The 144179-nt window shown below is 39.4% G+C and overlaps 2 protein-coding genes and 2 long non-coding RNA genes across 12 annotated transcripts; 2 read left to right on the top strand and 2 right to left on the bottom strand.

Annotated features, from left to right (window-relative positions):
* Positions 1–46654: 46654 nt before the first annotated feature.
* LOC119145590 lies at positions 46655–49449 on the bottom strand. The gene is made up of 2 exons (XR_005103452.1): positions 49305–49449; positions 46655–47312 (listed from the first exon to the last, which is right to left on the bottom strand). It is a non-coding gene; the product is annotated as an uncharacterized LOC119145590 (long non-coding RNA).
* A 68-nt stretch (positions 49450–49517) lies between these two features.
* LOC119145214 lies at positions 49518–97132 on the bottom strand. 9 transcript variants are annotated; one of them, XR_005103344.1, is made up of 4 exons: positions 96872–97132; positions 73116–73201; positions 69470–72387; positions 49518–50493 (listed from the first exon to the last, which is right to left on the bottom strand). It is a non-coding gene; the product is annotated as an uncharacterized LOC119145214 (long non-coding RNA). The 9 variants fall into 9 exon arrangements; XR_005103345.1 differs by lacking the exon at positions 49518–50493 and adding an exon at positions 61128–61792; XR_005103343.1 differs by lacking the exon at positions 49518–50493 and adding an exon at positions 61957–63717.
* Positions 97133–97319: 187 nt separating this feature from the next.
* On the top strand, positions 97320–119045 carry RIPK2 (receptor interacting serine/threonine kinase 2). The gene is made up of 11 exons (XM_037381256.1): positions 97320–97649; positions 100961–101114; positions 102294–102449; positions 104755–104912; positions 108951–109000; positions 109339–109500; positions 112619–112704; positions 112887–112976; positions 113580–113685; positions 117526–117705; positions 118453–119045. The coding sequence occupies exons 1-11, from the start codon at positions 97462–97464 to the stop codon at positions 118773–118775; spliced, it is 1653 nt and encodes a 550-aa protein (XP_037237153.1). The 5' UTR covers positions 97320–97461; the 3' UTR covers positions 118776–119045.
* A 5922-nt stretch (positions 119046–124967) lies between these two features.
* Positions 124968–140343, top strand: LOC119144144 (Y+L amino acid transporter 2-like). Its single transcript, XM_037379085.1, is given in 9 exon segments — positions 124968–125028; positions 128791–128916; positions 131556–131700; positions 132669–132736; positions 132739–132779; positions 134090–134193; positions 134493–134589; positions 135974–136123; positions 137979–140343. Coding segments are annotated over 9 exon segments (1017 nt in total). The 3' UTR covers positions 138204–140343.
* Positions 140344–144179: the final 3836 nt, after the last annotated feature.

Genomic DNA, 144179 nt, shown 5'->3' with positions numbered 1-144179 from the left:
ACTAACAGTGCTACACTAAAAAAAATAAATCAGATTAACTGCAAAACCAGATAAAAAGTACTTCACTGGCCCGTATTGTGGTGCTTGAGTTGGATGGCATTCGGAAATCATGCTTGCTAAATGATTGAATAATACAAAAAAAATCTTTGTTGGTAAAGAACTAAATTTACATTAATCTTCTAGAAAACCAGAGGCCATACCAAAATGGTGATGAATGAATATTAAAGAAAAAGTTCAAATTAAATACTTTAAGTAACTGATACTTCTGTGTGTTAGTGGGATACAGCTCATCTGTCTTCAGCTCACTCAAAGTTACTCTCAATCTGTAGCAACTCAGGTACCACCAGATTGCCATTTACCTCCCTTGTACCTTAGGACGGGCTGAACTGCCTCTGAGACCCATAAAGAGGGAACCCAGCAAACTAGTTCAGAGTAGTTTAGACCCGTGCTTAAAGTGGGTAGAAAAAAAGATTAATTGTATCTAAAGTCCTCTACATGGTAACACTGATGGGAGCTTTGTCAGCGGCTTCCAGGGGGACCTGACCGTCATAGTGTGGTATGACCAAATCAGTGAACTTATGGGAAAGGAGACTGGTCTAGACTTCAGATATGTTTTTCATTACATGGCAAAATTCCTCTGGTTCTCAAAGTGACAACTGCTGCCAGGAGTGATTTTTAGTTTTCAAATTATATCTGGCAACATCTTTGCCCAGATTTCAACTAATCATACAGTGGATGTTTAAAGGTAGTTTTTAATTCTGTAATGGATCTACCACAAGACTTTTTTTGCTATGAAAAGTGCTGAATATAGACCACATGCCACTTTCCCAGACAGATGAGTGTACAAAAGACTATAGGTATCACAAAGCATCTTAACTTTACCCAAAGTAGTAACTGACTATATTGAGTCTGGCTGAACCCCATAGAAGCCCTCATAGCGCTGCGCTTGTATTGGTGTCTAGAAAGGTGATGATAGCAAGCCAGTGTTTTGGCTGCTGCTAAGCAGTGCTCACACAGCATCAAGGTTGCCTCTCCATCTTCCTAGCCCCCCCCCCCCCTCCCACCTCAGTAGGCTGGTGGTGGGCAAAATCATGGGAGGGGACATAGTCAGGACAGCTGACCCAAACTGTCCAAAGGGATATTCCATATCATATGGTGTCTGCCCAGATATAAAAGCTAGGAGAAAGGAGGAGGAAGAGGAAAGGGGGGGGGGGGGCGAGGGCGGGGGGTGGTGGCATTCATAATTTATGACGCTTGTCTTCTGGAGCAACCACTACACATCCTGAAGGCCTGCTTCCTGGGAAGTAGCCAAACATCGCTTGCTGATAGGAAGTAGAGAATAACATCTTTTTCTTTCCTTTGCTTCCACATATGTGACTTTTGCTGTTGCTTCATTAAACTGCCGTTATCTTGACCCACAAGTCTTTTTTCATCTTATTTTCTCGCCTCCCCATTCTGCTGAGAAGGGGAGTGGTAGAGTGGCTTGGTGAGCACCTGGTGTTCAGCCAAGGTCAACTCACCACAGTAGTCAAATTCAATTTACCTGCAATAAGAATTTTTCCAGAAGTGCTAGTAAATTTTGAGGGAAGAACTTTGTAAGGAAAGCACACACCCAGGTACACCCGTATGCATAACACACAGCTATAGGTGCTTCTTGGAAACTATGCACTAAGCTATACAAACACACTCAAAACAGAATATACTCTTCTGGATGAGCTGCTGGCCAAGCTGGACAAAATATCCTCAAGTAGTTGAGTTTCATGAAGCAGATTATATGCTTCCACCGTTAATTCAGCATGTGTAGCAAAACCATCCAGAGACAGCACAATCTTACCTTTTGTTCAACAGTGGTATCTGGAGGCCAGTTCTTAGCCTTCACCCTCTGCCCCCACCAGGTACCTTATCCATAGTGCAAACTTGCTTCTTCCGTGTTCTCATTGTTATGCCTATAGCAGCTTTACCCAGCTCTCCAAGCTGAATTTCTTCAAGGACTGTGAACCTGTTTGCAGACTGTGTTTATATTTCCATTTTCCTGTGCTGTTTTTTGGAGGTTCTGCTTCACAGGAGAGCAGAGAACGTCCACCTCCAGGTTCCAGTTCTCACAAATAGCTCTTGCAAGCTCAGCCTGATAGCATGTCTGACCAGTCATGGTCCCAACATCCTACTAAGGTGGGGGCTGTGAGCAGCAATGACCACTATTACTGGACCATGGGGTAGCAAGAGCATTTCTCTTATTCCTACAATGCCCTTCTCTCTGCAACTAAACCTGAATCAAGAGAAGGGAATGAGAAAGCACACAGCTAAGGACAACAATTTGGCCACGACTCTACTGCTGGGTTTTAGTCCTTTTTTCCTCCCAGAAAGCTATATCATGTTTGTGCGCAAAGGAGAGGAGGTCTGTCTTTACATTACTGCCACATCAGATTGATGGATATCTATTTGCCCCTTTTCATGTCATCTGAACATGGGGGTCCGTGAGCATCATGGCCTTTGCAGAGCCTGTACTGGGTCCTGATGCTCTTTATGAACCATCCATTCTGCTATCCCAGTAAGACATTCCCTCAAACAGGCCTGTAGAGAACCAGTGCTGTTTTGGAAACCTGGAAGTTTCTGTAAAAGAACTCGGTACTTTAATTACTTGTATCTGAGGCAGTTCCTGAGCCAGGGCTTCATTTTCTTACACAATAAGGGGTGGAGAAAGTTTTCAGAGTGGAAGTCATGAGCCTCTCCCTTTCCCTGTCAGGGTCTGAAAGATGCCCAATAGCCTCTGTGACTCACTGTAATATTATAAATCAGTGGGCTGTCATGATATTTTCAGATGCCTGCTGTCAGTAACAGAAGAAATCTGTATCCTGCCTGCAAGCCAGGAAAATAATTCAGGAAATGCATGGTGCATTTATGGAGAGTAGAAAATGTTGTAGAGTCAAAATTTTCATTTCAAGCACATCCTTAATTAACATTCATACATCAGGTATTAACACGCACATCCAAGCTATTCACATATTTTTTAATCTTTCCAGTGCAGGTGCACCAAAATCAGTCTGGTTCCTCTTCCCAGCTCTGATACTATTACAGAGAATATGCAATTCCCTTAGGCAGCTAACAGGAGCCAATGACACTTGCCTCATGTTAAGGTGCTCTTTTAAAAAGAATACCCTAGGAATAAATGGATGCCATCAGAGCTGGGAGCTTCCTTTAGGGAAAAATTATTATAATGACACTGTATGTACCTAAACATACCAAAAAATACATGTGTAGACAGGCATAGACCAGAGAATTCTTTGAGCAGATCTTCAGGTAGTCTGTGGACTACCTTCCAAATTACACATTTAGGATTCCTGGGCAATCCAGAATGCAGAAAATGTACTGGTTTTTCTTTCTTACTTGATAGAAATACATATCAGAACACAAACATATTTCAGTTCCTTCATTTACATAATGCGGTCATTTGGAAATGGTTTCTTTCATTCATCTGTAATCTTTATAGAGGTTATGAAGTATAATTTGGAATGCTAAATCAATCTAGAATTTATAACTATCAAAATTAAAATCTCCCACTGTGTACTGAGAAGCAGGACCTTAAACTCAGAGATATTTTAAACCATAAAGCCCTTACAAGTGTGCACAGGATCTCGTCCAAGTCAAGTCCTCCTACAATTCCTCAGAAAAGTTCATAGAAAAGAAGACCTGAGACATTCCATATATTCTTTCTGACAAGAAGCCTGCTGCAGTTCTAAATTCAGTAGCAAGACATATAATATGGATTTTCTACTCCCGTCAGAATTAGTGGGATAAGATGTCCCTTGACACACAAGTTCTGTGCAGTGGTCTCCCTTGTCTGGAGCTTGGGGAAAGCAACCCTATGGCATCTAGTGAAGTTGATGGGAGTTTTGACCCCAACATCACTGTTAAATATCTTGAGTTTACTGCCACTGATACATTCCATGGCCTAAGCGAAGCTCATGAAGTCTGAAAACTTTTTAAGCGAAGTGTGTGCAAACATGTTTATATCCTCAGCATATATATGTTTGCAAAACATATATATATGTTTGCTTACAACATACGTCCCAGCAAAACAAGTGTTTATGTAGAGAGATGACTCATCAAATACCTGAAGGGTTAATATGTAGGTTTGAATTTTGTATTTAATCTTAAGAAGTCTTCTGTGCAACTATTACTGTTAATAGTTGTTATTAACATCAGTAGATGTTATTAACATCCAGCTACAGGGGACTAAATTTGCTGCTTCTGGCAGCAGAGAGAAGCATCTACTGTTGTCAGTGTTTCTGGGAACTGTATTCCTGCTTCTGAGCAGGGTTTTGTTTTGTTTTGTTATGCTTTGCTTCACATCTTTACCCCCTGCTGCATCCTGTAGTTTGTTTTACTTTATTCTTTCCTTCTTTTTTAGTTTAATTAAGTGAATTGAAGTGAACAAACAAAGCCTCAGATACTTGTAAATTCCCAGCTACCACAATACTGAGCATTCCAAGTCCTTGGAAATTGCTTTTTACATCTTTAATTTGCTGGCTGCATGTAATAGAAGTGTAAGCAGGGTCTGTCCCACAGGATTATTTGACAGATGAAAAATGTGATGCAATAATAGTGGAATAAGTAAAATAACAAAGCAATGAAAGAACGGCTAGAGAGAGCAGATTATTTGGGAATGGTTTTATGTCATGTAGCAAGGAACACTATTCTGATCCCTTCTAGTTGGCAGACGTTCTGGTAGGAGAGAAAGGTATTTATATACATTTGACACCTGAATTTTCAATGCACCAGGAAAATGATTAAGATAAATACATGGAGCCAAGCATGTCCAATTAGTGATTAGTCACATCCACTGTTTTTTTCAGCAGTCATCATTGTGCTAACAAAATCCAAACCAAAATTTACTATTGAGTAACAGAATGGACAACCCTGGATATTATATGACCATTGTAATGATGACCAAATGAAGGAAATTATTTTCATCTTCCATATATGGATTAGAAAATACAAAAAGCCCCTAATTCAGTCATTAAGTATGCAAGGGACTTTTAGTATGACAATGGTTAGAGGGAACAAGAAGCTGGAGGGCTGTTCCACAGACAAGGGTCAATAAAGTCATATATTTGTGCTGACAAGGAACATCTGAAGCAGTATCTGCACAAGCAGACAAACCACTAAGATGCAATCTTAAAAAACATGAGTGTTGCATAGGTCTGTCCTTAGGAATTGGCAGTACTGACCCGGGATTTCACATGCTACTCTGTCTGCTGCTCAAGCTGTAGCACTCACAGAGAGGGGCTTCACAGCCATGCACATTTTGAAATGCTAAGTAAACAACGTCAGAGACTTGAGAGTCTCCAAAATAGGTCAAAATGTGACTGTGTTGAAAAAAAAGGGGCTACATTAATCAAGGAATATTTATTAGCCCCAGACAGCTCCTGTCTGGTAAATTGGTTAGGAAAGATAAACTGAAAAAGAGACCTGATAAAAAAGAATAAAAAAATCTTAAACATGTCTCTATAACACTACTGATTTTAACTAAGGACAGGAATTTGTCTTGAAGAACTGAAACTCTGAACTTTGAGTTCAGAGTTTGGCAATCTGAAAGAAGAGAACAGAAGGTGAGAAGTGATGATTATTGGTAAAATGAAATAGATACAACATTTGAGATGGAACAGCAGAGGCTCTTTGAAGAAAAACTGAGGACGACTGAAAGCTGACAAGTTGGTAAAAACAACCTGTGAAGTAAATAATCTCCAGCATAGTAGATAAGAGATGGCCATAAGAGCATCAGCAATGTCAGTACTTTCTCAGACTGCAACATCTCAAGGTGACCTATGCAACAGCATGAACTGTTGTGATGGGGAGCTGATTTGACTTTGGACTTAATTATAGCATTTATATTAATTATTTTTCAATGATAAATAAGAGTCATTGAAAGAAAATATATAAGGTAAGAGTTTAGTCTGGGGGTTTTTTAACAGCTTTTTATTTGGTCAAAATAGAGCTTAGTGTGTATCTTAAGAAATGCCTTTAAAGCATTATATACATTCAAAAGAAAAGTAGCTAAAATTTGCTGTCTACACTATTATTATGTTTGATAGATTCAAAAGAAAATGCTAGAACAGAGAAGGTAAACCAAAAATTCTGCCTTTAGAAAGCACTCTGAGAAACACATAATAGGATGAGGACATGAACATCAATGAATCATCTTGAGCCGCCTTGGAAATGTAATGCCACGTGAGGGCTCATTTCAGCTCAAATGGCTCGAAAGGTGATTGCTGGTTCCTCAGCAGAAAGAGAATAATTTTGGAACAATAAAGCTTGCAAAAGCCTGAAGACCAAAAACTTATTTTCATGCCTGACATAATGAAACCTTTATCTAGTATCTGTTGTCTGACCTGCCCTACTCCTGCAGACAGCAACATAATAACGTTGTGGAAGACCCAACAGGAACTAAAAGCCATATGTATATGAGAGAAAATCAGAACATCTAGAGTCTTATAATTTTGATGCCATTTATTCATATTTCAGTAAACTGTTATTAGGCACTATGAACCTATTTAATATCTGAGGTCTGGCTCCAAGATCATTATTGTCCTTTCAAAATGTTATGCTGGTTTCAATACCCACTGAAACGCATAAGCAACCTTGTTCTTCACTTGGATCTTTTGACATCATTTTCTCGTGCCGGGTTATAAAACTTTGAGCTGTTACATTTTGGAAAATAAGATATTTTAATCATATCTCCTCAGAATTTCTACTGACAATCTATCTTCACTTCTATTAACACATTATTTCAAGACCAGACAGCTCTGCATCTGCTTGTTTTCTGAGACAATATACAGTGCATCCTCTCATTAAATCCCAGAAGTCCTATCCTTATTTAGAAGCTGATACTACCAATGTAGAGATCCTATTGTGAGACCTTTATTTCTTCCAAGATTGATTATGGTAACTTTTATTACATAAATTCCTAAAGCTGTCTGGCTCCATTTATAGTCCCGAATGACTCTTCTTGTCCTTAAAGCTGCAACACATTCCTACCTTGCTAGGGATTTCTGTTGTATAAAGAGAATGCTCTGGTGATATATGAGCACTTGAAAACCATACTATCTTTCCCAGGTTTTCATGTTAGTTTTCAGCCATTCACTGATTTCCAGCTCCTGGTCTGGCTTCTTGTCCCCAGATACCATTCTGCCTCAGGGTGCTACCTTCCTTTGTTTCACTCAAGCATGGAAAATACTTTCTGATAAGTCACCAGGTGTGTAACACCACACTATTAACACTTCAGCCCCAAAGACTCACCTGAATATATCAGCCTTGGTGCTAATACTTTGAAGGTCTAAAAAATACTGCTCGGACATTCTGGAGGCGGTCTGAAGTGTGACCTGGTACCTTTGACTAGGGCTGCATTATGAAGGTGTCTGGCCCAACAGGAGCGGATTGGTTTGGCAAAGCAGCTGCACTGAGAACCCTTTTCTGGGGAACTGAGAAACCTGCTTTCAAGGCAGTGGGAAGATACATTTGGAAATGGCTGGATTCCTTTCAACTGGCAACTGTTTAGGTCACTGATAATCATTCATGGCACTTTTCACTGGCAACTCTTCAAAACAGTTCTCTAGGGAAATCTTCCTGGTTGTCCCTGTTGCCAGGTGCGGTCTCTGAGAAACTTCCACCTCTGCAGATCTTCTATGTTTTTTTTGGCTTTTACTAGGTGGAAAAGTGTCAACAGAATATTTTTTTTTTCTTTGAAAGGTGCAAAATAGGTCATTAAGCTGGTGTTGAAAGAGTCCCTTGCCACCAGGTTTTGTAGCACACAGTCTCAGCTGTGTCTGTCTTTGTGGAAGAAAAGACACAAGTGTTCCAGATTCTCCCTGTGGAGAGGAGACAGGGCTTCAGACTGCTTCCTGTGAACCTGTTGTTGGTGGTTGTGTCAGAGTGGTTGCTTTGTGTGTTTGGGTTTTAGCAACAAATAGCACAAAAACTGTACTTCTGAGGCTCTGAGTTGGCTTTATCCATTGCAAAGACCGGGAGGACACTCCACCAGCATCCGGAAGCGGGAAGCCCAGCTCTCCCCATGGAGTCACTTATGTCAAAAGGAACTTGCGAGCAGGAAAAGCGCTGTGAAGGTGACGTGCCTGGGCTGGAAGATGTGCTGATTTACTCTCTCATTCACACTTAGTGTTCTAGCCCTGCCATGTTTTTCACCTGCTTTTCACCATGTCTAAACTGGTCTAAGGCTTCAGAGCAGAAACATCTACTTCACTGTTCTCTAATATGCAAATCAGATTGTGTTTACTTCAGCGTTTTCTAATACTGGATAATTTCTGCTTTAGCTCAACTGAGACTAGCACTTACCAGATTAATTTCTGAATTATAGATGTAACCAATGTAATACCCATGTAATTATACCAGAAATTAATTTGGACTATTATATTTAAATATTTATGTGAACATAGTCTCCATCCCCCTCATTTAAATATTTCCTTCTTTGACTTAGATATAAAAGATCCGAGGCTGAAAACAGCCTGATTGTCATTGTACTGGAGTACAGTATCAATTACACTTGGGCTCCCACAGAGAGGAAATCAGCCAGTGTAGGGGGTTCCTTTTCCAAATTAGATTTCTTGGAATACAGAAAATGGAAAAACACATGAAAATCCATTTATTTCAAACATCTGCCTGCATTAGAAAGCTTCCACCGAAATCACAGGATGTGTCATAATTAAATGGCTTGAAAATAATTTCTTGAGAGCAGAAATTTTATATTCAGTCATGCATAGCAGCCCATAGGAGTTTTTCCCTCAAAAAGCTTCTTTGCCTTATGTTGTTATACTCCCAAGAAAACAGGACCCACCGTGAATCCACAACAGAGTTAAAACCAAAGAGCATCCTAAGGTTTTGTATATGCTGATGGAGGTAACTAATCCCTACATTTCCAGGTTCTAACCCCTGAGGATTTTTTTGGTTGCTTGGGGTTTTTTTGTTGGTTTTTTTCTGTACTATTGGTTAAGTCACATGTCTATAAAATGCTTGCTGGTCACCTGAGTACTGGAACAAAGAAGCACTCAAGTCATGGGGTTTGCCATGGCTCAGACCCTCCTGAGCACAGGTTTCTTCTATTTGAAAAGCAAGACCATGTCTTTCCTTGTGTACCCTTACCCACCATGCCGGAGGTGGTTGCAGTTGCAGAGAAAGTAGATGACCAAGCATTCCTGATATGAATCCCGATTGAGGGATGTAAATCAGGAGCCAGGTACACGTTTTGCAGGTAGTGCATGAGACTGAATGTCTGACACTTAACTGACAGTCCCACAGTCATCATTCCACAGTGCTCCCCTAAGAGAAAAAACACTGCCTTTCCATGTGAATCCCTGTGAAAATCAATATTTTCTTTTAACAAGATCCAGGCCTAAAACCAGAGGTAAAGGAATCAGGAGGAGCCAGGTAAAATGCTGTTTAAAACAACTTCTTGAAATTGCAGTTTACAGTGTTTAAGGATGGAGATTAGCTAAAAGTTTGGGCAGAACAACATTTAGTCTATTTAAATGAAGACACAACACTTTTATGGGTAAGAGGGGATATCACACCACAACTGTGCAACAACGTACTTAGACACTGAAGTTTCCCTCTGTTGCACAGAGATATTAATCAGAGCAGGAAAAAGGAATCTATTTGTCTGTCATCCTTAGAAAGAAGTGTTAAAATGTATAAAAGTTCAATAAACAACTTTGCATGACATCAACACTGTTCAGCTGAAAACCTTCAGATCTTTCAGTCCTGTATAAAAAGACATCAGCTTTTGAAATGTACATACTAAAAGAAATGCAGAGACATGATGGTTGTGAATACAGAAAACTATTTGTACACAATCAAGTTAGGTAATGGTGCAAAAAATTGCTCTATAAATCAATCAACCCTCTATACTTGTTTCATTAAGGGATAATATAACTCTGGTATCATTTCACTAAAGTTGGCTAAGCTTCTCATATTTGATTTCTATCCAATTTTTTTAGCAGAACTCAGCATTTTAGAAACAAAGGAAAGAAAAAAATCCAGTGCAGATGTACATTTTCATGATGTTTAATGCAGAACAGCAAGGTTGCAGTACATTAGTCATCATGGCAAGCAGCCTATATGGAATATTAACTAAACCTTGAAGAAAAGCTCTATTTGCTCTGAATGCCTATACCAGTGCTTGCAGAACATTTGAATATTCCAAAGTGAGTGTCGGAGTTATCATTAAGTCAGGGCATTACTAGCTAACTTCTCCCCATGGGGAAACTGGTGCAGCTCTGACAGCAATATGTAGCCATACAATCAGACTTTAAGTCAATTTTTGCCTCATATTGCCATCTAGATGTGTACAAGCTTATTCTGAAAAGCTGTGTACAGAACAAGACAGACAGCCATTGATGTTTCCTGGTTCACGGCAACACCTCATTCCTGATTCACGTCCTGCTCATTCTTCTCTTGATCCTGTTAACGACACAAGACTCTTACAGAAGGTGCTAAGCTCCCTCTGTTACCATATAGTTCAATGGGGTGACAGGAGATTTTAACCAAACATGTGATCCTGTCACATTCAAGATCACTTAGATTTTGAGAGATGAGATCATATGGCTCCTTATAATCAGCTTGTATCAAGTTTAAAAGGGTGCATATAACATTTCACGCATACAATCATTAGTCATCTGATATATTAAAAATAAACACACCCTCAAAAATATCAGCTTACCCCCAATCCTCTGCTTTGATAAGGTAAAGTAAAATACATCATACTATTACCCTGGAGGTTCTTTTCTGAAGGATAAGCCACAGCATCTGTTCTCAAGTGTTAAAAAATTGCACAGATACATAATGGATAATTTTCATTTCAACTCTTGGATATATGAAAAATCACGCAAATAAGCAATTGACATGATTATGTTTTTAGTGCTACACAATCTAACAGTTGTAAAGTAATTTTTGGCAATGATGCCATGTTAATTTTCAAGTTAAAGTAGTAAATTAGGTAAATGCATGTTTTTAAACACTGTTTTCTTTGTGTAATTGTATTTTCACTCTATTATGGGTCTTTTATGTCTGTATCCTTAATCCATTTCTACAACACAGTTGTATATATCTTTATTTTGTTCATTCTCCTATGTTTAGTCACTTGCATTCTGACTTACCTTCTCCCTCATGCTGTGATACATTTCTCTCTCTCTACATCATGATGTACTTTTATTCATTGATCTGCTGATCTGGACATAGCCTCTTCTCTATCCTGACTTGCTCTTATTTCAGCCCACAAATAATTAGGTCCCACTTAGTTTGAAGGCAGGTAAATCTCACCACAGAAGGGAGTTCTCCAAGTAGCAAGTAGATTACACAAAAGTTAGCGGGGTCCACCCTATCTGGTATCAGAGACTCCTGAACTGCTGATGAGCAATGCACTCCATCCCATGCTCTCCACCACATGATACAGCAAAATCTGGATAACTCTATTGTCAGAGGCCCATCTCCTACAGGCAAGGACCAATGTTATTTGTGTTTCATGCATTGGTTCATGTACCAGACACTCACATCCAGATTCCTTGCTCTGTGTCCACACTGGCTGGTTCGCATGGCACTCCCAGACTTACAATCTGTCCCATAAATCCTTACAGCTCTTTGAAGAATATGGCCCCAATCCTTAGACTTCAAAGCATATTCCAATCTGAATAAACACATACTGCCTAAATCAATCTCCCTGCACTCTGCAGTTTTACTGTAGTATGTTTGATTTTTTTTTTCTTCCCCCTCCCTCCTCCCTTACTGGAAGCCTTAGAAGCAGGTGTTTTGCTAACAGGAAGAGTGAAAAGACATTCCAGTTTTTCATCTCCTCTACGCCAGGTCAATCATCATCAGAGTTCAGCTAGCAGAATCATAGCTGCTAATGCAGCTACCAGAACAGCAGTGAAATATGTCTCAGGTTAGCTAGACAGGAGAAGGTTGGTATGCAGATGTAGACATGGCTTATAGGTAAATATGTCAAAAGAAGTGTGAAGCAGTAGCTGTTGTAAAATAAGGCAACTGGAGGGAACAGCTGACAACAGAACATAGACAATGAAAGTGAAAAAGGAGAGGAAGAGGGAAGCTATAAATCTGATGAGTTACAGCAGAATCAGTTTTTCTTCAGGTCTTATTCAAGTAGCAAACTTGTATCTTGTTGAATGGGAGGTGCACTGTGCCTTTTTCATACTAGGAAAAGTGGTAAATCTATAATCTTATCATCCATTTGGATAGTTAAGGTGCTGCCCTGTGTTTACACAAAAGCAGCTGGAGAAACAGCAGAAGATTAGATTGGTTCAAACCAGAACAGGGACAGCCTGTAATTATTCCAGTCCTCTGAGCCCAGGCTTTTACTTTCCACGGGCAGCTGCAGGATAGTGACACAGCTGCTTTCAGCCATTAACAGGCAAAAAAGTGATTTATTTTTGGTTTTGGTTTTCTTCTTTTTTTCCCATTTTCAAAACCAGATTGATCTTTGATTGACAAGCATCCAAACCCTTCTGTATCATCCTAGCTCTGTCAGAAAGGGAAAGCAATGAAGTTGACTGATGGGAAGGGAAAAAAAAAGGTACCTGTGATATATGCAACCCAGACAAATAATTAAATATTCTAATTTGCAGCCAGGCAATTTTAGAGCAGGCTGAAGATATTAGCACCCAGAGAGGATTGACAGCATGGGTGACTGCTTCATAAGGAAAGAACAAATCATATGGGTCTACCATTTAAATATCTTTCCAGGGCAACCTTTGAATCAAGAAGGCAATGGATTATCTTGTAGGCTAAAAACTGATATATGGGTTTGAAATATTCCATGAAGAGAAGAAATAGTTCAAGGTCTCTTACCTAAAGACAAGGGTTAACAACCTTTAGTATCACAAGAGACTGACTGTGCAGAAATAGTTTTAGATTGGGATGAAAAGAGTAATTGAAAGAGTCTTAATTTTTTTTTTTTTTTTTTTATGGGTTAACAGCCAGAGTTCATACAGACAAAACAGGTAAGGACAGTTAGAGAAAGAGGTTCTGGGTTTGTAAGTGAAGTCAGTGTAGAAACCTTTTCTTACTATCCATTTTTTTTAAAGTGAACAGAAAGGACAAAGAACAGGATAAATGTGTTTTACAAATGCTAGAAACATATGTAACAAGACTGTTGTATTAGAAACATATGTTGAGGGAAAATTATGATTACATTGGAACGACAAAGACTTGGTTAAATCAAGCTATCAACTGGGTGATAAAATTACCAACATATAAAGTCTGCAGATGGGTGAGGTAAAACAAAAGTAACGAGGGAGGGAGCAATTTGCGTATAGGGAGAATACTGAATAAACAGAAATAAATGACACTAGGATTTTGGCTGAAGCAACAGGGAGTATTTGAAGTAAACTGAAGAATGAGATATGGAAAAAGTCCTTGGATCTTGCCAGACACTTTCAGAAGAGAATGAGAAAGCATATCAGGAAATGTTTTTACAGATGAAGGAAGTCTGTATCAGGCTTGGTGCAATGATCATGTTAGGAGTTCAGTTGCCTAGACATTTCCTAGGAAAATATTAGTGGGGGAAAGTAGGAAGGAAGCATGATTATGAAAGTAATACAAGATTGCTTCCTGCACAGGAAAAGGGTAATGTGGATATAGTGACTAGAAATAAAGCAGATATGATGAATACAGTCAAATCTGGGGAGAATAGTACAATAATTAGTGCAATACCCAATCTGAAATGCCAATAAGGCTGTAAAAAGGTAAGTAGCAAATTTATTTTAGTAAAATCAGACTCTGAATGAGCATTTATAAATAAAAAGTAGCCTGAAAGAATTCAGCTCTGCCAAAGAAAACTCAGAAATACTTCTGAGATATATTTAAGAAGGATATATTAAAAATAAAAGCTGTATATCAGGAATTAAGACAGAACAAACACGGCAGTTGTAGGGAAGTATAATGCAATATCTACTCCCATTCACAGAAGAAGTACAGAAAGATTTTGTGGCCAGGAATGCAAGTTTCTAACAACTTAAATGACCTGTGCGCTTGTGCCCATCTATTGTGTTACCCCTGCTGAAAGAAAAACAGAAGGGTCTGGAGTCAAAGAGAAGATAGTGGGCATGAGGAGGGAAATGATAAATGTATAAATGTATTCTCCCACATTTCCCTGCTTCTAGGGAATGAGGTTTACAAATGAGCTTGGGTGCCAGGCACAAAGCCTAGCAGTGATCCTCCACTGCACATCACAGCTAAGCACTCATATCAGGTGTGGGGAACCTGGGTTCAAGACCATGTTTTGTCTAATAGAGGTGGACTCGGTTCTCTGAACAACCGGGTAGCCTGGGGTAGCGTGTTCTTATCTTTTCATTCTGAAGATGATAAAATTGTATCAATGGTAGAGCATCTGCTGTTTGTTGAGTGTTGACTGGGATGTTGAGTATTGAGGATGGTAGGTGATTTGTCTGAGCAGTGACAGGACAATGTTTCAGTGCATGGAATGATTTCAACCAGAGATGTTGAGGAAGTCCTAAATTTCCTATTTCCCTGCAGCTAGTACCCTGTGTTCTTCTCTGGAGACAAGAAGATCAGTTCAAGTTGTTATTCCAACTCAAAGAAGAAATGTGAAGCTGTACCTGCTACACCTCGGTCATGCTCCTTAGCCTCCCAGCAAAGCTGTCCTTCTTCACCTTTGTCACTGGCTCCACAGGGCTATTGCTGAACCTCCCCCTTTGTTCATAGCTCTAGTTCTATTTAAACCAACAAATGCATTGCAAATTCCACTGGAACTAAGGTGTGTGTGGGGATTTACATCATCTGTGGTATAGTAATTTAATATGTACAAAACTCTTTTGTTTCACATTATCCCAGATTACTTCTTTCCCCTCAGAATTGCCACAAAATAAAATGGACAGAAATTATTTCCACCCTCCTGACTGTCATCACCTTTATGCAAGGAAACTACTTTTTTCCCATTTTTATAAAATGTTTGGAGCGAACACACTTGTGCTGATCAGCTCAGCCAAAATCACTTTGCATTCCTGTCTAGACACAGGACTAGATTCTGTCTGAGGCAACCATTCCTAGAGCCACAAGGGATCCAGAAGAGAGCTCCTGGAGTTGTCTAACAGAGGAGTGCATGGGTATTCTAATGATTTCTCCTGTGCAAGTACACTACTCCTTCAGAAATACAAACAGGAATCCTCAGCATAAAATTCTCCTAAATAAGCTGTCAACTTTGTGAAAAGTAATAACTTGGTTATCCAGAAGTTTAAGTACACGAGAATATTCACACATGCAAAGAGTAAAAGTCAGGTTGAATCTTTATTAAGTAACAGTCTTAGTCATAACTGTAGGAACCAAGATCATCTATCTCAAAATTCTTCATCATGCATTAATTTACTGCTATTAACACTCTTGTATGGCTCAGTTGTTAGCTGTTCTCCAGTTTTGAACAATTGGCCTCTTGGCAACTGATAATTTGCACTATTTGTACAATTGGCTGTTATACAGACCTCTAACCAAAAAAGCATATGTGACTTGTATTGACCTATTAAGTCAATTTCCATCCAGTTTCATCCCCACCTCTACTTTAGATCAGTGTATTTTGCATGTCCATTTAAATTCCACCTCACCACTTTTCAGTCAACATCTGTAATAATTTTTGTCTTCCTAAGCAGCTTCTGAAGGTCTCAAGCTGATATCAGGTTGAGGATTAAATACTATACAAATCCTAAACAGATGCTACCGAATACTACAGAAAAAGGAGTATGAAATAGCTTCCCTCTAAGGAAAAAATATCTTGGGGAAGAACAGAAAAGAGAAGACATACACAGATAGGCAACATGGGTCACACAGTCTGGATTCCTGTATTTGTGTGGTGTGAGGTGTGGGTGCATGTACTCTGTCTTGCATCTCCCTTTACGCAGCAAAAGCTCAGACATCCTCTCCCTGGAACAAGTTAAAAAAGAGTATCAGCAGTTTTCTTATACTGAGATGATTAGAACTAATGTTGAGTTTTGAAAGCTCACTGCTCTAAGGATTAAAGCATACTTTTAACATTTTGTATATTTCTTGACATTCATGGATCAGTGTTAGAAGGCTGGTCTCACAGCTGCTATCCTCCAGGTGTCTATTTCTCCTTTCATTTGTAGCAGCCTCACACTCATATGCAACAGACTGGTATTAGCAAGCATTGGTACCTGCTGTATAATTATCAAGACAGGAAAGATCTAAGAAACATTTTGAATGGGTGCTGAGTTTTGTAATGATTGCAAAAAAAAATCTGGAAACACTTAAGATTGTGCCTATGCAGGGAAAGGGATTAGTCCCGGTTTTAAGCACCTCGTAGCATAGAGCCAAAGCATCAAGAAAGAAAAAACCCCACAACTTTCAGGTTTATTTTTGATGATCTGGATAACTCATTATCTCTACTCATTTTATCACTTACAAGGGAGTGTTGTCATTCACTCACATTCCTCCAGCAATGAGAAAGAAAAATGGCAAAAACCATTGGAAAATAATCTCTATAAAATGCAAGTCTTGTCAGGGGTAGTTGGCTTGTCACGTGCCTGAAAACCATCAAATCTTGAAATACTGTCTTTAAAACTATTCCTTACCCCTGAAGAAGTATACAATAGTGACAAAGGCACTCCCCAGGCTCTGAACACCAGCGGGTTTAGCAGTGTCTGAAGTCAGCACTACTACTGCAGTTTGCCTGAGTAGACCTGTTCTCCCACGTGGACCCTACTAAAGTTAACAGGGCTCGAAACACCTGCAAGAAAGTACATGAGGACATCAGAATCAGTCACTGCAGTATATTTATATTCTGAATTCAAACTAAGAACTTCATTTTCTGCTTACATTTAAGTGTGGAAATTAATCATTTGGGATTGTAATTATACATATGATGCTCGGGGAAATTATAATAACATCCAAAGTACCACATCTTTAGCCACGTTTTGTTTTAGACATGTTAGATAATGCTTAATGAAGTATTTTACATCCTAATAAAGCTTTATAGCACATACCACCTCCTACTAAAAAATGCTTAGAGTCAGTACCTAAGTGCAGCTTAAAATCAGATACACTCATAAAATATAAACATATTGCATAATTTTCCTACATGTTAGAGCTAATGCAACTTATCAGAAAGGACAGAGCTCTGTGTATTCAGTGCAGTATTCATAGTAATAACTGCTAGTCGTAAAATATGCAAGCTGGAGATCAGGTAATATTTGTGTACTGTGACATTACAGTTACCATAATTTTGATATATGACTAAAATAAATATACTTTAAAAAGATATTTATTTAATATAATGCACCTGCAGGCAATTTCTATTTCTAAATGATCATGGTGGGTTGACCCTGGCTGGGCACCAGGTGCCCACCATAGCTGCCCTATCACTCCCCTCCTCAGCTGCACAGGGAAGAAAAAATATAACGAAAGGGTCATGGGCTGAGATAAAGACAGGGAGAGATCACTCACCAATTACCATCACAGGCAAAACAGACTTGACCCAGGGAAAAAAATATAATTTAATTTATTCACAATCGCATCAGAGTAGGATAATGAGAAATAAAACCAAATCCAAAAATAATAATTAAAAAAAAACATCCAACCCCACCCCTCCCTTCTTCCTAGGCTTAGCTTCACTCCTGATTTTCTCTCCCTCCTCCCTCCAGCAGCGCAGGGGACAGGGAATGGGGCTGGGGTCAGTCCCTCACACGCTGTCCCTGCTGCTCCCACCCTCAGGGGGAGGCTCCTCACTCTCTGCCCCTGCTCCAGCCTGGGGTCCCTCCCACAGGAGACAGTTCTGCATGATCTTCTCCGACGTGAGTCCTTCCCACGGGCTGCAGTTCTTCACAAACTGCTCTGTCTTGGAGCTGGCTGGCATTGAGTCTATCAGACACCAGGGAAGCTGCCCCTGTAAGCACTCCCCATTACCAAAACCTTGCCATGCAATCCAGCTACAGTCTTTCTCTGAGCATTTAATGAGAGGCAGCCAGCTGAATCACTTCCATCAGCCCGAAGCTTTGATTCCTGAACTTTGCATGTAAGTGCTTCATTGCCGTTTTGCTTCAATTTCATAGCAGTGACACTGCAGATGAAGACACCGAAGAGGAGCAGGAATGCAAAAGTACAAGGAGTAGATACAATTAAATGACTTCTGTAGTCTGGTCAAAGACTCATACAAATGTTCTGAAGTGGAAAACATTTCTAACAGAGAAATTAAACACAAAACCTCCCTCCCCTTGTCTTCATTAAGAGCACTATTACAGGTTTTTTTGGGTTTGAGAGTGTTCTATTTTGCTGGCAGCTATTATAGATGAAACCTCACTAGGATCGTCATTAAACGCTCCGCAAGTTTTTCCTTCCCCTGCTGCAGTAGGTACTGGCCTTGCTGGACAGAAGGTACGAGACTGGATGAATCACAGTTTGACTGTGGTTTTAGGGGGGTGCCTACACTGCAGTCACCTTCTTGTTAATCCATAGAGGGGCACAGGAGATGCTCACTCCCATATTTGTAAAACATACTGGGATTAAGAAGCCAATGTAGTCTATTTATTTCATTGTTTTGGTGACATTTCACTTGTAAAATAATCTTCATTCTGAGCTCTACTTTTGCATGTTTAATTCCATAATAAATTATTCTTATGTACAGAGTTCAGCTTTGACGACTTCTATGCACTACTCTGGGTCAAGTCCCTAATGAAGCTGGAATTCACTTCTATGATGAAAACCAGGAAGAAAATATCACAGTTTATCATTTCAATATAAGCCTTAGATGGTGCACAGCCTTGTGCAAGCTCTTTGTCAGCACTTTAGCCCTCAAGTCAAAAATCCAAATTGAAAGCTACCTTGAGAGACATGTTTAGGCAATGTCCTACTTGACTGGGGATAAATTAAAAGTTAAATAATATCTTTTGATTTGGTTAAAAATGATCTTGTTAAGCAGCACTGGCTGCTTTATCACAAGAAATGACAGACTATTTGCTTTAAGTGATGCCTAAAATAGGCGTGAAACTACTTGATTAATTGGAACCATTCGATAGGAAGTATATTCATTATTAACACAAGCAGAAGTTTCCAGCAGTTCTCCAGTGGAGAATTTTGTAAAGAGAGCTTTTGAAGCTTGGGTGGGGATTTCTGCCATTTATTACTACAATAGTGGCAAAGATAGCAGTAAAACTTTATATGATATTTATTCCAGCAGAATAGACACATGTCACAACATGTATGATTATCACCATACTATAAGAACTTTGTAGTTGCTTATAGTTTTAGTAATTTAAGCTGAATCTTGCTAGTTTAGTGATCTGCCTCTGGCTGTAATGTTTGGAAAGTTTCAGCTCATCAGTTTGCAAGAATGGAGGTAGAAAAAGTGAAAAAGTGTTCCCTGGCTGGAACTCTTCCCAGTTGTGTTACAATAAAATTAGTGCTTGAAGCAAGGACTTGGAATTCAGCTGTGGGTTTCCCTAGTATTGAGGATGGGGCTCTTACCTCTTCCATCAGTGTTAGTTCAAATTTGATCAAATCACAGCTGCTGAAGATACCTTTGAAATCATTCATTTGGGTCACATGACTATCAAAAATAAAACAAAACTTTATCTCTTGATAAGTTTTAAACAGAAAGGGAAAATTATCGCACAGAAAAAATACTGCTTTTTTAACATCATGGAATCTTGTGTAATCTTCTCATCTTCTCTACAACTCACCATTCTGTCTTTTTATTTTTATATTTGCCTTTACCTGGGGTGAGTTATGTTGCCCTACTAACATCAGTGAGATTTAACTATTTGCTTAAAAAGCTTGGGTCCAGATTTAACAACTGTCCCATTCTTCAGTGATCATCACACACATTTGAAATGATATTGTTATTATTCATAAAAGAGGTATACCTTGACAAGTGGTACTAGTGTGTTTAAGTCTAAACTCTTCCAGAATGCTTCTACGTGTACGTATACATTCTCTTGAATAATATTTTTATTTTAATAAATTAGAAAACTTTATAGCACATGATCATTGTATCAGGTTTGCATGGCAAGGTTTTGGTAGTGGGGGGCTACAGGGGTGACTTCAGTGAGAAGCTGCTAGAAGCTTCCCCTGTGTCCAACAGAGCCAATGCCAGCCAGCTCCAAGACAGACCCACTGCCGGCCAAGGCTGAGCCCATCAGTGATGGTGGTAGCGCCTTATGGGATAATATATTTAAGAATGAGGGGAAAACCCTGCGCAACACCAGCAGCAGCCAGAGGAGACTGTGTGAGAGCAACAGCCCTGCAGACACCCAGGTCAGTGCAGGAGGGGCAGGGGGTGCTCCAGGGCCTGGAGCAGAGGTTCCCCTGCAGCCCATGATGAAGCCCACGGTGAGGCAGGCTGTGCCCCTGCAGCCTGTGGAGGTCCATGGTGGAGCAAATATCCACCTGCAGCCCATGGAGGACCCCATGCCGGAGCAGGTGGGTGCCCAAAGGAGGCTGTGCCCCCACGGGCAGCCCACGCTGGAGCAGCTCCTGGCAGGGCCTGTGGCCCCATGGAGAGGAGCCCAGGCTGGGGCAGGGCTGCTGGCCGGGCTGTGACCCCACAGGGACCCACACTGGAGCTGGCTGTGCCTGAAGGACAGCACCCCATGGTGGGAACCCACACTGGAGCAGTTCATGAAGAACTGCAGCCCGTGGGAAGGACCCACATTGGAGAAGATCATGCAGAACTGTCTCCTGTGGGAGGGACCCCAGGCTGGAGCAGGGGCAGAGAGTGAGGAGCCTCTCCCTGAGGGTGGGAGCAGCAGGGACAGCGTGTGAGGGACTGACCCCAGCCCCATTCCCTGTCCCCTGTGCTGCTGGAGGAAGGAGGAGGAGAAAATCAGGAGCGAAGCTAAGCCTGGGAAGAAGGGAGGGGTGGGGGAAAAGTGTGTTGGATGGTTTTTGTTTTTTTAATTTGGTTTTATTTCTCATTATCCTAATCTGATTTGATTGTGAATAAATTAAATTATATTTTTTCCCCAAGCTGAGTCTGGTTTGCCCATGACAGTATTTGGTGAGTGATCTCTCCCTGTCCTTATCTCAGCCCACAAGCTTTTCTTTATACTTTCACTTCCCTGTGCAGCTAAGGAGCGGAATGATAGGGCAGCTATGGTGGGCACCAGCCCAAGGTCAGTCCACCACAGAGGGTTGTTATTCTTCTTGAAATTATGTTCTTTCAACAGTAGAACAAAAAAAGAAAAAATGCTTTAACCTATAGCATTTTCTTTCTGAAAAAGAAAACAGAACAACTTATGTCAATGCACAGTCAATCACCATAATAATAGTACCTGTCAGCTTAAGCAGATCAGAACTGAAGGGTAAAAATATATTTTTCCTTGATAAATGATTTGTTAAAGGATGGGGGGGGGGGGTGGGGTGTGTGTGTGTATAAATATATAAAGGGAACAAGAGGAAAAAGGAATGGAAAAAAAAGACCTTGTGTAAGCAGTACTGGACTCATGGTTAGAAAAGAGGAAGAGGAGGGAGGATGTATTTTGGTTCCCAGTTCTGATGAGGCACCAGTGTACACAAGAAATTTTAAAATAGATGAAAGCTTATGATCTTGATTGAAGCTGGGTATAGACAGCTACAACCCTCATAAGCTGCATACAGTATAGTCTGTAGGCTACTTTTAGATCTGTTTACAGTACCTAAAGTACCTTCCTATTTAGCCTAAAAGTTTCCCAGACTCTTATACCCAAAGTACACTGGGAAAATAGGTATCTTTCTTTTACCTACAACCATCTAAGCAAAAGCAAAGGGCCACCAGTGTTCAAGCCCATTTCCCATGGCAAGGCCTACAGCTAAATCCATATGCAGGAGAATTAAAGATACTGCCCACTTTCCTGTGAGCATCCTACCAGGAGACAGGAGCCCTGGGCTGTACTCTGCATCTCAAGCATCCCATACAAACACTGTAATCTGCACGAGGGAAGGAAGCACGCTTCAGTCCTTCAGCTGAAGCTGCTCCACCATGCCAGCAATGTCAGGGACATGAAAGCTCCACGGAGAGCTGCAAGGGACAGCTTCAGTCCAGCTTAATCATTAACTGGGATTGTCCTGGAAAATAGACATGCTGAGTGGCTTCCTAGGAGTTAGGGGAGCTTAGGTGCTTATGACTAAGCTTGGGTAGATTTAGGCAGGTTGAATCCCACCCATAAATTAGGCAGACTGAATCCCACCCTAGAGAATGTATATTGCTTAAACCTTGAAGAGCTTTCCAGCTTAAGAAACACAGCAACTCCTTGGTGACAAAGACAATTCCAGGGAATTTTGCCTAACCCTGCTGCAGAGTCTGAAAATACTTGTCACCTACACTGCGAAAGACGGTACCCATACATTTTGAACCATAAATGGATTAATCCTCTATCCTTTTGTTTCCAAACACTCATAACTCCTGCTAATCTCTCTCTCTCTTCCCACCCTGCCTGTTTTCTGCATGACTGTGTTTTTCCCTGGTGCCCCTCCTCTCTCTGTGCTCTTGGTGTAGCAATAGGATGGGGTATGGTTAAGGACTGCAGCTGCCACCTGGCCCCAGAGATTGTGCAGCAGTCACCTTCTCACTCACCTGTTGAAATACAAGCCACTTGCATCTAACACATCATCCCAGCCCTCCTGCAGTTTAAGCCTCAGTTTCCTTCCTTGTAAAAAAAAAAAAAAAAAAAAAAAAAAAAGAGGTTAAATATGGCTGTCATACTGAAAAGCTTTTAAAATGTCAAATGGAAGATGCTATAATTGCAATGCATTACATTACAGCTGTATTAATTTCTAATCTTAAACATACTGATTTAGGGGAAAGAGAAAAGAGACCAAGATTTTAAAGATCTCTGGCATTACAAGGATCTACAGTAAGTTCACAAAAATGCACTCCATGGCTCCAATCTCTCATTTAGGAATGTGCTTCACAAGACCCACTCATCAGGTTAATAATTTTGATCTCATGTAAGTGGTTCAAACATTTGACAAATTATTACCAAACTTTTTCCACTGGCTTTGAGTGAGAATGCTAGAAGTTTATCTGAATTTCTAATATGATATGATGCACTTCCAAAACGAAATTTGAGGTTGTTTCCTTCACTCTTTTGTGCTAAGTACCCTGTGGATCATTATTTTACCTGGAGTAGCCCCCATCTCCATAAATGACCCCATTTTGATAAAATAAAATGGAAACAAAAATTGTTGTTTTGCTGGGGGTTTTTAACCTATTTTCTAGGTTAAAAAACATCCTCACATGCCACAATGGTTCTAGCGGTGGCTGAAATAAATGGGGCCCACCTTCCAGCTAACCCCTAATATAACCACGCTTGACAAAGCTGCAGAATAACACATAATTCCTGGTAACTTTTTGCCTACTTACAGTATCTCTTAGGCAATCACCAGAGTAAATCAAACTAATGAACTGCTTAAAAATAAGTGAAGTATCACTGATAATTTTGGTTCAGTGCAGTAAAATTAGGGATAAGCATGAGTTTTATGATTTGGACTGTAAAGTTCCTTTTGCAAGTCAGGGGGCATTTGGTGTCAAGGTTTTGATTCAGATCCTAGTCTTAAATAAACGATTTCATTATTAAACTCGACTACTAAATGAGTCTGCTTTATCAATATGCTCATCCATATTGTAATAACTGATAGTATGAACAAATCACTGCACACTCTGAGAGACATCTGGCAGTTTTGAGCAGAAACACATTACTGCAAGGGAAAAGGTGCCTTTTCAAAATTGGCAGTAGATGAGCTTTTGCTTGCCTGAGGCACATACTTAAACCATTTATATTTCATTTATGAATTGCAAGAGGTGAGCTGCACCATCCTTTTCATGGTGGTCTATAGAGCTGGTTGGGTAAAGTCTAGTGGAAACTTTTCCATCAAAATCAAAATTTCAGGAACAGACAGTGAGTTTTTCAAATTGAACATTGGGAAGTAAGTAATGTGAGAAGTGTGCTGAATGATTCTATTTTAATATTTTCAGAAAAGCATTTTCTTTAAAAAAAAAATGACACTGACATATTGTCTGTGTCACTTTATATTGAAAGAAAACAAAACCAAAATACCTTAGAGGTTTATGCTCACTAAATCATCCAATCCTAAAAGAAACTCCCTCACAGAAAAATGAAAAGAGCTTCAGTATTTTGTAACTTTGTTCCAATATGATCTTAAAGAAGATTTTGAAATTCTGAGTACTGGGAACCTCAGATGCTCCAAGAAAGAAAATTATTTTTTCTCCTTTCCCAACCACAATTCTCAGCACAAATGTGGTACACCGAAACTGTGAAAGTACTTTTCAGGAAAGTGATGATTCCCTATGGAAATCATGCTCAAAGATAAAACAAATTCCTTTCAGAACAAAGGGTTTTGAGTCTATTCTGGAAATAAAAAACATCCTGAGGAGCAAACCATGAATTGAATCAATAAACTCATTTTTCCCAATGGTTGTGAACAAAAGAACAAAAAACAAGAATAAAAGACCAAAACAAAACAAAACAAAAAAACCAAACCAAAACAACAACAACAAAAGAAAAGGGGGGGGCACAATCATATGTTGGTGCTGTTACTTTTCAAGATTTCTTTGAAGTCAGGACCCTGCAAAGCTTCTCTTCTCTAGAAGTACAAGAACTTCATCTTGCCTCTCTCCTCTCCTCTCCTCTCCTCTCCTCTCCTCTCCTCTCCTCTCCTCTCCTCTCCTCTCCTCTCTTCCTCATCCTTGCCCTCACTCTAGCCTTTGCATATCTGATGGGCCCACCCAGAGAGGCAAAAGTATGTAATTTCAGTCTCTACTTATACACTATCACACAGGAGCTTCCAGTCAAGACAACCTTCTTTGTGACCATAAATAGTTCCATTTTTCCTTCTCATTATTCATTTTCACACCTTCCACTAGCATTTCTCATTCCTTACCTTTTCAGCACCACATATACAGTTGCCCTTTAAAAGTAAACACTGAGTTTGGCCAAAAAAAAGAACATGAGGTGTAAAGGATGGACTGTGAGATAATAGTGATTACAAAGTCTCTATCAACAAAAACTGCCTTCATGATTGCATATTTTCAGAATGTTGATTGCCATTGAAGTATTTTCTTTACACTGAAAAAATTAAACCTGTTAAACTTGAAGCTTACAGGGTTTTGCTGAAAAATGCAGTTTACAGTGATATCAAACTTGCTGTGCAATGAGCCTGATCTAAGAAAGACTTTCCTCCACCTTAGCTGGAAGTTTTAAGGAGATGGATGTGGGTGTGACCCAAGCAGTTTCAGGCTAGATTTACTGAGGAACTAATGCATCTTCATGACTAGCCAAATTTTGTGTGTCTCTGTTAAGAGCCCCATCTTACTCAGCTCCTTGCAGCAACATGTTTGTTATTTATAGTAGACATTGCTCCTATTCTCCATATCATCTGGTTCATCCAGTGAGGAGAGACACTGTACTCAAAATATTCAATCAAATTGCAGTATGTGGTGGCATCCCAGTATTTTGTGTCCTTATATTATATTGGGCTTGCTGAGCTCTAGAAGCAGGTTTTGTTCTGAGCCTAACTCAAAATCAGTTAGCACTGATTATCCTTTTAGATCATAGTTCTGTGATACTATTTTTTCAAAGCTTCTATGTCAAGTTACTTTTTCTTTTCATTGTCTTCACCAGCACTCTTCCCTTTCGTTCAATAACCCTCTCATCCTTTACCCTGTGTTTTGTATAGGGATGAATCATCAATGAATCATTTTTCACTACCATTACTATTGCTCCTTTCACATTAACAAGTTGGGTTTGTTGAATTCCTATACTTGATAAGGTCAAAATTTGCATGCACCTTTCTCCTTATCCTGGTTCAGTTGTTACAAATGCTAAAATGAGTATTATGCCCAGAATCATATTTCAGAAATGGGATTTTTTTCTTTCTTTTTTCCCTCTAATCACAAAACAAGAAAGAGAATGAGAACCTCTTTAAAACTTCCACACTTTTTTCTGGAAAACAGAGAAACTGGGGGCAAAACCTTATCCCACCCAACATTGGTGGGAATGAGATGGGCATGAACTTTAAGGATGAATTCTGACAGATGATATCTGCCAGTATCTTGGAGTATTTACAATCCAAGATTTTTGGGACATTACCTGTTTACACATCATGATAAAATCACAGGAGAATTATCAAAATGTGGCTCAGTGTTGCAGGAAGAACTTGCTGTGGCTCCTAAAGAAGGTCATTCATATTTTTGTCAGGAAAGACAATTTCCCATTTTCTCTCTCATTTTATTGCCTGAAGATTAGAAGCGGTATTAGAAAACATATAATCCTTAGAGAAACAAGATTCACTTGCTGCAAATGATCTGTCTGCTCATTTGATTCAGGCCATTTATGCACAACAACTGCTGTGTACAAAAATATAAAATCCCACATGGATAGAGGAAAGCATAGGTAAGGGAGAGACTTCTGGTCTCTCTCGCCCTGTGAAGAGAAGTAATAAGGTAGAATATATACAGGAGGCTCAAACTGTCCTGAGACACGTACTGATTAACAACATAATTCATTTGTATTAGTTTTGTTGGTCAGATTCCTCTCATGCTTTTCACAATGTAAAAAATGTCTGTAGATGCTCAGAGACAAAAAAAAAATGTCCTCAAAATAATGGGAATGAGAATCTGGTAAGCTCAGAATTTTCCTATGAACACAGCGAGAAGCTGCTCTTTCCCCCTGTCCTTTTTGTAGGTGTATACATACGCTGACTGACACAGGTATGAATTAGCTATACTCATGAAGTGGCATCTGGAGAGTGGGATTTTTCAGACGTAACAATCTCAACTGGACTGGGTTCCCCAGCTATAAATTTGTAAGTCAGAAAGTAACACTCATCGTCTTCCCAGAATGTCTAATATTGGACGTGCTGTGCTTTTAACCAGCAGCTGTACTTACATCAGCATGGCTCAATAACCATGTGCCCTCACAAGGCAACCAAGCAATCTGAACCCAGTCTTTGTCTAAGTTATATAGGTCATCTCATTTGCATCTTTCTCTTTCCATGGTTTGGGTACTGATCTGAACATAAATAATGCTTTTGATTTACATAAAGAAAGGCTGAATTGAAACCTCCACTTCTGTTAGCCCAGATATTGTGGACCACTGTTAAGTATTCAAACAGGTCCAGGAGAAAGTTAGTCATCTGGATGAGTATTCCAGAGGGGCCTGAATTAAATACAACTTCTTTCTTCAATCACAGACCCACAAAAAAGGATTAGTGAAAAGCTGATATATCAGGAAGACTGGTAAGTAATGTATTGGTGACATGGTTTCAAAGTTATATGATGCCATTTTATGAGACAAGATACAGTAGTAGCTTAATTGGAATAAATTGTTCAACATAGCTGGAAATAAAAGGTCAAGGAGAAATGTATTTTCCTGAGTGAACTGGAGTGATTAGAAGGAGAAATAGGAAGGAACAGAGCTGCCTGTAAAGAGATATATCATATATATTATGATAAATATATATATTATCAAATATATAATTTATAATAATTCTTTTGCTTTCTGTCTCTGAAACATTCTCAATTTTTTAAATTCCAGACACTTTGACCCTTTATGTCTGTGTAAGTGCTGTGTTAAACACATACTGATGTAAAATTATTTTAATCATAATTAAGCAAGTTTGACTTTTATTCTGCAGACTATCTTAAATTTAGATTTAGGTTTTTGGACAAGACAAGTATTTAAATTAATACAGTAGACATCTTTGAGAAGTCAGTGAAAATAATCAATTCATGCTGATGCTGCCTTCAATTATATTTCACGCAACTATGAGTCAGTTTCTGCTTTATAATTGCTTAAGTATTACATGACCCCAGAATTTCTTTATCATATTAGTAAAATCACATATATTAGTTTCAATCATAGAATAATTTGGGTTGGAAAGAACTTCCAGACTTCATCTAGATTAACCTATTATTCATGTTTTAACTCACTAGCTGTTCCAATAGTCTGCATTATTTCTTTCAAGGAGACTGTGTGTAGACCTTGACATTTTTCAGGTGTGAACAGGCACAAGCTGAAACACAGGATGTTCCCCCTGAACATCAGGACACAGTTTTTCACTGTGAGGATGACTGAGCACTGGCACAGGTTTTCCAGGGAGATTGTAGAGTCATCAGTCTTGGAGATCAAAAGTCACCTGTATATGGCTCTGGATAACTGGCTCTAAGTGGCCCTGCTTGAGCACAGATTTAGGACCAGGTGACCTCCAGAAGTCCCTTCCAACCTCAGCCATCTGATGACTCTGTGGTGCTGTGATCCTGGATGCCAAAGACTAGAAAACAGCTTTGCAGAAAAGGAACTGGAGGTACTGGTAACTTTGATGCTATCTCTGCTTTTAGCAGAAGATCAGCCCAGATGAGCTCCATAGAGTTGTTCCAAGGTAAATTTCTCTGTGTTTCTATCATATTTTCATAGAATCTTCAAGGAATAGGCTGAAATCTTTCTATTAGTTTTCTACGGGTTCATGGAGGAATGATAGCAGTTACCACTGGAGAATAATTATTGTACCCAAGATGAAACTTCAGGCAGAGAATTATAGATTTGTAACATGTAAACCAGACCAGAGCTACATCTGTAAAGTAAATTATACAGTGCCAGACACCAGATTGCTTTCAGAACAGACCTTCGCATGTTTTTGACCTCTTCCAACTTGCACACTCCCAAATTATTCCTGGCCGTAATGGAGAAAATAGCATTAGCAGGGGACCATTCCCAATAGGTGGCCCATATGCAGCCAACCTGCTATGGAAGGTAAAGGAGTGGAAGAATACAGATAAGGTTTATGGTTCATTTGCCTGGCAATGAGGTTTGCTTATGGAGAAACCATCCAAAAGGACAACCAGAAAACCACAGACTCACCATTCAAGGACAATGTAGATGGTGTTACTTTAGCTTTGCTCTGTCTATTCATCAGACATCAGAGTGTGTTCAGAATATAATCAAAGGGAAAAGTCATCTAGAATACAGGCACACATCCATTAATATTACCAAGTAGCTGCCCATACAGCTCAGTCTGAGCAAAATGGGAATGATCTTTTCTCTGCTTCTGGTTCTTCCTGGCAAGCATAACCAGCAGCTTTCTGCCCCGGTCAATCTTTTTGCTGAGGTTGTGCAGGCTGCTTTGGATACTAGATTTTATTTTCCAAAAAGGTAACATGGTGCAGTGACACCTCAGACCTGTACTGAGGTGGAAGATTTTCTAGGTCTTCTGCTTCACAGCTCCATTCTCCCTTGCATATTCCTTCTTCCCCAATAAAAATATATCCTATCCTCTTATCTCTTCTCCCTGGCTTTGCAGCCCTGTCCCCTCTCTTTGACCAGCTTTGGCTTCTGTCAGGTCCTTTCTAAGTTATTCAAATTCATTTGCAAGGAACAAAAACAACTAGCTTCCTAGTTTTGCTTTCTGCAGCTTCAACATGTTGGAGCTGATACAAAATGAGTAGCAGGACTACATGTCTAGGAGTGAGGCAGCAAAGAAGAGAGGAGAAACAGAAGATGCCCCTTTCAGCAGGGGTTTTGTTGCTGGCATCTGACTTTTTGTAACAGGGTCTGAGAAAATTAATTGTACTTTGCTGGTGGCTGTGCAAGTTGCTGTTAGCGTGCATTCTGTTTCTGTTTTTCAAGTGAAGACAACCATTGTATAATGCAAATAAAAGAAGTATATTCACACCAGGCTCCACAGAGAAACTCGGCAGTTGAAGTTTACCCTCAAAAGAGAATAAAAAATAAAGACTGGCTCTTCTTGCCTGTGTTGTTTTTCTTTGCCCTTTGTTTGCTTTTATGCTACCTGATATAGTTTGTTCATCCAGAGCATGCAGTCTAAAAAAGTTCCATGAAGTGGCCAAATCGACTCAATCTGTTGATTGAGAAGTCTCTGTAGTTATTCATATACATTTCCCTTCCTCATTCACCCTCTTTGCCTTCAGACATTCTCAGACACATGGTTTAATTCAGGTGCTTTCTATTTTATGCTTTGCAATGCATTATTCATAGTAGTGCCTAGGTGACAATGTTATGTGGGAATTAGTCATCTCCTATTCATTGGTTTGCCAGCAATTTGAGTTGTCTGACTCTCAGACTGATTTAGGAAAATACGTAATTATCCCAGGAAAATTTCTTTGAAAACATACAAATGGATTTTTCAGTTCATTAAAACTCTACTGTGATCTCTTTATACATAATCCTTTCAATAAGTAATTTCAATCTATATTTAAATAATGTAAGTCTTTGTAGTTTGCTAGAACTTTATCCAGCTGCTGGAGATCGCTGAATAGATCCCAGGGATTCTCACAGAAACTAACTTTAGTTTACTAAGGCTCATCTTTTGAGGCTGTCTTCAAAGTCAATGGAGCTGCAGGTTTCCAAGGACAAGTCAGAGTTGGAGGCTTCCTTGGGTAGTGTAATCAGCCACTACATTAGAAGTCTGATATGTCTGTGCTTCCTTTGGTAGCAAGCTCAGACACTCAAGGGGTTTGACTCAGACTTTTATCCTGCAGAGATGTTTAACTAGAGTCTCTTGCAATTTATGGGCTCTGGGCGAGTAGTTATCTTGCATCTGCAGTATCCTGTACCATGTGTGGATGCATGATCTTGTATCTTGTACATGAAAAATCAACAGAGCAAGTTACTAACATATAGGGAAATGTTTGAGCCAGTATTTGTTGTCTTCATCATGTCTCAATCCATTTCATTGTTTGTTGTGGTTGACAGAACTGAGGCACTGAGAGTACATATAACATCAATTAAATCATGCAAAAATTGGTGAGGGGATTCAGAAAGCTTGGAGTCTTACTGTGGAAGATGATCTAAGTCCATAGAGTCCTATCATGTTAGGAATGGATACCAGTACAAAAGCAGCAGGTATGACCATCTGAAAAGGTGATCTCTATGGAAATACACTAGAAAAGTAGTTAAGAAATTTGAGGTCATGAATCCAAAAGGTGGGAGTCCTGAAAGCATGATATTTTCAGTCCCAAAAATGGGAATTGCTGGACTATAATAGTCCAAACAAGCCACTAAGGGAACAGACTCCCCCCATAAAGGAGAAAGAGACTAAAGGGGTGGGGGGGAGTGGGGGGAGTTCCCTGGTATTGATATGCAACACTGGACACTGGACTTCAGACTGGAGAAAGCAATGGGAAAGCAAGATCTTGGTCTCAATCCTCTCTATCTTTGCATGTACACTCAGAGAAGAACAGGGGAGTCAGTAAGCGGGACAAGAAAACATGCAGAATTATGGTATGGCAATCAATGAACACAGAGAAACATTTTTTGAAAACTTTGAAATGAGAAAGCTGAATAGGTACGTATTCATGGGAGATACAGAGCCTCAGTAATGGGTTGAGGATTAGGACAGGTCTTAAAGCATTTGATAAAGGGATAAATCGCGATCTCTTTCCAGGTGGATAAAGGTGACTGCTCTGTCAGATTTACTCCTGAGGATGAAATGTGGCAAACAGAAGAATAAGCAAGAGGAAAATATTTGCTATCCAAAAGGCTTGGAAGGGCTACTTGCTGCAAACTAGGACTCTGCCACGCCTAGGACTGACTGGATGAGGGTGGGTTTATGTATTTATACCTGCTTCATCTAGATGTATGGGGGAACAAACACGTAGTAATAAACCTTGTCTGGGATCTTGCCTTTCTACTTTCTCTTCTTGTCAGTAGTTGAAGATCACCCCCCTCCCTTTCAAGTGAATGAAGCGTCCCAGCTCTGATCTGCTTCTAGTTATATCAAAATAGGTCACCTGGGACCCAGTGGAAGAAGAATGTTGATACACTTTATATATATATATATATATCAGTTAGAGGGCCTTACAAGCCATGTGCCACCAGTGGTGCTTAGGATACACATGCCTTGCCATACTCTTGTCATCTGGGTATCTGCACAAAGATGAGAGATGGCAAAATAGTAAGTGATACAACAGTAACTCCCTCTAAGGAGCTCGTGGTAGCTGACCACTCAGTGTCACTCATTCTGAGTCTGCCCAGCAGCTGAATACATGGAGGGATGTCAGATCCTAGATCTTCCAGAAAATTTTTAAAAGAGCAGGTCAGATCAATGTTTTTGTATTACATTGTACTTAAGAATAAGCAAAGTATATCACAAACCTGTCAGAATGAGAGATTTTATATATTCATTTTTGGGGCTGATTAAGATTTCTTTTAAGTTCCTGTAAAGGTCTACTTTTTTGTTGTGATTGTTAGGAACTATTATTTTTCATTCAGATCTATGGCACCTTTTTTTTTTTTTTTTTTTTGTACTGTTCAGCTGCATGGAAATAAATTGTTTTATTACTGAAATGTGAAAACAAGGATTATCTCACTGGGGTATAATAAATCTTGGTTAAAATACAGATTATTTTTGTTAATGTAATGATTCTATGTTTTAAAAATGTAAAGGTTGTGACAAAAATCAACAAAAGCCAGGAAATTCAAAGTTAATGTTGAATTGTGTCCATAAAGCACCTCATTAAGCCCAGACATTGTATCCCATATGGAATCATACAGTTTCCAGAGACAAATGTAATTTTTCATAATACAAGAGTGTGTTAAGGACAGAATCAGTGGATGTCGCTGATCTAGCAAAAAAATAATTCTAGTGTTCACATACTCTGTAATCCATGAGAGGTGGTTCCATCTGGATTTAAGCAATCAAGCACTCTTCTTAGCATAAACTGGCACAAAAAGCCTGAAAAAAACCCAGCCTTGAGTTCAGTTTCAATGCAAGGCATGTAGCAGGGGAGCTTAATGGTGTCCATCCACTGTGCCTTGCTAATAGTCACAATTTTAGAAAATGATTTCTTGGTTTAGCATCAGAACTGTTTGTATACTTTGTGTTGACTTTCTTAATGAAAAAATAAAGTATGTAAAAAATTGTCTCTTATAGCAAGATCTCAGTCATCAAGCATTTCACTGATGCATAAACAAGTAAGAGCTGGAGCCCTCCAAGTTTGCCTGCAGAATCACCATAGGGCTGACAAGAATCCCAATGCTTCCAGAGTTTGTAACTTGAAAGTAAACCCACACCATTCACTCCCAAGCCATTGCACTAGACTTTTGATGGCTTTTTGAAGACAGAATTTCCAAAATCCCCAGGGCAAGTCTTACACTTTTTTGGATTTTTCTGGAAAATTGGGGTTTGTTTTTTGGGGGTTTTAGTTGTTTTGTATTTGGGGTTTTTTTCTTCATTTTTCTGCTTTGTTTTGTTTTGTTTGGGTTTTTTTGTGGGAAAGAAAATAGGAAAATTTAAAACGTGGAAGTTCCTACCATACAACATGTCCCAAATACATATAATTTGGGGGTTTACTTTCTTTTTTTTTTTTATCTTGCAGAAGTTAAATTGTGAAAAAAAAAAATCAGTTTGTGTCCATTTGTGAAACACACGCAAATACTGCGTAGCTCCTCTGCTATCCCGGGAGTGTTGTGCAGCACGCCAGCTTAGCAGGGCAGAGGGGAGCTTTTTTAATTAGGCAGAAGTGCCGGATAAAATGGTTTTGTTTTCCAAACCTTACTTACCTTACCGTGTGGATTACCTGGGGAGTCTAAAGCTTGGAAAGTGTGCAGTGGTCTGCAGTGGAAAGTGTGCAGTGGTCTGCAGTGATCTCAGTAGCAAGCAAACATGTGATGCTCCCTGAGTGCTGCCAATGCACAGAGTATAGAGTGTTGGCTGATGTCAGGCTGGGAGGAGAGGCTGTGAAGTCGTGGGTCAGGGTCATGAGCACAACATGGAAGCCAAGAGGAGCTGTTCTTCTTTATGGAAACACAGGGACTTCCTGGTCTGAGCCTGAGCAGGTAAGGTGGAAATGAGCCTCCATATGTTGAGCTGGAGCCAGACCCCCTTCTGGCAGCTCATCCCTTGAGGGCAAGGCTGCTGGGACACTATCTTAGCTTCTGGAGGGAAGAGAAAGCCTTGGAGGCATGCACTGGCCTGACAGAAAACCCAGGAGATGAGGCAGCAGCAGGAGAAAACCGGGTATGCTATTGGCACAAAAGAACTAACTGAATGGCTTCAGGAGGACATGGACAGGAGCTCCATGGGAGGAAGAACCCTCTGTCCCATCCAATGGCAGTGGATCAAAGAGGTGAGGTGTAATTCATATGTATATACTGGAAAGCTTGAGAGCATTTCTATATAAAACAAAAAGCAACCAGGAAGAAACAGCTCAGTGTTGTCACTGGAGGAGATAACGCTCATACCATGCTTGTAGAGTGGGGGTAGCCAAACCGCACTGCTCCCAGAGACCAAGGAACTTCAAGCAGAGAGGATTAGAGGGCTTTGAACTGGATGCCTGTTGAAGAAAAGAATAAAAAGAGAAGGGAAAATATTCTTGTTGCAAGACATCTGGAAACCCCAGCTGTTACTGACCTCTTTCTAAAAACCTGGGAGCATTGCAATATTTCACCTTCCACTGAAATTCTCTGGCTTTAGTCTGGATTTAAAAGTGTTTTTAAGACTTTCCTTGGGGATTCAAACATAATGTGCTGAGCAACTGCACTCTGATTATAAAGATTCATTAAGCTGTCTAAAATCAGGAGCCCCAAAACTGAAGTATCCAAAATCATCAGTCACTTTGAAAATTTAGGTAATCTTTTCCCTGTCTTTTCTCTTTGCCAGCTTAGACCTCTCCTTGATCTATGGCCCTTTTACATTTTTCCCAAGCTAAGAAAGATTAAGCTGTAAGAGAAGAGCCAGATCTGATTTAACTGTCACTCAGAATCAGCAGCTTCAGGGCTACGAAGTCTGCAAAGCTCCTTTGAATTGACTGTCACAAAGGCATTTTTAGGTGTCAAGACCTATGTTTGTTACCTTAATGTTTTCTCGAAGAATACCATCAAAGCATAAGCTTTATCTTGGTTCTAAGGTATCTATAAACTAACCTAACCAACAGGTACTTTAATGTTGTTATTGGCTTAATCTTGATTTGAAAAAATTCATTTGACATTGTTTGGGATTCATTCCATGAAAAACAAGATCAGAACACAGCCTCTCGGTACCTGTAAATAATATATCATGGACAGATTCAAAATGATTCTGCTCGCACTTTGAGTCTGCTGGCACAGTCTTATAAATTGATTAGTGGTAGCAAGCAGATAAACACAGGGTTAGTGCTGAGGTACTGCTTCAATCCAGAGCTCATTTGCCATCACTTTTAACATATGTTTAGACATGCTATGTCCCCATATTAAAACTCTTTTGACCTACAGGCCTAAAGCAAGATTTAGGCTGAATTTAAACACCTCACACAGCAATTTTTTCCACCAACTAAGGCTCTGAAGAGCTCTGAGAGTCTCTAGGGCTTCCCTCCTTAGACTAAATGTTTCCTACTTTTTCCTCAGAACTGCCCTAGATGCAGTGACTTGGTCCTTTGCCCTTGCTTACACTTCACCAAGGTCTGGACAGTCAGCACCGGAGACGCCCAGGGCCATGTCCATACCCAGGCTACAGAGCAAGCCAGGGTCAATGTTCAGTCTTTGGACAAGGTACACCCAAAAGCCCAAATCCTCCCTTTCACTTCCCAGAATGGGAAGTCGATGTCTAAATTGTCTCTTGGACACTGTTCCTGATGAATGCTATTCCTCTGGCAAGGGAAAAAACTCTTCCAAAGAGCATGTTAATAATTAAACAGCCCACTTGACTGCAAGCAAGTGCCCCTTCTTAAGTGGTATAGATACAGCCTTAGACAGCACTGCAAGGGGGCAGAGAGGTAAGTGCTTAGTTTTTCAATGCACACTTTTTAATTCAGTTTTGTATTTCAATATTGTAATCATGTCCTGATTTTCTGACATGTTAACTCCACAGGTCCCTCTCAAGGATTTTTTTTCATAAAGGTACCCTTGTTAATTCCAGTCCATAATCGGATAGCTCAAGCTCCTTCACTTATTCCCTTTATGGTCAGCAGGTTTGAAAATCACCTGATTTTTATTTCAGTGACTAAACAGTGAACCCGAACCTAACTTCAAGCACATGGATTTGGATATTTTGACAACCACTGTCTGTCTTGACAAGTTCTTGACAATAATGTTATTACTTCATCCTGCTGAACTAGCAAACTGACAAATAGTCCTCTTTCTTTCAAGTCAGTGCCAGAATGCTGATTCTTTACTAGAAAGTACTGAGCTAATTATAGCCATGTTTAACATTTATTAGCTTAATCTGAGATTTAAATTTTATTGTACTTTTAAAAATGTTCCATTGTGCTTAAGCAGCAGTTAGATAACTAAGACCATAATCTCATTGAATAGAAAGGTACTAGACAAGGTTTTGCAAGCAGGAATGATTGGAAGAATTCAAAGTAATAAGAAAATCTTTGTCCTTTTAATTTGATCTCAAATCTTGTCATTGCTCTGACTACAAAATTTCTAGGTAAATGAAAAATGTCACTCACTTAAAATACCAGGAAAACCAAAATGTTCTGAATTTTGCAGGTATGAGAATATAATAATTCCTCTTGTAGTTTCAGTTCAGCATGATCATTCTTTCCTTATCTAAACTGTTGCATAGATCTCTGCATTCTGAGACTATATTCTACCTCAAAAGTGGCTGAATTTTAACAATGGATGAAATAAGCCATTACACAGTTCGTGTGTTAAAGTGCTCCAAGACCCTTTGGGAGAAGGTATTATATATATGTACCAGAGGTATTATTTCAAGGCAGCAACTCTGCCAAATGTTAAACTGAGACTGAAGTGTTACAGCTGAGTTGTTAACCTCTGGAAAGAGGGGTTTAAACTGCAAATGCTGACCTAACCTTACCTCTGGGGGAGCAAATAGTAATAATGAAAAATTATGCAGCTTTCACCTCCTCTTCAAAGAAAAAATAAAACCTAAACATTTTAAGCTTCATTTTATACTCTTTTCCTCCAGTTAATTTAGACAAGCTTGTTAGCAAAATAATAGTTCCTGTGCTTAGTAAGCAGTATTTCAACTTTCTGACTCCCATTCAGCTGGAAAATCACAAGGTCAGGTTGCTTTCATCTTTGATTTGTAAGTAGAAGAGAATTCTGCTCTTGGCCTTCTCAGTGCCTTCATCAGAAAATACAACAAACACAAAAGATAGACATGCCAGACACCAGTAGGTCCCAATATATAAAACCACAGAAGCAAGCAAGTAGAAGGGATGGAGGCGAAAGATGACAGAAAAAGTATTGTTTCAGATTTACAATCTTTGGTTGTTACCTTTAAAAGAGAAGGAAAAGACAGAATACTCTGCAGTTATGTAGAAGGCCATAATAGACAGAAAGAGAAAACACATCCTGCTTTCAGCAGGCAGGGAGGAAGGGAGAGGCTGTCCAGCTCCACTCAGAACAAACTTTATTTATAAACTCTTGGAGACAGGTGTCACAAAGCAGCCTCAAGTGGTGGGACTGTATTTATTCATTAAAAGGGGTTTTCACTGCATCTAATAAATGCTTTATTTCTACTTCTCTAAATATAGCAGGATCTTACTTAAAAATTAAATGTGAGACTCTTCTTGAAACTCCTGGTAAGAGGGCTTTAACTACTGATTACTGAAATACAGGAAGATATGCAAGAAAAAAGATTATTCAGATGACAGTGTTTATCATGCTCTTTATATTTTCCTCTGAGCTGTCCCTGTTATCAGAAATTGGATAGTTTGATAAGACAAAATGTGATAACTTTTATGCTTTCAGACCAGTAGAAAGCAAAAAGGAAGCAAAGTAATGCAAAATAATTACTGCACCATCTACATGGTCTGTGGCCCTATCAGGTTCACAAAGGTGCTACACAATTTTTCTCTCCCATCTTGTCTTCCTCATTAGATTCAGACCATGAATCTCTTCATTTGGCCCTTTGCAAGTAAATTAGGACACCTTCCCACTTGGTCTTCAGCAAACTACTAATGCAGTCCAGCTGTTTGGGGTTTTTTTCCCCCCAAAAGCCACAGAAAGAGCTGGACAAGGGTAAAAAATCACAGCTACAGCCACAGACAGACACAAGAGAAGAAAAAAAAGAGCAATCCCATGTACTACATTCCTGCCATGGTTGCTTCTCCACTCACACCACCTACGATGTCCCTTTCTGCAGTCAGCCCCTCAGCCTGCCCCACTGCAGGTGGGCAAAGGTGGGGCAGGACTTCACCTTCGAGCTGTGGGGAGCGATTGTGGTGAGTTGACCCTGGCCGGATGTCAGGTGCCCACCAAAGCTGCTCTATCACTCCCCCCCCACCACTCAGCTGGACAGAAAAGAGAAAATAAAAAAAAAGGCTTGTGGGTCAAGATAAGGACAAGGAGATCACTCACCAATTACCATCACAGGTAAAACGGGCTTGTCTTGGGGGAAATAGTTTAATTCATTACCATCCAGATCAGAGCAGGATGATAAGAAATAAAACCAAAACTTAAATACAACCTTACCCTACCCCTCCCTTCTTCCTGAGCTCAGCTTCATTCCTGGTTTTCTCTACCTCCTCCCTATCCAGTGGTGCAGGGGACAGGGAATGGAGGTTACAGTCAGTCAATCACACGCTGTCTCTGTTGCTCCTTCTTCCTCCTCAGGGTGAGGACTCCTCACACTCTTCCCCTGCTCCAGCATGGTGTCCCACCCATAGCAGACAGTCCTCCATTAACTTCTCCAATGTGGGTCCTTCCCACAGGCTGCAGTTCTTTACACACTACTCCACCACGGGTCCCCCCCACCAGGTGCCGTCCTTCAGGCACAGCCGGCTCCAGCGTGGGTCCCCCACGGGGTCACAGCCCGGCCAGCAGCCCTGCCCCAGCCTGGGCTCCTCTCCATGGGGCCACAGGCCCTGCCAGGAGCTGCTCCAGTGCAGGCTGCCCGTGGGGGCACAGCCTCCTCTGGGCATCCACCTGCTCTGGCGTGGGGTCCTCCACAGGCTGCAGGTGGATATCTGCTCCAGCATGGACCTCCACGGGCTGCAGGGGGACAGCCTGCCTCACCGTGGGCTTCATCATGGGCTGCAAGGAAGTCTCTGCTCCAGCACCTGGGGCACCTCCTGCCTCTGCTTCTGCACTGATCTTGGTGTATGCTCACATATTCTCACTTTTCTCTTCTGGCTGCAATTTGTTACACAATTACTTTTTTTCCCCCTTAAATTCATTTTCCTAGAGACACTACCACCATTGCTGATAGGCTTGGCCTTGGCCAGAAGTGGGTCCATCTTGGAGACAGCTGGCATTCATTACATAGGGGAAGTTTCTAGCAGCCTCTCAAAGAAGCCACCCCTGTAGTCCTTCCGCTACCAAAACCTTGCCATGCAAACCCATCACAGTGATGAAGTATAGCTCTTGGAGGGCTTCAGGGAGAAGAAAAACACAAACCAGAGATTTAAAACACACCCTCCCTAGCAGAATACTTGCTGATATATTTTTTTTGGGGGGTGCAGAGGTTTGAGCTTGCCCCTTTACCCATTTACCATGGTTTATTTATCAAACAGTGTTCCCTGGTTTAAGAAAGCATGACCCTTTTCTTCCAGTGTGTGACAATATCTGAGCAAGAGAAGTCCAGCCTCAGAGGTTGGTTGGCATTTTCTGTCACTAGTCCTTAGGTACGGATGTCTCTAATATGCTCATACCCATAGGTGGAAATCGTGGAAACAAATCATGGTCTGCAAACTTCTAGTGCCTCAAGAGACTCTAGCGCATAAGACCAGACATAGCTGGTCCCTGGAACAATGTCCCTACTGCAGTGCTTTCACCTCTGATTCAAAGGTGAAGATGCATACTGAGTGGATGGTGAGAAGTTTTGATGGCTTACAGTAATCCACTGACCACAAAAATTTGGGGTCCATGAAAATGATCTGTCAGCTTCAGACTGTTCTCTCCTGGAACTTATCAACCCAAAATTGGAATTCTGTGCTGCTGCCAACAAGTCCAAATAGGCTTCCTTTGTTTTCCTGGCCTCTATGTAACCATGCTATCAAAAAGCAAATTAAGGTCAGAAAATCAGAAGGCAGAAATGATGAGTAACAAAGGCTGAAGATGTATAGTTCCAGTGGGAAAATGAATTGTAAAGACCTTGCAGTTAAAGACTGCAATCAGCATTCAGAGGCACCCTGGAGGTGTGCTCATGAGAGCTGGAAATATTTCAAAAGCTTTACAGCATTAAAATAAAGCTATCCTAAAAATATAGCTATTTTAAACAAAACATACTGAGGAAGAGGTATGAAGAGTTTCAATAATCTTTTACATATTTATATATGGAGAACATATTTTTTCTTTCTTTGAAATTATACTTGTTTAAGAAATTGTCTATTTTACTGTTCTAAATACAATTTTCAAAATTACCATGCAACTTCTACTTGAGCTGCAAAATTTTGAGAGATATTTCATAGAAAATCCAGAAGTATTTTCTTTTTCTTCCAAGCCAGAGCAAACCAGAAATTTCAAAACCTCCAGATTGAGTGTGAAATGGATATTGCAGATCTACACAGCTGCATTCACATTTCAAAATAATTATTCTCTGTGTATGCTTATCTGTGATGGCCTAATTTTGCTATTAATTCATTTACTATTAGTTTCCTATCTGCAGAACAAATGCAATTAATGTTCTGGCATTTATTCATATTTTATGATCATCTCACAACAATTAGAAGTTTTCTCATTAAATAATGCTTACTTCATAAATATTTTCAACAGGGTAGCATATCAGAACTGAAAACAAAGCAATCAGAAGATCATCCATATTAAGGTGATGACGTCTTGAGATTTTCTCCTGATTATTGTGCTTCATAATGATATTTCTAAATTAATGTGTATGTGTGTGTGTTAGATGAAATATAATTAAACACTGCTTCAGAAATGGATGCATTATTTCACATTGGTATTACCAAGTTTTTATACATATGTATTTTATTTTTATATGTAGAAGACTAAATTTCCTCCAAATCCTGCAGGTATAAGTATGAAGCATGTGCATATAAAAGGGGATGAAGGTGTGAAAAAATGTAAATATTTTTAAGGGAGATATTACTGCACGTTCCTGTAGGTGTGCAATGATCTTAATTGACCACACAAACTGACCACCGTCAGTAGGTGTCGTAATAAATACCATTTCCTGATTTTAAGTAAAAGTAGCAGGCACACTTTTCACTCAGTTTTTGGTGATTCTGGGATAAGAAACATTAGAAGAATTATGTTGTTTAGGTAGTTATTAATAATGTAGAAAATAACCCTAAACAGTCAGACAGAACAGGCTCCTAAACATGTTGACAGCCTGGAAATTTTCCAAAACCACTGTTGTATGCATGTTCTTACCTGCACCCACACAGGACTTTGCATATCTTCTCAAGACACTGGATTTTTACTCAGTCTCCAGGACTCTGCAGGTTGCAGGAATACAGGTTATGCTTTGCCCCAGAAAAACAAGTGTGACACCAGCCTACCAAACACCAGTCTTTGAAAATGTGAGTTACAATGCAATATCACTATGACTTCATACAGCTATTGCCATTTTCTTGTTCCCATAACTGAGGGTACACTCAACAGCAAATAGTAAATTAGGGTTATTTTTCCACTGATTTGGAGGAGCATTCTATCAGATTGTTATTATTAGAATGTTTCACAAACCAGGCTGATCTGCAGGATGAATAGACATTTTTATCCTGCCAGGACAAGAGGACAAAAGAACAAAAAAATTCTAATGACTTTTCAAAATCTCAGATAAAAAGTTTGAATAAAGTTTTGCTTTTTGTATATATTTTATTACTTTACTATATTTCATCAATAAAAACAGTTTCTCGAATTGTCCATAATTATATTTAAATGGAGGCACTAATGTAACATTCTGTTGGCTTAAACAAATTGTTCATTTTTAACCCCTAACCTCAGACACAAGCTGCCAGGGTAAAACTGCATTGTCATGTGGCAATTTTTTAAAACATTGATAGTCTCAGATTATTATTCTTGATTTTGATATAATTATTTAAATAATTCCTGTCCGTCTAGAATATAATATTTCTGGGTCATCTCCAGATTACACAAGACAGTTGATTTAGTCTCATGCTTGATTGTGAAAAATCCCTACTCCCCTTTCCGTTCTTTCCATCTTCTCCCCTGCCAGGTAAATCACATTTTTTTAAAAAGGCACAGTGTTATTGGTTGGGGTTTTTTTAGCAGATCAGAACTAAGACGATTCATGAATTCTGAATATCTAATTTCTATACTTTTTTAGGATAAAGAATTGTTTATAGCAAAAGACTGCATAAAGTGAAATCTTGGTCACACAAAAATGACAGCAAAATCAGTTTTGGCTTTTGTGAGAAGGAATTCTATGTAACTCTTGAGGAAAAACTCTGAGTTTCAGTATTCTTACCCTAATTAGATCCAATCTTTCTTCTATATAACCTTACTATATACACTAGCTGTAGATTTCCTTTTCCTTGATTTCCTTGATTGAGTCAGGGAGAAGCACAGATAACAACCACTGTCTATTAAAACACCTTTCATTAATTAAGCTGTAACCGTTAACATAATTAAACCATTATTATTAATAGCAAACATCTCTCTACCCAGTGCATTCACTTACTTCTTATGCAGTTCACTCTCCAAGTACTTGGATTTCCTCAATTATCTGGTTGGAGTTAAGGCATGAACCCCAGCTGCAGAAGCAACAGCTCATCCAGATGTGCCAGTGGCTTCTGGGCTGGTCTTCAGAAAGATCCCAAGACTCCCTCATCCCACCAGACATGAACATCACCCTGTAGTCTTTCTTTGCAAACAACAGTCTCCACCTTCCCACACAAGGTCCAAATCATGCAGCTCCTTGCTGGTGCCCATACGTGCTGGTGGCTTTCCACACTTTTGGTCCGGCCCTTGGTGTCCCGAGCTTCTCTGTTCTTGCAGATCCAGCAGGACTGCTGGCCTCTGGAGCTCACCAGTTCCTGGGACAGTCACACATTCCTCAGCTGGTTACCCTTCCACTCTTTGTCCTGCTTTTGTTCAGTACTTATATCTCTACCAACGTACATGGGTAACCACAGAAGGGACTGCTACAGCACCCTATGCTCACAGGCCACTTGTGGAGCTTCCTCTCCACAAAACAGTAATAGTTATTTATTATATGTGTGATACACATGTAGGAAACAAAGAACCTGCTAATATGCTATAAAATATGTTACAACTTTGAGCCTGGCATCTAATAATACCTACAGGTGGTAACTGTACAAGTTTTAGGTTATCTCACAAGATTTCCTTCCAATAAATGCTGTATATTATACCTCCACAGTGTTAACTAAAAAAAAAAAAAACCACAAAACCAAACAAACAAAAAAAAAAAACCAACCCATTTATTTCCTGTGGCCAAGCTGAATAAAACATAAGAAATAGAAAAGAGTTTAAAGCAAATTTAATTTTTATACTTATTTCAATTTCATTGATCTAGGTTACTGTTATCTGTGAATGTAACTTAAATAATAACAACAACGTGATAGTAGCAATCAAATCAAATTATGTTAGGTGATGTATTTTCATATTTGTCAACCCAGTCATTGCCCTCAACTATTTCTCCACTATGGAAACTCTGCTATCCTGCCAATATCTCTATATTATCATCTCTGTTAAGACAGGAAACCAGAAATAGATTTGCCATACATAATCCAGTTATGAACCTGCTTTATTGGAATGAAATACTTTAAATCCCAGTGGTTAGCAAGATGCAGACCTTCAAAGTATTCACTGTTCTGAGGCAGACTATCACCTATACTGACTTCAGGTCAGTAAGATTTTGGTTAAAAAATCTGTACTTAAGGAAAGTGAAAACAACATTTTCTAAAAGAAGAGAAGGTGGCTTATTTTTGAGAAATTATTTTTATTGTTGTTGCTTTTATTGTGGGTAGTTGTTTGGGTTTTTTTAATTGGCAATGGGGGAAAACATTTCATTGTAGAGGAATGAGGCTGGGCTAATTAGCATTGATAATATACAGCTGTGGGTTGGCTTCATGGTTGTCAAGTTGGCCGATGTAGGTAAGGTGCAGGTGTGGCTGGTTCTGTTAAGTGGTTGAGAGCCAGTGAAGGGAGAGCAGCTGAGGAAGAAGGGGAGAGAGGAAGAAGCAGAGAAAAGAGAGAGAACACATTCCCTGGAAGAGGTGAGATGAGGAGAAGGCAGCAGAGGGACTGACATGAAGAGTGTCATGTATGCTGGTATGAGGTGGTAAAAGACCTTGTTGTAGCTGGCTAGTTTGGAGAGTGCTGTGACATTTCATTGGTTTTAATATGAGTTCATTGCAACTACTCAGAAGCTGGAATATCAGGGGTAAATGCAGCAGTAAAATAGTGAACATCATTAAGCAGATCCGATTTGGACAAAATCAATATGTCTTCCCTATTCTTCATGCAGTTACAGAAGCAAATCACCATGATGGTATGATGTCAAGCATGTCAGAGTCACAGTATTTGAAATGTGCTAGAAATTGTAAAACCCTTCTCAGGTGTTGTTCCGTCTTGTTAAGGATCTGTGATCAGGAAGATTTCTCCCCTTCTCTTTGCTGCTTCTTCTGGCTGTTTCCCACAGCAGAATTCATTAAGAAAACTAAGAAATGCCATGAACTACATTTAAAAGGGAAGCATCATCTTTACTAACTGTTCCCATCACAAAGCATTTCTTTGCCTTGGAAGAGGACTGTTTTCCTGTTGGCTGCATGCAGAGAATGGAAATGGGGAAAAAAATGAAATTGTAGAAACATTCTTAAAAAAGACATACATTGTACAGATTCCTAAAAACCCTTCCAATTATCCAAAGATTTAATCAAGCATTGTCTGCTATGGGCATATGTATGTGCCTGGGGTATCCTCATACGCTAAGCATGACTAGCAGCTCTACTTGCACTGTTAGTAGCTGCTAAGCTCAAGAAGATGCTCTAACCAGAAAGATAAAAGTGTTCCAAGTACTGTAATGGAGTTGCAGGGAATGAAGATATATGAAGTGTGAGAGGAAAAGCAATATGTGTTAAGATTTTGATCCTATGAACTGATGTGGTCTGCAATCACACTGTTAGAGCTGTCTGACTCTTTAGGCAGTCTAGTCCCGTTGCTGGAGCCCTGTAGTATGGCATCAAAGTGATCAGTGGTAAAATGGGCAGTAAATTGTAAATATCAACCTTTCCTGCTGGTTTTACACTTTGATAAGAGCTGAGATAGTGCTTTTCAAATAAAATATATTTTTCCTTTCTGCACTTCAGCATTTTCAGTTTGGAAAAGCCTAATACATTTCAGGTCATATAGCTTGCTCCCTAAAGTGAGATATTTACTAATTTAGAAGCTGCTATCAAAAATAGCAAGAAATAGGAAATGAAAGAGAGAGCAAAACAGTGAGACCTTTCCTGGCACAATAATCTCTAAGGCTTTGACCCAGCAAAAAATCATCTCTGCTTAATCTTGAACATGCTGGCAAAAGTTCCAAATAAGATATCAGGAAAGGCAAACGTATTTGTGCAGTGGAAGAGTTTGTATTAACTTATCACTTTGTAATTTACTGAAAAGGTTACTTTATTTGAAATGATTATTCTTTAAAAGCCATAGTAATTTTTGTCTAACTAGAGAGGGAGACAGAGTCAAACACAAGTGTCTTGACAACACTTTCATCTGACAGACTGGAATTGGACTGTAGGTAAGACATGGTTCAGGATTCCACTTTCATTTCCCTTCAGTGTAAGTTTCACTTATTAGTTATCTTGGATTCAAATGCATTTAATAATTTTTTTAAAAATTATTGTTGTACTAAGTAAGCACTAAACTAGTTTCTGTGAAGTATGTTGAGATCCCCAGGAAAAAAAGCACTATCACAAAAAAAACCCAAAAGTCAATAAAATATATTTAAAAAATATTAATAAACTCCAGTAATGATGACATTTTGTCACAGAAATTCTCAGTCCTCTGTGCTGCTCCCATACACAATACAGTATTCAAATAAGATATGCAGCTTTTTACAACAAAATTTTGCATTTTCAAACATTCTTCTTGATTTTAAACATTTCTCATATTATACTTGACATGAACATTCTTTTTCTGCTTTTTCTGCTCAGTTGTTGGCAGCTGTTACAGTGCTGTAATCTGAAAAAAAATAAAAGCTTGCAGAATGGCTAAGTATCATATATTACATGTATTCCTTATTTGGTGAAAATTATGTTAGGTGAATGTACTAATTCAGAAGGCAAACCTGATGCAGATTACAAATAAGGAGAGTGATTTTAGCTAATAGAAAATAAAATCCTCAGAGCTATACTGAGTATACCATGGAAACACAGGTGTACTTTTCCCTTTAAAATGAAAGTGAACAACTATTCTATATAATTAGTGAGATTGTCTAAATGCACAGTTTTACCCTCCAAACTAAGGTCTGTTTACTATCTTAGTTTTTTTTTTTTTTTCCTCAAGGAATTAGAATATGCTGAAATTTTTGAATCTAAAGCACTTCCTTTTTGTCTTAATGTAGAAACTGTAGGATTAGCTGCCTGAAAATGAACCCATTAGATAGTAATAACTTGATTACAAGCACTTAAACTCCCATACATATCCAGGTTGATCAGAGGTTCTACAAAATTAATTTTCTACAAAATGTAGAAAAAAAACATTTACTGGTCCATCATGACAATATCTTTGTTCTAAAACAAAAATGGAGATCTGCAAGCACCATCACGTGAATTTGAAAGCTTTGTTCACCTTTATTAGTAACGTGATATGCATATATATACTTATACCTTGACAAACTTTCAGCTCTGCTGTCCTGAAGATAGTTGATTGCTGCACTTTCTGCTTGTTATCCTCCATATCTTGTGTCCATCTTCTTCTTGACTCCGTCCGCATATCATTGATGGAGTTAGCTACACCGCGTCTTCCAGGAGACGTCTGGTCTCTGCAGCTCTCTGACCTATCACTCATTCTCTCCATTCCCAACACTTTAAGCTTGTGGTGGAGCATCAAATAGCTGCTGCTACATACTTGGTATCTTCCTTGACATTGTTCTCCATTAAAAAAGACAACTCTAATCAGACTATGGAAAAAATCCAGCCCTAAGACTCAGACAGTATACCAGAGATGAGGAAAATTTCAAGCAAACAGTGAAGCTCAGGATCCCACCTTGGCTTATTTGACCATTATTAAGTTGCAGGAGCCAAGTGTTTGAGCTCCTTTAGAGTAAGGATGTTTCTAGCCTTCAGCTCTGGCCCTGTGGGTTTTGGTCCTAAATGTCCTCTGCCACTGCTGCCTGCTGTTTTCTAACAAAACGGGCAACTGTTCCCAAATTGTCTTGCATCGGCAATGTTTGGGTAATGCGTCTCTATTTCATGGAAGGTATACCTAGAGAGAGAATACATAATGAACTGTTGTGATGAGGCATTTATCTCTGCAACATTGAGAGGTATAACTTAAGAGCGATGTATAGTAGCCATGAAGATAAATAGCACGGCAGGGCAGAGTATCATGTATAAAACATTCCTGGCACTCTAGGTTCCATTTCATTATTAGATTTTTAAAAAGAACCATTTTCTTGGTTAGTTTCCAGACCTAGCAGTCACAGAGGCTAATTTCAAATTGCTTGAGGCCTTGGAAACAAAGATGCATTTTTGCAAACACTGACTTAAGTGCCAATAAAAAATGTGAGCAGGACCCACCCAGCCCTGTAAGGGAATTATACACAAGAGAGTTTTTTCCCCTCACAAACCCCCATCTCCCCCCAGTTTTTTCTGTCATGCACCAGCATTTACAGGTTAGCTTTCAAAACAGCAAAAATATTAGGCAGGAAAAAAAGGTAGCTAGCTAGACAGATAGACAGATTGCCTCCTGTAGTGAGCAGTTTCTTTTGATCCGCATGTGAGGTCCTTCCTCTTTACCTGTCTCCACTGAGATGTCCCCTGGAGTATATTCAGGAAGGATGTGGGACAAAAGCAGGAAGTCCTCAGCAGATCAGCAGGAATGGTTAGGTGTGTAGGTGTTAAAGATTTAATGAATTTGGGTTGCTTAGCCTAAAGAAAAGGAGTCTGGAGGGAGAGCATGGCAGTTACTAGTATGCATATCACTACAATAATCTATAGTAAGGGACAGAATAAAATACTCTTCATGTTCACAGTAAACAGGAGAATCTTAAAAGACAGCATGAAGGTTCAGGTTAGATACCTGGAAAACCTTTGTAATGTAATGGTAGTAAAGCACCAGAATAAGTTACTGGAAATGTGAGATTTGCACTACTGAAAGTCTGATGTGAATGTTTATCTAGAGATAACACAAATGCAATTGACTCTTCTTTGGCTCATGGAGATTGTGAAATCTGCTAAAACCCTTTCAGACCAAGTTGTGATGTGTTAAAAATGCCACATAATAAATATACACCCAAATCACCCAAATGCTAGTGATAAAGCAGTACAAATATAAAATTAATCATTCAGCAGAGCATCTTATCCTGGAATTGTTAGCTTGCTGCTTTTTTTTTTTTTTTTTTTAGATTGTGGTACCAGCTGGCAATAGCATGATAATATATTTATCCTCATTAGAGACAAATGTGTTATTTTATGGTTAATTCAGTATGTAGACTTTAGACCCTGTGGAGTATAGTTCAAGCCTCTGTTTTGCAACAGAATCTGTTACTTCAGTTAATTATTTGCTCTCCCTGAACCCTAGTTTTTCACCTGTAGAAGGAGGACAACATCTCTCCTACACTTTAATTATTTACTGTAAGAATATGTGGAATGAAGAATGGAAACCAGCTGCTTCCAGGGGTGGCCAGACACTTTGTTTAGATAAATAAACTCCTTGGGAACAAGGAATGTGAAGTTCTCATTTTATGGGTAGCATTATAATGAATATCAGTTATTTAATATTTCAAGACAGTAAGCACACCAGATGTAAAAAGTTGTTGAACCTTAAAAGTGTTTCTTGGACCAAATGGCTCTAATGGCAATTAATTTGCTGTGAATAATTATTTTCAGCCAAATATATTTGGGTTTATGTCTGTATAATTTGTATGTACTTTTGCAGTGAGGTAGATGAGAACTTCGGAATGGCATGGAATAAAAACAAAGCTTTCATGCCTCTAAGGAAAGCTCTTCCTGAAATGGTCAGAACCACATGGCTAAAAGTTTCAGACTGGCTCTTTACCCACGATCGCTCAGCACACCAGCTTGCCAAGCCAAAGTACAAGCCTTCCACTGGCGTTAGACTCCCACTACCTAGAGACTGTAACAAAGTCTTGCTCCTCAAGTTCCTCCCCTGAAAGTGCAAGTGTAAGAACTGGATCTCCCTCCCCCAGGGGAGGAGGCTTACCAGGAACTCAGCTCAGACTGTGTTTGATCTTACGTGCAAGGTGATTGAAGTGCAACACTCTGCACAGGTGAGTGTTGTCTCTGTAAGTCCTCCCCTTGCCTCTTCTCTGTGCAGCAGTCTGGCAGTTTCTCAAGTTTCCTTTGCAGTCCTGTGAGCTGAAATTGGCCCTCTTCTTTGTTCTTTTTTCTCTTTTTTTTTTCTTTTTTTTTTTTTTTTGGTAGTGTTAAATGTCACTTATTTAAGGATCTGTAGCCATAAAGCACTTTTTAGACTGTTCCTTTTTCTCACTTATGTTTACAGGGAGTGGCATATGTATTTTTAACTAGCAGCTATAAAACCTATAAAAAGACACACGGCTTAACATTTTAGCTGAAGTACAGTGAAAAAAGAATCTGTCTTAAGACCCTTGTTACAAGCTTGATCTATTTTTCTACTACAAGATTACTAATAAAGTAAAATATGTCTGTTTGTAAAGATTTGATTCAAAAGGAAAGCATCAGATTTTTAACAACTACATTCATTTCACTGAAGACGTCCCCCAAACCAGTATACTCTTGCCCCAGACTTGACAGAAATAAAAAAATGGAACACTTCTATTTCACTGAAAAATTTATAACTCATTCTGGGTTTGACGGGCTTACCATTGACAGCTTTCACATTGTTTAACACCTTTCAGGATGTCACTATGAGCCTTACATATAGACCAGATAAAATAACTTTTCTTCGCTGATGTTCAGTCTTGGAGCACATTCAGCGGCTGCTGTCATAGTCAGACCCACAGTGTGAGGTAGATTGTTCTGCATGTGTCACAAACGCGCACTCATGCCTACGCATGTGCAGAAGCCAAGCCTGTAGAGAAAGCTGGATGACTCATCTCTAGTGCTTCTCATTTTTTTGCTAGCCAAGTTGGATACAGGGGCCTCTTTTTGTGCAAAGACTTCCAGGACTGTTGTCATTATCCTCCACCTCCTCTCTCTTTATCACAACACCTTTACTCTTTTTTTTTTTCCAATATATAATTCACATAAGCTAGTTTGTAAGTATTCCTTATTTTGTTCCAGTCATGTGGTGGTGTTCATGCCATACTCAAGTTATATGAAGACAAATGTTCGTACAGAAATTGATCAAAACATCTTTTGGTAAAGTGAGACGAGTCTGGCTCACTGATTGTCTGAATGCTACAAAACCAGAAGCTCTAGATATTCTTCAGAGCTGGGATAATCTGCCAAGCAAAAGAAAACCAAAACCTCACTTAAAAGTCATATATGAATCTTTACATAACATACAGTCTATTTTTACAAGTACTATCTAAACAATTTACACCTTTTGGTATGGTATTGCATAAAACCAGTAATTCTGAAAGAATTTATCACTTTAAAAAGTTGTGTTCTATCTTAACAAAAATAAGGAAGAAAGTTATTACTATTTTAAAGTCTAACAGTCTGAAGCTAAGAGAAATTCCAACCCAACATCTGATATAGTTCCTCAGGTTCAGTGAAAACTTTTTTTTCTGCAAGTCATTCCATTGAAATCCAGGGAATTATGGGCAAGGGGGGGTGGGGGGTGGGGAGGGGAGGAAATGGTAGAATAACATGCATAGTTGTTCCAGAATCAGGAGTATAACCCATACATGTATTCTTCACTATCAAGTCATTATTTCGTCCAAACAGATCACGTGCATCCATATAACTTTGGTGTGTCTCTTAAGATTAATTTCGTATTATCTGTAGTGAAATATAAAGTATGTTTCCACAGTTGAACATTCAGAAGACCTAATTTTATAACCATTTGAATGAGCATGCAAGTTTAATTGTCTGTCTTTGTGCTTGTTCATTGCCAAGCAAACTTTTGGTAAGTGTCCCATGACGTATTTCAAATACTTTGCTACAACATTAAATATTTTTGTGGTACCTGAATATTAGTGGTGTAATATATTCTCATTTATGTATTTACACGATTTTCTTTCTCACAGCGGTTCAATACAACTTTATTCAATTAGCCTTTTCTGCAGGATGTTGCCAACATCTGCATTCAAGAAATCTTTTGACAAGTAACATTACAATGTGTGTTTTCATTTGCACTGGGGAAATAAGAATTGCCAAAGAAAATTAGGAAACAAATAAAAATAGTCATCTGTGGAAATAAAAACGGTCATCTAATTGTCCAGAGAAGAATCAACCAAAAGGTGTATAAATATAGACAAGGTGAATTATGTGTCAATTCAGTGAGTGCTTATTTCCACATATTTAACCAAGACATTAGCTGTAGAAGTACAATCCTTTCCAAGGCTTGATGTATGGCTTATCAGAAAGCTGCTCCAGCCCCTGGAGCACCCCCTGCCCCTCCTGCACTGACCTGGGTGTCACTCCTCTCTCCTCTGGCTGCTGCTGGTGTTGCACAGGGGTTTCCCCCCATTCTTAAATATGTTATCCCATAAGGCGCTACCACCATCACTGATGGGCTCAGCCTTGGCCAGTGGCAGGACTGTCCTGTAGCCGGCTGGCATTGGCTCTGTTGAACACAGGGAAGCTTCTGGCAGCTTCTCACAGCAGCCACTCCTGTAGCCCCCCCACTACCAAAACATTGCCATGCAAACCCAGTACAAATCACAAGTTGAATGGGTTCTTCTTTGAAGGCTGTGGAGCCAAAGTAAAAAACTAAGCACTTGAATTCAAATTTCTAGTACAGAGCTAAAGATGAAGTTTTGAAGTTTCTCAAAGTACTTTTCTTGAACTAATCTGAAGCATCACCTCAGGTGAAAAATGACATTAAGCCAGATGGCATAGCTGTAGAAGCTGTATGAGTAAAAAGAGTCCCAGAAAAGGAAGTAAATTTAAATGTTGAAGAATAAAAATAGGGGAAAAAACAACTACGAAAAGAACTAAACTACACTACATAAAGGTTTGAGTAGTGCCTTAAGTAAAATTCAAGCTAGTGGCTGAAAGAAGATAAACAGTGCAAGAAAGTACCGGGGTTGGACATCAGGGGATGAGAGATGCCACTGTACCATGGCTGGGGTAGAACGTGGACCTCCCCACCACTGACCAGTTATGACCTCACCCTGGGAATGTACTTACAGTCTGTCATCTAGAGGTGAAATTTTAGCTATACAAAGTGTTATACTCTGGCAGGTGGATCACTTGTTTGAAGCAATGCTTGTCTCTACAGTGACAGCAAATCATGAAAGTGAGATAAGTGTGTGAGTTGGAGGTACTTCCAATTCCTCTTCTTGAAACATAGCTATAGGTATTTGATTTCTTAACACAAAAGGCAATCACGTCACAAAATGAAGATGAATGTGTCTCTATATTTCTAACATGCAGGTGTTAAAGTATTTATTTCTCAGTGTAAACACGCATGGTGCCTGAAGTACAGCTAGTTGCAGCAAGTTGATGGGCACCAAGCAACACAAAAAGGTAATCTGTCAGCATTGCCAGGCTGCAGATTCAAGGCAGAGCACCAGCTGCTAACAGGTGTTTTATACTATAAACCATTATTCGTGTTTAGCCTCTCCCCATTCATTGCTGAGGAATAGAAAATATGATGTTACCATTCCTTGCAAACTTTTCAGTTTAAATCCCTGTTATGGTTCTGTTACACTCAGCGTATATTGAACTAGAAAGTACAACACAGAAGCACAGGTGCAGAGTTTGCTGAAGTATGACAAAAATGGACAGAAAGTTATACAAGCTGTGAGGTAGGTATAGTTCATCTGCCCAAGGTGGACAGGTCAACATTCAACAGAAAGAATGAAGGTTATGGTTTCACGTGGCCAGGGGTTTCACTGTCTGAAAACACAGACTCTAATGAGGATTTCTGTGAAAGAGAGCAGAGACGAACCTACCTTTGTCCCTTGCTCTGCACTAAAAATGCAAGATGAAATGCAGAAATTAACATACACTGCTGCAGGTTTCAGCCGTCCCATTCCTCCACAAATGAGGAAAAAAACAGCCCTTTTAACCAGCCCTAGCCTTATTTTTGACTTACAAATATTTGTCTCAGCACTAGTCTTGACTTTTAAATAAAAACAACACAAAAGAGTTAACAGATCAAAGAATCAAGGGGGATTATAAGTAGAAGAGCATTTTATTGGGGGGGAGGTGGTGTTCAGATAGGCTATTAAACCTTTATTTTTTTCAAAGTGAAATACATTCCTGTGAAAGTTCTCTCTGTTAACACTGCCCTAAGATAGGAATTAATTTTATTTCATTAAACATTTCTTCCAGTGATATACACAGTTATAAAAAATCAATAAAAATGGTCACTAAATAATGGTTGCTAAATGGTGATTACAGAAAAGATTTTACAAACAGCAGTAGACTCAAGAGGTCAGGAGTGAAAAAAGAAAGAGACCATTAAGCTAAGTAGGAACAATCTGCATGAAGCAGCAGTACAAAGTGACCCTCGTAAATGTAAAAAAAATTAAGTGCTAGGTCCATATAATCTAGACAACATTTTAGTACTAGAAAAAAAGTTTATAAATTTTGTACACCACTGGAAGGAAATTTATCTCCAAAAGCACTGACAGGACTCATCAAGTCAATGTTGGTCTGACTGTCTTAAATCAACAAGTTTTTTATTCAAGTTAACAACAACCGTTTTTTTAAAAATTATTCATAGCTGTAAGCAATATTTGATCACATTTTAGGACAAACAGCGTACACCATAATGGCCATTACATAACAATCTTAATTTTACCAAAGCTTTTAATTTTGTTTTTTATTGTCAGAAACTTTCAATATTCAGAGAAAAAGTGTCTGACTACCCAAAAAACCCACCTAAATAAATTCAAATTAATATTAACCACCTTAAAAACACACAAAAAAAGGACATCTTTGGAATGATCTTACTTTCTAGTATTATTGTATGTTCTGTTTTTCTTAAGACATCAATATGTCTTAGGACTCAATATTTTATATATAATGCAATTAAAATTTTAAATCATGATAAATATTTTGTTTATGCTAGATGTGTAAATTTTACTGCAAACACTCAGCTAGACATCTTATCACGTAAGTCCTTCCCTATCCAAGACTAGAATTTTCCATTATTGGAAAGAAAGGGATATTTCTTATGGATAAAGTATTGCAGTTGAGTCTCAAAATATCTGAGTTCAATCTTCAGATTCTCAGGTGCATAAATCTGTATTGAAGACTTACCAGAGCTATTTAGTTTACCTGTTTCAAGTTAGACTTCCTCGAATGAGAGCTACCCAGGCTTTGAAATCATATTCAAGCTGCTGTGGCTTCATTTATACCATCTTTATTTTCATTGCACTCAGGCAACTGAGGGAGTACCTTTGCACAGTATTAAGCTGAGGTACTCTAAGGATTGTTTTCCAAAGAATTGTGAGAGTCTTTCTTTGTCCTTCCTATAATCCACTGTTGGAACAGCTGGATACTAACAGAAGACTGCAGGCTTTAAAGTGACATTTTGGTGCTTGTGTTGGTGCTTTATTTGTGATTAACCTATACTACCAGAGTCAACTATTCTGAATTAAAAACACCACTTTGAGTGAAGGGATGTGCTTGTGGGCCTAGGATCCTGGACTGGACACAAACTCTTCCCGGTGGAACAAATCGACTAGTGCAGCCTCAGGCAATTATTTAAACACTTTATATTCCAATAAATCCATCTGAGAACTGGAAATTATATTTTTTCTTCCCCACACTTTATATGTCTGATTCATTCCAAGCTCTTGTAAGACAAAAAAAAAAATCAGCTAGTATATATGGAAGAAATTTCCTAATTAACAGTTTTTAGATCAGGTTTTGAGACACAGGCTTTTTTGTGTGAGGAAACAGTCCAGTACATTGGGACCTGTGCATTGATTCAATGTGTAGGAGCTTATGTATTGAAGGTAGTAAATCATCTTCATAAAGAGGTATTACAAAAATTTTCAAAGTATTGTTTACCTTCTCTTCCCTATAACAATACGGCAGTTTCCCTAAGCCCAGGAAAGAGGAACCACCACGTCAATTTTTGCAATGCTCAGTTCAAACTACCTACAGGAAAGGGAAGTGATTCAGCATTGAAAACTGCTGCTGCAAAAAGTGTGCTACAAGAGATCAAACTTGACTGTGTCAGTTCAGTATATGCAATTGAAAAACTGCAGGAGGGAATTAGCAAGCACAGTCTAAGCGAAATATCTAATATTTCAGACCTATCTGTCTCTGGATATTGGAAAACTCATTACTGTCACCCCCTGTAAAATAGTACAAATTTGGTAAATAAGAACCCTTTGTCTATCCTCGCATCTCTATATGCCATGCAACAGCATTGTCAGATAACGGCAACCAGAGGTGAAAGTAGAGATCCAAGCCCAGGACGTACATGTTACGTACATTGCTACTGGTAATTTGTTCATCCACTGCCTAAATAGCTGTAGTTCACATGATATATCAAAGCTGCAATACACACGGAATCAACACCCCTCAATCCCACTGCTTCTATTCTTTTCATACAATTGCAATTGAGCCATTTATCTGTAGACCTGATGATGGCTTTTCATATCAATATCACTCAGCTCTATATGTGTGCTGCTGAAAAATTAGTTATGAATGATTGACACTCACCTCTGTGGGAAAATTACTTGGGGGGGCAATTTGGGAAAACTGGGACCTAATAGAGGCATAGTATTACAGAAGGCTTTTTTTAGGGTAAAATACAGCTATCACTTTCAGGATGGTTGGCACACATGGAATCTACTTTACCGCGGCTCCCTAAGCAGCACACCCTGCCAGCTCAGCACATGCTGATAGGGGTAACGGAGGGTGGAGTGGAGCAGACTGTGGCCAGGGTCTGTTGTACTCCCTGCTGGAACGGGAACTTGATGGCACCACAGCTGATGAGCTGCATAGATAAGCTGCATAGTGAAGCTGCACATTGTCATGTGAAGAATCTATGAGATGTTTGCTGCTCAGCCAACCACTGTGGCAAAATTACTTTCCTCAGGTGAAATAATCTCATTGTAATACCAATGCTTACCTCCATCTCAAAGTTACCTGCCTCCAAGGTTCTACCACACGTCACTGGGCAGGTGATACCAGTCAGTAACAACAATATGTATGACTAGAGTCGCTCAAGTTCCACCTACATGTAAAGAAAATAACTGGTCCTGGACTGAAATAAATCCAGAGGGGGGGGAATTGTTGTCTAAACTCCCGAATTACCAAATGCTGATTTCATGTTTAAATATATACAAATCTGTGAATAAAGTTAGGTCAAGCTGGCGCACTCTCTAAAGCTGTTACGAATGAAGGGACCTAACCAAGGGAGTCAGCCTTAGAAGGATGAGAGACAAAGAACATAGTGAAAAGAACACCGTTATCTAAGTTACACAGAAAGAAGCCTTCAAGTCTAGCTATAAGAGGAGACCAGCTGAAAAGGTGTTGCAATCCACTGACATCAACAGAAAATTAGTGGAAAATAGGACAAAGGTAATTGTGGCAGTGGCAAATTGTGACCTCCAAGTCAAATAGCTCCCCGCAAAAGACACCAAAACCCTGCTCGGAGAGCATGCACAGTTAGTGAAGAACTTTAGTAGTGCTATTTGAGGATGCGTACTAATTTGTGTTAGAAGCAAGAAACTATCCTGTGTCTGATGAATATGCAATGTACTGTGAAGTATAAAAAGTAAGCAAAGGAGGGGAGAAGTTAGGGAAAGCTCCATCGTAACTTCTGGGATCAGTTGATGGGCTGAACCTGTCTTCTCCCCCATAGGGACACCTGCCAGGTAAGAACTTTATTCTATGACTGACTCATGCCAGCTGTTATTAGTGTGTTGTTTTAAGCTTGCTGCTTGCTTTGCAGTCAGGGTATTATCACCGGCAAACTTGGAACCTTATTCTGTCACAAACTTGCATTTTGTATAATTAAAGATCTTTAGCTGAAGTTCATTTTGTATAAATGTCCAGGAATTTGGGTAGCTGTTATAAGGGTTTTGACTCAGTGATGCTGTCAGCAGGGGTCCCTGAAAAGGTTACTCAAATCACTCTCCAATACAGTGGGCTGTCAAGACACAGGTAGTGGACAGGCTGGCCAGAGATAAGGGTCTCATCTTTCTTGGGAAACTGACAGGCTGATCAAATATAAAGGGTTCAAGGAATCCCCCCTTCTTAACGTGACAACCTCACTGGAGTTCATGCAAGACTTCTATTAACTATTGTGGACCATAGTATAAGGTAGTTTTACTCTTCTACCAATGACAACTAATGAACTCCAGCCTACAGAAGAAACTCCTCTTATTAAGCTCCAAGGACATCAGTTTGTATTTGTGTTCATTTACTTTTGGGGACATGGCTAGATTAGCTTTAGTCTCTGCCCTGTCATTATTGTGTAGTGAACTCACTTATGCTTTCCTGTGTTCTTTTTATTTATACAGCTGAATATCCTTTTGCTATTTGTTTAATTTCCTTTACAAAGTCTGGCTAGACTGACTTTTGGCATGTCTCATTATCCCCATACGTCTTGATCTTCTAAACATGATTGCATTGCTGAGCAGGACTTTTTCCTTTTCCTGGTGGGGTGTATACTTATTCGTGTGATTTGTTTTGTGCTTTTTATTAAACCAGTGAGATCCAGAGCCCTATCCTAAAATTTTCCCCAGAGTTCAGAGTATAAATTCCACACAGTTTTTTGTCCTTTTTACACAACAAGATTTCAAGTCTCCAGTTGCTACTCCTTGATCTTTTCAATGCAACTGACTTCACAAATCTTAAGATGTTCATTCACACCCCAGCTGCCAGCTGCCATGATACTTCCTCAGCAGTCAGAAAACAACTCCTGGCCACACAACCAATTGAGATATGTAGTAACATCTGACAAAATGCATGCACCAGCTCACCAACAGATGGCTTATCCTCCACTGCCACCTTCTTTGCATTGCCCACTGGCCCTAGTCTTAGATTCCCTAATAATTCCCTAACAATACTCACCCCATCTAGCTGGTCTTTCTGCTAGTTTTGAACAGATCTCATGCATGTCAGCCTGTCACTGTTCAAAGAAAGATCCACAGACCCAAGTCTGTTGCATACTCACTTATGAATCTTCTCTAAGAAATCCACATATATAATATCTCTCCTTGCCTATATTTTCGGTCTTTAAAATATCAAATTCATGGTACTTATGGTTTCAATGTCCTGTCAAAACCCATAAATTTTGATGATTAATTCATGTCATCAAATAGAGCTCTTTCTATGCATATCTATCTGCAGCCAAAGAGGACAATTCATCATCCCCACAAATCGCTGACCTATTTTCCTGACAATCCCTAGGAAATAAGTAATAGGTCATATTAACTTAGGTCATGTTAGGGAAAAAGGTCATATTACCCATCCTTGGATGCCCATCACTCTATGACTGCTTTGCAAGCACACCCTGCCATGCATCCGGGGTGTGCTGGAGGTGGTTTGTTCCTTTTCAGCTACCAGCTGCTTCCTGACCTTTCTGACAAAAACTTAAGTCTAGTGAGCACTGCTCCCTTTTGCTGATGCTATTTTTCCTGAGCACTGTCGCCTGTTCTTGGTTTGATGAGTCTCCTTCACCTCTTCCTGCTCTCTTTTCAGGCTTGCACATGGAAGTCCTTATACACTGTACGTGGGGGGTCCCGTCCTTGCCAGCTGACCCCCTGGCTCATGTCCATGCTCCCTGGCACTGCTTCAACACCCGTTAATGTTCTTTTGGCAGCTCACCCTGACATGCATATTGGTGAATCCCTTTCACTCCCAGGAAACAGTGAGGCCAGAAATGATCCTGGCCACAGCCAAAACAATATACAGAGCAGCCAGGAGTGTAATTGACCCTTGGCTCTTTCTAACACTGTGCAACATGCATGAGTTGATGTTTTGAAAATGCCCTGTACATTGGGCCGCACAGTGATGTGCATTAGAACAACTGGAACTACTCACTTAGCAGGGAACAGCCCAGGGGATTCAGGGTCCGAAAGGCCACAGCAAAGGTATGTATTTAGATGGACTGAGGGGGTTCCAGTGCTCTATAATCAGTCTTGAGGGATGTAACTGCTATGGTGAAGAATTAGGCTGGTAGGAGGAGTAGCAGTGTCCAGGCATGCAAACTTCACCTCTGCAATCATTCTATAGCTGCAAGGATGTCTTGACAAACAAACAAGGCTAGGCTACAAACCAACAGAGTTGCTTCAGGCTGCAAGAGAACAGTGGAAAGAATATCTGGAGAGGTGCCCATGGCACCAAAAGAAAAATTTTACAAGGTATTTTCAAGAATTCTTCTAGCTGCGCATACTGCTGCTTGGCAAAAGTACTGAACAAATCTTGCAGCCAATCACTGTTAAAATGTCACCATCTTTAATGCAAATAGGTTTACTTAGTACACGACCCCACAGGAAGTGCAAAAGTGGATTATTGACTCAGAAAATAAACCTAATAAGCTTTAAAATACAGCGAGAACATTAAAAAAAAATAAATCACGCTGTAAAAATTTCATTAGAAGCAGTACCTTCTCAAAATGTAAAAATTTTTGGACAGTAAGTACTGCAAAGCTTTCATTATCAATGCCATTCTTATTGTTTGTGCTGTATAATTATGTTTAAGACTAGAAAAGTAAATGAGAAGTACTCAGTGAACCCATTAAAACAGCAACATTATCTGAAAAACAAATTCTAATAATGTATAAATTTAAATCTCATAATAATCTCATAATAGAAGAACTATTATTTCAGCATATACAGTGCTGGCATGGGGTGTAATTTAGCTTGAATCCAAGAGGTCTGTCAGACCAACCAATGCCCTGAGTGCCTTGATAAACTAGAACAGATGCATAATAAGATAACTCAGACAGCTTCCTAAAGTTTCATCTGCCAGTGGGACCCACTTGGTACAGCCAGAGCCCTTTGCCAAGTCTACTTTCTCACACTGTATAGATGGCCTTGCTCCAGTAGCAGCTCTCATCTTCTATCCAGCTGCTACACACAATCTCAGAAAGAGAGTTTTTATTATGCATTAATTCCAAAGGACTACAAAGAACAATAGGACCTGCTAACTACTCCCTAGCAGGTCGTTCAGCACTTTTAGAAGCCCATTTTTAAAGGCTTAGAGTTGGCAAAACTCAGCTCTGCCCCCCCCCTCTTCACACAAATGGTTCAGTGAACCTTGAGCTCAAAAGAATGTGAGGGCTCACATCAGAAATCAGGTTTAGGATTTATTAAACTCTAGATTTTTAATAGAAAATTCTGACACTGTAGAAATACTGGTTTTCTTATGGGTAGTTCTTGAAATCATTGAACTTTGCAATTTTCTTTAGGAGTTTTTCTACATGTACATTTCCGTTGCAGAGGCTTAACTTCTCACTTGAATTGCTCCTCTAAAGCTAGCCTAACCTCGAATGAGTCATGCTGTGAGGGTGAGGAGGCATCTGAGATTCAAGTGACTTGGATCTGCTGTCCTTGGCCATGTATGTCTCTTATTTCTAGGAAGCTCATCCCACAGTTCTGTGCAGTGCAGCAAGCCAAGGTTTTCTATCATTTCTATGCTGAAATATAGTAGGAGGACTTTTTTGAACTTTCTAGAGGGTATTTAAGCCTCTAAGTTTAGCCTGAAGAAAAGAAGGCTCTGGGGAGACCTTAACACAGCCTTTCAATATTTAGAGGGGGCTTATAAGATGAAGAAAGACTTCTTGCCAGATCCTGTAGTGACAGCACAAGGGGCAATGGTTTTAAACTGAAAGAGGGTAAATTTGGATTGGATATAAGGAATAAATTCTTTACAATGACAGTGGTGAAGCACTGGAACTAGATGCCCAGAGAAGCTGTGGGTGCCCAGTCCCTGGAAGTGTTCAAGGTCAGGTTGGCTAGGGCTTTGAGCAACCTGGTCTAGTTGAAGATGTCCCTGCTCATGGATCAACCCTTCCAACCCAACCCAATCTATGATTCTATGATTCTTTGTTTCTATGATTCCATTTATTTGTGAAAAGGTGCAAAGGACTAGCAATACCAAAATACCAGCTTCACCTAAAGAGCAACACAACTTTGTTAGAAGTACTTACACTAGGATTTAATATACTCTCTTTTTCTAGATGTCAGCTGTTGCTCAAACACGCAATGTTGCCTAGAAAAAAAAATCATGGGGACTTTTCATGGAGTAGGACTCACATGGAGAATCAAACCTCTGAAAAAGGACAGTCAGTCCTAGAATAAACAGTTCCATGAGCCTTCATTGCAAGGGTCCTTGCAATTGCCTGTTCCAAAGGATTCAGTGAGACTCCCCAATGTGCTGATGAATTCTTATGATCCAGAAATTTGCTTTGTGCAGTACAGTAGGCAGCCTTTCAGGGTCTGTACTGTGATGACATGATTCTGCATGTTTCTGACTGGATCCCATACATATTTATTATAAGTCTTCTATTTTGGTATATCCCAAAGTTGTCCTTCAGATTTGAGAGTCCTGTGTCTCAAAAATTTGCAGATTCTTTTGATATATTTTATGCAAGTGATGCATATCTTGCATTTTTTAATATTTCCACATTCATGTTCAGATTATTTCTGTCATCTACAGAGAAAAAATTCAGCGTTCCATTAGCTTGGAGGTTTCTTTTTATTGAAAACACAATAAATAATGTCTTAAAGTGAAGAAATAATGGTGTAAACATGTATAAATCCTGATTATTCAGAAACATTCTGAATTTATTACTTTAAAACTCCCAGGAAGTAAAAGAAATTAATTTGGTATTTTATATTAATAAACAATTCTATTTCTTTCTTACTTTGGCTACTCAATACATGTAAAGAGTATGATTTTGAAATAAACTCCTTAAATGTAATACATTAACCTACATTAAGACAGCCTTTTGTTTAATTAATGAAATTGTTTCCAAATACTCCACATTTCTTACTGCAACAAATCAGCATTGTCCAGACACAATAACTGGAGATTACACATGCACATATACTCCTGGTTAAGCACCCTAAAAAAAACCCAACACACCACAACTTGAATTTCTGTTTCAGTACCCTACTGCATTAAACTGGCTGATTCCATATTTTGGGGTTTGTGAATCTGAGATGTGATAAATTGGATATAAACCCTGTCCCTTTTATAGGTCATGAATAGGGCACTTATTTTTGTTATATGATCTCAATCCTAAGGTGAAAGACATTGTTCCCTAGTTTGATGAATTTAGTGAAAATTTTGCTTCTATAGTGAGCATGGTGAGCATGGAGACAAGATTTCTGGATTATAGTCTTGGAGGCAACTAAATTAGCCATGACATTTTATGAGTTCTTTCAGCATTACAAGGCTGGATTATGGTGAAAATTAATGATTTTCATACCAGATCCTTCAAATCAAATACTGTTCACCTAGTCAAAAGTGAGTTAATTTCAAACTATGTACTTTCTCCAATCAGCTATCAACAGACTCCAGAAAAACAAGTTTTAAACTTGAATATCAACGAAGAAAAAGTTCAAACACTTTGGAGGAAAAAAAAAAAAACGTTTTAGTACGGGATTTTTTCAGCACAAATCCAGACATGTGAAAGATATTTTTATGTCCTTTTTATAGTAAGTTTCAGAGTGAAGCCAACCAATCTGCAAAAATTGCACATGTAAGTGAGCAAATATTCCTGCTATTGCCTGTGCTGTTTGATCTCACAGTCTAGAAGAGAAGCAGAACTATATTTAATGACTCCTGCAGCCAGAATTTCGATTTAAAAAACCATCCCTGAGCTCTGTTGTTCTTTGAAATATGAAACCCCCATCTCATTTTCCTGCTCAGAGAGCTTGAAACTGATGACGTCAAGATCCTTCCATTAAATCGCTGACAGGTAGCCGGCTGCCAGGATTCCAGACGGGACCCAAATTCACAAGGCGTCAGGGATGGAGGTTAATGTCCACACACAAGTCTTATAACAGCCAAATACAGAAGAGAAGGTTTTCGAGAAGCAACTTCCACAAGGATGTCAGAAGCAGAAATTAGGGAATGAAGGAGATATGCTTCAGCCCCTTGTACTTCCATGGTAGGTGATGAAGTCTATAATTAAAAGCAGTCTAAGGATACTGTTAAGTGACAGAAATACTGGAGACAATTTGTCAGCACCTGGATTATCAGGCCCACAAAAATAAATTATTCATGGGTTGCTTATGTGTTATGTCACCATCATGAAACAGTTTTGTTAGTACTAGCTTTACTGTTTCATTTCTTGGGCTGAATAGCAGATTTGTCACTCCCACAAAAACATTCACATTTTCTGTTTAAGAGAATCTGAGATGTGTCACTGTAATGCAAAAAGTATAAATATTACTTTTTTGGGAGTTTTGTCTTTACCTGTGTAAAAAGAAGGAGTCTTCATGTATATTCCTATGTTGTAGCAGTGAGTGGTAAGACAACACAGAAGCCAAAGCCCCTTCAGGTGCTCTTATCCCAGTAAAGTCTCACACAGGTTAATGTGGGACAGATGATAATAGAAGACTGCAGAGCTGGTCAAGAAAAGAAGATAACTGAGTCCAGAACAAAAGCAGTGCCAATAAAGAAAAGTAAAAATTATAGAGTTTATGGGCACTGAATGGAGTAATAGGGAATTGTGTATCTATAGAAGCAAAGCAGGAGAAAACAGTAAAAGCTTTCACCAATGTTCTGTGCACAACAGTGATACTCTTGTGCTGGGGTGGAGCACAGCATGATAATAAGGAGTTTACCTACATTTCCTGTTTAGCACTCCTCCATGTTTTCCCCTGCTTCATGTTCGTGTGCTTCAAAAGATAGGTGACACCAGTTTATACTAGCTTGAACTTACTCCTGCTATATCCGCTCTGCAAGTATCTTGTTTAACTTGAAATGCAAAACCATCTCACATTCCAGGACCTAAATGTCTACGCAGATAGTGTAAGAAGTGAGCCAATTGCTGTTCAGATGATGAGTTGTGATTTCATAAACATTTAGTGATAGGAAAGTTTGTTTGTATTCCTGTCCTAGCCCGTCATCTTAACTAAATCTAAAATTTCATCTATGATATCCTTTAACTATGGACATCTCTGTTTTATAAAGATGAACTCTATTTCCTGAAAGTGCATGGTGAAGCATTGTGTTTTCATGTGCAATATCTTGATTATATTTTGCAAAGAGGGATTTCTGTCTCTGCGACATTGTAACAAAAATCACATACCATGTATGAATGCATCATTTAAAGTTGCGTAGGTTTATGGCATACTGTGACAGCTTTTTCTCTCCAGAGTCCGCTGGTCGTTTGATAATGGTTTTAGACCTTGACATGAGTGCCTTCAGGCATTTGACCTACACGGGACACCTACCAGCAAATTATGTTGACTGTAAATAAGGAAAAAACATACATGAAACATAAATCTTCCTTTCTTGCTAACAGAAGAAAGTGGTAAAAAGTGTCCTTGATTACCGATATACAGAGAACCTGAGAAACCAAAAGGCTGTTTGCAGCGATATGGCAAAATGCTGATGGAAAATCACTTTGGCAGCATGTGAGGAAATGGGGAAGTGAACAAAAGACAAAAGAAACAGTCCATGTAAAACTTCCTGCTTGCATAAAAATCCCGGCATCGACCTTCCTATCTCTATGGAAATTGCAAGATAAATAGTTTAACCCTCAGATTTATAATTTTTAAGTGACTAAAACTTATAAAATGCTTCCAGAATTGAGGGGTCATGTATGCTAACAGGCCCACAGCATGACACTAACACAAGATGGGGAATGCAGAAGTGCCATAGCAACGAGGTGTTGGTAAAGGTCTTGTTTGAAATATCATGTACTAGGCTGGTCATCTATGCTCAAGAAAGAAAAAATTGAACTGGAAGAGAAGCAGAACCTATGGAATTGATTAAGTAAAGAGAAAACCATACAATGAGGCCTTGCAGAGTTTCCATTGTTTAGCCAAGAAAAACAAGAGATGGAAGAGGATACAAGGACTCTAGAAATATGTCTTTGGATGAATATCAAGGAGAAAAAGTATATCTCAAGCTAAATAGAAGCACTAACATAAAATCAAATTACTGTAAACTGGTTATGAATAAATCTATTCTGGAAATTCCTGATATTTGAACAGCAAACTTTTAAGAGTAGCCACATAAGCTATGGGAGAAAGTGAAGCTAAATTTGTTTTAAGATGAACTTCAGAAAAGAAAGAGCTGTATAACAGAGAAAATGTCTGGGCCTAGGAAGCTGGTGGCTCACTTCAGTCCTCTAGACAGAGGCAACTAGTGCCATGTCCTCGGACACTGCTCCCAGCCTCCAGCTGCCAGCTCAGGGAAGTTCTTCTACAAGATCTAAGTAGTATTTGCCAGACGTGCAGATTTTTTTATCTAAGATACAGCATCTCAAATGGCATTAGGCGACCATGTGTAAGCTTCTGAATCAGGCTGTGAGCATGGGCAATCAGACTTCAGATATGTCATGTGTTACGTAGGCAGAGACTTATCCTAAGTACCTGGATCTTTATGAGCTTGTATTGCATCTATAATGTGTTCTCAGGGCTTTTTACTTGTCACATTTGGAGGCCAGGGAGGATTTCCACATGTGAATGTTCTAGTTTCTAGGGGAGGCAGATTTTGCTTTCAGCTTTGAAGCTGAAAATGTTCACCATAGCTGAGGGAGGAAGTTTACAAGATACATTTGAGGGTCACATTGCTTCAGGCTGTTGCTAAGGGTTAAAGAAAATACTGATCAAGAGAGAGGTTTTTCTGCCCAGTTTGGTTTAAAGGGTCTTTTTTCTCTTGCCTTTCTGTATAGAAAGTAGTTGGTCTTTGAGGACATTTTGTTTAACAGATACTATGCTAGTCCAAAGACTGGAGATGTTCTTCGTTTCTTGCTTACGCTTCCCTTGGCACAGCTGTGACACAGCCTGCATAAGACTATAAATTCAGTACAGGGTGATGGACATGCTTTGCAGTCTAGAGTGTTAGGTACATGTGGAATCTCTGCAGCCTTTTGAACCTGAGATTTTTCCTCGGTTGCCCACAGTTCTGGGTGTTCTGACCTGGATGAACCGGACTGTACAGATCATGACCTAAACTGTCTTTCCCAGCCATATGCTCCTATTTTTATGTCCATATATGTATAATCAATCACAATCAATACTGAATGCTGGGAGAACTTGCATTAGGCTGCCCTGAATTTTCTGTGAATTCTAGCAGTACGTTTTTTTACACTTATTAGCTCACTCCTGGACATCTTTCTCCATGTAACAGAATAAATAATTGTTATTTTATTTTAGATGTTCAGTGTCTTTGTTGTGGACTGCTTCTTTGCAGGAAACACCTCAATGATTATTTTTTTATATTATTTCTTTCTTTTTTAATAGAAGTCACATACATACTGGGTATACTTGAAAAATTCTCAGGAAGGTGCATTGCCACAGTTGCATATTTGAAAGTGTCCACACAAGTATAAAATAGCTGTATGCACAGAGAATGTAACCTATACTATATTAAGCTGTGAGCATTGCATGTGCCACCTGGTTGTTTTACCAGAGGCTCATATGTGATTATGGAGGAGATAAGTCTAAACGGCGAGGTAGAATTAAAAACCAAGAAATAAAACATTTAGAGATACAATGTTTCTGCAAAAAAACTTTCAACATACTTAATATCTGGGAGATGAATGGGAAAATGTATACCTGACTACATTTTCCCAGGAAAATGAAAACTGGGATGTCAAGATCTTGGCCCTTTGAGTTCAAAACTCCCTTCAAGAGAGGAGACTCTGGAAGCAGAAAGACAAAGCTACTTCCTGAGACAGCATCTGTGTCAGGAGGAGACTGAATGTGAATCTGAGTTGTCACAGGAATGAGATGCTGAGTCAGAGCACCCTTATGGGAAATGCCCCAGTTTAGGATGGGCTTGGGTTTGCCAGGAAAAGTGAGCCAGCACGTAAGCCATGATGCTGATCCACCATCATCCTCATCTGGGTGTGATGAAGCAGATAGCGATCCTGGTGCAGAGAGCTGTAGCTATCTTTTCCTGTATCTCTGTCATTAGTCACAGCTCCCACCTGGGACCTGGTAGCTGACTGCATGTGAACCAGGCCAAAATCAACAGACTAGCTACAATCACAGAATGTAGGAATATATTAAAGGAAGCTGGAATTACACTAGCTGTCACTTCTCATATTTTAGATTATTGCCCTGTAACTGGGAATAGAGGCTGCTGGAGCTGAAACAAGTGTACACAGGTACAAATGTTTCCCCCTGCTCATCTGTGTTTTAAGCCTTGTTCAGGGGTAGCTGAAAGCTCTCTTTGACCTTGCCCTGAAATGGGCTAGAAGTGCTCACTGAGGTCCAAGAGACCTCAGCTGCTTACCTTCTGGTGCCAAGTTGAGATCGAGACCCTGACTGAATCCACATGTCTGGACTTTTTGGTCATTGACATGCTAAATCTGGATAAAAATTTAGTATGTCAGTAGGTATGTTGATGACAGAGCTCGGAATTAACTTTCAGCCATAAAACTATCATAACTTCCTATGATGCAGAGAGGCAGGGCAGAGGGAGTCTGAAGACAGCTGTGGATGGCTAACAACTGGACAGTGCTGAGCTGTATGTAGGAAGATTACAACATATCCAGTGTGGATTATTTTATTGCTGTTTTCTTATGTCATGCAGTGTTACTGTGAACAGTATCTTGAAAAGCCTGTTAAGTCACCGTCTGTTCCTGCTCGCAGTTCCCAAGAGAAGAACAGCAGGTACAGCATGTAACCCAGGCTTACTGAAGCAATGTCAGCTTAGCAATCAGGCACCTAACATCCAAGCTCTCTTCCAAAAGTGTAAGAGCCACTGCATTCACTCCCAGGCAAGTGACATCCCCTAAAGTCACATTCAATCAGACAGTGGTATGGGTGGAAGGACAATATACTTTATTTCAGAAGTTCTTTTAGCTTTGTCTTAGCAAAAGACTGGTAACATTTCTGTTAACAAAGCTTACATCTCATCTTTTATGGATTCATTGCATATTTATATGCTTTGGTGCCTCTTCAAGGAAACTGGTGACACCTCCTATTTTCTTCATGATAGTTACATCAGTTTTACAAGACATGATCAAAGAGCTTGTCTTTAGTGTTGTTTCTAAGTAGAGCTTTTGTTATTACATATCCTCTCCAGAAAAAACAACTTTGTATCTCCTGAGAATGTAACAGGTCCACAAAACCGTATCTAATTGCAGATTCAATGTAATTGGCTTTCTTGTGCATTCAGTGCACCAAAGCACTGCTATCAGGTCTGCTTTGCACCATGTTCTGGTGAAAAGAGGTCCAACAGAAGAGTTCCCTTCCCTTCAGGAATACAGAAACAAACAAGGGAGTTCGATAAACACAGGCTGGAGATAGAAATAAACTTTTTGGAGGTATTCTTCCTTTCTCGTATCTGGGAAAACAGGGGTCAGATCATAGGTAGTATATTTGTTCCTGTTAGTTCATTTTTGTTTTTCCACAACCTGAATTGTCTTTCTCCTCTTTCCTTCCCCAGGGAGGTCCAGCCTGTGAATCCCAAAGTAGTGCTTACCTGATTATTACTCTCCTACTACCATCCAGAAGGTTAACTACTAGAAACATAGGTAAAAGAAGGGCAGTGGTATGGCTCATATTGTTCTAACACCAATTAAAGTCAGTAGAAAGACTTGCACTGACCCCCATGTTTTGGTGAAGTTGGACTTTTATAGCTTGAGTTTGAAAACTGGTCAAAGAAAACAAACTGCAACTTAAGATCTGACATTGTGTAAACCAAAATCAAATACAAAGCAAAAAAATCTTTGAAACGTTAAAAAAAAATACCCTTGAATTAACTGCTTGGAATTAAATATTGTTATAACCGTATTAGATATCATATGTGGCAAATTTCTTTTGTCCATTAGTAAAAAATCAAAATCAATAATGATTTTTTTAAAAAAGAATGGACATTTCTTATTCCATTTGGCAGAACACTGAGTAGCAGGCTACTTGCACAGGCATGATCATCTCACAAGTCTTATTTTCTCTAGTGCTACAGTTGTCCTCAAATTTTGATTTCAGGGTACCACTTTCCTCAGACCTACATCCCAGGCCTTACTGCTTTGCCAGCAACTGGTTGCATGCATCAGTCTAGGGAACTAAAGGCCAGTTTCTGGAAGGCAGACTTATGGAAAACAACTGACAATGAATCCCTGAAGTTAGTAGGTGTTAGTCATTAAAATTGTTCTTAATGAATGAATCTCACAACACCGAAAGTAGTACTCACCAGACAATGAGGGAAGTGGCAGGATGTACTCACACAAAGCATAGAAATGACATGACAAAAAACACCATCTAGGTTGTAGCAGCATCTGCTTCTGCTCATTCTAAAGAATTATAAAGGGTTAACATTTATTGCAACGTAATTAAGCACAGAGAAAAATAGAAGGTGATAAGCAATGTTTGCTTCCACATGCCACAAACAGAGACAAGATACATAAATACAAAAGGGAAGGGTAAGTTGCAATGAAGGTTAACTTCTCACAGACCTTAATGCATGCGTAGATGTTCAGGTCAGATCTCTTCAATCAGAGACAAATTATTGAATTTAATTCATTTAAGCTATATCTAACCTCAGCAGATAGTGTTTCACAAGGAGAGAATCTGGGAGGTAGAAGAGTTGACCACAAGGATGTGATGTCCACATTCAGTTTAAAGTTCTTGCTGAAAACTAGATCTAGTCTGATCCCACTTGTTCAACACCCATTAGCAGTGGGAGTGCAGGTATCTTCCTGCAGCATTTCTACCAGATTAGTTTTATTGAAAAAAAAAATAAAAATCCAGTCTGCATGCTCCAAGACCAATTCATAGGGTGAACTCTGAGACAGCAAGGAATTGACAAACTCTCTTTTGATCCAAACTAGAAAAATAAGTCCATTGATGTGTCTACCTCATGTCCATAGTGTTTATCCAGATGTATCTTTTGGGCATTCACATCTGTGAGACTACATTCCCAATCTCCTTCAATTGCAAAGTAAGATACCATTATTAAGGTATTATAACACAGTAGCTCTTACATTTCGTTGGCTGTGGTTTTCTTGAAGCCCATAAAACAGTCATGTCTTCCTTTCTGCTAAGAACTTGCCTTATTCAGCACCTGCTGAACTCTGTGAAAGTCCTTTTGGTGACTTCAAGCAATTGTGGAACAGCCCCCAGGTAAACTGCTCATTCAAGTGCTTTGAGTTGGATTTTCAAGTGAATTTGATTGTTATTCAGTAGCGCTGCTTTGTCTCAGAACCACTGCTGGACCTATTTTATATTGGCAGGAGCAAAGATTCCTTCTGCTCAGAAGCCAGGAGATGGTATAGAGCCAGCTGCAGTTTCTGTAGTTCCAGCACTTTTCCAACACCTTCCAACACCAACACCTTGGCACCTGCTGCAGCAAAGTCTGACCATAGGAACAGGATCAGTTATTATATCTACTTTTCTCCACAGTAACATCTTTTTTCATATTTCCATGACTAGGTGTGTTTGGTATTGCCCTTTATTAGCCCAAGTCTGGCAAAAGTCTAATTTCATAGCCAGTACAAATACCATTGAAATTTAATGAAGAGTCAAATATTCACCTGTGTGAAACTCACCGTTACTCCATGCCTCATGTTGGTCTGTCTAATGCTTTTCTTCCCTCTGTGTCCAAATTTTTACATCATTACATCGTGAGGCATGTAACACAGTAAAGTACCGCCAGCAAAAGCCACATCTCTGTCCATGGAACATATTCCTTTTCACTCAGCAGTTTCTCTGCTGCAGCAGGTATGGTTCATATCCTCTGACTGAAAAGCAGGTCCCTGGAGGAAAGTGGCTGCTGCTCATAAAAATACACTGTCAGGCAAAAATGATGCATTCTTTGGTTTTAATATTTAGTATGATCCCATGATGACCCCCAGCCCACATACCAGGAACTTCTAACCTAGATGATGTTGGGCAACAGAGAGAATTGGTTAAACAAATGGGGCTTTTTTTGTTCAGCAAGTCACTCCCTGTGTGTTCTACCACTGAGCTTTTTTATTGCAGAGTAGGTTTGTTTGAAGTAAAACTGACAGAAAATTTTGTGATAAGATAGTTGTTTGTCAGAAACTGTTGATCTGTCCAAATAGAAAAGTATGACTGAGAAGCACTCACACTACTTGTAAAGGACAAGGCTTATCTGGTCAAATTCAGACGGAAGACAGATGTTCACTGACCTTAAAAGAGTTTCAGGCAGGCACGTGGGAGTAAGAATCCAACCATGACGTTCTTGCTTTGCTTATTTCAGTCCATGGATCTGAACCTCACACTCCCACACACCCAGCAGGTTTTCTGCTTTCTGGACTATTAAGTCATCTTCCCTTATGCTCTCTCCAAACAGATAATGCAGTTAACCATGTGAAGTGGAGTATGTCCAATACGAATGACTGAGAGAAGCATGGAGATTTACTCAATAACATGTTTCAGATGTTTGGTTAAAATCTACCCCTCCAGGATTCAAACACCTTTCAGTAATATACTACAAAAAGGTAAACATGTCAAGTGAAATGTAGACAGAAAAAAAGACTGAAGTTAAAATTCTTTGGCATGTTCAGAGATCTAGATTTCCAATATGCCAGCTCTCAAGATACTTCATAATATGGGATAGATAGGTCTGCCACCTTCTACTAGCAACCTGGAAATGACCTAATGTAATTTCTAAGTATAATATCTATACACACACCCCAAAATATAAAATCGGCACAAGATATCAGAAAGGGAAAAGGAAAATAGTTTTTCATTGTGTTCTTGCATAACAGTTTTCTGTAACACAGGAGTGGGACAATCAGTAATGTTGTGCACTCACATAATCCTTTGAGATCTCATATTCCTTTAAAAAAGTTAATAAACTCATATCTGTGGATTCCTTGAGGTAGGTATTTTCCTCTTTTTGAAGATGAGAAAAATGTAGTATAGAGGTAGTAGGTTCTCCATATCAGATAAAAGGTCATTGGCAGAACCACAGAAAGAACCTGTATATATAGCCCTCAGCCTTACCTATGACATTATCCTTCTCCATAAAGTATTCTTCCTTCCAAAGGTATCACAGTCAGAGTTGAATGGAAAGATGCTCTTTCACCTCATCTACGTTGAGGTTTCTCCTTTTCTCCTGTTACATGAGATGGGTTCAAGTACTGCCTGTGAAGCAAGGGAGAATTACCCAGATCATCTAGTCCTCTGTTTTTAAAGTGTATCCCTAATCAAAGCAATATGAAGTATTTTAACCTTGGATCTCCTTTCCTAATGCTGAACAGGCTCTACTGTACACAGGATATATTTGGGTGGGGTTTTTTATTAACAGTTTTTTCATTAGAGCATCACATTTCAGCAAACTATTTCAATTAATTCCTTTTTTCCAATGAAAAAACATTTTGCTGAGAAATTTCTAAGCACTTGACTTTCAGAATAAGTTAATAACCTGGACTTAAAACCTGAATTCCTTCCTGAAGGCATATTTCATCCTCTCAAGGATTTGATCTGCCACATAAAAAAAAAAAAAACAACTGGGAGTAGCACTAGAAATAACAATGGTTTATCATTTGTATTTTGTTAGGAAAGCAATTTTATTCATAGCAAAAATCACCTCGGAACTTTCTTTTGACTGCAGTGACATCTGCTGGTAGTCAGAAAAAATTCTGAATATGAAGTGAGAATAAACATGTCAAAAAGACACTAGGTATGGGGCCTAGCAGCTTGACTTTTTATTTCTAAGTAGGAGAGCCAAAAACCCCCAGACATTCCAGGGTTCAGGCATGTATCCTCCCAAGGACTTCAGGCTTGCTCATGTTTCTTGATGTAAGAAGAAATGGTCCAAGTGGAGGAGCCCAGGTTCAGCAGTGTTTTAAAAGGCAAAGAAACCTGATTACCTGATACATGGGAAGCAGGGGAGCAGCTTGTTGCTCACTTTCTATTCCAGAGTGAATGAAAAGAAGGGAAAAGACTGCAACTTTTCCTGTGGGAAAAAAAGAGGGAAGAATTTAAGAATGCAGAGGGGTCTACAGAAGCAGCATCACTGGTAGAGGTAGAGGTAGAGGTAGAGGTAGAGGTAGAGGTAGAGGTAGAGGTAGAGGTAGAGGTAGAGGTAGAGGTAGAGGTAAAGGTAGAGGTAGAGGTAGAGGCAGAGGTAGAGATAGGCTAATGCCTAGAGCTGTCAGACATCTCCCATCCTGAGGCATTGAAATGAAACACAAATAGAGTGAAACTAGTACAGTGGTAAGCTAAAAAACTGAAACCCTGCACAGATCACCCTTGAGCATCTAAACCACATCTCCTGTTTTCTTTGTGTGTGCCCATCCCCTCAATTGGATTCTTGATGCCATTGGGGATGTTTACATCTTCCTGCTCTTCGCTAACACAGTCCTTGTTCTGCCTCTACCTTTCAAAGAGATAGTGGGCACCTAAAAAATACTATATAGGAGCTAAGGATTTGTATAAGACACTCAGATAGGTATCTTTCATTGTAAATTCTCTTTAAATGTTTTGTTCTTTTTGGATTTAACTGTAAATTCATAACAAGAAGCCTATAAGATACATTAAACTTCTGCAGCATCACAAAACATGATTTTGAAGCAACATGATGTATAGTAACACACTCAAAAGTTATTTATACATAAGGATCCCCCTCGTTTTATTTGTCAAGCAAACAGAAAATCTTATATACTTTAATTACACTCTATTTGGCAATATGCACAATGGAGAAAGTATTTTAAAATATGTCCTTTTCTTAATAATGCAGAATAATGGTATATAAGTATTTTAAAAATCAGTACTGAATATATTCAGATATCAAATACTTACTAGGTCTTTCCAAAATGACTGAGAAATACATCAAGAAATATTGTCCAAAGACAATAATTTAATGCTAGTCAAAGTCAGAAAGCTGCATTATCTAATGCATTAAATTATTCTGTTACCCTCTGCCTTTCAGTTAAAATCAAGAAGATGTATGTTGATAAGGACAGTGGGTCATCTCTCTGGACTCTGTGATCTTCCACATTACCCAGGAATCTATCCTGTAGCCATTTGGAGAAACACTGGGAGCAAATGAGTTATGAGTCATGTGAAGAAGAAAAGGCATGACACAAATTTTGAAATTAAATGCAAAGGGAAATGACAAATACTGGAAATACAAACTGCCTAATAAGCAACTGATAGTGAAACAAGGCAAATGCTGGAAATGGCAAATAATGAAAGAAGACAGATACTGCGAAGAAAACACAATAAAAGAAGAGAATTAAAACAAACACAGAACTAATGGTATCATTGATCCTAAGGAATTTTGAAAGGGTAGAACAAAAATACTGAAACAAGCGAAGCTCTAGGGAAAATGCTAAATTAAGGCGAAGTACAAAACAAGAGATCAAAAGATTCACTTAGAGGCTTGAACCTCTAAGCATCAGAATTGTCATTTATGGACTCTGACTCTGTCCACTGTTTTTTGTGTAACTTCACTATACTCTATTCTACTCTATTTGTTTCCTGGCATATAAGTACATGCAGATACTGTTTCCAGGACTGTGGAACATTTTTAAGATCTTTGGCCATTGTTTTAAATGTGGTCATTCAGTCTTTAATTTACACCTTGAGTAATCTTAATAAGCCGCAGAAACTACACTTGCTAAGCAAGGCAGAAATTTCTCCAAGTTCATTTATTGATTCTTCAGAAAAAAAATAGAAGGCAGCATAAAAATAAAGATGAAAGGCCACAGACTCAGATGAGATATATTATCAGTGCAGGTAGATGGGCTTCTGATTTGTATTAGTTAGGAAACTCACATTGAGGTTCTGTCACTGTAAGAGAACTTCTGAGTGTGACATCTGCTAAGGGGGCAAGGTCTAGGGAAGAAACAGATTTGTAATTAAAAGCATTATTTACTCAGCCTAACCTAAGGCATCTTTGTCAGGCATCTCCTCGGAGTCACGTGTGACTGGAGACTGCATTGACTTTACACAGAACCAAGGGAAGATACAACAAAACTGAAAAGGCTTAGAACTAGCTACGCCAACACTGCTATGAAAAAGATTACTAGTGTGAAACTAATATACTAACATGAGAATACTGGACATCTCAAGGAAAAGGTAGAAATTAGCTTTCCCAGCTCTCATAGTCTTGCCTGACTTCAGTACAACTAATCATGGGATATTAATGGCATAAATTCCATCCTTTAAATAAAAGTTGGCAGCATTGTAGAGCCCAGTTGATTTTAGAGGACAATCATGAAGCATTCTGAGAACAGGTTCCCTCTATCTTAATGCTGCAGTTATGCGTCTGTGTAGCTTTATATATAGGCATAAACCTAAAAATTTATAGACGTGTCTGACGGAACAGACTAGGAACTGGAAATACAGATTTTTTTTTCACTTGCATTAAAAATATTTTACATTGTTGCTTCATATTTTCAAAGAGCCTTCAAGTGAAGACCATCGTCTAAGTGAAGTAATCATGCAAAAACTGAGTATATGTAAGAATCAACTGCTAAGTGTAGCCTGCAAAGAAATGTATCTTTTTGCCCTTTTACTCTATTTTACAAGCAGTTTTGGTTTCTTGTCAATATAATTTGTCAGTTGAAATGTGATATTTACCAGGATATTTACCTTACTAGCTTTTCTGGGACTTTTAAAAAAGTTTCAGGTTAGAGGGCAGAGGACTCAATATAAAATATAAAATGTTTCAATAGTAACAGGAATTTTCAAATTAAACAAACAAAATGAAAAACAAACCATACATTTTGAATATGGGGTCACACTTTAAGCGGAGAAATATCATGACTGATTCCATATTACTGGCAAACAGGTCTTACCCAGAGAAGCAGGTACGATAGGATTCCAAATTTTTGCTTCAGTGTGATTTATGATCATATTTAAAACAGAACGGAGAACAAACTTGGAATATACTTTAAATTTATTTAATAAGACACTACAGCTTGAAGAGTAAAGACAGAACAACCTGAAGATGTTGAGTTACACCAAGTCTAGCTGTAATTTAATAGACAAAAAAATGTTTTTACAGTTTAAACAACAGGGAGAAAAATATTACAAAGGATAGTGGCTATTTCTGAAATGAAAGAGATGTTTTGTTTAAAGGTTTCATCAGTTGAAAATGTGGTTCTCTGTACATTAGAGATGACAGAAGGTCTAAAATCAAATTTCTTCAAAGTAACAAAGAAATGGAAAGATTAGCTTAAAGCCAAGTTAGTTGCTTATTTATATTACTTTCCTATTGGACCACACACTGGGCTGATTCTAGCTATTATTCCTAGTCATTCCCAAGAAATATGGGAACCATGCATGATTAACCAGACCTTCAAAGGCAAAATTACCAATGACAAGAACGATTCTGAAGTTCTGTAGAATCATCTGTCCTGTATACCCCCGTGGTGACAACTTCCAACTGTATGCCTTGGGATCCAACACCCTCTGTTCAGCAACCCAGACATGCTTTTGGGTCACACTCACAACAGGGCAAGCAGAATTTGTAAACCCATAGAACAGACACAATGTGGGAGGCACCACTTTCTCATTTAGGTTTTTTGCAAACTATGTACCCTAAAATGACTAAGTTTATCATGTATATTTAAAATTATATTTAAAATGCAACTAAGAGTAAATATTAATTTAGAATATATAGAAAATTACACAACTAAAACAAATAATATATAAACAAGAACCAGTGATAGGTTCTAGATTTGTGATTCATGAAGGCTGACTTACTACATCATAGCTATAAACGTGAATAAAACAGTAAAACTGTCATCAAGACAAAAGAAACATTAAAATTATGATATTTAAATAAGAAAGGCAACTACAAGTAAGAAGACTACAATGACAGTTGATTTTCCTAAAATTTACAGAATTTTTTTCGTACAAAGATTTTCAGTAACATAGTTGCTTCCTGAATCAACAAGCCACCAAGAGAAATTTGTTTGTAGGTTGTATCATCACAGTCAGGGATTATAATACCATGAAGTCATCAGCTAAAAAGTCAAGAGATTACTGAAAATTCAACCTTATTTTACTGATTTTTATAAATTTTGTCTCCACCAAAGTTATGCATTCAGAGATTTTATCTTTACCATTGATTTAGCCTCTATATAGAAAAGGTTTATCTATAATTAGAGATGCATGTAACACCAAATTGCAGTGATTTCAACCCTGTACAGGTTGCCTTAAGCAGCCAGATACTGTGCAATACAATCTGTCAATACTTAAAAACTAAAATCACAATAGATTTTGTCCCTAGAAACAATAATGAAACATGGGATTAACCTAACAGAGTGATTTCCAAGGCTAAGCATTTACAAGTTTGCATAGGGGTGAGTCATATAAAATTAGTGCTCAGCTCCATGATTCTTGACCACATCAAACTTTTTCTATGTGCTGAGTTTGCACAGCCAGACAAATGTACATGGGACTCCCTGCTTGCACTCTCTGTTGTATAATTTGTTTATAAAAACATAGACAAACATGGCTTCAGTCACGGTCTTGTGTAATTCTTGCAAATTCCCTGCTGCACAAGCCTTTGAAAATATATCCAGAAAAGAAAACGAGAATATTTAAAATGAGCTGAAAAATTACATCTGAGAACTTGCTGCAGCCTAATATGAACTTTTGTTGAATAATGATAGTGACTACTTCAATCACACACTTTGAAGGGGATAAGAAAAAAGAATGACATAAATTATGGAGTATATTCTTATCTTAAACTCAAAGAAAAGTTTACTGTGGCATATCAGATGACCAATACCTTCCATATCACTACAAATATTCTCTCACATGAATGGTAATAAAACAAAAAAATCACAAGCCCCTTTGTATTTCCTTGTGGATAAATTCAATACAGAATTAATGCAAGCCAAACCAAAGATGGCATGTCAAGACAAAAGCATTTGTATTTTAGTCATAGCACTATGCCTTTTCTCCAAAGATCTTGATGTGCTTCATAAACTTTAATTAATCTTCACAGCACGACTACCAGTCAGGCAGAAATTATATAATTTTCAGAAAAAGCATGGCATAGCCTTTATTCCTTATGCCTCTGCTCTGAATACATACTGCATTTTTTCCACTGTGATATATTGTGGAAAAATACATAATAGCAAAGCAAAAGGCCCCAGTGGACCCAACTTTTGTTAGTTTAACTTTCTTTGCTTGTATTTCTTACTTTTTTTTATAATAGCTTACATTAACTGTTCCCTTTTTTAACTTTATTACTGAATTCATATATGTGTGCCTAAACTGAGGTTATGGTAAGACATGTTTCTTTTTTTCTTGTTGTTTGGCGAGGGGGTGGGGGGTGGGGGAGGTTTATTTGAAAAAGTGATAGTTTAGATTGCATTATTCCCTAGAATCAACTATGGAAAATACACATGAGAAAAGTGCACAGAGGCCATCTAGATTTGTAAACGAATTGCTACAGGAACTGTACTTTTCAGAGCACAAATCCTCTTTTCCTACATTTGCATGCACATAGGACAATATGACCACATTTTCTTTCGGAACAACTGAACACCTTGATAAAAATATGATACCACATTAATAAGTGATCCTCTCCCTCCTTCAGAGTGTGCCTTAGGGTTTATGCTTCATTTAAATACAGCGCTATAAAGCAAGCCACTGCTTCTCCAGGACAGACAGAGGAAGTGAGGGGGGTATAAACATTAGCTTTTTGCTAATTGCAGTTGCAATTTTAGTGATCCCATGATACATCTGACAAAAAAACTCCATCTGGAAAAAGGGCTTTGGATACAAGCCATTTGAACTGAAGTTTGATATTGTATCTATAAATAAGAAAACCACTTTTACAAAATAAGAACAAACTGCTGGGTTTAAACAAAAGAACAAACATTTTAAAAGGGACACTAAATGATGAAAGCGTATGTGATCAACTCTCCTAGGTGTGTATGGTTCAGAGAGACAACTAAAAACTGTGGCTGAAATGTGATACAAATATAAATCAGAAGACTTTACTGTGCAGTACTAAAACTTTATAATAAATTATAATACTTGAAGAGGTAAGAAGAGGATCCACAGGACTGTTATTAAAACATGGAGATGGGAGTTATTGTGCAAAAAAACTATAAAGCCCAAGAAGAAGGCATTTGTGATAAAGAGGTCAAAGTATTTCACAAAAAGATTGAGAGACTATGTATTGTCCCAACTTATTTAAAGTACAGAAGATGTTAGTATTTGAAATCATGTGGAAGACAATGTTTTCTGAGATGCATCAAAAATAAAACAAAATCTGAAATGGTAGCAGGTTTTCTCAAAAGGATGATATAATTAGTTTTATAATCCTGCCACGGACCCTCCTGGTGGGGCATGGTCAGTACTGTCAGGTTTACTTGCAGGCCAGGAGGTGCCTCTGTCTGAGGCTCTCCTTGGTGTTATTCAGTGATCAAGGGAACCCAGAAAAAGCTCTCTTTCTAGTCTTTTTATGGAAGTCTATATATTTCAATGTTGATTAAAAAGTTATCTATAAGAATTTTTAGTTTATATCTAGTTATTGCAGCATTTTCTGAGAAAGCAGCATGCAGGTTTGTGTCTGTATGTTTGCTTGTTTGCATTATTTTTTCCTTTATAAATAAACTTTATGACTAACAATTTCAAGGTATAATTACTAAGTTTTATTTTAATAAAAGAGATTACCTGTAAAGCTAGATATACCTATCAATCACGCGTAATTTTTCTAGCAGGATATATTTAACTTCAATGTCATTAAATAGCAATAACTGTGAAGTATAAATTGTTAGCAAAGGAATTAATCTATCTGTGAATCTGTATTTATAAATCTGTTACCTATAAAGTTTACTTTATAATGGAGCTTATGGCTGTCACAAAACATCCCTTACCGCCCTTCTCCCTTTCAGATGTACCTGCACTCCGAGTCTGTGTGGTGCTCCATCAAAAGTGTCACTTTGGGTTATGCAGCTTTGCTGACTGGCAGGAACTCACTCCAGCGTGAGATAGCCGCAGTGAAATACCACCTAATTGGGAGCGTCACTGCAGTGGGGACAGCTGACAGGCTGAGTCTTGTCCAGTGCAAGGTAAGCAGCTCCCAGCCCTGCCACTTGCCGCAGCAGCCAAATCCTGCCAAGCTAGAAACATGTCCTGTTCTTCTTCTTCTGACATGTTCGTCACAGGGTTACTGACTGCTTGCTCAGCTGCTTTGCTAATGCATACGCATGAGCTCGCAGGCTTGCAGTGTGGCTGTGCCAGAAAGGGGAGCATGCTGCAGTGGACTCGTGGATGCATTTATATTTGCCCAGCTCTGTAACTGCATCAGCACAGAGCTGTGCCCCAACACATCAGCCTTTTCCTCCACTGCTGCAGGTAGCAGTGAGACTGAAACTGGAAATACAGAAGTGCCATTATGTCCCTTTCAGTAACACCTTTCTTCATATTACTGAAAAAAAAAAAGAAAAAGTCTCTCCCAGTCTTCAAGTTCTTTAATTTTATGACATGAACACTTTCTGCCTACAGGTATTTTGTATCGCATTATATGGTTTGCCAAAATATTATTTTATATATGTATATCCATTTCATTTTAAAATCCTTTTTGCATGTAAACAGAAAAATTAAGCCGATTGCTTGCAGGCCCCAGTCTGAACTGAAAAATTTATGTGTCCGGATTCTAGGTATAAGTTATTTACCAGCTTAGCCTCTGTACAAATTCGATTGACCCTCCTGAGACAGTTTGGCTGCTGAAGAGATAATAAGAAATCACTAATATTTTTATAATCTACACAATTTTAAAATATTTAAGAACATGCTGTCATGGCAATAACTGCTCATGTGATAGCAACTCCTAAAAATACTCCTGAATTCATTATATGGTTAGCATATATGTGATTCCCAAAAGAACCATTTCTTAGAGTATTACTTTTGAGGGCCTACTTCCAGTGCATTAACGTTTTTGATGCTATAACATCACTGGAAGAAAGTCTGCTATGAACAGAGACATTTCCTTTGCAGAGAAGGGGAATCTAACTGATTTACATGATCAAACCCTTTTCAGTCCCTTGGAAAATCTGGTACCTCATAAAACTATCAACAAATTTGTTGTTTTTTATCAACAAAAGCAAACTTTCATCTATTTCTATTAAAAATGTCTTTAAAATCAGGCCAGAGTCATGGTTTCCAAAATGGTAGATTCAGAATTTAACTCACAGTAGCACTTACTCAAAATATTCAGGGAATTCTGCTGCTTTATTGGCATGCAGGATAAATTAAAAAATTGAGATCTCATTTAAAAATTGGCTTCCACAAGTATATTCTGATGTTCACCTGGAACAGCATGACATAATTTAAGTGTGATTTTTATACACAAAGACAGAGCTTCAAAGCAAGGAATATAACTCCATACTAAATCATCATCAGTGCTTCACTTGTAAAAAGTTGCTTGCCTGAGCATTGTGTCAGTAGCTTAGTTATGTTCTTCTGCCTGACAGATGTGGAATAGTGTGTAACACTAAGACACTGTTGCAGTATAAGCTTGCCCAGCACTTTTCTGTTGGCAAAGTGCATTAACGGTAGAGCTGTCGCAAAGTATCCTGAGACAAATGTATATTAATAAGAATTGTCAGGTCTTGCTCGTTCATGGTGACTTTCTTTTTCATTTCATAGAAGGGCAGTGATTAATGAAACCTCTGTATGTGGTATATGACTAGGGAAGAGAAGCCCAGCTTTCCAAATACAAGCAAGATCTCCTCATACGAGACATCAGGGATGAGCTGTGACTCACCAGCCAGAGAGCGAGGAGCGAGCGATGAAAAAGAAGTGGCTCATTTGTTGGAAACAAATTGCAAGAAATCACTGCTCCAGAACTGGATCTGCCACCTACATGATGTATGAGCCTTCAGACGCAGATGTCTCCTGAAGATATCTACAAACCGTACTCTAAATTAGTTTTATACCAGAAAAGCCACAATAATTCAGCTTTTCAGGACTGCCTTATCACAGTCCACCCATGTGACAGCCCTTGGACAAGATCCTCAGCCTGCTTTGTTCATTCTGAGTAAATGGGTTGGAGCAGAAAAGGTCCTACCAGCTGCATGCTTGCTTATGTGAAGATTGCTGTAAGACAAGTATGGTGGCTATGCAAGGTGTACAGGAGAAGGTAGTACAAGAATAATGGAGGCAGTGTTGCAGCACTATCCAAACTAGCTGGCTGCAACAAGGCTTTTACCAGCACATACCAGAAGCCTTGTTGCAGCTGGCTAGTTTGGATCGTGCTGCGACAGCAGAGCTACAGAATACAGCCACTAACATTCGTACTTTGCCGTAAGACTCAGGTCTGCCTGAATTTCAAAGGGTCCTCATCTGACTTCTGAACTTAAAGCATTCATCTTTTCCAGGCACCTGGAGAGCCAGCGAACAGATTTTTACCATGTAGCTCTTCAGGAAGTCTTGTCCTTGAAGAGATGTGTTTCATCAAACCACCACAGTACTTAACACCTTTCCCTCGATCACTGTTCCTGTTTTGCAAGCCTCTGTGGCTTCCAAGCTGTTCTGCCAGTGATCAAGTAAAATGGAAAATCCAGAAAAAAAATCCCACTCTTCAGGATATGTCTTCTTTGGCAAAGGCAGCACAAACTTTCTCATATAAGCCTTGGCATTAAGGGGAAGAGAAATACAGACCCATTTTTTCCAAAGCTAAACAAGGTTCCTAGGAGCTCAAGCTATGCTGGCAGAGAACAAACTGTGCTGACAAGCAACTAGTCTTCAAGACTTCATGCATTTTCTGAAGAGGCCATAAAATAAATACCTGACTCAGAAAAATGTATATATGTCTGAAATCTCTTCACCCTTTGTAACCCATGCATTTTCAGGGGTTTAGGCAATCATACCTAAATGACCCTGCCTTTCAGACACTTGCTCCCCAGGTTTGCAGGGTTTCACCTACATAAGTACACTGAAGACTTCTCTTAAATCTCTTTCTGGCCCCCTTAAGCTGTCTGTGTTGGCCTGACATTAAGAAATATGGCATATGACCCAAGTAATGCAAAAGCTGCATCCATCAGCATTTACTTTGATTTTCCTTTCATAAACAAATGCAAATCAGATAATACACCACAAAAGAAATAATATCTGAGCAATTATTTTAAATACTTTCCACATCTTCTAAGCACAAGTACAATTTTTAATAACAATTTTTGGCTAAATTACCTAAGCTAACAGTAACTTTGTCCAGCTGCTCTACCAAACTGATAGGTGCTCTCCTCTGTCACTGTAAGATATACATGAAAACCTCAAACTGCATCAAATAAACAGCTCTGTGAAAAGTAAAATACTGAAAGATGCCTTGAAATGTGCTTGTGTATGAGAGATAATCCCTAAAAATATACTGATATATAAAAACTTCTGCCCATGTATCTGTAATGCAGATGGCACCTTAAATTAGCTAGCTCATATTTTAAAGGGATTCTATGAAAAATAAGAAATGCAGATCACAACATTTTATTATCTTTATATTCTGTGAGTACTTGGAGAACATGCAGAAGAAAAATCTATCCCCGAGAGTGTTTTAATAAAGCCGATTATTTATACAGTTGTTTGAAAAGATGTGTCATACTGCTTATCTGAAATGTCACATTCACGTTCTCACCAGTATCAAAACACAGCTAACAAGGATTTTTCAAGCATGAATTTGAATGACTATAGTGACATCGAGTGGCCATCACCACTAACTGCTGCTGTGTTCTGCCATGAAACCCCTGTTATAATGGTAATGCCAATGTGTTGACTTCAAATAGTGTGCAGTGCTAAATCAACTAGTACTGTTCGTACAGCAACTACAAAGGTGAATTCGTTATACATTGTCGATGTGCAGTTTAAATTCATAGTCAAGCGTTCTAAACATAATCCTGTGTACAATGTAGCAGAGCCCATAATATACTGACAAAAGCACAAGCAGAATACAAAGGCAGAGCATCTGCCACAGGATGGGCTGCACCCTTAAAAGGTTGGCATCAAAAGCCTGAAGAATATGGCCCAAACCATACAAGCATTCACACATGTGCATAACGTCAGGGGTGTGACCAGCACCAAATTCTGTGGCTAATTTCTGTCTCCAGAAGTGCTCCCTCACCACTTGGTCCTGGTGCTTGCTTTGGCCCTGTTCAGCCCCTAAGCTGACAGGAGACCCACTCACGCCCACATGCCCTTGCTCTTCGAATACTTTATACCTGTGCAAAACCATTTGTGTGTGGAGGCTAGATGGGTGCCAGAGCACACCCCCCAACCAGTCCCCTTGCTCAGATAATCTGAGAACCAGCATAGTGGTGAGTGCTCCCATGCCTCAGAAGCCAACCTTGGTGCAGCCGATGAAGTCACTGAGACTAGCTGCATAATTAATCATGCACATAAGCATTCAACTGGCTGGAGCCATATGCTTGGCATTTTGCATGGCAAAGAGGGCTTCACCAGACATCAGGAGGACAAAGATCAGGGATAAAATGAATGCTTATGTTGTCTTTTTTGGTGCTTATTGAATCCACATTATGTTCCTGATCTGTTGCTTCTTTCTTCACCCCCTTTCCAATGCCCATGGCCACAGTATGATAGAAATTCTACTAAAATTCTTCATATTTTTCAATGCTCTGTTACTTCTTTTTAATAGTTTTATTTCTACATTTAAAAGCACTCCTCCTTACTGCCTTTGCTGCTTACATGTTAAGGGTGTAGCCTTATCTATGAAGGCAGACATCTCCTGGCAGTGACAACCTGGCAGAAACCACTGGAGCTTTTCAAAGGTTTGGGTGCACATGCATAGCTCTCACCCAGAGCACATCTCAGATAATTATATACTCTCTGTTCAAACATACAACCATATCATGCCCTGCATCTGCAGGCCATGACTTTAACAGAAGGCTCTCCTCAGTATCTAGAGCTATGTTGAATGAACATGCTGAGTCCAGTGCAAAGACTTTGATCTTCAGATTTCAAGGAAGGAGTGAGTGGTATTTTGTCTGTAAAATGTGCAGCAACTTCTGCATGTGGTGTGAGACTTTAGAGGAATTTGAAGAACAATGCAGGAAAGGAATTTCTTTTTATATAGTTGTAATAACAGCCCATGTGGATAAAGCAACTCTTTTCTCAAAGGCACATGGTGTGCACAAAATGTCCTGGTTCATTTGTTGTTTTCTTATTATGATGTCCCCAAGTCATTATTCACGGATGTGCTATATTGGAAAGAAACAATTTCCGTAGCATTCCTGTGATAATACTAATTAAGACCATTACACTAATGGATATTTGCAAGGGAGCTTAAGCAGGCAAAAAACACTGGTGGGCTTTGGTACGTACACAACAAGCCAAGCTATCGGATGTCCTGCAACTGGGATGATTCTTGCATGGACCTGCAACAGTGTCCTGGAGCATCCCAGGGGACTGACAGAGGTAACTAGCACAGGAAAGAGGGAAGATGGCTCTGAAGCTGCCAAAGGATGTACAAGCTTGCCTTTTGTGGTGGATTGACCTTGGCCAAATGCCAAATGCCAATCTGTCACTCCCTCTCCTCAACTGGAAAGGTGAGAAAAAACATGATGAAAGATGTTTTTCTTGACCTTGGGTCAAGATAAAGAAAAGGGAGATAACTTAGCACATACTGTCAGGAGCGAAACAGACTCTACTTGGGGAAAATGAATTTCATTTATTACCAATCAAATGAGACTATGATAATGAGAAATAAAAGGAAATCTTAAACCACCTTTTCTGTGCCACTTCCTTCTTCCCAGGCTTAACTTCACCCCTGGCTTCTTTATCTCCTCCCCCCGACCTATGCAGGTGGATGGGGAATGGGGGTTGCAGTTCATTACACATTCTTTGTGCCACTCCTTCCACCTCATACTGTCCCCTCCACAGAAGACAGTCCTCCACAACTTCTCCAACGTGAGTCCTTCCCATGGGCTGCAGTTCTTCATAAACTGCTCCAGCGTGGGTCCCTTCCATAGAGTGCAGTCTTTCAGGAACAGACTGCTCCAGTGTGGGTTCCGCACAGGGCCATAAGTCCTGCCAGAAAAAGCTGCTCCAGCCTGGGTCCCTCTCCACAGGGCCCACAGGTCCTGTCAGGAGCCTCCTCTAGCATAGGCTCCCATGGAGCCACAGCCTCCCTTGGATGCATCCACATGCTGCAGTGTGCGGTCCTCCATGAGCTGCAGACTGGGTAGGTGCTCCACCATGGAGAAATGGACAAATGGGAGTAATTTCCAAAATAACCTTGTAAACTTCTGGACGAAGAAACACAGCATTGAGTGGGTGTATCACATCCTCTATCACCCACAAGCATCTGGAAACACTGAGAGATACAATGGACTGCTAAAACTATGTTGAGAAAGTTGGACATTGGGTCATGGAAACACCAGGATATAGATTTAGCAAAAGCAACATGGCTGGTTAACACCAGAGGATCTGCTAACCATCCTGATCCTGCAAACAAACTCCCAACATGCTGGGGGAGGAGATAAGGTCCCCATAGTGCACACAGAAGTGGCTGAGGAAGGCAGTGTGGTTTACTCCTCCCCTGGGAAAGGCAAACCCATTTGTGGGATTATCTTTGCTCAAGGACCTGGATGTGCTTAGTAGGTAATGCAGAAGGATGGGGACACCATCATCTTTGTGCTTCCTTGGAGAAAAAATAATCCATGGTGCGAGTTGTATGTTGTAGGGAGTCATGTAGCAGGAACGATCTCAACCAACAAAGGGTGAGATTCAAAAGGACCTGGGTGAGTGCAACAATGACCAAAACCAAGCCACTGTTGGGGTCCAACAATTGAACATGCTGCTGCTACTGTCCTGAGAATTCACCTTGATAGATGAGGGCCAAATCATAGCCTGTTTTTACAAACATTTGAAGGAGTGGAGGAAGCCCATGGAATAGGAGAATAATATCTATCTATTACGGGACAGTTAATGAGAATGTATAAATCTGTATCTTCGGTACATAGTGATATAATTAAGATATAAAGAATCAATAACAGAGGCTGCAACTAAAGCAATGATTAACTCAACCTATTAAATAAGCTCACTGAGATGTAACAAGCTTTCTGAGACACCTGGGATATAATAATAGGCAAGAGAAGTGGGATAACAGAGCATTATGGTCAAACCATATAGCACAGGGAACAAATGAAGTTATATAAGAACAAGTAGTGCACATGTTCCCCAAGAAAGTTCAGTTGAAGTTCACCAACTTGCCAGCCACCAGGAGTCTCAACAGACTCCAGGATAAAACCCCAGGAGCTAAGTGTGCATGTGCAAGTGTCTTATGCATATGTAAATCATTTTTGGGAAGTAGCTATAATATGTATTAGATTTTGGTGAAATATGATGAATGTGTGTTTTGTTGTAAAGTGAGGACGCTGGTCAGATAGGTGTGTATGATCTGAGATACTAATCTCCATGCACCCAGCACTGCAATAAAGAATGCCTGCCTTCTAAACTTGGAAAAGTCTAGAGGGTTTCCTTTGTGCTGGTTTTTCAGTATCACTAGTATAAGCTGTATTGCTAAGAAGGGATTTCAGTAATGAGAATTAGATACAAAACAATGGTTAGAAGATATAAAAATGTATTTAATTATGTGGACCTGAGGGTGACACCAATGGTATGGAATAAAAATGGAGATTGTAGTAAGTATGGCTGGAATGCAGTCAACTTTCTCATAGAAGTCCTCATAGTACTTGCTTTGTATTTTTTAGCTAGAAAGATATTGATAACAAACCACCATTTTAGCTACTGCTGAGCGTCAAGGCCACCTCTCCAAACCCACCACACCCAAAGGCCAGTAGGCTGGGGCTGGGCAAGATGTTGAGAGGGGACATAGCCAGAACAGCTGACCCAAGCTGACCAAAAAGATATGTCATACCAAATGGTGTTGTGCTCAGCAATAAAAGCTAAGCGAAAGCAGGAGCTCCCCTCAGAGAAATGGGCCCCAGGCCCTGGCAGCAGCCAGCCACCAGGTCAAGGCTCAGTCTTCCTGGTTGGCACTACAAGAGACACCCCCCCACCAAAAGCCACAGTGCTGGGCAGCAAGGTGACATGCCACATGTGGTGGTGGTGCTCTGCTCCAGGTGCCAGAGCCTGCGGGGGAAGACTTGGTGCTTCCTGGTAGTGCCTGCAGCTGGCTGCTGGAGCAGAGTGGCCACCTGCAGCATGCCCTGGAAGACCTGGAGAACCAGCTCAGTGCCCTTGAGACAGAGAGCTGCCTCCTGAGAAAGACAAGGTCTCCAGAAGTGTGCAAGGAGGCAGAGAGGCTCCAGCAGAAAAATGCCAAGCTAGCTGCCCTCACTGAGCAGCTGAGAGAAAGACGCAGGTTTGCAGGACACCATCAAGCACCTGATGAATACTCCAGTGCTACTGCCTATCCAAAGCTCTGCTGAGGAACTAGGCATGAAATAGTTTCCTCAACAGAGGACTGAGGAGAGGAGAGAGCCTGCTGGAGCTTTGCTGGCACAGAACTAGCGCAGTGAGGTCTCCTCATAGAAGGCAGCTGAGGACCTTCACACCCAACTGGCTGCAGACAGAGGACTCTGTTCTGTGAGCACCCTCAGCCAAAGGTGTGAGGACTTACCAAGCAGCTCACAGAGATAACAGATGAAAACACCAGGCTGGCTGAAGAAAATTCTCCCCAGAATTTTCTGGGGATGTGCTGGGCAGAAAGGTTGCAAGATGTGCTGGGCAGAAAGGTTGCAAGATGAAAATGCTGACCTGAAGGGGCAACTACTGCAAGTGGCAGAGAAGAGAAATTCTGTCATCCAATCCTTCAGCTCTCTTCAAACCCAATGAGAAGATGCACAGCACAAACTGAAAGCCACGAGTGAAATGGCAGAAAGTACTCAAGCAGAAGTAAAAAGGGAGCACAAGGGCACCATGCCACTGTTTCGAGCCCAGGTGACAGAAAACTGCAGAATCAGTTTCAGAGCCCTTCGGAGCCAGCTTGGGCAGAGGACAGTCCTGGGTCCTGCCTTTTTGCCGAGGACCCCACAAGTGAGATGGAAGAAACAGTAACAGGCAAACAGCCCATCATCCTGCAGGTTCTGGGGACAAAAAGGATTCACATCCTGCATATTTCTTCCGATATTTTATCTTTATTTTGAATATATACAGCACAATTACTACAATATAAATACTGTCAGTTTGAAGGTCATGTTCTAAACTAATTTGTATTTGATGATCTTTAAACCTATTCTTTACAAAAGTTTTGAAAATTTGGTTTTGATAAATTTTCTGAGATATGAATCTATACTAGAGATTTACTTATTGGAAATATTTACACAGAAACATATTTGCTGTTTACCAAATCAAACAAAATTTCTCTTTTTAATTGAAGACCACAAGGTGGCATGTGAAACATACAGTAAACATTATTTAAAGAATACAGTAGAAAACTAGTATGCAGTTCTACTGGATGGCTATTACCTGAAAAGTCAAACAGTTTTAAGAAGCAATCTAAATTTTTTGTGGGATTTTGTCTTTTTCAGTCCAAGCTCTTTGCACTGGAAAAGGAATAAGGTGCACAAGCCTTTTATTAACAAGGAGGGACTGTTCTTTCTAGTTTAAAAGTACATTAGGGCATTCCAATACAGACACTTCATTCTGCAGGTCACTTCAAATGCATTCCCAAACCCAAAAAATGTCTTTCTGCCCCATCCCAACTACCATCTCAGCCTGTCTGTGCTATTTTCCCCTGTTTGATGGTTAGCTGTGGTAACTCCAGGCCTGTAAATCTTTAGAGGTATTTCATATATTGACCAAGTGTCAATGATGGAAGACCCCACAGAAGAGGCCCATGTGTTCCTGCCTGGAGACTTGGGAAATGGTCCTACAGGCATTCAGACAATCTGAACCTGTACGACTGGTGTTTGGTACCTTGTGCATGCAGGCTGGTATACAGGGTCCTCATTTAATACCTGCTTTATATATATATTTTTCATTAAAATATTCCACCTTCATTGCTGGGTTATTTTTTAAAGATTTTTTCCAGAATTTACCCTCTCCTAAACTGTTACATTTGTGCTAAAAATATGCCTTACGTTATTCCCAGATGACACATGCTAATTACGTATATAAACAGGAAGAGAAGGCAATGTGTTTATGCTCTAAAACTGAGGAAATGGTTAAGAGGGTTGTTTGATTTTGGCTTACTATAAATTCCTCAAGACATAAGTACTGTTGCTAAAAGCCATAGACCTTCAACAGAACACTCATCAGGAATTACCTGCTCCCAAATGAGTTGCACTTACTAACAAAATGACTAAGGTTCGGAACATCAGTGAATGGGGTTGAATGTTGTAGTCCACAAGCACTAGGGAGGATTTATTTCTCTCTTTGGAATAAAAAAAAAGTATTACCATAACCATTAGTTTTATACAAGAAAAATTACCTTTCATTAAATGAAAGCGTATCTGTTGGAGATGGTTCAGAGTCACAGAATTTGGGCAAGACTTGACTTTGTTCAAGCCTGAAGGATTTCAAACCCAGAGCTGGAAACTAGGGCTATTGCTTCTATGGAGAATTCAGTCTTGTAGCGTACTAAGTATGCTCAGTTCCTACAAGTTGTAGCTTCTCATTTAGGCTGCATCTTAATTTGATTCCAAGACACTTAGGTGTTATCAAATAAACACGCTAACTTTTTACCCTTATTGAAGTGCCAGCAAAAAAAACCAAAACAAAACAAAACACTAATGTTTGACATCTTCAGCCCCCACCTGACCACCTGGTTCTATGCATCCATTTGATTATCTAGACCTCTCCTTGTAGTCTTGTAGTAAAGCAATGAATGTTATCTTGCATGACTGTCATGACTGAAAGCTTAGCAGCTATTTGGAGAGAATTGTAGTGATTCAAGCAACAGGGCAGATTTCCAGCAGATTATGTACTTCTGGGAACTGTAATTACAGACCTGAGAGATTTTTGACACTCTAGGTGGTGCTTTGCATCAAATCTGCCACGGTTGTATAACAGTTTAAATTTAAAAAGATAAAGGGAGAAAAATAAATTTTGCTCTAATGCACTGCTGAAAGTAAATTTTTCAGCTTGCTCTCAGCTGAAATAATTCTGGAGGAAACACCAAGAACATCAGCATTTTAGACTGAAAATGAAAATAAAAGTTAAAACTTAGAAGTAGGGGTAAGGGAGAAGCTGAAGCATTTGAGGAAATACCCCAGCCTAAAAAACTTAACATAGCCTGATCCTGAACATAGCAGACAACTGAATACCTGATACTACCTGTGCTAATAAATTAAAAGGTGTCAGGGAATCCTCCCAGGCCCTGGCACTCAAATCTGCTGCCAGAAGATAGTTTTGTTAGAAGTCTAATCCCTTGGGAGAATAATCCCTTTGGGTTTATGAGAAATATCACTTTTCTAAACAGTCTGTAAGCTTCAGGAATTGGACCCAGTAACTATTATGAACAGGCATTTCTGATGCAGATTCTCTGTTTTGGATGATTAACAGTCATCCCCTGCTAACTGGCCTCATTGCTAAGAAATGGTCCAGTACATGTTTAATTTATTAGCATGGATTCAGCACCTAGGACGCACCCGGGCTGCATGTGGCCCCAGAAAATCCAAGGCAGCATGTGTTGAGAAAGGTACAGAAAAGCACCACAATGTTACTGTGTGCAAGCAGAATCCATCAAAATCTCCCACTCTTTCCCTTCCTCCTTCTTTATTGAGCATTTGTCTCTGCATTACTTCCACACAGATAGCTTCACTGGCTTCATGCAAAGCAAGTCGCTAGGAAGAGGACTGGCATCATAAAATTGCCTATGTCCCACAAGCAAGAGGAGAAAAGAGGAAGCTCGGTGAAAACAGCCAATAAATGGCAAAATGACTCTAGCGTGAGGTGGCTTTGTTAAACTGCTAGTGCTGAAATGAAGTATCATTTATCTTCACAAAAGCACCAGTTTATCCTGACATTATACTTATGACATGCCATCACCAGCAGTAGCACAACACGGAACTAAAATCCCTGGTGACTCACAAGTATCGTACTCCCAAGCGCTCCCTCCCTCCCTCCAAATGTCTAGAAAAGCTCCTAGCATTTTCTGCCCCTTGATTCAGTCAAGCTGGGTAGTGTCCCCATATTGCAATAGCTGGATACAAGTACCCTCATGCAGATCTCTTAATGCAAAATTGTGTCAGCAGTCATCTAAAACAAGAGGCAATAATTTTCAAAAGAATTCAGATGTCCAGGAACAGCCCAGCTAGTGTGTGGCACATGTTAACAAGGAGGGGTTGGCCAAGGCTGGTAGGAGACTACACAGATGATTGCAAAGGGTGTTGGCTCCCACGGTGCTCAACTGTTGTAGCCCTCATTATTAATAGATCTGAGCAAGTGTACCATTGTATTACCAGGGTGGCAGCAGGCAAAACAGGATCTCAGCCAGAATCTAAACACCTAATATTTTGTTTCAGAAAATATCAGGACCAGAAATGATTTCTCACTGGTAAGAACAATTGAAAAAGTTACTACCACACTCCTTCAGTCCTGTAATGTAGATAGCACAAAAAATGCAGACAAAATGTTCTGTTTAAAAAAGCTATTGCAAACCAAATACCCATTCTCTTTTCATATAAAGCTTGGAAAATCCACCAAAAAACCAAGGACAAAGGCACTGTGATTACTGAATCTGATCACTTATTTTCTAAACCAAGGTCCTTTATACAATCCTAAATATACAAATAAAATTCAGGGACTATCAAGAGTTAAAAGAAAAATAATGTCTTTTCCCCAAATGTTTCAGAATATTTAATAGGTAACAGGGTGTGTCGTGTTTAAGTCCAAGAGTAAAAATATACTAAAGTTGTATGAGAGATATAACGGCTAAATGTGTGAGTCCATGTTCTGACTATTGCAATGTTTTTATATTACTTCATATGATCATGTAAATAATTTTATCTAGGTGATACAGATTAGTGTATTTAAGATTAGCATTTTCCTGTCCTCAGGTGGGTCATATCCAGTAAATCTTGATGATGGATATTAAATGTTACATGTTCACAAGAAATTATATTTGTGACCTGGACAAATGTTCAGTTATCTTTACAATACATAACCACTTTCAATATTTGATTTTAATCACTTACCATTTACTTTTTTACTACCTTGCTAAAAGTACGGCAGCTTGCTTTACAACCCTCCCCAAATTTTGTGGGCAAGATAATAATTCCATTTTGCTGAGCCTGTCATTTAAAAACCTGCCATAAAAACAATCCTACTTGCAGAATACCTGTAAATATCACCCAAAAGAAGGGGAGAAAAAAAAAATCTAAAAAAAACAAGGAAGGGCCCTGACATGCCAAAACACGCCAAAGTATAGTTGTAGTTATGAGGCAGGACAGATGGTGACCGTCACAGTCCTGGTACCACTGTTTGGTGGGAGCTATTAGTAGCTGTCCTCTCTGAATAGTGCATCACTTCATATGGGAAGCACAGCACAGCTGAGGTGGAAGAATATGATGCACAGTTAGATCTCTTCCCAGCTCTTTTTCAGATAGGTCACAGCTAGCTGACATATCCAGACTGAGATCCATCCTTAAGCCCAACACCCAGTCATACCCTAAGTGTTTGATACAGCCCACTGGTTTTGATAATCTTCCACAAGTCAAAAATTCAAAGAAGGAACCAAGAGGCAGCTGTCTACAATCATAAGGAAGAACTTTGAATATGAAAAGTACTTTTTTATTTTTATGTCCATTAGATAACAAGTAATGTGAAAGTCACAGCTTGCTGTACCAGGTCATTTATCACCTGACATAACGAGACAGAGGACAAATTAAAGATTACATCACCTGCTCCTTCAAATGTAGCAGCAGCATTGCTAGAAACAGTGTAGCCTTAATTAGGCCCAAATACAGTTTATTGCATAAATAACATATTAAAAGGTGATTATCAGATAATCTACCACTTCCTTTTATTAGTATACTATGCATCTTCTCTACTGTCAACTGCACATTTCAAATTACAGTCCGTTAGGAGCTGTGCTTTGCTAAAGCCCTCTGCAACAACAAGCAAAGCTTTCTGACATGGTCTGACAAGCCAGCCCCAGGAACAGGACAAAAACACAAACCTACTTCTTCCCCAGTCCCATGCTCAGGCTCTGGGACCTAGATTCTGACTTTCTGATCCGCATTCTTTCTTTATCCCAGGATTATTCAGACAGAAATAATCAAGTTAATTTATCCAGAAAATCTACTTGCTCACTGCTTTAGAATTTATCACAGATTTAACTCTGCAATGCAATTCCAGAAAACTGGGGTGGAAAATGCCAGTGCTTTGAGATACAGATAAGCTCATGTTTCTTCTAAGCATTGTATCGCACCACCACCACCAGACAGGAACACACAAATTAGCACTAGCACAAGCAGCTTCACTACGCATTGTCTCCATCACCCTTCTTTTCTTGTAATGACCGCACCTTTGAGGAGTCCATCACATACTCTTCACTGGCGAGGGAGCTGCACTTCCTCTGTGACTGAAGTTTGAGCTGCCACTACGGTTGGATAAGCAGACAGATGTAGTTTTACAAGAAAATGCTTATTTTCTCAATCTTCAGCATACTGAAAGCATAAAAAACTAAGCAGAGTGTACCATTTAGCCACTGACTATCCTTAAATCTGCCATTGATTCTTCCTGCAGGTCACTTTGCACACATTACAAGAACGGATCCTGCTTACAGTTAGAGATACCAAAGGGATTTAAAATAAAAATCAGTAACAATGAAAACAATAATGTTTATCCTATAATGTATAACGTTTTATATGTGATGATCTGCTGAAACAAGTCTTACACTGATTGAGAAATATAAAGTGATTAAAATCAATTGCATGTAATGAGTAGTGAGTGTAATGCAGGTCTCCCAGATATGAGGCTACGACCCAATTTCTAGTTGGAAATAGAAAGTCAACAGGTATTGTTACATCGCTTTGCCAAACACCATTACAATATTGTTTTAAAGTCAATTATATAGTTAATCTAAAAATCAGAACACCACATATAATACTTCAATTGACATCACATCGTATTTTAGTTTTACAAGTTAACAGTGTCAACACAATCTCAACAATATTTTAAAGCTTTAATTTGCACTGAAATTACTTTGTATTTCTGCTGCAGTTTATGCCACATAACTTCAACAATGAAACCTTTAAGCCTGCTGTGATGTCACTTATGGAATTTGAGAGAATGCCTTTTAATATACTAATGAAAATAAAGAGGGGTTTCCAGAAGCAGTAATTATTTACTCTAGTTTTACCCTCAGAAGCCCCTCTTTGTCTAGGGAGCTCCAAGTCACAACTTTGTATTTTTGGAACTTCTGGTTTGGTGTGTCAAAACATCACAGTACTACAGCCACAGAACTCATCTCAAATGGAGCATTCTTCTGCCCTTACTGCCCTTACAAAATTCCTAAAGATCTGCAGAAAGAAGTAACTAACCACTTATTCCTGTTATTCACCCTGTATTCCTTTACTGTGGTGAAAATGTCAATACCGCTTCCACTCAACTTACAGAAACTGACCCCGTGCTGTCTTAGCATGGTGCAAAACCCACTGACATAAGCCGAAACTGACCGGCCCTTTAGCCAATACAAAACAGTATACTTTAGAATATATACATTGTAACAACACGTGGCAATACTCTTGGCACTGTTACCCTTTATAATCACAATATTTTCCTAAGTGAATACACTTAGAACTACAAATAAAAGTGAAATCAACCAGTACAAGGCAAGCAGATGAGCAATTTTTTTTTTTTTTTTATCTTGAACTTTTTAGTATAGTGACATTCAGAATCTCATGGGAGGGAAATACCGTAAGTATGTATTTGCACAGTGGCTTTGTAGTACATGCCTACAGTGTGTGTCCATTACATATTATTTTCTTTAGGAAACAAAATCTTTCTTATGTATCAAAGTTGAAATAGTATGATAAATAGTACTACTGACATGGTAAATAGAGAGAAGGATATGCATAAACAGATACCCAAAACCTGTGTATTGCAAACACTGCATCACAATTACACGTCTGGGAAACCACCTAGTGTGTCCAAAGGACGCAGGCAAAATGAAAACTGAAAACACAGTAAGTCAGTACTTGCTTCATGCAGAGTATGTTAGTAGTGCTGCATCATTTGGAAGATATAAACTGTTCAAGATGTAAAAAATTGGAAAAACATAGCAAAGCTGTCTAAAATACTAGGACCTAGAGAGAACTGAAAAATAATTGCCATGCCTTGAAGCGCGTGCTGCGAAATACTGCACGGTATCCTAGCCTGAGAACTTAGCCCCTTTCCCTCATTCTCTGGTCTATATCCACTACAGGGAGAAAAGAGGAGAGGTGAGAAGTCCCGGACTTTTAGCCCAAGATCCATACACATGGGAAGGTGAGGGATTTGTTCCATTTACCTCTATTTCATCCTGCTTAACTGTCACTCCTTGTCAAAAGCTACAGGCTATTAAATTAAGGCATTTTTTTAGTCTACGAGAACTTGACTTGGTGAACAGGCCTTGCAAAACCTTCCTTTGTAACCCTCACGTAAAGCTATTGCAAACTCATCAGCTGATCAGGCAGCTGGCTCTGAGCCAGGGCAAGGGTGAACTTGCGCTTTCTGGAAATTTCGAAATTACCTTTTTGAAATGCCGCTATCATGAAAAATCTTCCTAGGACAGCCACAGAGAAGACAAGCGAGTGCAAGTGCGAAGTCTCCTCTCCCTTCACCTGAGCGATGAACACCACACCCGGAGCGGCACAAGCCACAGCTCCGGAGGGCGGCGCTCCCTGCCGGGCCCGGCCCTGGCGTCCCGCATCGTTTTTCGGGAAGAGAAATGGCACATCCCCGCCCGCCGCCCGGACGGAGGGGGAGGTTCCCCCCTCTCCCCCGGGGGATACCTGCCGGCACGACGCCCCCGCTCCCCCGAAGGAGCAGGCTGCTGCCCCGACCCTGCGCTCCCGAGGGACCTGCGGCTCCCCCCCGGCCCCTCCCCCCCCGCCCGACTCATCGCGGCGCTCCGCCCTCCCCGAGGCGGGCACCCGCGGGACGCCGCTCTCCGTGGGGAAGGGCCGCGGCTCCCCGGCGGTGCCGAGGGAGGAGGGGGCTGCCGTCGGGCTGGGGAGGAGGCGCGCCGGGGCGGGGAAGCGGGGCGGCAGTAGAGGCGCTGCGGGCTCCGCTGCGCCCTGCGGAGAGACGGCGCGACCGCCCCTGCGGCGGAGTGCGAGGATGAGCGGCGGGGATGGCGGAGGCCGGGCGGGCGCCATCAGCTACGCCCTGCCCTCCATCCCCTCCAACAAACTCCCGGATCTGCGTTTTATCAGCCGCGGCGCTTACGGCACCGTGTCCGCCGCCCGCCATGCCGACTGGAGGGTCCCGGTGGCCCTCAAATGCCTGCAGGGGCCGCTGCTAGACAGGTAACGGGGGGGGCGGACACCGCCGGGGTGGTGGCCAGGGACCGAGCAGAGCACACCTCTCCCCTAAACCAAGCAGGGGGTCCCCCGCTCCTACACTGCCCAGGTCACTCGGTGAGGGCGTCCCGTCGGTGGGTAACGCAGCCACGGGTTGTGGAGCCCGGGCTGTGCGGGCATGGGCCGAGCTGCCGCGGCGGAGGTGCCGCCGTGGGTTTCTCCCGTTGGTGGCTCACGGACGGGGTGTCTTGGCAGGCAGCGTTGCTTTAAATCCAGGGGTAAAGGACGTCCCGCGGTGGGTGATTTAGCTTGAGCCACGAGAAAGCACGTACCAGCCCCGGAGCTTCCTCACTTTCGGTTATTGAAAATGGGTGGCTTCAGGCCCAGCGTGGCAGACACTAAGCAAGTTGCCGCTTTTGAAGGTTTTTTTCTTCTGCAACGTGCGCCTTGCTTCCCCCTCAGGGTGGGATTTGCACAGTTCGGCTTCGTTCTGGGTCTGTTGGTCGCTAAACGTTTTGCTGAATTATCACCAGGATACTAAAATACAGTGGTTACTGTAGATTCGTTCTTTACAGAGAGAAGACAAGGAATGTATTACTGTACCCACTAGAGATTGCATCTAGCTCCTAGAACAAGCTTCTCTGAGACAATACATGATAGTTTCCTTTTTTTGTTTCTTTGGTTGGTCTTTTTTGTCCCGGTTCTCACAGTACTGAGAGAAGTTAATTTAAAATAATAGGCTTGTAGGCTCCCACATACAACTGATACTTTCCATTAGTTCTTCAACTATTAATCCTTGTGTTCCCAATTTTCCTGGGGCTCAAGTGACAAGTTTATTACAGGTGCTGTCACTCCATGTAAGGGGGAAGCAGGTAATAATTTTTCATCCATCTCTGTCTCATTCACTTCCTATAGTGCCAATTTTTTTATCTTACCAATGCAAACTTGCCTCTTCTTAAGGCTATCTGAAGCCTGCCTCTTACATCTTATCTAGGTGTCTTTAATCTTTACTGCCTCAGGTTTCTTTGATCTAGTATTAGCTATTTAGGCAGAATAGCTTCACTCAAAATAACAAGGCTTCTAGTCTTGTGACCTAGCGTGCTAGAATATAAGATAACTTGTTTTAAGCTATTTCACCTCTTATTCCCCAGGTGTGTATACACAAGCTTTATCTCTGAAATCTTGCCAAAATGAAATGGAATCTCAGTTATGTTTTTAAGCAGGAATACAATGTTCTCTGATAAGTTTATTGATGGGTTTTTTCTTTAATTTAAATGCCAGCTTAAATCCCTGCTAATCAGAACAATGTTTATCCTCCCAACTCAGATGGGAGAAAACAACAAATATTATTTTTAGCCTTGCAAGAATTTAGGTTAGCAACATCTAACCCATGAAATTATGATGAAAAGGGCAACTGAGGTAATCAAAATAATTTAGACACCTACTGTACACCATGCAAAGCTTGGAAGCGCTCTAAGAAGACCAAAACCTGGAAGAAATGCGTTATACTGGTGTGTCTGCAGCAAGTGATTTGTCAGTTACATAGTAGGCAATATAAAATGCCACCCTGTAAATGCTGTCAAGAACCGGGAAGAGTTTGTGGTGCAGTTAATTCCTTAAACAGGAAGCCTGCATTGTGTTATCCCAGAACCTGGTGTGTGACCAGCCAAAAAAGCAAAGCTGGTTGGGAAGCTGTTGTAGGCTTGTACTGATTTAGGCATTACTCAATGCCCTCCTGGTATAGAGCAGACAAAGGTGAAGTGACTTACAGACACGGGAATAGACCTCACCATGTTGCAACTCTTTTCCAGGCTACAGCTGAATCCCATGCAGATATGCCTCACAGTCTGGGAAAACCCCTAGCTGTCTCAAACCTAGTCTTTTCTGGACAGGAAGAAGGGAAGGAGTTATGTCTTTGCCCCATGCTTTTCTTGAAGGCTGCCTTTTCACTTTGACCATTTCCTAGAGTTTCCTGTAACAGAAGCCTTTTTCCATCACATAGATAAGGACTAACAATTGCCCTTGATTTCACATCCTTCTAAGTTCAACGTTTTCCTGTCCTAAAAGCAGCAGGCTTTAGTTCTCCAGGCTTCCTCGTTTCCCCATGTGCCCTGATGGCCTTTTCTTTGTGAGGGCTAGATCTACGTTGATGGGTCCAGACTGACGTGAACTCTTTGGTGTCTGCCCTGGCTTGATGGATGCATGCCAGCTCTCACCCAGGAGGTGTATAAGCACATTAACATGGCACTGTACTTAGCAAATCACGATTGGCACAGCTCTGGTTTGTATGCAACCATGCCCTAAGCACAGCTGTATTGCTTTTAAATCAGACGGGCTCATATTCAAAGGATCAATCTTAGATGTGTTGTAAAAGTCCTGTACTTGCACCTATACCGATCTCCATTGGTATAAAATTAAATCTTTTTTTCTTAGAATTAACATATTCATGGTCCAAGTATCCTCACTGTCAGCAATCCTATTTTTTTCAAGAACATTTGAGATATAAGGCATTCCAAATAGTTTATCATTTTTAGGGATAGAACCATAATCAATCTTCACTAAAACTTGGGCTTCTCAAATCCACATGCTACAAGGTCTGAATTTGTAAAGATGCATCTAACTCACTTTTATGAGGAGGTTTGATGTAACAGAAAGCGTTCACACAGCCACATTCAGACATCCAAACAAGAGGCTGGTCCCTTCCTGCTTCCTGTGCAACCAGGGGATGTTTTTTTCCAGATGATGATTCAAAGCAGGGGCCCAATTTGAAGGAAAAATTTATGTGAAAACAAAACATAATTGGTAGTTCCTTTTCCTTCAGAAACTGAAGGTACATTTCTTTAGCCCATATTATTTTAGTGCACAATTTAAATGGTTGTAGAGTTAGGAGTATTAAAATCTCCGCTCAGTAGAAGATTAATATTGAGCCTCAGCGAAAACATGGGGTTTGAAGATGGCCAGTAAAATAGGACAAGTATGGCTGGTTATTACTGTTACGGTTACACAGGGTGGTGGAAGTTGGAGTTCTGACTTTTTCCTTATTTAGTGGAAACATGGATTAAATGTGTGATGGAAGTAGAGATATTTGTGTGGTAAAAAAAACCTGGGGAAGCTATCTTGTATTTGCATTTGCAGATTCTAATTTGCCTTACAGTATCCTGTAATCAAAACAGCATAGTAAGAATAAAATGGTGAAAGGTGGTGGTACTGCGTATAGGTACATAATTTTTTAAAGATAACATAGTGAAACCAAGATTTGTTCTGAGTTTCCTAGTACAGGTATGGTAATGTTTTTTGTTTGTTTGCTTGCTTTTAAGTGATAGAAGCCACCTTCTAAAAGAAGCAGAGATATTACACAAAGCCAGGTTTAGTTACATTCTGCCAATTTTGGGAATTTGCAACGAGCCTGAATTTCTGGGGATAGTAACAGAATATATGACAAATGGGTCATTAAACCAGCTTTTACATGGGGTAAGTGTACTTACAGTCTTAAATACAATGCCTGGTTGTTTTGAATAGATTGTGATTTCCATACTTGAAGTAATATAGTAAAGTGTATTATTAATAATATTTCAAATCAAAGGACAGTCATTATCGCTAGTAGTTTTTGGTGCTCAGATGGATTTTCTGTACCCCAAAAAGACAACAAAACTCAGCAGACTTTAGTTCTATTACACTTTTCCTTTTAATGTCATAACCTATAACTGGCTTCATGTTGAATTATTATATACAATCACTTTTCAAACCTCTGCTGTTCTCAAATTAGAAGCTTAAATACTTATGCTTACTTCAACCTGGGTTTCAGAATTATTGCCAATGTAAACATCACACAAAGATAAGTATTTTTTCCCTGAATATGAATCTTTATTAAAATAAAATGAAGACAGATATGGCTATTTCTACCAGATGATACTCTCAGGAGTAAGTTCTCCTGTGCTGAACTCTCAGCTGCTCCAATTAACTTGGTCTGAGCATCCAGTGTTGCTACTGTAAAGCTACTGCATTTGTGTCTCAACAGCACTGCAGTCTCTTTTGTACCTTTAATCAGTACGTGTTTTATGCCTTAGAGAGCTCAGCTGTGTTTTTCATAAAGGCATTGGTGTCAATGTAACTTTTAAGATGCCAGTTGAGTTTTACTGCCTTTTTCTTGGTGTATTAATATTTACAAAGGTAGTTGTGGTTTTTTTTCCTTGCTGTATTAATATTTATAAAGGTAGTATTTTGCACTTAGTTTCACCACAGCCTCTTTTTTTCCCCCAGTGTCAGTCGAAGATATGATTCTTACCGTCCTTTGTGTAGTATTCATAATCTGTGGGTTGCAAGTTTCATACAGGAGTTCATCTGCAAATCATACTTTCATATGAATGAGTAATGTAGTAAGTGTAATACATCATCTATAGCAGTTATGAACTATTACATGAATGCTAGGGAATGGAAACATAACACTGCATGATTAACATTTATGTATTTGTTTTAACAGCTAACCGGTCTTAATGCTTAGTTACAATTTTTTAAGGAGTTCATATAATGTATGTTTTAAAAGTTTACTGCTTGTCCAAGTTACTTTCTTCGTATTATAAAAGTCTTTGTGTTGTGTTGTTAGATAAGGATGGAGGATTATATTCTGGTTTTGTGGTTTTATCTTGGCAGAAAGATCTATATCCTAACATTCCCTGGTGCCTGAGATTCCGCATTCTTTATGAAATTGCATTGGGAGTAAACTATTTACACAACATGAATCCTCCACTGCTGCACCATGACTTGAAAACCCAGAATATTTTGCTGGATGATGAGTTTCATGTCAAGGTAGAGTTATTTAATTCTTATATTCTTCAGCATCCAGAATGAGCAAAAGTGTTTGAATTATTGTAGAGGAAGAAGAGTGAGGATGCAGCCATACAGAGGGGTTGTAATTGTATGCCAGATGTTTTCTTCTATCCTTGCAGACAGAACTTTTGAGTTTTTCTTTTGAAAATTCTCCTTTGCTCAAATGTGGATTCTATCCATCTGAAACGATGGGAAAGCCAGAATTCAGGCTGTTTCTGCTATAGCAGTAGGTGATACTCAGTAGCAGTGACACTCTCGTATGACAGCCTTCCAAGGGTAGCTCCATCTGGCCCTTTCGTGAGAAGAAAATAGAAAGTGTTCCTGTCTGAGGTACTCAGACAAGTTAGTTCTGGGGGACAGTAGGTCAAATTCAAATGTTAATACCCCATTTTATATTTATCATGCAATATGTACATATATGTTCTGTTAGCATAGTATGAGAACATGTAAAACTTAACTGAAATCTGTAACATGTTGGCAGATGGCTTTTGTGAAGCACCAAAGAGCAAACATACATGGAGAAGTAACATTAGTTTAAAACTTTAATTCTGCCTTTTAAAATAGCACTTCCATGATATGAAAAAGGCACTAAAAGTGCATCTAACGGAATGGTTAGGTGCTTCCGTAATTGCAAGAGTCACAGGGACTTTTTGTAAAAGATCCTCTATTTTTAAAATTGATAGGCTAGAATATACTGTTCAAGTAAATAAGAAATAAGAGATATTTTACACTTAGTTTATATTTGAATGGCAAATGCTTCGGTTCTTACTGAGATATGAATCTATTTGTGAGTCCTTTGAGCAAAGATCAGAGATCCAGAGCTGATTTCCTTTTTCTCCATTGCAAGCACATTTTTCTTGGCAGCACGGTGCCTTACGTAGCTTTGTCTCCACTCACACCCTTAGCAGGTCATACCTCCTCCCACTCGCTTGTGCTGGTATTGCCATCTCTCAAGCTTCCTGATAAACCTGACTGGCGAACTGGTCCAAGTAATTTTTTTATCCATTCTCTTTTTAATCCCAAAGAGCATTAGTGTGGTCCCGTGCTCTGCCTGACCACATCTAAACAGCTGCTTTGATGGAGCAACTGAAGGGAAGAGGTTAACTCTTGCGTATCTGCCCTGCCTCCTGTAAAGAGTCTCTGGAAGACTGTCTTTAGAGGGTTCAAGTGGGTTTTTTGGGGGTGAAGCAAGATTGTCTAAATTAGGACAACTGTCAGGAAACACAAGGAAGGTCATCATGCATGCCAAATAGAACAATTATTGCATTGGTATAAAAGTGATACCATTCATAGGGTGCTTCTGGCTGTCCCAGCTACTGAACGAGCAAGATAATGTGACTTCCTACAGTGAGAAAGGCTTGATGAGAATGAGTTGTAGAGTAAAAAAGGTTATTTTTCACTGTGGATGTCGACTGTATGTTTTCCTGAAAGCTTATTTCTGTTATCTTAGTTGCCACAATGCTTGCAGAGCCATCTTTGTTGAAAATGTTTTCACTGTCACACAAATGTTGAACAAGTGCAGAGCTCGTAGTTAGCTGCTTATCTGTCTCCCTTGTATGCCAGACACTGCAACTCAGCCAGAAGGTGAGTTATGGCTGTGTGTCTCCCTACTAGTAACCTAGTTTGACATCTTGCACCCTGGCTTGTAGATGTCTGAGAATGTAAACTGCAGTCAATTAATTCTTTATGTGGAGGAACTGTAAACTCTATAGGAAAGGACAAGGCCCCAGAGTGCACGATAAAGAAAATATTCAGCACAGAATTTCAGAATATCAAATGAATTAATGGAAGATTAATATTTCATTGATTTGGGGGTGAGGTGGAGTACCCCAAAGTTTTCTTGTGAAAGCAACTGTCTTGGAATACCTGCAACCTAAGTTACATAGAGCTATTATGATTTATACTGAATTTGTGCTTTCTTCACAACAAGGGAGCTAGAAGTACTCAATGATTTTTTTTGTTTGCTTTTTTTAACAAAGGAAAGTTATTTTCTTTATACAGAACAGACTTTCATAGCAGATTCCCCAGCCATATGATATATGAGTCCTTCCTCAAAAGAACAACAGGATAGGGCAGGGCTATAGGGATAGCATGAGTCATGACCTGGAATGCTTTCTGGACTGAAGCCAGTGTTTACTGTTGCTAGGACGACCCACATACTTTTTGTGTGTTAGGTTAAGGACTTTAAGTGACCCGTTCTTTTGGGCATATTTCTGGAATTTCTAACAATGGTCAGCCAATAATTCCAGTTTTCTTCTCAGAACAACTGATTTGTCCTTTCCAGATTGCAGATTTTGGCATGTCAAAATGGCGTGTCATTTCCATGTCGCAATCACGAAGTGAAACTTCTTTGCCAGAAGGAGGGACAATTATCTACATGCCACCTGAAAATTACAATCCCAGTCAGAAAACCCGTGCAAGTGTGAAACACGATATCTACAGGTAACTCGTGGTGTTCTCAAGTGATCTTTGCAATTTGAATTCATATTTGAGTTACTGAACTTAGATTTTAACATATTCTCAGCAATTTTATTATTTTTGGTAGTAGCACTATCATAGGTGTATAAACAAAATGAATTGGGGAAAAAAAAGAATTAATTGGTAGCTGGATTTAATGACTCATTTCTTTAGGAAACACCATGACAAGTGTAATGCTCCAGAAATTAAGTTAGAACTACAGAAACAGACAGAGGAGGCTGGTTTCTATAAATGAGTGTACACATACAGACAGTGTAGGGAAGGAAAAAAGCTCTTCACACAGCTTGATGCACATACCCTTGTAATTTGTGCAGATCAGTTAATATAAATTGCAGAATATACTTGGGGGAAAGAAAAAAACATAGTTTTGGGAAGAAGTTAGGAAAAAAACAGGGTAATGGGGTTGGAGGAAGTATTTACAGAGATCTCCTTAAGGAATAATTTACTTTATGAAAGTTGAGGTAGATCTGTGTCAGTTCTGAGTAGTAGAAGTAACAGAACAGGAAGGAGTAGAGTGGTGGAGACCCATCTAACAAAACGTCAATTGCTCTTAGGATATTAGTTACAATTAGTTAATCTGAAAAGGCTTCGAGAGCTCAAGGATTATTTGAACAATCATGGAGGTAACTGTCCTGTTGTTGTGGTTTAACCCCGTCCGGCAACCAAGCACCACACAGCCGCTTGCTCACTTCCCCCCCACCCAGAGGGATGGGAAGAAGGATTGGAAGAAGGATCGGAAAGGAATGTAAAACTTCCAGGGTTGAGATAAGAACAATTTAATAGGTAAACAAAAAGCTGCGCACACAAGCAAAGCAAACCAAGGAATTCATTCACTGCTTCCCATGGGCAGGCAGGTGTTCAGCCATCCTCAGGAAAGCCGGGCTCCATCACACGTAACGGTTACTCAGGAAGACAAACACCATCATGCCAAATGTACCCCCCTTCCTTTTTCTTCCCCCAGTTTATATACTCAGCATGACGCCATATGGTATGGAATACCTTTTGGGCTAGCTTGGATCACCTGTCCTGGCTGTGTACCCCCCAAATTTCCTGTGTCCCTCCAGCCCTCATGCTGGCAGGGCCCAAGGAACTGAAAAAGTCCTGGATTCAATTTGAACATCACCCAGCAACAACTAAAAACATCAGTGTACCATCAACATTGTTCCCACACCACAGCAAAAACACAGCACTGCACCAGCTACTAAGAAGAAAATTAACTATCCCAGCTGAAACCAGGACACCTGTGTAAAAGGAGATTAAGGAGGCATGAAGAGGCATATCTCTGTGACAAAGTCCATCTCTCTATTGCACTCTACCACCTTTACCTTCAGCTTTGACAGGGTTGTATTTTGGTGAGAGATGTATCAGTTTCAGAGTGTCTTCCTGACTTCCAGGGAGACCACTATTTCTCTTTAATTATCCCTTACTCTTAAGGGTCACACAAAGTTCCTGGACTTTCCTGTCTGAAGAATAGAGATGGTAGCATACCTGCTTTCCTCGCCCTTTGATGAGAAAATCTGGACTAGGAAGACATTGAAAAGGAGTAGTGTATATTGTGTAACATACAGAAAGTATGGCTGGTGGCTTAATGACTGAGTGGAGATGAGGAAGACGAATGTTTAAAGAAAAAAAAAATGTGTGCAGAAGAATAGCAACCAAATGAAAGAAAATAAGAGAGAAAAGATCAGTAGAAGGGCTTAGAAAACTGATGAATTAGGAAGAAAAGAGATTATCTGAGAAGAAAGAAACTGAGACATCATAAAGAGGGAAGGCAGTTCAAGGCAGGAAGACGTGAAGGAAACGACCACCAGAAAGGTCACGCAGGAAGATCTGTGCTCCGGATCATAAGGAGATGCTATGAAGCAGAAATAAGAAGGGAAAACACAAACAGAAAATCAGCAGGAGTTGGTATGCTGCAGTGTTGTAGAATTAAGAAGACAGTCTTTAGTTGTAGAGAGATTCTAAACTGAATTAAAGGTTGGATGTCTGATTAATTGTCCACAGCAGATGCAGCTGAATGTTGTTGAGATATCAAAGTTAATCTGTGAGGAAGGATCTTTCTTAAAGAAAAAAATTGTTCACACAACAGTCAAGCAGCATCAACTTTTACTGCCAAAAAAATCAGTCTGCATGAATTCTCAGGAATGCATCAAAAGCAGGCTTTCTAACAAGAAGGACTGCTTTTATTAGAAGTTACCTGAATAAATTTTATCAGGGGTGGATGTTAAAATATGAATGGAATAAGTAGTTAGGAAAGCTCAATTTATATGATTAATTTTAAGCATCACTTACTTTATTCTTCCTTAATTGTTTTGATTCTTCCTAATTGGTAGCTGTTGGATGATATCATGCTTAGAGGCAGTTACATGTAACCTATATGCAAAATTTTGTACTTCTTAGTGGTGCAGGAAAACACTATCTTTGTGCAGTTATTTGAGTAGTTCAGCAAACATTTATTCTGATAAGTGTTAATTCTTTAGCAAAAAAATAATTCTTTGCATAATTTCATTTGTATTGCTTCTGTGCAAATTGGATTTCAATTTTTTTCAAGTAAAATGTTTAAAACTTTTAAATCCATTTTAAAATTGATTTACTGGAAACAATAAGGGAGTAGAGGTAAGTTTACAAGGGTATGTTTGACATTGGAAATTAGGTTCTTATACAGTGAAATATTTTTGCTCTCTCATTTTAGTTTTAGAACTACTGGTGTTATTCCTGACACCAAATTCCTATTCTTAAATAGGAAAGCCAGATTTGAAGGTTTTACATCACTGTATTTCTTTTTATTTATCTTAACTGCATTGATTTTTTTTTTATAAACAAATTCAATGCTCGGCAGTCCTGGGTTAATGGTTGGACTTGATGATCTTAAAGGTCTTTTCCAACCTAAATGATTCTATGATTCTATTTAAATGAAATAATCTGATCTTATTTAAATTACAAAGTTGCTTAAACTTACGGGTTTTTTTTACATATCCTGATGACTGAAGAGAGTGACTAGTCTACTAAAGGTGGAGCAGGTTTGTTTTCACTGAACCAGTTCCCATTCATGTTGAGGTGAATGGAAAAAAATGTCACTGGTTTGAGTAAGGAGATGTGCGTTCAGTCTCCTAGCTGTAGTTCAGGGTGGTGTTCTTGAAAGTCTTTTTTGTGAAGTGAATGCTGTGTGTAAGTGACATCTCTCCTTATAGAGAAGATTGCATATGTTGAAAGCATGTATATCTGTGGGGGAAGGTGGAGGGTGCTTCCCGAGTGCAAGTCTTTATCTTACCTGACTGACTTTGTGTTGGGGTAGAAGTGTGGGTGAAAGCCATCCTCCCTGCTGGTACCCTGCTTCCCGTGGGAATGTCAGAGTGTCCATCTGGACTGGGGAGATGCCACAGTATTGCAGTTAGGACAGAGCAGCCGGGACTCTGGAGCACACTTTAATTTGCATACTGACATTTAAACTGCATATACGTAATTCACAATGTATTAATAGAGCAGAGCTAATACAGATTTGGAATAGGAATTTACATGCCATGTACTTTTTCTGTACTTAATATTATTAATTACTTATAGTTGAAGCCACTGGTTAAAATTCCTGCTAGTTTCCATATATTCAGGTCATCATTGTAGTTAGCTATGGTCAGTTCTATGCATGTATGCAGGATCATTTTAGCGAAATGTTTTTAGTAAAATGTAAAGCTGGGCAAACTGTGTTAAGTGTGAGTAATCAAAATCGTAGAGTAGTTTGGGTTGGAAGGGACTTTTAAAGATCATCTAGTTCCAACCCCTTGCCATGGGCAGGGACACCTTCCACCAGACCAGGCTGCCCAAAGCCCCATCCAGCCTGGCCTGGAGCACTTCCAGGGATGGGGCATCCACAGCTGCTCTGGGCAACCCCTGCCAGGGGCTCACCGCCCTCACAGTTCAGAATTTCTTCCTAATATCGAATCTAAATCTACCCTCTTTCAGTTTAATCTGAAATAACAACTTCTACACTTTTTATACTTTAAACAGTTATGCAATTATTATGTGGGAAGTGATGTCAAGGAAACAGCCATTTGAAGGTAAGGTCATGTCTTCCTTTAATTTATTTTTCCAGCTTTACTTACAGGCTAAACCTGAGACCTGGTACCTGGGAACTTCATTTTAGGGGTTAATTCTAATGATTCAACTTGTAAGCTTGTTGAAGAACACTTTGAGTTACTTTTCAAATGAGAGTTTTTCTGTATTTTTTTTTAAATTAGTGTTGTTCAATAAATTAAAATAATTTTTTTAAATAAAAAAGTATAGTCTTATTTTGGCGATGTATAAATACTATGTCTGCAAACTAAATTATTCCTCCTATAGTAAGCTATTTATATTGCATATATTTCTAATGACTGTATGATGTCTATTTTGACAGAAGTTATAAACCCCTTGCAGATAATGTATAGTGTGTCACAAGGACAGCGACTAGACTTAAGTGAAGAAAGTTTGTCAATGGACATTCCTCATCGAGTGCTCATCATCAGATTGATAGAAAGTGGATGGGCACAAAACCCAGATGAAAGACCATCGTTCTTAAGTGAGTTTACATTTCATAATAAGAAAATATTTGTAAATTGCCAGATTTCTGTTGAACATGGTACTTACAGAGCAAGATTACAGTCACAAAAGGGAATGTTAAAAGTGTCAAGAGATAGTATGTGCTCAGTTTTGCATATGATAAGGTGCTTGTCTGCTTCCACCACATCTAGAAACAAACTTTTATGAATGGAACTATGTGTGTGCCGTAAAACCAAGTTGTTAGAGATGACAAATGCAAAAGACTCCAGCTAATTTACCTGTACAAAAGCAGCATGCTTTTTTTAATTACTTGGACTTGGGGTTTTTTGTTTATTGTTGAAGGGAACTTTTTTTTTTAAGAAGGGAAGTGTAGAATGAGTACTGTGAGATTTGTAAGCAAGCTGGCAAACACACCAACAAAACATTGCATATCAGATAAACTATACTGACTTCATCCTGTGTTTGCATCTTGGTATAGATCTTTTTCACTGAGAGTTTATATTTGATTGCTCCACTGTCCAGATTGAACAGGTACTGGATGAACCCACTTAACTTTCTCTTTCCATCTTTCCTTTGTTCAGCTTTTTGTCCATGAGACCAAATATAGATACTTCCAACCATTTTTACAGTGGATTGCAGAATTTAGAGAATAAGACTGAAGTGTGAGCTTGTAGACATTAGTGTAGTGTGAACTAGAAAAGTTCTGTTTTGCTTTTTGCAAACCTGTGTTTCTTGCACTTAACTGACATATTTGGTGTGTGTTGAGTCCAAATTTATCCTGTGTAACAATTTCTCCTCAAAATGCTTAATTCTGTGGTTACTTTTGGTTCTTCTTTGGCCATTGCATAAAGGTAATTCCATCAATATTGGCAGAAAATGATTAAACTGTGAAATTTGCTCTTGCAAGTGTTGCTATCATCACATATATCAGTGTAGTGAAGCCAACAGTGGTTCCTCCACCTGCATTGCTGTGCTTGTTTAATTTGCATGTGCTTTAAAATCTTCCTTCCTTCTCCTTTAGAAAACGTGAACCTAATTCTGTAGGGAAAACTGGATCACCCTGGAGAGGCAAAAATGTAGACGGAAAGTATTCAAATTTAGAACAGTACAAATTGCTCTGGCTTAAACAATTCTGTCTTTTAAATTTCTCACTGGTTAGGTTGAAGATGCAATGACCCAAACCTGAAATATCAGGGTTTGTTGGTTCTTGTGGGTTTATGGTTTATTTTGATTTTGGATTTTTTGATGTTATGAGTAGAGAGGTCCACAATCTTAAAGTTACATCTGTAGCTTTGGTGAACAGAAATTTGTTTACTATTTTGAAAGCCTTTACAGACATACTCCTTTGAGTGGGAAAGTGTTAGAAAACTGCTGTTCAGATAGCTTAGAAATGTTTTTGACTCCATTTTTTGGGATCAGTTTGGCAAAAGACAAAATGGAGGCACATCTAAACACATACAGCATCTTCATGTTGCGTTTACAGTCCAAAATGATTTACATGACCTTTTTTGAGGCGTTCTTATTTCTGCATTAAGAACATTTTGAAATGTCAGGTTATGTTTGTGTGAGTCCGGTTTGTGTGATTTTAAGTTGTGGATTATTTTTTTCCCAAACAAGGAAATATAACCATTTATAATATTTTTCTAAAATGACAAAGGATAGACACATCATAATATTTATTTATGTATTCTCATTTTCTTTTGACAGTTAAGCAAAGCAAAATAGCAATCAAAGTCTGTGGTCATGTTGAAGGGCTAATTACCTGGGATGTGAGCTAACTTGGGTTCTGTTACTAGTGCTGCGTCTGTAGTAAGATGTCTTTGAAGAAAACATGCATTGCTTTCTCCTCTACTTTACTATCACAAAAAGAAAGAGGAAGTTGCAGAACTGTTGCAAATTAAGGGAAGTAAAGCTCACTGGGAAATTTTGCAATTACCGTAGTACAGGGCAGAGAAAACCAAAACACCAGACCTCCCCTTTTGTTAAATAAACTTTAAATGGAAAACCTCGGTTAACCTGTCTGTTCTCCTTATAAAGAAGAGATAACAACTACTTATCACCATGTTTCTGCATGTACTTGGAATATGTACCTACAGTTTAATTATAATCAACAAGAATTAGCAGTGCTAGTATTTCAGTGTGGAAAATGGATTGCCAAACCTGTAAAACTCTGTTTTAGTCAAGAAAATAAGAATTCCAGTATTGAATGTATATCTTGAAGATGCTAGTGGAAAAAAGTTAATACAGGAGAAGAGAGGTAAAATTGTAGTAAAAAATAAAAATATGTTAATAAGGATGCAGTGTGACAGAATGCTAGCATGGTTAACAGGTTTTGATGAATCAGCAGAATCCATAGAAATGCAATAGAATTGAGCTATGCCATTACCCTTTCTTGAGGTTTTGTTGTATCTGAGCACAGTTTCAAAGAAAACATTTTTATAACACAGTCATCTCAACATTTGAAATATTTATCTTTATAAACCTTTAAACATTGGAAAGCAAGGGAGCATAGCACAGGTTGTAACTTACTTCTTGGACTGTCATGTGCTTCCCTATGTGAGCAGATGATTTTAGCTTCTCTGAATTGCTGCCTTTGGTGAAAACAAGGACAGTATCATTTGGATTCATTGGATGTGATAGGTCAGTGCCTTGACTGTCCCATCTTCTCTGGCCCTGCCTCACAGCATCTGTTCTGGATATTGCTGTGGTAAGGGTTTGTTTGTTTATTTTTCTCATGTAGATCTTTAATACCTCTGGTGGAGTGGGAAGACCATGACCCACACTGAGGTATTGTGCTGCTTGGTCCCATTTAGCTAATCAAGCTTGTTGGGTCTACCTTGAAACATGGCAAACCCACCAATCTATCCATTACAGCAATGTAAGACTTGCTGTCTGGCACAGTCCCAGATCTCTTGTGATACAGAGTGCCGAGGTGGCCAGATCAGCACAGGGCTTATTTTGGTGATGTGAAACTGTTCTAACAGGTGAAAGCAAGAAACTTCTGTTTAGCAGCATAAGTGGTTTGATGTGTATCAACAGATAAATTACTTTTGTAAATGTAAGAAAGTACCTTTAGCAAAATGAAAACTTAATTTCCACTTTAAATCATTCAGCAAAATACTATTTTTTTTTAATAGAATGTTTAATAGACCTTGAGCCAGTCCTGCGAACATTTGATGAAATAGCTATGTTGGAAGCAGTAATTCTGTTAAAAAGATCAAAGGTAAGTGGCTTTTGTTACAGTCATGAGTTGGTCAAATAAATTGGTAATATTTGTTTGCTAAAAGAAATGTACTCTCCTTTGTCATTTATTCAATCTTGTATCTGGCTGAACCATGTGTTTGTATAAAGCTATCATCTTGTCTTATAGCAGAAATTTAATACAAGTAAATATATCTCTTCCAGTCACTGTATGAATCACGATGTATTTACAAGAGTGGAAAGCAAGCAGATGTGGAGCAGGTATCTCTAAATATACCTCTGAATCCCCAAGAGGTAAATATTTTACGTATTGCATTCAGTATGTCAGCATCATTAAAGATCCTGAGAGCTTAAGGGAGGGTTAACTTAGTAAGGAGGAATCGTTCTGCAGTTTACTTTCCTGTGCAGTCAGGAAAGGCATAAAGTGCATTAGTTGAGCTGGGATGTAACAAATGCATAGCTATATAGGTTAAAATAGTAAGGGGTGGGTAAGCAGAAATAAGAAGGGCGTGTTTGGTATATTCTCTAGATGTGGGAAAGCCAGCGCTTTGAGAAGGAATGCAGCACACAATGTCTGCAACTTGTAAGAGATTGTCTTCTGCTCCCTTACACCTCTGCGGAGCTTGATTACATAGGGTCATATAGATTTGCTTTTATATTTCAATTCTTAGTGCTTCTGATTTTGGTTCTTACTAATGGTTAAACTCGTATATGAAATTGCTGTCAGCTATGGAATAACACAAGTATTAGGATTACACGATTTCTTCTGCTTTACTGCATTTTAATTGTGCTGTCTATTGAGCAGGGAAAACAGTGATGGGAAAGTACTCTGTAAAAAACCTGCAACTTTGTATTTATTTAATGTGCCTTTTCAATATACAACTGGAATCATTCCAGGAAACACATTCTGGCTCCATACAGTGTGATGCACTTCCCCTTCGAAGCATCTCTCCAGATATATCAAGATTCAAGTCGGTTCCCAAGTGCAATATCCTGTCATCAGGTAGAGATACTCATGAGTTTAAGTTTAAGTTGCAATTGCAACTTTACCCTCCCGCTGTGTCATGGCATTTGCATAGTAGAAAGTTGGATCTCCGTATGTCAGAAGAGAGATGTGTTTTGTAAACATAGTGCTCTGGGTAAAAAACTAGAGTATTTGAGCTCTGATTTTCTGTTTCTGTCACTTGAGCAATCCCCACAGCTCACAGCTTCAGTTTTCCCATTCATGGTCATGAGTGCAGAGATAGCATTTACTTGTCCCTTCAGACTTCAGGCAGTTTAGTTAACCATTTGTGAATTAATTATAAAGGTAAAAAGGCTAAAACATTTTGAGGCACTCTTAAAGATACATAAACTGAAAGTTTTTAATGCAGCCCAGCCTCTCAATCATTTTTAATTCCATTTTAAAAAATGCTTTAATAATTAGATTCCTTGCAAAAATACCTGCACAGACCTTTCATAGCTGTCACCTTTTCTGAACAAAAGTTGGGAAAATTCTGAGACAAAACGCCATTTTAAGGTTTTGCTGACATCAGAAGACAGAAAAATGCAATGAGACCCAGGTGGAATAGCAATACATTGTGAAACTAAAACTGCACTTAATTTTCTTCTCTTGAAAGAACACAAACGTATATTTCAAAAGAATGGATATCCTTTGACTTTGCAGGGAGCAGTGGTGTGAAAGCAGACAAGGCACTTGACTTCTGCTGTAAGTAGGGCATCAAAAAGTGTGCTGAGGTGCTGCAGGCAGGTTTTTTTCTAGCCCCTGTTTGAACATGTCCACAATTCTGGACTTGTACTCAATGTACTAGAGAGATATGTAATTTTTCTTCCTTGGAATTCCTGCTGTATTTACGAAGCTTAAGGAATTTGAGTTACTGGGGAAAATGGCAGAAAGCAAGTGCAGTGTAGTTCGGCTGTACCTCAACCCAAGCATTTATAGCATAAAAATCTTAAAGATGAAGAATAACTTTTGGCTACCAAGCTTAATAGGAATGTTGTGATGAATTTTAGAAAATGTAATATTGGCTTGAAAATGAGCATGGTCTCTAAGTGTAATGAGATAAGATAATGATAAATATTAGCCCTTCTTGCTGCTGGTTCCTATTAAAAATTGTCGTGTTTACCTGTGGAAGTCATTGATGACATTGTGGTGGTACAACTATCTGACTGATCAGTTGGTGATCTTTGTGTGGAGTCACTGCTTAGACTTTGTTGTATGTGTGTATAGATAATGTAAAGCTTGTGAAAAAAGTGCCTACACTATTTTATGTCTATCGATCTATATATATACACTATATGTAGTATATACTACTACAGAAGAAGTGTTTGTTATTTCTTTGCCAATATCTATGTCAGGTAGTTATATAACAGAAAGCAAAACCGACATTCCTCTTACTTTTCAAAATCAGATGCAATTGTTTCAGGTGAAAATCTGTTCCCAGGTAGCTGTTGGTAAGAGATGCATTTGGCATGGCACCAAGGCAGGAGTTAATACTATAGATTTTAGTTTAGTTGTTTTTTCCACCAATCCAATTAGAAATTTTTTTCAGAAACTTGCTCCTCCAGAGTTAAGACTTTTCTTCTAACTTCCAGCCTCCCTTTTCCTCTTTTTTTTTTTTTTCCTTTCCTCTTCCCTAGCAAGCTTATACATGCACTTTGCTTGGGCATTTTTTTAAGGTTTAAATAGATCTTTCCCCTCTTCTCCCATTATTTTTTTTCTGATATAGAGAGTAATTCTTTAATACACTTTGTCTTGCTAGACAAACAGGATACACTCTTTTGAAATAAATAAGCTTCTTCATTCTCCTGGTATCCTACTACTCCTTGTGCATGTTCTAACTGAAGTCATTGAACCCTTACCAGACCTCTGTACTTAGTATCCTGAAAGAATGGTGACAAAAGTTTTCTGTCTCAGAAACCCCTGTACTTTATATACCTTAGAATTTTATTTCTCCTTTCTCACAAGATCCTTCATTACATAATAAACTACCTAGGGTTTTTTTCCTTATCTCAATTCCAAACGATTAGCCCCAGCTTGAAGCAGAAAGTCTGGATCTCATATTTTTGCTACTGAATTTCCACTTCAACTAGGTTCTTTCTGAGTAACTTGGATCAACCTGTTCTTTCTGAATAACATCTGCAAATCTAATTAGCATGTTTCTGTTTGAGGGAGCTGGAGTTGTTTAATCTGGAGAAAAGGAGGCTCAGGGGAGACCTTATCGTTCTCTACAACTACCTGAAAGGGGGCTGTAGCAAAGTGTGTGTTGGAGTCTTCTCCCATGTAACAAGCGGTAGGATGAGAGGAAACAGCTCAAGTTGTGCCAGGGAAGTTTTAGATTGGATATTAGGAAAAATTCCTTCAACAAAAGGGTTGTCAAGCATTGGAACAGGCTGCCAGGGAAGTGTTTGAGTCGCCATCCCTGGAGGTATTTAAAAGATGTGTAGATGTGGCACTTAGGGATGTTGTTTAGTGGTGGAATTGGCAGTCTTAGGTTTACGGTTGGACTTGATGATCTTAAAGGTCTTTTCAAACGTAAAAGATTCTGTGATTCTATGATAGTACTTTTTATGCTATGGTCTCTGATCAAGGTCATTCTACCATACTAGTATAATCCCAGTAGTTTTGTCTGTAATGTTATTAAAAATCTGCGTGTGCCTAGAGATCTACAACAATCTATCCCAGCAGAGCTGTTTAAAATCCTTTTCTGAAATGATCTTTCGCTCAGTGGTTGTCTCCTAATCCTTTCTCATTCATGCAGTAGATAACATATGCTGCTTCACACTACAGAGAAAGTTCTGCCCAGCTTTCTCTCCCTTTCGTGAAATAAAGTACTAGTTACTATGAGTTCTAGTGCACTGTTTTTTAAATAATGAGAGTGTCATTTCATTCACGTTATCCTATTCCTGATCCATGTACTTATAGCCATATTCTTCTACAGGTCAACACTGATCTAGGAATACACCTTCAGGTTCCCCCATTGGACAGGTACCTGTAAATCCCAAGTTGTCCATAGAGTTACCTCTTCTTATTGTGTCTTTAGATGTTCATCTGGATTCATACATTTGCATCTCTGGTTTTTAGTTAACTCTGAAGCTCTTTATCAAATGACACTGTGAAAGTCTGTAACGAAAACTGTATGCAGAATTAGGCATATGTCCTGCAGTTTGTTGCTTATCAGCTATTTGTCATCTCCTCCTTAAGTAATTCCTACTGCTGTTTTCATATCCATCATCTTTTTCTGCTATATAAAAAAAATCCTAAAAATAGAAACTATTAAGTTTTTCTCCCTTCCTTTGCACAAGTTTACGTGAAGCTTTCTTGAAGTCATCTGCAGTTTTGACAGACTACCAAAAGCTTCCACTGGCCTCCCACTGAATGTTACAGTTGCTTTTCATGTTCTTTCCCTCCACCTGAAAATAAAAGAAATATTTCCACCTTGATTACACTGCCAAACTTCATCAGTCTGCTTTCATGCTGACTCCTAGCTGCCTCTCCAAAAACTTGAAGGAGTTTTGTTCTTCCAGTCCCTGCAAAAATTTTCTGTCAGAGCTATTTTTTTAAAGGTCACATCTACCAGATTTATCCTCTCAATGTTCTTTTAAAACAAAAAAAAAATGCCCAAACCCATGGTCAGGGCCTGGTTAAAAGATAAGGGACATGAATGTACTCAGAACCTGAGTGTAAGGAATAATGTGTTGTATCTGATGTGAATTTAGGTTGTTTATTACTTGTTTTATAGAGTTCCTCTAAATAGTCTCCGATGGCTGTATTTTATTTCAACATAGAATTAATACAGCTCACTCTCCCCTTCCCCCCCCCCCCTTTTTTTTTTGTTTTAAGATGGAAATTCTGAAGGTCTACAGTCTCTCAGCCGTCAGAGCACAGATGAAAATATCTCTGTAACTCAGAGTGCCAAACTTCTTGTGCATCCATACGATTATTTTCCCTTGCCAGAAAAGAGTATTTCAGATGCCTCAAATTCTGCATCACATATGCTGCGGACATCACCAGTTTCTTCAGGTACAGCAAACACTGATTTAATTCCAAGACCCACAATAAGTGTCCTAATGTCAAATAAATGTTTGTATGAAATGCAAACTGGTACTGTTGTTCATCTGTAAAATGGAAACAAAGCATTTTACAAATTAAGAATGCAGGTAATTCTGTCCTTGTAGCCTTATATTGCAAAGTAAAACCAACATAAAGTGCGGCACCTTTTCACTGTGTGAATCCTCAACTTGAGGAAAACACACAGGAAACTAGTGTTATTTTCAGTAAAATTGAATAAAAGTGCACTTGGAAAGTGAAGTTACCACCTCTGTCTTTTTAGTACCAGGTTGGGCTGAACCCTGGAACAGGTTGCCCACAGAGGCTGTAGAAGTCCCATCATTTGGAGACACTCAAGGTTCAGCTGGTCAGGGCCCTGAGCAACCAGAGTTATCATTGAAGTTGCCCCACCTTTGTCATTTATCTGAGGCCATTATACCAGATGACCTCCTTGAGGCTTCCTTCCAACCTAAATTATTCTGTGATTCTATGATAAAACAAACACTAACCACCAAATCTGAGAAACTGGAACATTTTAAATGTGGAATATAATAGTGAAATCTTAAAAGCATGGTTAGTAGTCTAGTGTATTTCTGACCAACTTTTTTTCCGAACAAGTTTTAAACAGCTCTTTCTCAGCTTGTTCTTTGTTCTATGGCACTATCTGTTGACAGAAATTTACAATACTTTTTTTTTTTTTTCAATCCTCTTCAATCTCAGATTTTGTTTTGGAAACCATACAACAGAATGTAGCTCATCAGTGGATCCAAAGTAAAAGAGAGGAAATTATCGATCAGATGACTGAAGCATGTTTGAATCAGTCACTGGATGCTCTTCTTTCAAGATTTTTACTCATGAAAGAAGACTATGAACTTATAAGCACCAAACCTACAAGGACATCAAAAGTACGACAACTGCTTGATACCTCAGATAGCCAAGGAGAGGAATTTGCCAGAATTATAATACAAAAGTTGAAAGATAACAAACAGCTAGGACTTCAACCTTATCCAGATGTATCTAATTCTCTAAGACTGCATCTTTAAATTTATTCTTTCTATATGAAACCATGTGAATATTTTTCTTACAACACAATTCGTGTTTCTGTATAGTAGTTTTATATCTGTACTGCTTTGTCTTTATTGTGCCTTTGCTGAGTCTCAGAAATGACACTGAGTTCGTCTAGACTGCATTTGGTGAGTTACCAATTAGTCAGTTGGAGTGCGGTCATAAAGCCAAACACCTGACACTTGTTGCCTCAATTCATAGAAGTATTTTGTTTATACATGACAAATAAATGTTTCCTGTTTTACACATTTTCTCTTTATACCTATTGTCATGTTAAGAAGGGGGTTTTCCTCCAATCCCTTCTATTTGATCAGCCTGTCAGTTTCCCAAGGAAGATGAGACCCTTGCGTCTGACCAGCCTGTCCACCACCTGTGTCTTGACAGCCCACTGTATTGGAGAGTGATGTGAGTAACCTGTTCAGGGACCCCTGCTGACAGCATCACTGAGTAAAATCCCTTATAACAACTACTCAAATCCCTGGAGATTCATAAAAAATGAATTTCAGCTGAAGATTTTTGTTATACAAAATGCAAGTTTGTGACAGAATAAGGTTCCAAGTTTGCCGGTGATAATACCCTGACTGCAAAGCAAGCAGCAAGCTTAAAACAACACACTAATAACAGCTGGCATGAGTCAGTCATAGAATAAAGTTCTTACCTGTCAGGTGTCCCTATGGGGGAGAAGACAGGTTCAGCCCATCAACTGATCCCAGAAGTTACGATGGAGCTTTCCCTAACTTCTCCCCTCCTTTGCTTACTTTTTATACTTCACAGTACATTGCTTATTCATCAGACACAGGATTGGTTACAAGTTTCTCACTTCTAACACAAATTAGTACGCAACCTCAGATAGCACTGCTAAAGTTCTTACTAACTATGCATGCTGCTCAAGCAGGATTTTGCGCTCTTTTTGAGGGGGCTATTTGAGTTGGATGTCGTGATTTCCCAGTGCCACAATAACCTTTGTCCTGTTTTCAACTAATTTTCTGTGGATTGCAACACCTTATCAGCTTGGCCAGAACTTTCTCACTTGGAGGCTTCTTTCTCCATAATTTAGATAACAGTGTTCTTTTCCCCAATCTGTTACTTGTTTCCTAAGGTTGACTCCCTTGATTAGAAGTCCTTTCATTCATTATTTTTGATGACTTTAGAGGGTGTCAGCTTGACCTTATCTTTGTGCACAGAAACGTTTAACATATAAACACTAAATCAGAGTTTGGTAATTTGGGAGTTTAGACAGCAATTCCCCCCTTTTGGATTTATTTCAGTCCAGGACCAGTTCATTTTCTTTAGGTTTAGGTGGAGCTTGAGTGACACTGGTCATACATATTTTTGGTACTGATTGGTACACGTGCCCAGTGACGTGTGGTAGTACCTTGGAGGCAGGTAATTTTGGGATGGAGGTGTGCATTGGTATTACAGTGAGATTATCGCATCAGAGGAACACAATTTCACCACAAACGTTGACTTAGCAGTGGACATCTCATCGGCTGCATAGTTCCATCAAGTTCCCATTCCAGCAGGGAGTACAAAGACCCTGGCCACAGTGTCTCTGCTCCACTCCACCCTCCGTTACCCCTATCAGCATGTGCTGAGCTGGCAGGGTGTGCTGCTTAGGGAGCCGCGGTAAAGTAGATTCCGTGTGTGCCAACCATCCTGAAAGTGATAGCTGTATTTTACCCTAAAAAAAAGCCTTCTGTAATACTATGCCTCTATTAGGTCCCAGGTTTCTCTAATTGCCCTGTCAAAGTAATTTTCCCACAGCCCTGATTAAGCAACATGGTGCTCAGTCTCTGCTCTTCCAGCAGAGAACACATTCCTGCAAAGCAATTCTGTTGCCAAAATGTTTCTTTATGTATTATAATGTATGTAACCACAGACTAGCAGGCAGCTGGAATTGTGCAGTCTTTTCAGGAGGACTTTGAGAGCTCTCAGGGATAAATAATCATCCTTCATAGATAAAAGTAAAGCAACTCGGAGGCCATTTATTCCAAATACTTGTCATATACTTGCTTTGAATAGTGTTTTTAAAAAGCACAGCCATTTCTGTGTAAACATTAATTGTAGACCTGCCTTTATCACAAAAAGCATGTTTTTACAAGATGTTACTTTAAAAGGAAGAAATAGGAGGAGCACTGACAACAGAAAGGTTTGAATTGTTTTTATTATTGCTTTGGGTCACTGTGGGTTACAGCATGGAACGTACAACATGATGCAACCCTCCTGCTTGTTTTCCAGTTGGAATGCTGAGGCTGATTGGAAGGGTATCTGTGTTTGAATTCAATGATTTCTCTTTCCTGTCAATCCACTTTCCTGGATTAGTAGCCCATTCTGACGAAGTCCTGTTACCTGACGCCTTCAACTCAGTCCAGTGTCTTAGGACTCTTGATCTGCTGTTATCAGCTCCTTCCACATGCCCTTTGACATACCAATACAAATTTTTGCCTTACTATTGGCCTTGTTCATGAAAAACAGAAATCCCACGTTAATGTTCTTGCATTTGTTAACTTTTTGCTCTGCCCAGAGGACTTTATTTTCTGGATATTTACCTGTTTTGGTAGCTATTTTGCTGTATACCACACTGCCTTTCTAAAAGTACTTTATAGACGGGGCAACATATTGTTTCAGAAGACAAAGCAGAATACATTGGGTAAGTAATTTCTTTCTTTGCTTCTTTTTTGTCTTAGAAGTATTTTTTAAAGCTTATTTAGTTAAAATAAGACCTTATTTTTACACATATTTTATATTTATATACAATTTATACAAATATAACAAATTTATATTTATACACAGATCAGATCAGCCTGTTTTGTGTATGTGTCATGTCACAAATTATTAGAAAAGCCACAGATATATAATTCTCTGGTTAATAAAAATAACTGAGTTGATAAATATTTAATAGTGAGTATTTAAAAGAAAATATATCAAAAAAATAAAGGAAACTGAAAAAATATTAGATTGTTTGAAATGAAATAATACCTAGGATTTTCAGTTAACTACCACTCTTTTCAAATTTAGCCACTCTAAAAATCTTTCTGGTTTGGCAGGTTATGCCAGAAGTATAAAGGTCTTCCTTGTGTACAGTGTTAGTAAAGTCTGATTGTGGCTTTCTAAATTAACAAGAAGGAGTTAGACTGCATTTTTTTCACATTAACATCTGGGAAAGTGGTGTTGTTGATTTCAGTGACACATGGATGAAGGATTTGGTTTTGATTTCCCAACCTTCCTTTTGTCTTATGCTATCACAACTTTCTAAGGAACAGAGAGCAGCTGCTATGTAAGCTGCCTGCTTCTGCCTGCTAATGACCTCAGCTGAGGTTGATTGAACAAACCACATGCCAGGAGACTCTGGGATCTTCTTTCCTGAAAGCTTTCATTGATTTTAATATTCATGCTACTGCAATAAAAGTAGCAGCTAAAGGCAAGGCTAAACCAAGAATAAGAGTAGAGGATATTCATTTTAGTGTTAACCTACCCGTCCTGGTGAAACAGGTGTATGCTTATTTAGAGCAGCAGCTAGAGAGTCACTATTCAATTACAGCAGCCTTTCTGCTAAATGAAGCAAAGATCCACCTACCCTCTGGTAAGCTGCTACCTTCTCTTTTTAATACCTTTCTTAGATTTGGACTACAGTGGCTTCTCTTTCAAATATCCTTTATGATTTCCCTTAGGGTGGGAATGGAGTGCTGGGTGTGGAGCAAGTCCCTCCTATGGGAAAACGAGCCTCTGACCACAGTACTGCAATTGGAGCATGCAAAGCATTAATTGAATGAACACTTTTATAAACATAAAGTTTAAACACCAAAAGGAAATATGCTTGTTTCCTACTGAGTGGGATATGTTTTCTTCAGAGGAGATCAAAGTGGAGTTGTTGTTGTTGTTTCGTTATTTTATTATTATTGCTAAGAGTGTTTTGTTTTATGCTGTTCCTTCATAATGCATAATCTTGCTTTGTTTGCTTGATCTTTCTAAAAGAAAAAATGCTCATTTCCTACTAAGGAGGATATGTTTTCTTCAGAGGAGATCAAAGTGGATTTGTTGTTGTTGTTTGGTTATTTTATTATTATTGATAAGAGTGTTTTATGCTGATCCTTCATAATGCATGATTTTGTTTTGTTTGCTTGATCTCTCTCACTGGAAAATGTTCAACAGTATAATCTGCCATGAATACTCCCTTTAAGACCTGACAATGCTCATGCTCAGCAATGGTGTTTTGAGGTTTGATATACACATTTTTGATCATGTTGAAAACTGCTGGCTCATATGATTTCATGTTCCAGTAACTATTATATGGTTGTATATGGTTGGGTTTTGGGGGGTATTTCGGTCAATTTGCTACCTGCAGGAGAAAATTCCCCAGGGAGTGTACTTGGAGAAAATAAGAGATTGCTTGTGACTTTTAAAATTAGTTTCTACACTTATATTGATTTCTAATACATAATTAAAATATGCTAGATTTTGGTTTTAAATATAATCTTTAATGTCATTAATTTTCTAACTGAAACTAGAAAACATTAGGGGTTTATCATTTTTATTGTCTGGTTTTACTTTGCTATATGTGGCAGTAGAAACTCACTGCCACAATCACCTAAAGAAAAGTCCATGAAATTATCTGAAATAATATTAAGGAGTAAATTCAATGTCCAGCATGTTCCAACATCTTTGATAGGAGATGACTTTCTAAATGCCCTCAGTTTCCAAGGGAATCTGCTGAAGGGAACAATATTTGGTCTCTGAGAGAGATTCTCTGATTTATTTACTAGTTCTTCTTGAATGAAAAACTGAGAATTTCAAAATGTCCTAACAAATAGAGGCAGCTTGGTCCCTCAATAAGTCTATGGAGCAGTTCATAAGATGTCACACTTCCATAAACCCCGACCAAGCCTTGCTTAATCATTTGGCAAAAGTTAATTACCTCCTCAAGGAGGAGGCAATCACTCATGAGGCTGTAGATCCCTGAAGGATGGGCAGCGTCTGAGAAAATCCTGCCCTGCCAAACCAGTCCTGCACTAATTTATGCAAGAATTGTTTTTGATTTCAACTCTGGTTTTCAACTACTATCAAGCTGTTCCTTTATCCTTCACTTTTCTGTATGACTTCTGGCAGTGGCTTGACTAAAAAATGAGCTACTGGGAATTACGTGTATATGGTATTTATTGTTTTAATTTCTCAGGTGTCAGTCTGCAAGTTCTTTTCTGTTCTTTGGGCATGCAGCTGGGACGTAAACAAAACTGCAAAGGGTTTAGAGCTGTTATGCCTGTCTGTGCTCTCAAGGCATTATGCTTTTTCTCTGAGAGGAAAATTTTCCTCCATTTATTGAAGGAGTCCCTAAGGGAGAGCAGGGCCTGCATGAAAACAGGGTTCTGAAGTTCTGTAGTAGAGATCACTTGCTGACACAAGGCACAGACAAGTGTTTGCAGCTGTTTCGTTTAGTCTGCTGCAGCCTCTGGAGCACAATGGCATGTTGATGCCTGTCTGGATCTCTGATTTCCAGAGAGCAGTAGCTCTTTCTGCTTGTCACAGTCCACGGAGACCAAGACAGCAGGGACCTTCCTTCATGTCAGGAAGCTTTTATGTCTTGCTTTTCAGATTTTATAGACATGAGCTACTAAAATACCCATTCTTATATTTTTGATGCCATGAAGTTTTATTATTGCAGTAGGATTAGCCTTTAAATACTTAACCATGCTAAAGCAGAATGCCAGAATGCGAAGAACCTCCCTTTTTTAATTATTGCATAAATTAAATCTTTCCGTTCTTAGGAAGTCATTCTGAATTCCTCTCAGCTAGAGGATTCACCATAAGGATTTGTTACGTATTATAATACAGGATTTTCCAACTGAAAATGGCCACCCCTCTGTAAGAAGTCAGTTTGTTACAGCTCTGATGCCCTCAGCCAGCATGGAAGCCCTCCCAGACCTTAGCTCATACTGGCTTTTGGTCGGATTATGTGCACCCTCAAAATGTGACCTATAGAAATGCCTAAGTGACAGAGCAGTCGTGCTTAAACAGCTAGGCTTCTCAGCTTAAGCTTTTTGGGCCACCAGTTCAGGGCCAAAGCAGCAGTGGTGGTCCCAGAAAGGGGAGATGGTAGTATAAGGATGAAGTGACACTGGTGACAGTAGGGCAACAAAATAGCAGAAGCTATAAATGAGGGAAACGGTTAGACCATGGCAACAGACACTGGGCGTATCCTCAAATTGTTTTCATCACTGCCTGGATTTAACAGCAGTAAATTCTTTACACGATCAATAAAAAATTCTTATCCTTTTGCTGTTATACAGGAAGATCTGTACAGGAGACTATTTCCTATATTCTGCTACTTTGCTAAATAGCGTGAAGACTTTGCTGGGAACTAGCATGAGTCCTGCTTCAGTCAAACCTTGTTTATTTAAGGAAGACATAGTCCAGGATAAAGAAATCGGTAACAGCTATCAACATTGTGACCCCGCCAAATGAAATCAGTGTGGTGTCTTAGCTTAGTGGGAATATTGCTGTTGGCTTGGAGGGGGCAGGACACACACACACAGAGGCATAAGCTGTTCAAAAGATTTTATTCTCAAATTGCTACTTTCTTGCGGATTTTCAGCTGATACCAACTGGGGTCACAACTAGAGTGAAGTTAAATATCTTGGTTATGGAAACTGAATCTCTTATCCTTTGATTCTCAGGCTGTGCCTGTTTGTGGACTTAATTTAAGGTCTGCTTAAAAGTTTTGCTAATGTGACATCTCTCAAAGTACAGAAGTTTGAACTGTTTCTTCTTCCATTTGTTTTTCTTTCAGAATGGTTTCATCCACTGTCACTTATTTAGGAACAAAATATTTACCTATACAGCTGTGGTTACACATTTTTAGAGATCCAAAATAATCATTTGTGAGCACCAGAGAGAAGAAAAAATAGGCAAAACTTTGTGTTACTTAAGAAAATAATTTAACCTTTAACTTTGTGCTCTCATGAAAGCTATAGATTGCAAAAGCTCTACTAGATTCAAGTAGTATTGGCAGTTTAAATGCTCAAATTCCCTTTAGCTACCAGGTCATCCATACTAGACATCAAAGTTCAGGTTTGATATCATGTACACAGGTTACCTGTACTAGTGAAAACCTGCAAATTGCATTATGTATCCTACTTTACAGGAAAGTAACTTTACTTCATTCATCAGTGACACTTCTTTTCAGGAAAAATGATAGCCATTGGTTTCGACCACTACTTGCATAGCTGCACATTCACATCACCTCAGGAACAGCTGCATTTTAAATTCTCGCTCCCTCTGAGCTGTACCCACTTAAACATTTGTGCATTTTGGCTTAGAGCCAGAGCTCTGAATGACCCACATTTAAAAATAATAATAAAAAAAAAAAAAATAACACCCACATCAGGTATAAAAAGCACAAATTGGTTTTAAAATGGCTCTTCTGCCAAAGTAGTACTAACACAAGAATTCTGCCCAAATTTCTAGCATGCTGCTGTCCTGATGCACTCTCCGGACAGCTGTGATCACAGGAGGGGGGTTCTGCAAACATTTCACATAGCCATAGGAAGTAGAAATGGAGCCAGGAGGTTCTGGAAGTATTAGCTTGTATTTTTGGGGGGATGGTGTGGGGGGGTGTGTGTGTGGAACATGACTTCTTTTCCCTCCTTTCTTTCACACAAGCAGAAAAATTGTGTTAACAGTAGGAAACTGGGAATGCTTACCAAGAATTTTAAAGGACAATATGTGACGGATGTATTGGATGCCTGAAATTCTTCCCACCAGGCCAAGGTGGCATTTTTTATTCTTAGAGGGATAAAGTGAGAAGTCAGAGGAGTTACCTGTGTGTGAAGAGGAAATCAACAAAAGATGGGAGACTCAGCAGTCATGCTTCAACACCTATGGCAGGAATTAATATTTAACTTTACTCCAGTGTTCCCATAGTGCTCCTGCAGTTAGAGAAAGTGCCACTGGGATGAGAAAAGCATTTAATCTTTAAAGAGAGTTTGACAATTTTTAATCTTTAATCCTCACCAGGACTCATTAGTTATTTGATCAACTAGAAAACTGAGTTGCACCAGAAAAAAAGCTGGAAAAGAACACATGTAATTATACGTTATTCAGTGTTTCTAAACCAGGAAGGCTTTACAAAGGAAAGCAAGCCTCTTAGGAAGTTTGAGGAGGGCAGGCTGTTTGTTTTAAACTGGCCACTGATCCACATTTTAACACCATAAATTTGTGATCAAAATGTTTTGGCCAGTGTCCCATGGAGGAGTTTTGTTCTACTCAGAGAAGTTGGCTTTAGTTTATAGTATTTTGAGGAAGTTCTCTTTGGAAGTGTTTTAGAGTATGTGTGAAGAGGGGAAGGGAAGGAGAAATAAACTTCTGAGACAGGCACTGAAAAAATCCATTGTTCTAGGTAAGCATCGTTATGAGTCAGCAGGACCCAAGAATTCAGACAGTCACTGCAGTCCCAGCTGTTACATTTCCCTTCTCCAACCCTGAGGACCTCAGTCCCGGAGGGGTGCGAAGTGTGCACAAGGCTGATTTATTGATGGAGCTATATTTGATGCAGTTATGTTGTTTTTCCCAGCTTCCAGCATACCTGGAACCTGCCCTGCGAACACTGGCATGGGAAGCTTCTACAGTCACGTTTTGTTGGACTTTCTTATAAAAAAGTGTTCCAGGAACAGTGTTCAAAACTCAATCCCTATGCATGCTTGTGGCTTCTACCCAGAAGTCAAGTAAGGGTAATAACTACACAAGCTGCATTATTCACTGCAGCACCAATTTCATCTCTAGGAACAGCTAAAGCTCTTTTCTTTATCTTCATATTAACATTAACCTCCTGAGTCTGGAGGGTTTGGGTATCTTTTTCTCTCTTTTTCTCTTGGGTTCCTCAGCAGATAGTTTTCAGATGGATGTGATTTCATGAAACAAATAATAATGAAATAAAGAAAGTTCTTCCTGGGATGAGAGCAAAATTTAGGGAGAAGTACACCTGTAGGGGAAATTCCAGCTATATTAAAGAACGTTTCCAGGGGTACAGTGTCTCTTTCTTCCCTAAAATTACTTCAATAACATAATGTAGAATTACAGTTTAAGACAATAATAAAAGTGAACTGAGAGTTCATGAAAGCTTCAGGATCTATAATTAAGGACAGTGGCCTCACATTTCTCCGTTAAAAAGGTATGGAACAGTGAAAGTTAAGAAAATTCACTGGTATGTGGTTTCTGGACTGTTTCTGGACTACCAGATAAAAACAGGCAAAATCACTGTTCTTCGTACCTGTAGGAGCCCTTCTTATTATGATTTGCATCCCATACCAAGTTCAGCTGCAGCTGAGCCTTGGCCTTCCTGACCCCATCCCTACATAGCTGGGCAGCATCCCTGTACTCTTCCCAGGAGCGTCCCTGCTTCCATTGCCTGTGCGTTTCTTTCTTGCCCTTTAGTTTGACCACCACATCTCAACTCTGCCATGCAGGTCTTTTGCCTTCCTTTCCTGATTTCTTACACCTGGAGAACGAGGGCTCTCATGCTCCATGGAAAGCATCCTTAAAGATCTGCCAGCTCTATTCCATTCCCTTGTCCCTGAGGAGAGTTTCCCAGGGGGTCCTATTGACTAACTCCTTGAACAGCTGGAAGTTTGCTTTCCTACTTAAATTTTAATAAAGTATATAAAGAATAAAGAAATCTCACCTTTCGCATGTGAGCAACTGTGTTGACTTTAATAAAACTTAAGGATTATTTAAAAGGAGCAGGTATTAGTGCTAAAATTCAAAAGCTGGTGTGTTTTCTCTTACTGTCATGAAAACAGTAACCTTCAGAAAACCATTGTGTAAATTTTAAACCAGGTATTTTATTCATTTTAATAAATCTAGGTGGTCCTGAAATGATGAAATTTGATTCTGTTTTGTTCCTTGAAAGAGGGTTGGTATCTGGAAAGACAGTTTTGAAATATGCTTTAAGTGATGTAAAGCATACAGTGCTCCTCTCATGCATGTTCTTTTTTTCTGCAGGTTCCTTAACATTTATTAATTGTGTTAAAATGTAGCGGGGAGCCCTTGTACACCATGTTTTCACATATGCAAAAGTTATGGCTCTTATCTTGGTGATATCTGTTGGCCTTTACAAAATTGGTAAAGGTAAGAATAATTTTCATTCACTACTTTTGAAAATGTACCAGATATGAGTTTCATAATCTGTGCAGGAAGATCAGACTACGTAAGGCTGACATATGAAGCATTGTTTATTCTGGAAAAAACTGTCATAGGAAGATCAGAGGAATTTTATGGTTTGTTACGTAATGGGGCTTAGTTATTCTTCTACCCTTAGTGTGACAAACCAACACATGCCAAGTTCTGTGTTGCTCAGGCTGAATAGCAAATAGCCACTGGAGTAACTAGTGCTAACTAGTTTAGAGCCAGCCTTAGTGTCTCCCACTCGTGCTTGTTAAAGACTAGTGTTGCTACTTGTCCTGTGACAGGACAGCACAGCAGGAATTGCCGGACGTGTCCTTCACATCGTTCCTCACCCTGCCCGCGGCAGCAATGCCACAGCAGGGTCCGCGGGGAGAGGGCCAGGGAGGGAGCGCTCGTCCTTTCCTCCACTGGCGACAGGGCGTGCTTGTTCCTAGAAGCAAGGGAAGTCCTGTGAATCACTGTGGTATTGTAAGACATCACAGGACAGATGAGCCACTCAGCAGTAACTGGATGAACGGAATATGCTGAAAAGCTGGAGGCTAGTTAATTCCAGTGCTACAGCTGATCTTTGCATATGGCCATAAATTTGATTTTATTACTTTGGGCCTCCGGTACAATGAAGTCTCTTCCAACTCTAGCTCTGCTGCTTAGTTACTAAGGTTTCTTCATTTTTCTTTCCCATTAAAATCCTAAATAGCCGTGGTATCTTTGGTCAGTTGAGATAAAGATGGTTTCCCCTCTTCAGTTTAGAGATCGTCTTTTTCTGCTGCTGAAATCAGTTTAGAAAATCTAATGAGTGTGCTTGCTTTTCCATGTCTGCTGGCCACCTCCTTTCCTTGGCTGCAGTTGTATCAACTCTTACACTGTAAACTGCCCCAGCCTTTAAGAGAACTGTCATCACTGGTTTGTTCAAGTCTAAAGAGACCTGAACAAACGAACTCGGTCCTAGGGGTGGGAACGTGAAGATGCAGAGCAAAAGCATTGCTTAAGGGCCTCAGTTACACGAAGGAATAGTTCCTTTCATATAGCTGCTGCAGTTTTAGAAAAGTGTGAGTCTGTGATGTCACCCCTATAGTAGCTTTGCCCTGTCCCCATGGTCACAGATTTACCCGTGCTTTCAAACCGCCTCCTTCACAGCTCCCAGCCTGCTCCCTGCCATGCAGCTGCCATTGTGCAGTTTGGCCCAGGGGCCATTCCCTCTGCCCTTGCATCCATATAGCCCACGTGGGTTCCTCGGCGTTGCTTCATGGGGTCAGGCAAGGTAAAGGCAGAGAGGAAACATCATTGTGAGGAACACAAAGGGCTGAGGGCTTTTAGGGGTAGTAAAGATCTGTCTCTGCTTTGTTTAAGCAGAACAGAGCACTTAAATACAAAAAGGGCTGGGAGGAGGAATGATGTAGACTTCTGGAGGAAGCTGTGATTGAGTCAATGCACTCTTTTAAACCCAGCAGCTGTTTTAATGAAAAGTTACAATGTTTTAGCCCTGCTGTATTCCTTCTGATGTGCTCAGATATGCCTCTTGTTTTAAAACACTGTGAACGTATCTGATTATGAATATGAGATACCTTTAATTAAAAAAAAACAACAACTTTTCCTGTTCCTTTTCGATTTTTCTTTTTCTTCCTTCCAACCATTTTTATCTCCAAGGTGTGCGTACATCTCATAGCTTCACCATCCTTGGTTCGAACAGTCTCCTGGTAGTTACTGCTCTTCAAAGACTGATTTGCTTTTGTGGTATCTATAAACTCCTTGGTTTAACCACAGAGTAAAGTTGTTTCATTTTACAACAAAGATGTTACTTTCTCCCCTAATGGAGGTTTCGGCATATTTCTGTCTTCCTTAATACTTAATCCACTTCCATTTATATTAAACAGTCATTTTCTTCTGCAAACTCACTAAGGCTTTTCTTCCCCTTTCCAGAATCACAGGAAAGGCTCACACAGTTTCACTAACATTTCGTTTATACTGCAGCATTCTGCAGGCTGTCATTTCAACTGATTGAGCTAAACTACAAAAGAATTTTGAAAGGAAAGATTTTTTCATGTCTCCTTTCTTAATTTTGTGTAATGCCTTGGTGGGGCAGAGCATCCCACTGAGAACCATGCCTCCAGGAGTTGCCCCTCCAGTGGCTACTAATTCATCTGGTGAAAATGAAAGCACAGATGCAAGGAAGAAATATGAGACAGATTCAGGAACTGAAATTGGGTTTTCTGAGTGCCTCTGCCTGGCTGCCAGGGCATAGCATGACCTCAGTATGGCTCCCTCCTTCCGTAGGCTAGACAGCGATGCCAGGAGACAAGAATGCTGTGAATTCTGGTAGAACTGCAGATCACATCCAAGTAACAAAACACAGGTAAACATCTTCTGCTGTCTCCCTATACAAGTGTAGCTGTCTGAACGTCTGACTGAAACTTTCCTATTTGTCAAGTGAAAATATAAGCTATGCACTTTTAGAAATAGTAACGAAGCCTGAATTAAGCGGATTTTTACTTCCTTTTGGTTATCTGAGACTTCTATGTAATGTCCATTTATGTCATAATTCTTAAAACATAACAGGCAATTGATATCTGCTGTTTCTACAGGACAAACAGAAAACCTGGGAGCTCCATTCAAGGGCTCTGCAACTAACCCAAAGATGATCACGCTGGCTCTCTACTCTGCCGCCTTCTCCCATGCGGGACGGGACATGCTCAACTATGTCACTGAGCAGATGCAGGATCCCGAGAGGTAAAAGTGTGCTTTTCCTTTAAATTGCTGAAGTGTCCTGGTAAGACAGGTGATGTCAGACAAGCCACTCTTATTTGTTTCTGATTGGAAATTAGTCCAACTGTTTTCTCTGCAAAAACCTTCTTTTTTTCAAAAGAAGGAACAAGTATGACAGCTCTTTCTGATTATTGTCCTCACTCACCTGTTGTATCATACTGATAATTCACTTGCCTGCATGTATGTAACACCTTAGACTTTAAACCAGAATTTTTAAAACAGGAGAACAGATCCCTGCTGAAAGGAGGGAAAAGCGTGGGTCCATCTAAAATTCCTCTAAAATTCCCCACTTCTTTTCAGTTAGACAGAACAATTATTTTATTTTTCCAGGACTGGTTTTGCCACCTGTGAAGTAAGACTGTGTCAGGTTTATGGCTGTTTTATCCTGTGATCTTCAGCATTACTGTTTATGGGCAGAATGTTTAATTTTGCTGAAGACGAAAGGTTGAGTGAAACATTAAAAAATCCATAGTAGCACTAAAATATCATCTCTTCCCCTCTGTAGGAATGTCCTGTGGGAGCTCTGTGCCTCACCTACTCAGCCTGATATAGTCCACCCTGTATTGGGACATACATAGGTTATGGTTAGGAAAAAATGCTATGATCAAGAAAACACCTGTGTGCATTTAAGTCTCATTGTTTAAGCGCTGTCTTAAATTTCTTCATATGAAAGACAGAATATAAAATTACAGATATAAATGTACGAAATTTTCTCTAAAACTTGTGACAGACCCGCAAGCAGCCAACTAAGCTGCTTATGGAACTTTTCCACATGTGGCTGCAAATTATTTCGTAACCCCACAATTATAAAATGATGGATTACAAAAAGTGATGGAGGTATCCATTCACAATGTTTGACTCTGGGAACAATCTTCTGTTTAAATATTCCTTGATTAAAAAACATGACATAATTTTGCCATTTTCCTTTGCAGGAATATTGCAATTTCAATGTCTGTTGTGACTATTATTTACTTGTTGACTAATATAGCATACCGTGTAGTGTGGACTTGTCAAGTCTCCTCACAACTGATGCACTGGCTCTGGTAAGTTGAATAAAATAATTAAAACAAAAGTCACTTATGGATGATACTGCAGAAAAATCGCTGGTAGCATACTTTTTGGTGAAACAGTTGAAATATCTTGATGCTGAAAGTTGTCGCTTTCTTTTAAACTTTGTTTTCATGTAAGAGTACCAGTATATTAGAAGGCATATAAAGAACTGTTGTGGTTTAACCCTAGCTGGTAATTAAGTACCACACAGCTGCTCGCTTACTCCCCCCTCATCCAAACGGATGGGGAGGAGAGTGGGAAAGGAATGTAAAACTGGAGGGTTGAGATAAGAATAATTTAATAATTGAAATAGAAGAAAAATGAAAGAACAGTAGTAATGACAATGATGATAATAACAGTTATAATGAAAAGGAGGAGGGAAAGAATAAAATCCAGAGGGAAAGGAAGAAAGGAACACGAGGTGCACAACGCAACTGCTCACCGCCCACTGACCCATGCCCAGCAGGTCCCCAGGCAACCCTCTGCCCGCCCCGGCCAGCCCCTCAGGTATATATACCAGGCATGATGTCCCATGGTATGGAATTCCTCTTTGGCTAGTTTGCGTCGGCTGACCTGGCTGTGTCCCCTCCCAGTTCCTTCTGCCCCTCCAGCCTTTTCACTAACAAGGCCTGAGGAACAGAAAAGTGTCACACCAAAGCCAAAACACAGCACCCCACTAGCTCCTAAGAAGATAATTAACTCCATCCCAGCTGAAACCAGGACAAGAATATATCAATAAATCTGTTCTTGTAAAATCCTCTTATATGCTCTGTAAATCCTGCTCCTAACAGTACTTCATTGTAGAAGATGCTTTTGCCAGGGCCAGGCAGAGATTGAGCTATGGAAAGTCCTGGTGGTTTAACAGCCAGGGGTTTGTTTGCTATCATTCTAATATAGAGTGTGTGATGTTTAATGCTGCAGGATCACAGCAATATTTTCAACACAAAAATGTGCAGTGAAAAGCTTTTTAAAACCTGATCAATATTTTATACAAAAGTACAGTTATAACTCGTGGACTACTATAGTCAGTATTTGTCAGAGTACGTTGAAGTCAACACATCTTCTCTCATTGACTTGACCTAGGCTTAGAAATTTTTTAAATCTTTTTTTAGTGTATCTACCATTTTTGTTTTGATACTGATCAGTTTTTCCAAATTCTGATTTCCCAGATCATTATCAGGTGTCATAAGGAAGCATGGGCTGTGACACTATATTTGGGCTGTTGTGTTTTCATGAGAGTTTCTCAGGATTGTCCATATGCTTAATGTAACGGGCCTTGCTATTATTTTCATTTTTGTTACAGGTGTTTGGCAGTGAAACCCTTAGTTGTGCTAACTGGATAATTCCTATAGCAGTGGCCATGTATTGCTGTAGTGGCTTAAACTCATCAATGATTACAGCAGCAAGGTATGAAATATAAGATGTATTTTAAATAATTGAAGAGATCATTTATGATTAATCTGCATTGTAAAAGTGACGCAGCAAATTTTTGCCATGTCCAGTTGTTCATTTACAGTGGAAGTACTGTTATGATCTGACGTTTCTTCTCATGAGCACCACCAATTGATAAACTAAAGCCACTTGAGAAGGGAGGAGCGTGTACAACAGAGTAATAAAATCATTAATGCTGCCTTTGTCAGAAACCTACAAAATATTCCTTGGCTCACTCTCTGGTTGAGGTTTTTTATTCTTTTTTTTTTTTTTAGGCCTTTTTATGTTGGAGCTAGGGAAGGACACCTTCCTGACAGTCTGAGCTTGGTTCGTATAAAGTGCCACACACCAGCCCCTGCTCTCGCCTTCGGTGTAAGTGACAGCCTGGCCCCATGCCTGGCCGGGGCAGCCGAGGATCTGTACCTGGGCAGTCTAACACCCCACCTCTGCCTGGTGTTTCTCCTGGGCTTCTCCTGCACTGCAGAAATCTTCCTCAAATGCCCACAACTTAAAAAACTCATTCAGGGTGGTGGTGGTGTTTGCCTCACGAGGGGTTTTTTTTCAGTGGAAAGAGAACAGCTTAGTTCACACTCGTGCTCTCTCAATAAGATTAGTGAGGAATAAATGCAATAGTATTACTTAGAAAACAGAGAATGGCTACACGTGTAACAATAGAGACAGGAGTTATTTAAGTCTTTATGTGAATTTTCAGAGTGTCACTGGAGAAGCACATGGCAGGAACATGTCTCAAACCCTGCTGTAGGCTGATGTTGCGGGACTCTTCTTAGGAGTGAAAAAGCAACCAAAATTAAATTTTCACCATTGGATGCCTATAGCCATATTGATTTCTTCCTGCTGTCACTATACAAATGAATCTTGTGACACAAACCTGAAGAACCATGACGTATACAATTGGTGCAAATTATTTTAATAAATAATCCTTAAATCTAACAGATTATAAAATAAGGGGGAGGATATGCACAAAAAAAGAAGGTGAAATCATTCAGAAGCATTTGACTGCTGTTTATTTTATTTGGTCTCTTCTGTTGCCCTGTGTTACACATGGTTTATGAATAGATTATCATACCGGTCCTGTTTGACATCAGGTAATTTACTAAAAGATCTAATCTCAGTACGAACACCTTTCTCAGAGGGATTCTGTTTGCACCAGTAAGATGAGCTATACTGCCTTAATACACCACCATTCACATTTTTCACAGTGGAATTTTTTTCTGCTCCTCTGTTAAAAGAGACATTAAATTCCTGGTGTTTTAGGTCTTTCCATGCAGGCAGTATAGCATACTTGCATAATAGCCAATTTACTCTAATAGTCTCAAAGATGAGTGGGCTGTGAGAGCCTCCAACGGTGAAACTAAATTAAAAGTTTGCTTTGAAACTGAAGCCAACCAGAACAGCAGAGTAAGCAGCTGCCTGAGAAAGCTTCTTGGCAACTTCTCCATAGTGCAGCAGAGTCTGGGGCTCCTCATCTGGCCACTTTAGGCGGGTTTTCTGCTGGTGCTGAAACAACAAGTCTGACAGCTCTTCAGCCAAATGTGCTGGTCTCATTGCTGTTTAAGGAAGAGATACCAGCATGTTTCACGTAGAATATTTGCAGATTTCTCAGAGTTTTAAGTACATCCTTCTTGCAAGGACTTAATCTCCTAAATCCAGACAAATATATTGGAAACAGGCCATATTATAACTTTACTACCTCTTTATTTTTGCGTTAAGAAGCCTTTGTTTTTATTATCGCTAGGGCTTAATAACTTTTCTTTATCTCCTTGTGGAAAATGTTTTCTTCCTCATTCATTACTACTGCTTCAACTACTGGAGCTGTGTGGGTCTGTCTGTTGCAGGACTAATGTATTTGAGAGATATGCAGCCACATAGACCACAGCCTCTTAAAGTAAGTAAACGAGAGGAAACAAGCCCTAAAAGCCATCGTATGTATGTGTTTATGTGATACTTAATACCACAACCATAACATTGCCAGTCATGTTATAGACTATTTATCAGCCACAGATATCCTTTCAACATACAAGATAAGAATCGAAGGAGCAAACCCATTTGAGTTTCCACAAGACTATTCTGGTACTGTTGCTGTGACGTTGAAATTCTATTTACCATTTCTTTTTCCTTTCATTCAACCTTATAACTATTTTTATTTCAAAATAGATGAGGAATAAATAAATGTCTGGGTTTCTTATTTCATCCTGGAACAACCCCCTTTTGTATTGTTCACAGCAGACCTCAGCAGAGCTAGTGACGGGGGCTCCAGAGAGCTTCGCACTGCTCAAACTTACATGACTTAACAAATTCAGCAAAATTCCTCCAAAACCCATAAATGCCCAAAATTTTGCTCATGCAAAGGTTCAAAAGCTTGAATAATCAAATATATTTTGATTGTTCCCTCCCACTGCATAGTGGTCATAGACAATAAAATGCAAGTTTATTGACTGACTGTAGAAGAACATCTGGCTATCAGTTAGGACACTGCACAAAAAAAAAAGCATGGCTAAAACTTTTTTCTAGTTTTAGTCCAGTGATTGTCCAAGAAGCAGGGGTGGAAACACACAGCTTCGCCCAGGCACACAGAACCACATGCTGGCTCCCGTTTCGCTGCACTCTGTTGGTTCTGTGACCTGCATTTTCATTCTGCAGTGCTGCAGTAAAAATTACGAGAAATCCAAATAAACACTCAATCTAAATATTTAAATATTTCTTCCTTGTGACTCTCTCTTCCTAACCTTCTGCACAATTTTTAGCCACACATTTTTTTTTTTCCATTTAAGTGTAACATCCTGATTACAAAAACCACATGGTTCAAACAAAGGCATAAAATATGCTAAGCACCTATTGCTAGCAAACTTTGCAGTCTCCTAGAGCAGACCAAATCTTCCTGAAGCATGTTCACACTTCATTTCCAAACATTCCCCCCAAATATTTGGAAGATAAAGATTAAATCTTGCCTTATTGGCAGTTTTGCTACTGACTCTATTAAAGCCAGGATTACAATCAGATTATAGATAATGACTGTTTAATCCCTATCAGCATTTGCCAGTTTAGTCAACGTCACAGCTCTGCATGTGCTTTTTCCTTCTCTGAAATGTAGCAGTTGGTTTTCATCAATTTACAGTTTTAATCCTTATAAGAAAAAAGAAATGTTTATACCTGTACCTCTCAGTATTCAAATGTCAGCTCCTGGACTTCTGAAAAAGCTCATTACCATAGCCGGTGACGAATATTTTAGTGAAAAATAAACCCATAAAGGAGTTGTTACAAATTTCCTTATTTGTGGTATATTTGTTAAGTATCCAGGCAAAATGGTTGTAAACCAGTCCGTTAGTTCTGTAGCATCAACATGGTAATTGAAAATCTAGTTGAGTTAGTTCCCAATCAAAATAGCTATTAAAAATCTGCAATTTAAGTTAGAGGGAAAACTACCCATTACTGCTTAGTTTTAAAGCACTGCTTTTGAAGATTGATCTCTTATTAATTGGAAAGGAGTTGAGCTTGTGCAGGCCTGAAAACAACAAAATGATGAGATACTCAGGTGTGTGCCAAATCAGAGTCTCCCAGCAGCATACACAGAAGCTAGCAAATTGTACTGACTGTAGGAAGTCAAAAGGTTCAGTACATAGCAGTCATGCAGTCAATAGCTGTATTTTTATTATCAACATGTCTAACTTTAATCTGCAAAACATCTGTACAATATTTACTGCATCTTTTAATAAATGTAGGAATACTTTTTGTCTCCACAGGTTAACCTCTTCTTCCCTATATACTGTTTATGTTCCCTTTTCCTAGTGATAGCTCCTCTCTACAGCAACACAATCAATTCCCTTGTTATCGTTGGTATTACCCTTTCAGGCATCCCTGCACATTATTTGGGAGTCTGTCTTTCAGTTGAAAAATTACCTAAACATCTACAGCGGCCCTCTGGTAAGCAATGTCATCTTGTCCTAGTCAGTCTCCTAAATCCTTGAATGCTTGGTCAGAAGAAAGGAAGAAAAATTTTTCCTAGAATTCTTTTTCTTTATGGAGTCTTGCTATGCTTTTGTAAATGGCATATCTGAGATCATCTGCTTCACCACATGGTCCTGAAAACAAAACCACACATACCTGTACAAAACAGTCCAGTATGTGGATATGATGCTAGTTTGGTGTTATCCCACATTCATTACCCTTCTGCAGAAAAGTTATTTTCAACAAATTATGCCACTGTAACTGAAGTGCTTTCACTTTCCAGCAGAACAACCTGTTGTGGAGCACTGTAAGGGACTGAGTTGTGTTCCAGCTAGCATATATTCAGGGAAAACATGTTTTCATAGTGTCCATTGCCTGCCTAGTAGTATCAAAGGTGTGACCCCATGAATCACACTGATTTTTTTCTACAGTGGAAATTATTTAAGGAATTCACAAGGAGAAATTAAACCCTGCTGTCTACAAAATCCCTTGAGCCCCTGCCCAACCCTTTGGCCTCGACAGTTCCTGCTGGCAAGGTAACCTTCAGGTCTCCTGAGCACGCAGAGAGCCTCCAGCACTGGCTGCCTGGTCCTCATGTCACACAGGTGGCTGTTGCACGATACCCAGCGCAGGCATGTGTGGACAAGTGCACAGACTGGACAAGTGCCCCTGTCAGTGGGTGCCATGAAAGAAAAGAGAAGAACGGGGATAGTTCTCTTGAAGTTTTTCAGTGTGGCACATGGGAATGTGCAATTAGCCCTAATTCTTAGTCTCCCAAAATGAAAGACACAATAACTGCCATTAAAAAAAAGCCATCAGCCTTGCAACCTGGACCATAAAAACAGTCACTCCAGCTCTAATATGGTTTGTTGATATGTAGCGCCATTTGTTATCCTTGTCGGCAAGTTGTAATTCCTTTCTGTAATTGTATTTCAATATAACATACATTGTTTCTAATTTGCGTTTCATCATTCCTATTCAATTAGCCCCAATAAAGGTAATTTAATCTTATACAAGTCCCTGTAGTTTCTAGCATTATTGTCTTTTTATTGATGTCTTCCCAGAAAAAGAGAAATGGAATAGGCAATCATCGCTACTTAAACCTTTCTTTATTCCCTCCCCACATTTTAAAGAAGTCATTTACAGGACTGTAATTTTGTGCATCTCCAATACAGTGTTTGCTGATAGGGCTCCTGTGAAACCTACTATTTGCATTTCAATGCCATCTGCTGTGGCAGTTTCCTTTCAGCGGGATTTTCTTTTGACGCAAAGTATAAACAATAAAAACACACTACATTAAGTTAAAGACGAAGATATTAGAGATGCATGTTTTGCTTTTGGGAAGCCACTGCTTTTGAGCACTAAAATCCTTTAAGTACCACAATCACAAAACACAAAGAGGAAAGAAGACCTACGGCATACTTTAGTTTGCCCAGCTCAGAACATCCCCATGTCCTCTTCACACACACAACACATGCCTCTGTTACAGTATAGCACCCTCTGATCCTGCTCTACCGTTGTGTGGAAATACTGCATTTTGGCCCCATCTCTTGCCAAGCAGTGGTTAACAACAGAGGCACAGTCCCAGACTGTATCAGGGCACAAAAAAAGTACAAACCCTACAAGTCAGTATCAAACCAAACATGACAGGCTTTGCCTCCACAGAGCTCAAAGTCATGCTTGGTGCTGAGCTACATGTCCCACCAAGACAGCACTATACCATCATCCAAAGTTTTCCTTGCAGAACCAAAGTTCCCAAGTGATTTGAAATACCTGAGGTGACACCTCAGGTGATACCAGCTGGCAGGTGCTATGGGGAGTGTAATAAGGGCTGCAGGCTAAGGCCATTTGCATCAAGAATTTGGAGCTGAGAAACTTCTTTCTTTGTTTGTTTTGTTTTGTTTTGTTTTCCCAAAATCTCTTTTTGCATGAATCTGTTCACTTTCTGGGTATGATGCACAAGCCTTCATTTTCTTTCTTTCTGGACAGTAGGAAAGTAGTAGTCAGGTGCAAGGTTATGAATGTGATTAATGTTATTAAAATTCTCTATGGACATAGGAATCCCAGAAATTTTAATGTCTGATGTTTCTTCATCTCTTACAAATTATACATGTAAGTCTATTGTCAAATATCTAAAGCAACTCATAGACGCTGAAGTGTTTTAAATAAACATCTGATCCATAGCAAATACTGTAGTTGTGTGGTTTTAAAGCATTAAAGTGGTACTATGAATGAAATTTGCCTGCCTTACATCTTGCAAGCTGGTTTGTCAGGAGAGCAATAAATGTCTAACTCTTACTTGTGTTCTCTGTAGCACAACAGAAGAAGCATTTGTGGAAGGAAAAATTTCTAGTTACTCCAGATGGGACACTTTCTCACTACAGTTATGAGAAATTCTTTACCCAAACTCTTTCTTCTTGTAAGAATAAACACTTTTTTTTTTTACATTATTCACAGATGCTCAATTATGCAGTCAAACAATAAACAGTTTTACTTTTTCAGAGACAGTCTTGGCATGCAGGCAAAGTATCTCATCATTACATAAAATATCAGGAGGCAGCTGTTCGACATCTAGTTTGTCAGCTGGCATCTCTGTGGTAGAAGGGACTGGGGTATGGATAACACTGGAACCCACTGGAAGCTGTAGGCCGTGGAAAAGTGCAGGCTGTGCTGCGATGCATAATGGGAGCCTGGCAGGCTCAAGGGCAAGAGACCCTGGAGAACAGCCCACATGCAGAGCTGGGAAGGGTCTTTCAGGGGCAAAAGCTGGGGCAATACAGTACTTGGGAATAGTACTAGCTCTTCTTTAGGAATCAGGAAAATACAGGATTCTTGCTTTATATGAAGAATCATAGTTCTTTGAATAAAAACAGAAGAGAATTGGTATGGTATTCCATTTCTGTGTCAGCAAAGGAAAAGAGAAGTTGGTGTTGACAGAGGAAAGACTATCAGCTATAGAAAGTCTGCAGATGCCAGGGCTTTGCACCAGCCTGAAGAACCCTAAGGGCTGTTTTGTGCTCCCTGGCTACAGAGGTGAGAAAATGCCTTCACACATTAGGTAGGAAGAGGATAATGAAGTGTGAAACAACCTGAGAGATGCAGGACCTGACACTAGGCCAGGTCACAGTTCTGTTACAGGACAAAGTGCCTTTGGCACGTGTATGACTTGAAACTGAAGACAATTCCTAAATATCTTTTCCTGAAATTTACTTTTATTGTGTAACAGGGACTTCAGAAGTAATATTGCACAATCTTTCAAGCTGCAGTACTGGATCTTTCAAGTCCCTGTTCTCTAGCTGATAAGCAATCAGGTTTTGCAAATCTTCCCATTTTTTTTTCTGCAGGATTGTTTTTTGACTTATGTGGAGCCGCAGCCAAGCAACTCTGTGAAGTGCAAGTGGCTCAAAAGCTCTAAAATTATAAAAAAAAAAAAAAAAAAAAAAAAGGCAGGCAAATGAGGAAAATAAACTGCAGATCTAAACAAGATGCCACAGAGTAAGGGGAGAATAACTTCTCTGTCTTGTACATCAAAGGCCTGGATTATAACCACAAGAAATTAGAAGCACTTGTTTAGGAATACACATTGAATGCAATTGATGTCACTGAAAAACATGAAAGACAAACTGGCTACTAAAATGTCTGGTTATTAGCTACCTAGAAAGGTCAGTATTAGTGTCAAAGGAAGGGAGTGGAATTTGGTTTACATGACCAAGGTTTTGAAACAGGAGAGGTCAACATTAAAGCACATGACTGTGAGTCAATCCTCTTCTAACAGGAAGAATAAATGAGAATGAACTGGTTTATGCTACAATTTGATAAAAGATGAGGTAGAAATTAGTAGGTATTTAAAAAGCTGGTCACCCAAAATCTGGTGTCTGTCAAGTGATGGAACTGAATACACTTCAGCACACAAACAGAAGAAAGATTAATTCAGCAATATATTTACATAGTACAGAAATGTTCATTTCACAGAGCCAAAACCAACTGAGCCACACCTGCTGGACGGAGGGCAAAGAGAGTTTAAACTAGGAAAAAAACCAACTGCTTGGGGCTGTTTAAGAGCGTTCTACCTACATGCAGAAACCAGGAAAAAAGGAACATGCAGTGGTTTAAAACTGTAATAAATCCTTCCTCTTTAGAGAGGAAGTCAAGCGAGTCATTTAGAAATAGAAGAAAGGCAAATTTGATGGTAATGACCATAAGTTCAAGGACAAGATGCTGAACAAGACATCTGACGCACTTAGATGTGCTTCTACAACAGCACAAAAGAAGAAATTTCAGAACGTGGTTACAATGACACAGTATGTGCTCAGGTCAAAATACGCTCGTTACAATGATACTGCCTTATTTCTGCCTAGCCGTTGTTCTTGCCCATTCCACGCCATCACATAAGGAAACCTGCAAATTTAATTCACCTTTCTCTTGCTAATTTAGGTCCTGCCTGTCCCAGCGTGTGTGTGGTCATGGAAGCGGAATTTAAAATTTCCAGTGAGGTTACATTTGACTCCACAAGAGGGAGAACTCCTCTGCTTGATGCTCTCGGGAAAGAAAGCGAGCCCGTGGTTCCGAGACCTTCTGGGAGCAGCAGGCTCAGAGCCATGGGACTGTCCCCGCCCTCCTGAGGACAGGCTGCGCTCCAGGGAAGAGTGTCAGCTACATATTCTGAATAATGCTGTACAACAGCCTGCTGCAGATTCAAATGAAGATGAGGTTAAAGTTCAGACATTCCTCTTTCCTTGTAGGATTGCCTTAGTGTCTGCAGCAGAAGACAATTTTTTCTCATCCTGGCAGTTTCCTATATATAACAGCATATATAAATACCTAATTCAAAAGAATGACGAACAACCTTTTCAAAACTCCTAAATTAATCGTAAATAATAAACAAGCTAATAGATAATAAATCAGCTATTGTATAGAAATGAAAATAAATTGTTCTGAATGAATGTCTGAGCAGATCTCCATCCTCATACTTTTTTTTTCTCAGATGAAACTTGTGAAATCTCCAAGTCCCTCTGCTGTTTGGTAGCAAAGAGCTATTTACAAAGACACCCTTTGGAAAATACAGTGCTTAGGTCAAATCAGTTGCCTGTTGACATCTAGCCAACGTGATTTCAGTACATGGGCAGTTATGGCCTTTGTTCTATATATATATTTCTAATTCTTCCATATTACTCTGTTGAAGTCACTTCTGCCTTAACTGCCTTCTAGAGTAATCCCCTAGCTCTGCCTGCTTAGTGGAATACCAAGCCATCCTTGCCTTTCATCTCAGCTTATGAAATCTATCTGCTGCCTCTAATTGCCTCGATACATTAAGGTACTCTGACTGCAAGTGAATCATATGCACAGACCAGGCAAGATCTCTATAAGCAGTTGCCAGCAAAAGGTAGCAAGTGGAGGAGGGTATGGACGTTTCAAATTCCTTTCTTTGTGTTGCTTATTTTTCTCTCAGGCAGAGCACCTGTATTGGTTGTAGTGCTTGCTACAAATCCGGACAGTAAAGGGATGTATATTGGCCTACTGGGCTCCCTCCATGTATCTCAGCTATTCATTCTCCAAAATGTGTTAAGCACCAGCAGACTTGACAGCCTTCCCACTTCCCTTTCACGCCCTTTGTCAGCTGTGCAGTCTCTGAGCCCTGTTAGGTTGCCCCCGAGGCTTGGCTAACAGCATCGTGGCCCTCAGGTCATTCACAACAGCATCTGTCACCTCACAGGGCAGGAGCCGTGCCTCTGCCTCCCTCTGCGGGAGGCACATCCCGCAGCACTGCTTGGACTCCCTGCACCTGAGCCAGAAGTTACAGATGCTGAAGCAATTCCAGTTGACCCAAAATGTACCTCATCACCTTCTGCATGACCTTAGCTGCCATGAGCACATTGGCCCTGGCTTCAGATATTATATTGGCTCCTATTTAGCAACAGATACCAGTGAGCAGGATTTTTTCCTAATATTCACTGTAACTAATAGATCAAATCCTAGATAGACTAAATATTGAAATG

Source organism: Falco rusticolus, chromosome 3, assembly GCF_015220075.1.
Source record: "Falco rusticolus isolate bFalRus1 chromosome 3, bFalRus1.pri, whole genome shotgun sequence".
NCBI classification, from domain to species: Eukaryota; Metazoa; Chordata; class Aves; order Falconiformes; family Falconidae; genus Falco; species Falco rusticolus.
The sequence above is the reverse complement of the archived record's forward strand: the minus strand, read 5'-3'. Positions and strand labels throughout refer to the sequence as shown.

Coding starts and splice junctions, on each gene's coding strand:
- RIPK2 (XM_037381256.1), top strand. CDS start 97,462: ATGAGCGGCGGGGATGGCGGAGGCCGGGCGGGCGCCATCAGCTACGCC. Junction 97,650..100,960: donor CAGGGGCCGCTGCTAGACAG/GTAACGGGGGGG, acceptor CTTGCTTTTAAG/TGATAGAAGCCACCTTCTAA. Junction 109,501..112,618: donor TGAAAGACCATCGTTCTTAA/GTGAGTTTACAT, acceptor TTTTTTTAATAG/AATGTTTAATAGACCTTGAG.